At 37.4% G+C, this 121,896-nt stretch overlaps 1 protein-coding gene across 1 annotated transcript; it reads right to left on the bottom strand.

Annotated features, from left to right (window-relative positions):
• Positions 1-46,753: 46,753 nt before the first annotated feature.
• LOC150082142 (syntaxin-7-like) lies at positions 46,754-120,930 on the bottom strand. Its single transcript, XM_090380007.1, has 10 exons — positions 120,775-120,930; positions 105,519-105,611; positions 104,815-104,880; positions 96,355-96,424; positions 95,100-95,190; positions 75,556-75,630; positions 61,794-61,958; positions 60,195-60,309; positions 58,560-58,642; positions 46,754-47,683 (listed from the first exon to the last, which is right to left on the bottom strand). The coding sequence occupies exons 2-10, from the start codon at positions 105,595-105,597 to the stop codon at positions 47,588-47,590; spliced, it is 840 nt and encodes a 279-aa protein (XP_090236133.1). The 5' UTR covers positions 105,598-105,611; positions 120,775-120,930; the 3' UTR covers positions 46,754-47,587.
• Between the last annotated feature and the right edge of the window lie 966 nt (positions 120,931-121,896).

A 121,896-nucleotide genomic window follows, 5' to 3' on the forward strand; every position in this document is an offset into this window, starting at 1 on the left:
TTCTTGCCACGTTTATTACGAAGCACACAAAACTTACATCAAACACTCTTTCTGAATGATGGGTGTTCGATTTTCAATTTAAAAAAACATTGAAAATTAAGAAAAATGAAACGCATTCCAAACTTTTGGAATACACTCCAGCCCAATGAGTGACAATATGGAGATTAATTATAAATCCTTAAGGCTAATGTCATTCTTCAGCTATAGAGATGACATCTCTTTCAAAAAACATTAACCAGAAGGGGGAGGACAAGTGGGTGGTAAATTGCAATTTAAAATTTTAAAAGGTCAAAGTAAGCGTTGATTAAGTTATCTGCTCTTACCTTCAGATGTGGCTCGGGAATAAATATTTATTTTTGGCTACAGCTATTTTTTTTAGATTATACGTTTATTTTTTGTAAATTAAATCATACATCGGCCTTTGTTCATGTTAAGGAAGATAATTTGAAGAAAAGTGGATGAGGAGAACCCTTGCTTTACGCATTCTAAATTTAAGTTCTTTTATACTTGAAGGAGCATCTCTTCCTTGAGGCAATCAGATGTGGGCGTTGCAATATGCACATTAGCAGGAGATACCAAGCGCTCCTTTATAGTTCCATTTTGTATCTGCTTTTCTCTGACCCGTGTGTATGGGTGGCTGCTGTGTGCGCGTGCGTGCGCGTGCGTGCGCGTGGCAAAGAGAAAGAGATCTCACATATGTGCATAACAAGTACTGTTATGCACATATGTGAGATCCAAAGATTCTCTTTTAGGTATACCTACCTAATAGCGAGTAGGTCCTCTCCACCCCTTTAGTCCTCGCAGCAGTCTGGATTCATAATGGCAGACCCAAAGATGTTCGAAGCGTGCCACATGGATGCTGGTTTACGTTGACCCAATTACGGATCTTTGCTTCGAAGAGCTCGTTTTGTCTCTATCAAGGTTCCATCGAGATCTGTTGACTAGAAAGGTCAACGCAGAAGACTGAATTCAATCTCATGTTCCCAGATTCGGGTCTGTACAATTCTAGCCCTGTGACGTGGCACATTATCCTTTTGGAAGAACTCATTCGCAGATGAATATACCACAGTCAATGAAGGGTGCACCTGATCAGAAACCATTCCAGATAACCTTTTGGCATGCAAATTTTGCTCCACTGGTATCAAGGGGTACAATGTACACCATAAAAACACTCCCCATACCAGTCAAATGCTCCATCCTGTCAGGTGTCGACACCTGACAGGATGGAGCATTTGACTCGCGCCGTTTTCGCAATATTCTGATCAGTGTACTAAATACCCATCAGTTTACAAAATACTAAATAAAGTCCAACTGGACATCTGTGAGATGTTTTGGAACAAGAAGTGAGGCGTATGGACACGCAACCGTGATCCATTCCGACACGGTGGAAAGCCTTGCAGGTAGCATGGCTGCAGATCCCTACTAACGTCTTTAGACATCTAGTGAATTCAATGCCTAGGTGAATAGCTGGTGTTATCCGTGCGAATGATGGTCCAACATGGTATTAGGTAGGTGGTCATAATTCAGTGTTCATTCAGTGTTTAAGTAAGTACCAAAAATGTGATATACACTGAGTGGTCACTTAATCCCGTACGCCTTAATCCGGTACGTATTAGGAACCAAGATTCATCAGACCAGGCAACGTCTTTCCAATTGTCCATTGTCCTACAGTAGCTTCTTGTTTTTTTGTTAATTGGAATGGAACCCCAGTTCGATCGTTGGCTGCGATTCCCCATCCGTGGCATTGCGCGTTCTAAATACCTCTTTGGTTACCACTCTTGTATTGGTTATTATCTGAAATGCTGTAACTTTTCTGGTATCCTGCACAAGTCTTATCAGCTTCCGTTGGCCTCTTGCATCAACGAGGTTTTTCTGACCACAGAGTTGACCCTGGCTGTATATTATTCGGTTATTGGACCAACCTTGATACTCCCAAGAGGCCATAGGTGAAAATCCCAGCAGAGAAATGACTGTTTCTCTAGTGTATATCAAGATTCGTCTTTACCCTTCTAAGACTGAATTGCAATCATATGGACTAGATAATCCACGAAGCAACCCCCAAAGAAACTATGTTTGAAAATACTATCAACAACAACAAATGATTATTTAAATATTTTTTGTCCTTTAAGATGCATAGAGAAAATGTCAGTATACCACGACAGATGTTTCATTGGGTTATTGCCATCTATAAAATCTTACTGAAATAGCCTAAAAATATGCAAATCACAACAATTTATTACTTTACATTAAAATTAATAAGAAATAACAATGCCTAAACCTTTTTTTTTTTACTTACTTACTATTAGACAATCTTGTAGGTTATTCGAAGTGGTTAACGGATCAGTCTGGGGGGTTACTCGAATAAAAATAATGATCAGTTCCCCGACATAGCAAAGAATTTCTATACAGGTGCTCTGCTGGCATTCGGTAGAGACAGTGATACCTTTTGACACTTCACTCTAACAGAGAATTATTGTTTTTAGCCACTAGGTGCGCGACAAGAGAAGCTTGTCTCTCATTGGTCGACAACAATGGGTACTTTAAAGCACTACAGGAACGCCGAAATAAACTAATCATTGTCAACAGCAACAGACGGTACATCAGGCGCTTGGCTTGTACGTTCCCAACATACACTGCTTTTGTCGCCAATAAGGTTTAAGTAAATGAGATTATATTTCAATATTGAAAGAACAGAAGGAGATAAAAGCAAATAAGAAAATGGAGGAGCTTCCGAGACCGAATTGTACGATTTCGTTTTAAATATGGCGTTTTTAAAATGTCACACTGCATTCCTATTTTATAGAAAATACGTACCACTTGAAATCCTAAAATACCACTATCAGATTATGAAATTCAAATAAAACCAAACGAAAAAATCATTTCTTTTTATAGAAACGGCCATCTTGGATTCTGATAAGGTTTCTAACACTATCAACATATTCTGATTTTACAGAAAATCTAAAAGCTGTGGGAGATTCCAAAGTTATCTCTAATAACAAAAATTAAATGTTTCTTGTACGTATTTTGAGTGTTGATTCCAACGGTGTCTCCGGTTTTTTTTTTGTCAAAGTGATAAAGTTCAAAAGGGCATGATTGTGGGAGCTCGTGCGTCGTGTGCTTCAGTATCGAAAACGGCACGTCTTGTCGGTTGTTCAATGGTCACTGTGGTTCAAAAATACTTGGTGTAAAACACCAAAGGACGCCTTCCTGTATGGCGCAAGCAACTCGAGTCCATGGACTCATCGTGCATGATGTACACTATCTATGGACCAACGTTTCATCGATAAGGTCTACCAGAAACTTTTAAGAGACCACATGAACCCACCATGTTACACTTTTTTCTGGACAGAAAGGGAATCTTCCAAGATCCCCTTGGAAGATTCCAAGGGGATCTTGGAAGATTCCCTTGATCGGTCTACAACTTCATCTGATACAAATCCGACTGAACACCTGTGAGATGTTAAGTGAGGCGTATGGACTCGCAACCGTCATCTGTTCAAACATTGTGGAAAGCCTTGCAGGAAAGGCTGCATATCCCTACTAACGTCTTTAGAAATTTAGTGGGGTCAATGCCTAGGCGAATAGCCCCTGTTAATCGTGCGAATGATGGCCCAACACAATATTAGGTAGGTTGTCATAATTCAGTGGGTATTGTGTATAAGTGATTTGTAAGAAATGCTTACAAAATAGAAAGCACAAGAACATCACCATATCTTGCGTTCATGTGGACTTGAACTACACTTATATTAAACGCGTGCACTATTATACTCTCGCATTGACCACTCAGTCACGCATTAGTAATTACAGGGGATGTACGTGTATCGGGAAAGTGATACAATCAAACAAAAGCAAAAGGTACATTTTGCCAGAATTACAGCCCTTACACGTCGTGGCATGAAGTTCACTAGGTATTTAAGATTTGACATTCTTCCATCACGATATTTGTCAATTTGGATTTTTGAAAGATGGCATACAGAATTATATTAGATCGCTACCATTCTTACCTAAATAAATACAATATGAAACAACTAATTATAAGAAGGCAAATCCAAGGACTGGATTGTGGGTAATACTGACACTCGTTTATCTGATAATATTGGTCAAAATAACTCTTGCACATACCTCAAAAGTTCTTATCTGTTTCTCCAAATGGACATATTATCTAGATGTTCTGGGGGCAGAAACGTTTCAAGTGAGCGGGTAGCTAATATCAGGGAAGAGAGCCTAAAAAACTTCAAGGGTTGTTTTAGGGTTGTTAAATATACAAGAACAGTAAGTCTTATTTGTTTATATAGTAATGTTAGAAAGGTCGTCAATAAAATGAGCGAATTCGAACTGCTGGTTAAAACAAGTAACGCGGACATAATAGGGCTTACAGGGACGTGGTGCCACCCGGAAATTGGGGATGATGAGTTTAAGTACGGCTTGTATAATGTATTTAGGAAGGATAGGGTAAATAAAAGGAGTGGTGGGGTAATGCTTCTTATAACAAGCAGCCTGAGCGCGACGATAGCTTTCCCGGATTCAGACATTTCACATGCTAGTATAGAGTCTGTATGGTGTGAGATAGTTGGAAACAAAGGTGTAATGCGAGTAGGAGTAATCTACAGACCAGGTGATTGTGAAAATTATGACGAGGGCCTCTACATGCAAATGGAAGGGGCAAGTAAGCGTCAATGCCTTATTATGGGTGATTTCAATTTGCCTCTAATTGAGTGCAGTAAATGGGAAGGAAACTCGACACGGGGAACAAAAATAATATCAATAACCCCCAATTAACCCCCATAAAACACATCATAAATAGTAAAACACGTCTTGTCCTTCCTTATCATAGTAATCTTGCAGGACAATTTCGGCGAATATTTGCAGGTACAGACATGACTCTTATTTTTTCCACTTATAACAAACTCGGATCACTTTTCAATAAATATCCAACAAGCGAAATGAATAATATTATTTATTTAATAAAATGTCAACACAATTGTAACCCCTGTTACATTGGTAGTGCCACAACCAAATTCAGTTCAATCCAATACCAGAGCATACTATCATTACAATAGCTTCAGAACTGGACAATCCAGCACTGAACTTACTTTACATGCACACTCCAACAACCATACTCCCTTAGTTGACTCAGCTATTATTATTATTATCCATATGATGCAAGGAAGCCTGAGGCTTATGCTGCACCAGGAAAAAAAACAGTTCCAGTGAAAAATAACAGTAGAGAGAGAGAGAGAGAGAGAGAGAGAGAGATTACCATATTAAAATTAAAAAACAGTTACAAAATTTTACAATTCGAAACCCTCATTATAGAATGGTTTCGTCACCACTAAATATTATAAATGCGAAACTCCCCTTCAATCTTTCTCCGATTTGGAATCTCACCAATCTGAGATTCCCGCAAGTAACAAAGTTCATCACGGGATTACAAAATTCTTCTTAAATACAGTACGCGTTCCCTTTTCATTTAACTTGCCAACTGAAGACGTTTTTTTTTAACGAAAGTCCTTTGTTACGACTTTTGGCTTATTTAGAATCCCAATTTAACCCAATTTAATGACAACCAAGGACGGAGTTAGTGCACTTCTACTTCCTTGGGCATATTTTAATCCCGTTTCCATCATAATTATTATTTACTTACCCCTTAATTTAAGAACCAATCACATTAAAGCTAGTCACCTCTTGCCATTCAAACCATAACAATTGCAGATCGATCAAGGTGAGTACTGAAAAATTAAGCCCTTGCTATTTTTTGCATTTAGTCCAATTATGCAGTACTCTAAGACATACTATAACTTCTTAGTGTCCCTGTATGAATGCTAAGAAGAGCAGGACAAACCAGATCAGACCTTTACGTAAGGGGAAAGGGGATAGTATTAAATACACCAGCTGCCGTTGCAGATGAACTCAACAGTTATTTTGCATCGATATTTACAGAAGAAAAACGTTTTGTGGCAAAGGGAAATTGTGGGAGCGAAGTTGAAAAATATGTAATTAATGATATTGAAATTTCGCAAGATTATTTAATGAAAAAACTTTCGAGCCTACAGACCAGTAAGGCTCCTGGAGTTGATGGAATATACCCTTTAATCTTAAGGGAGGCGGCAAGTGAGTGCATTGAACCATTGAGGCTAATTATGCGAGCATCACTAGACTCTGGGGAAGATTCCCTTGGATTGGAAAAGTGCAAATGTATCTCCCATACATAAGGGTGGCTCTAAGAGTGCAGTGGGAAATTATCGAGCTGTCAGTCTGACTTCAGTGGTAGGGAAAACATGGAGGCAATGTGAGGGTGGAATTCTGGATCATTTTGATATAATTTAAATTCTCAAGGATACTCAGCATGGTTTTGTAAAGGGAAAATCATGTTTAACAAATCTGGTTCGCTATTTCGAAAGGGTCACTCACGAGCTGGATTTAGGGAATAATTTCGACATTGTTTATTTAGATTTCAGCAAAGCTTTTGACTCAGTCCCACATGAGCGGTTGCTTTATAAGCTGGAACAGGTTGGAATCACTGGGAAAATCCTTAGATGGATAGAAGGATGGCTTCAGGGCAGGAGGCAGAGGGTTGTGATAAATGGCTGTTCCTCAGATTGGGTTGATGTAAGAAGTGGGGTGGGTTCCCCAAGGATCAGTATTACGACCACTGTTGTTTTTAATTTTCATAAACGACATCGATGAAGGGATAGAGGGCGTGATGTCTAAATTTGCAGATGATGTTAAAATTGGTAGAGTAGTTAATGATCACTGTCAAGCTGAGCTTCTTCAGAGAGACCTAGATAGATTTCAGGAATGGTCAGAAAAATGGCAGCTGTGCTTTAATCCAACAAAGTGTAAGGTATTACACCTGGGAAACAGTAATCCCAAAAAAACTTATTCACTTGGTGGAGTTCAACTAAACGCAGTACTGGAGGAAAGGGACTTGGGTGTTACGATACGGTCAGACATGAAATTCTCTGAGCATTGTAAACAGGTTGCAAGGAAGGCCCATGGTGTCCTGTCGATGATCTATCGAACTTTTGCAAGTAGAGATAGGGACGTGATAATCCCGTTATATAAGGCTTATGTTAGACCACACTTGGAATACTGTGTTCAAGTATGGAGACCGCACCTAAAGAAAGACATCGAGCTTCTTGAAAGGGTGCAAAGAAGGGTAACTCGCCTGGTGAGATCGGCAAAAGGGCGTCCTTATGAAGAAAGACTTCGAATATGTGGGTTGCAGAGTTTGGAAACTAGACACCTTAGAGGAGATTTGATTGAGGTGTTTAAGGCTCTGAGAGGCATCAGTAAAATGAATGAGGACGAAATTTTCAAGATTATAAATGATGCTAGAACTAGGGGACATAAATTCAAGTTACGGGGTGAAATGTTTAGATTGGACTGCAGGAAGTTTTATTTAAGCCAGCGAGTTATAAATTACTGGAATAAGTTGCCTTCATGGGTGGTAGAGGCTGACAGTTTGGGGAAATTCAAAGGTCATCTGGATAGTACTTTCGGGTAAGGGAAGTGCATAGGATGATAGGTTTAATTTTCTTTTCTTTTATTAATTATTATTTTTTTTATTTTTTTATCATTGTTTTATTCGTTTTTTTTTTTTTTTTTTTGGCTAGTGCAGCATAAGCCATAGGCTTTCTTCCACTATGCGGCCATTACTAATACTAATACTAATACTAATATCACCCATATTATGGTACGGAAACCGTTTGCCGTGATGTGATCTGAATTATCTTGAACGATCTTTAGCAGAAATGCCCATTCGAAAGGAGGTGAGCTAACAGAAACTACTGAATTCAGTTGGACTGGAGAAGTGTTTAACCAATCCACAAAAGAAAAGGTAAAGATGAGATGGACTCATCTCATTCAGTTTGACCTGAGTGGTGGAAAGGTTATGGAGTCTCTAGTCAGGGGCACATCACGGGATCATCTTATGAGGTATAACTGGACAAAACTTCATTGTAAAGAGACAACCTTGCTCGATCAACCTGTTAAAATGATGTGATTGCACAGAATTTGGTGCAAGGAACAATTTTATCCTCGGACTTGAGTAAAATATTTGACAACGGTCTCCCACATGGAAGGATTCTGTATAAGCTGGAGTCTATTGGAACCACACGCAAGATTCTGAGGTGGATTGAGGAATTATTAATGGCCATTCTTCAGTGTTAGCGCTAGGGTAATAAGATTTTCATGGTGATATTGACGAGAGAATAAAGAACATGATGTTTAAATATGCCAAGGACGCAAATCAGGCGAGATCCTTCAGAAGGAATTATACAATCTTCATGGATGGTTCAAGAGCCATCCATGCAGTATAGTTCCTTCATCCATGGCAACTTCGATTTATTCCGACGACTTTAAGCCTTCCTACCGGGACAGAAGTAATGCGCCCGTCATACAAGTGAATGGTGAGATTATATTTGGAACACTGTGTCCAGTTTTGGAGACTGCTTGTAACGAAAGCATTGAGCTTCTTGAAAGGGTCCAAAGATGGACAATTCATCTAGTAAGAACAGCGAAGGGACATCCATATAAAGACACTATGAAGGTGTGGATTGGTGGAATTCCAAATTGAAATGACAAATTATTTGGGGAGAGGATATTCAAATACATAACAATAAGAGAAATAAATAGATTGGATCTCAGGAAGTTCCGCGTTTCATGATCATGTTTTGGACTAATGGAATAAATCGCCCTTCCTGGATGACCGAGGTTGAGGATTTGACGAATTTTAAGGGGGAGGAGGAGCTGGGTTGGTAATTTCTGGGGTAGGAAAGTATATAAGAATAGATGCACAGGATTTTCCTAACATGTGGGTAGTACTTTACGAATTGATTCAGGACCTGAAAACAATGAAAAAAGCTTATATAGACATATGTCCTCAATCGCTTTGTTTTAGATATACAAGTACAGCACTTTTGGTATTCCAGAAAGTCTCAGGCAGAAAAAGGCTTGTTGGTCTCTGGTTAGGCAGATCACATTAGAACAGAGGGGGTATAAAAGTTTATTACTATAGCGGTGTGCACAGTGGGAATTTACTTTTAATAATCGCAAGGTAAATCGTAACTTCTTACAGTAAAATCAATTCTAAGATCATATGGTGCGCTACCAATCACATCAGAACTGTTAAGTTGGACGAGAGGGTTCTGAATTGCATGGTCGAAAATCCAGGGAACAGAACACAAAGGATTAATTGAAAAGGCCTCGCATTCAAATAATCTAAGGCCTTACTTAAGCTGATTTCTCACCAGAAGAAGCCGTTTGTGGTCGATCTCCTCAACAGCGTTCTCGAGACCCTCTTTTTTAATCCTCCGTGCCCGCTTTCTGCTCATACCTGAATCCCCTTTCACCTGCTAGGTCATCATAGATAATAATAGCTTCAAAGCGCGACAAACTTTAATATTGACAATAGACCATTTAACTTAATGATAACAATTATTTTAACGCTCACCGGACGTTCCCCATATTCGTATATTGTGTCTGTTAATGTGCCAATTTGCATGTTGTTCGGACTGAAAAATGTGGAATAACTCAAGGGGAATCCAATCAGCATACTTTCACAATTTTGGGGCGAAGTTTTACAACGTATATTTTTACAAAATGCGTGGTACATCTTTCTCTATCTCAGACAAGTTTCGCCTAAACCATTTAGTCAAAAGTTCCATTGATAATTCATGACTAACTTCAAAGATGTGTTAGAACCAGACAGACTTTGCTTTGGGATACATCATATAGTTGAAAAATAACTTGAAAAAAAAATCAATGACGTACTATATTCTAGTTGATATACCAAAATTCTGATAAAGGAAAGAAGAGGAATTTTTTCACATTCCTCTCCAATACAGAGATCAATTGAGCTATTGATTGCATGCGTGTTTGCCTGGCCCGAATTCGACAAGTTCCAGCTCATCCCAAAGGTGTTTAATAGGGTTTAGTTAGGAACTCTGAGCAGGCCAGTTGCAGAATTTTCACACTCAATACAGGGACTCTTTCAGTATGACTTGGTGTATCGACGATGCTGAAGCAAAAAAGTGTCCTTCCTATACCACTGCCACAACGTGGAAGAGCAACAAAAAAAATATGTCCCACTGTTCGGAAAGATCTTTGAACTTTAATAACTCAAAGACCATACAATCTTTTGACCTGATTTCTTTTGCCATAGATTTTATTTAGCAGTAAAATTGAGAAAAAAGGTCCGAAAATATTCCTACCGATTTCAACAAAATTGAAAGGCTGACCCTGAGATTTGTTGATTGTGATGAAGAACTTTATGTAGCAGCTTCCAGGTCCAGATAATTTTATGGGACTTTTCACAACGTAGCAGAGTTAGTCGGTCTCAGGAGAGGACAGCATAATTTTTTCCTCCAGGAAACTCGGGTTTTTCATCTAGAGAAACAGAAAATCGACCACAGAACACAGGCAATTTACAGACAGCATACACGGAGCAATATGGCCTTAGTTGCTGATGCCCTGAAACCTTACAACAACAACTACTCTAATATGCCCATAAATTAGTGTGTTGTCTGGGCGATTTTTCTGTTTCGCTGGATGAAAAACCTTGCTATCCTCGCCTGAGATCCACTAATTCAGCCAATGGTGATTATAAACCACTCGCGCAGAAACTTTTGACAGAATAATATATTTTGATCCTTTCTTATTCTGTACGATATCCTTCTAATTCAATATTTTAAATTTCATCTGTTTCTTTTTCTTTATCAAACGGACAGTCACAGGCTGGGGATTTGAAATTAGCACAATAAACGCTATTAATTAACAAATTAAGGGCAAAAATTTCACTCTAATTAAGCTTTTAGTTCTCAGGTGATTAAGTACAGCACCAAATATCCCCACAACTTCAGAAAGCTGAAATTTAATGACCCCATAAGTGATCGATAAAGGTGAAAAACAAATATAATCAATTGCCGTTTAATGACCCACTGTTCAGTAGATAATCCTCTAAATAGTACTTCTTTAATAAGCCTTGAAAACTCTTTGAAACTTTCTCTAAACTTGGGTTCGTTAATTTAGAGCGCATTTCGAAAGCAGTAGCAACATCATTATAAGATGAGTTAGCATAGAAGGAGGCAAAAGAGACTTAGAAAAGGCTGTTTTAGAAAGCAGTCTTTCTTCAGATATGACTTCTGCTATTGAGATGCATAAAATTAAGAGTACCAACAATGTCCTTTTGGAGAAATACGGGACAAATGGCTTAAATAATTACATAACATTTTACCTAACAAAAAGTAGATTATACAGAAAGCGAAAAATGATTCATGAGCATCTGGAACAGTGTTACTTCTCATCTACAAAAAAGGAAATTGTTAAAGCAATTAAGCCTCACAGACAACGCAACAGAGGACATCCTTAGCGTAATTGGAGTCGATGGATCAATAAACGTCTACCATTCGTTAGCCTGGCTGCATAATGACATCCGTCCTCTGACATCCCGCCTTAGCCAATGCAATGAATCGACACTATTTAACTGATCAACACACGTGGAGGTCCAAACTTTCCAACGAATGCATTGCATTCACGAGTAGTCCAACGATCCTGCCAATGAAGATGCTGGCAAGTTTGACGATCCTCGTTCTGTGTGCTGTTGCTGCCAAACCCGATGGGTTGAGAACTGAACTGACAGGTATTTTGTTAAGCGTTTTATTGAGATTTTAAATTTGGAAAAATTGATTCGTGTGATCAAGATTAGATGTTGTTGATGGGTTTTAGGAACATTAGCAACTAAGGCTTCTAGATCAGAGGTTTTCACCTTATTTTTTAACTCCAATATCGAAAAATTACCAATTTATTACACCTTTAATTATTTAATAGGGTAAATTCTGGTTATTTTTACCTTGGTGTAAACCAAAGGTTGAAAAACAATTGATTTAGATCATCCGTTTCGTATCTTGTAAGAAGAAATTTTAATTTATCTCTCTTTGTTGCTAATGCTCCTAAAAACCAAACAAGAAACAACAACAACAGCACGAGAGTCACAGAGAGAGAGAGAGAGAGAGAGAGAGAGAGAGAGATAATTTTTGATTTTCAACTATTTATCATCCGACCTCTTTATTACATTTTAGATTTTACGATTTCTACATTTAGTTTTATTTTATTTTTTAAAATAAAACGTGCTTTTTTATCAATGAGAAAGTTAGTCTCCGTCCTCGGTTTAATCTAAAAACGTCAACGGTGTACTTCCGAAACAAATCAAACAGATTTTATTTGAAGTAAAAACAAAACAAACATAACGTTTGCATGCACGTTTAGATGTAAAAAAATCGGCTCGAGTTCTTTTCAGAAGTACACCGATGACGTTTTTAGACTATACCGAGAGTGGAGAACAACTTTCCCATTAAGGACAAAAAGCAGTTGATTAGGTACAACTTAAATTTAAAATCGTAAAATCTAATCGATAATGACAAATTTTGTTTGTCAAATATGACAAACAAAACAAAGTCCAAACGACGAATAGTTTCCATAGCCGAGTGGTCAGCGCAATTGTGCTTAAGTACACGTACCTTGAATGATCAAGATTCAAGCCCGCGACTGCTAAATATTGTGCTATTCTTGTATTCTTTCTACTTTGTGAACTTCTCTGACCGTGTGGTCGTCCCAGAATATAAACAGAAAATTTATTTTATTTATTTTTTAAAAATAAGCGAGATATACCCCATTACTTTTTAACTGAAACACTTCAGTGATGAAAAATTTGTAATATACTGTATCCTCGGGAACAAATAGAGATGATCATTATCTGGCCCTAACAAAGCATCATAGACTTTGTCTACAGGGCAAGATAAAGAATCACTTTGCAATCATGGCCCTAATTTCAAGGTGTCAGAGATCTCAAGTGTGGTTGAAGCAAGTTGCCTTCAGTCAACTTGCTTCAGGACTTACTGTAGAAGGGAGTGGCAAAACTGCCTTACCACCAGGCCAGCCACCGCGAAGTGGGCTAACCGTTGATTTGGTATGGTTGTTAAAAGATCACGTGGGGACTGTTAGGCAATCTGTTAATGCACCGTTACATCGCGGTTATTGCCTTTTTAATACAATCACATTGTAGAACTTTTGCTTATCCCTTGGTCACACAGACTAATTCTCCTGTTGATGATCAGAATGCCCACGGAAGAAAGATGACCTCATAAGAGAGTGATTTATCCGTGATTGGTGGGAGCTAGTTACTCTACCTCCCCCACAGATTCTTTTGTAATTACGTACATTGAAAAAGAATGCAATTCTGATCATGAGGAGGAGGAGTGTGGCCAAGGAACTGATAGAATTCCCAGAACATGATCGCGTTAACAAAGATTTAAAAAAAGGTAAGAAAACTTAGTGTTTATAGGTAGTGGTTCAGTGATGTGGATTGGAATCACTATCAATGACTGTACAGATATCAGTGTGTCCCCTGGAGGAACTCTCTCGTGAATGCGAAGTATCGAGAAGCGATTTTTGATCCTTATGATCGTGCTTTTGCAGGAACAATTGGTCTATCCTCATACAGCTCTCCTGGTGAACCAATACGTTCACAAGGAGCAAATTCCAAACCGATTCAAAAATCGGTTTGGAATTTGCTGACGAGAATACAATTAGCTGAAACCAAATCTGCGCTGACAGATCACATATATCAGTAAAAGATTCTTTGAAACATGCAGGTGTCCGCTTACTTTTGGCAATACAGTGTATGTGCTTTACTATAATGTCACGACGACACATTTTTTTTTATTTATGGAAGTCTTTGAAGCGTCAAGTTGAATCTCATCAATTTACAAGGAAAACAGACTACGCCATGTTATCTCATAGTCTGCATACCACATAAGAGGAGGGGGAAAGAGATGTAATAGTTCTCCAATGTTCTGTTTGCACAAGACATAAAGAGGTGCAGGAGACATACTCTGGGTATTGATCTCCAAAAGCCTCTTGTTTCTGCCCACGAGATATTGTTATTACAACTGAGTATACTGTTATCATAGCTCTCTCTATCTGTCTTTCCCGTTGCCCTAGTGTACACTTGACTACTTTACTGTCCTTTTCCCAACCAACTTTGTGTTCCATCTCCAATGTTTGGTCGGCCAAATTTAGTTGAAGAATTTAATAATGATAACTTACTCTTTAAGGGAGTACAGTACTTAATGAAATAAAGTTATTCCTTTTATCGACAACTTCCAAACAATAAGAGGTCACTTTATGTCTGTTGGAATTCAACTTTTGCCTTTATCAGAATCAGTGCTAACTTAGGACAAAAGTATCCAGCTCCTTAGCTGGGGTTAACCGTATTAAGGGACTACAGGTCACACCCCACACTAAGTCACGACACGTTTCCTCTCGTGAATGGGTATGTATGTACGAGGAGTATTCAGAGATCGATTTGAAAGTTATATAGGCTGAAAAACTTGAAATTGCTCCAGGAAGCCTTTAAGACATCTTTAGGGATTCCTTTAGGAATCTTTACGAATTCATAAATCGTTAGATCTTTAGGGATTTCGGGAATCTTAAAAAAAGTCATCGAGAAAAATAAAAATCATATTTTATTTTATAGGTGGAAACCTTTTGGAAGAAATGGACATCATGAAGGGTTACCCTAATGATTTAGCCAGTCGATGGAAGAAAGGGGTAAGTGGCAATTTTCATATTCGCACTCATTTAGAACGCATATTAAGATAACAAGGTTATTCGTCTAAAACTGAGTTCTTTTATTTTTTGAATTCACAACAACGAATATTGTGTAGAACTTATATCCATCTACGAATATAAATCAATGCCTAGACTTCATCACCAACATAGACTCATGCTACTATAACGAGGGTGTTCCCTTGAAATTATTACTCAGAAAAATTAGTTTCCATAACAACCACGAGGTACAAAAAGTTTGGTCACAATAGCATCAAGACATTGGTGAAACAAAGGTGACTACGTTGAATTACACTCGGTCATCACTGAATTATGACCACTCAATCGGTAAAGGATTATGCCACATAGAACTCAGTATAAAAAGCCGAACAGCTTGATGTACTAGAAGAGTGGTAATTTGCATCTGGTCGTGCAAGTCAAAGTGATAAAGTAGCAGTTATGGGGCTCAGTAAAGATATCATGGAGTTTCAAAAGGGCATGATTGTGGGAGCTCGTGCATCGGGTGCTTCCATCGGAAACGGCACGTCTTGTCGGTTGCTCACGGCCCACTGTGGTTAAGGTATATAAAGAATGGTATCAAATGGGCCCTGCGGGAAGAAATTGAGTCAACATGGACCGGCATTTCCTGTGACACGTTTTCAACACTTCCTTAAGTCCAATCCACGACGAATCCATGTTGTTCTGAGAAATAAAGAGAACCTACTCTCGCTGTTAAATGGGTGTACATAATAAAGCGGGAACTTAGTGTATATGATAGTTAAAAATGACAAATTATATAATTCGATTGAATAATTAAGAGTATTATTTTATAAATGTTTATTAATTTTAATTACTAATTTATATCTTTTTAAATGCTAACATGGACAGGCGAATTTGGTAAGTTCACCAATATCTTCAACTTCAATTTTGTTTCGATTAAATTTCATATATTGTAAATTGAAGATGAATTGAGTTTGTTAAAGCTAAATTCGATAATCCTGTTCTGTTTCATTCCATGCATCTGATTAAAAAGGGAAGAATGGTAAGTTCAACTATAACTTATTTTAACATTTAAACATCTTTTAAGTATCCACTAGGATTTTCTTTAAAAGTTTTAATAGGATGTACAAAGAAATGTTCAAACAAACTAATTGAGTACTCATTCCATGAATTCCAACATATTCGTTATTACTTTTTTTTTTAAAGGAAATACATATTTAAGAAGCATGAATGCTTCTTAAACATGCTTCTTTAAGGTATTTCTTAAATTTTTACAATTAAGAAAGGCTTGTGTAAGGTATTATATTTATTTAAGGTATTTAAGGCATTATGGTTCTTTGAGGTATTTAAGGTTTTAAGGTATTATGGTTCTTTAAGGTATTTCAGGTATTATGGTTCTTTAATAAATGCTTGTTTTAAGGTATTGTATCTTAACATAGAATTTCTCATATAAGGTATTAAGGTACAATACCTTCTTTAAGATATTGAGGATCTTCGTCGACGTGCTGTTGCTGCTGATGCACACTTTGTTTCTTCCATCATTAATGGTGATGCATATTGGGTGTATGACTATGACTTCGAAACAAAGTTTCGAATCTTCTCCAAGATTCGAAAAATCATGACAATCTCTGTGAATTTAAATGTTTATCGTGTTTTTTGACTCCCAGGGTATTGGTCATTTGTCCTGCGTGGACAAATAGTGAACCAGAAATAATATAAAACAGTTCTTTCGCGATTGAACGATGCCGTTTGGAGAAAAAAGGTCAGAAAAGTGGGTTTCGGGGAATTGGTGCTTGCATCATGACAATGCCCCTACACACTCGACGTTTTCTATTCAAGGATTTATTGCGAAGCAATTTGTCGTCCACTGCTAGTCGGCCATGCTCGTCGGTTCAGTTCTCTCTCTGATTTTTTGGTTTCCCAAGCTTAAACTTCCCTTGAAAGGTCACAGATTCTCAACGAATAAGGAAATTATTCGGAATGCAACACAAGAACTATTAGAAATTCCAAGAAAGCCTAATAAGAATGCTTCCAGAAGATTTTGAAGTGTTGAAATTGGTGTAGAATCAAAGAAACTACTTCGAATGAAGTCCCCCATTGGAATAGTGGGTAGGTCAGTATGCCCACTCAAAAATGTCTGCCAAAGTCATCATGATCCTAATCAGCTGGAGTCTTTCCGTTTTCGAGAAACTCCAGTGTCCATGGCTACTTCTGGATTTTGAATCGTTGTGAAGAAAAAATCTGGACACCAGTAAATAATCCATATCACTATTGGTCTTTTTTTTTGTCGCTTGTCCTTGATTTGCTTCTCATTCTCACAGTTAACTACACATTGGCAAGAAGTTTCCGAATACTTTTGTTGGAAAGTGTATGTAGAAAATACATTACAAAGCATGTGTGTGTGTGTCAAAATTATGGGATAGGAATCTCCCAAAATTTTGACTCATTAATATGTATATAAAACAATATCTAATTTCGGATTTTCTTTCATGCGGCGATGAACCACATACAGTATGTAAGTATTGCTGCATTATATTCGTTTTTTATCTTTTAAACATTACTTAATATCCCACGTAAACATGTGTCATCTAAGCCTATTTATGGACATTAACCATTTATGCATATTATGATTCTTGACATTAATATCATTAATATTTGTAATTATAAATAAAATTAAGTATATTTTCTTTGTAATTCCAAAGCTGCTTCACCTTTTTTTTCCATTCTCCCAAAAAACGTTATTCGGTCTCCGCTCTTGGTTTGCAAAGATTTTCTTCTTTAAACTCGAGTTTTTTAGTCCAGAAAACCAGACAAACTGACCAAAGAATACATTAATCGCTAAGAAGCAACATCCTTTGTACAGTTGCAATCGGTACAGAAGAATACAAGGTAAAATCGTGTTCCTTTCTGTGCTTTTAGTTGTAGTGCAGTATGGTTGTAGCTTTTTTGTAAAAGAGACAGAAAATATTACTGAATTGTTGTAGGGTTTTAGGAGCATCGGCGACTAAGGCCATATTGCTCCACATATACTGTCTATAAATTGCGTGTGTTCTATGGTCAATTTTCTGTTTGCTGTTCTAAATTTCCAGGAGGAAAATCTTTGCTGTATACGCCTGAGACCGACTAACTCGGCCACGAATGAAAAAAAGCCCATAAACGTTCTTCGCGTCACTGAAGGGATTCGAACTCGAGCCTTTTCCACCTGGTGTGGGGAGGACAGTGATGATTCCATTACTACCGCTCAGACGAATTTCTTATAAAGGCGTAGAACTTGGCAACCAAGATAAACCACGAACTCCACACTATGTACAGTGAACTTTACTGTTCATAACAGTAAAATTAACTATGCACCATCTACTATAACACCCATCGTTCATAGACCTGATCTGTCTAAATGATTCAGTCAGTGATTTGGCTCTTCCAAAATCTTCTACAGAGATTTTTGGGTCAAGAATCTAGGCTTCATGGAGATCATTTTCTTGGAACATACACTGTAAAAAAGAAATTGTTCTATACTTTATTCAAGCAGATTCATTTGTCTGTTGCAGCAGTATTTCCAGATGATTAACTCCTTAGGAGCTCCAGTATATGAACTAAATGATTGGAGAGTGTTCATTGATTTCTCCATAAAGTAGCCTTTCGAAAAGGTTATTTTTGGGAGGAATAAGTCGCTTAAAAGGAGACGCATCTTAATAAAATTAAAATATGCGTTATTGGTTACTTTGTGGAGACTCGTAGGTTCTGTGTGGGTTGTTCGGGCAGCAATCAGGCTACTCCACAGATACCTTTTTCCAGAAAATCTTAGTTTCGTCAGCGAGAAACAGAATGAGCAATTTTGCGTATCAGGGAAGGTGGATTATAAACATGATGGAAGGTATTGGAATTCCAAAACGTATTGGAATACAAACCCAATTCTATAGGTTTAAATTTGCAGATCTGTGTTATGAATTGCAGATTTGAAATTATTGATAAAAAAAATCCACTTATCTTCATTAATTCATTTTTCCTTCATTTTTTTACTGCGGAATTTGGAAATCCGAAGATGTGCCAGGTAAGAACTGGTTTTATTTATGTTTTTACTATCGAATAATTTATAAACAGTTTTTAATTTTAGTTCGTAAGATAAAGTGCTTCGAATTTAAAATTTTAAATTTAAATATTTGTCTATTTATATTAAAATTTAAAATTAAAAGTAACATAGCATAGCCAGTCATAAAAAACGGAAAATTTTCATAATCTTTATTCAAATTTAATTTTAATTAGTAATGACATTTTAATTAATTAAAAAAAGCCATCATACAATTTAATTAATCATTTACATCAATATTTTCGCATTTTTTCATTCTCTCCTTCTGGTGTGAGCAGATGGACGCACGAGTAAGTTGTCTTTTTTTATTCCATCTTATGCAAATCTTAAAAAGATTCATTTATGTATAATTTTAAAACAGTCACTTCAAAATCCAAAATAAAATAATTCTTAATTAATACATGAAGGAAAGACGAAGAAAATCCCTCAAGGAAACCCAATATAATTCCACCAGAGTCCTGCTGCCAATTCAATCCACCTTCAAGGCGATTCTAGCTTTTTGAAGGAGGATTGTATGAAAAATAACGGAATCCTAACCAAATGGGTGAGGACACTGGGGCCGAATTTATGTGCAGCTAGGATTTTGGAACACGGAAGTTAAAATTCATGTGAAATGGGTTACAAAGGGAATAAGTACTTCTGGTAATTTAAAAAATAAGTTATAAAACGATTAAAAACTTTCTGTCAAACGAGCTTTTTGGAGAGTCCAACATTCTGATATGTGCATGCCACTTACATTTGTATATAACTACTGGGCTATCTGTGGCAAATCATCTTCAATAGGTGATTACTGTGGACAAGTCCCCAGCATACGTGTATTTGGATACACAAATATTTGAATATTTGTTTATTTTCTCAATTAAGCCTTTTGAAAATAAATGCATTAATATTATAAGCAAAAAACAACTTGTAATGTTCAGTCTTTTTCCCCTTATGCTTATTTTATTATTTTCATGCTGTCTATTTTCTTCAAAGAACTGCATTTTGGTGAGTATCCGTAATTTTCTGTTAATTAATTGTACAATTTGTTATAGAAATTAATCTTTGCATAGAAGGAGTTGAGAGGGGAGTAACTACAACCAACTAAGTATCTTTAAAATTTAGTGTGGTTCCGTTCATTGCAGCCAGAGCATATACACAGGACAGACAAAATAATGGAAACACCTGACATGAAAATAGTAGTTTGTAATGTTTGAGATATTTATGGACATTCGGCAAGAACTTCATAAAGCTGAAATTTATGGCAGAGCTGCTATTGCAAGACACTTACCATTGGTAATGCCAAAAAAAGAGAATATAGTAGTGTAAGGAGCACAAAAACTGTCATGATTGGAAATATTCCACGTTTTCAGACGAATCATCACTCACTTTTCCATAATCAGAGAGAGAGAGTTTACGTTTGTCGAATATGAAAGGAAGCGCATCATCCTGACTGTCATGTGCCAACCGTCAAACAATGTTTTAGGCAGCAGTATCTTGATATTCCTTAGGTCCTATCGGCACCCTGAACTGGCGAATTACTGCGACTCATTACTTTAATATTCGAAGTGACCAAGTTCATCGAGTTCAACATTGTTTCCCACAAACGATGCCATGTTTCAAGATGATAATGCTCCAATACACACAGCCAGCCAGATGTGTCCAATCTTCGTTTGAAAAGCATGAGACTGAGGCTAAGCATCTCTCATGTCCTGCACAATCACTAGACTTAAATGTTATTGAGCCACTGTGGGTATATTTGGAGAGGAGAGTGAGAAGCAGATATCCTCCAGATTCATCACTCGAGGAGCTTGAAACGTTCCTCTATGAAGATGGTCTAGTATCCTCTTAAGGCAATTCAAGATTCATTTGAATCTATTCGACGTATATTACAAGCTGTTTTAAAAACAGAGGGCTGCCTAGCAACCTTTTAGTACGTACCTTAGTGTAACCCTTATCACAGGTGTTTCCATTATTTTGTCCACCATATTTTGTGTTAGTAAATTATGTGCATTCTGCCCTACATTTAACCCTCTGCAGGATGAAAAACCCAAGTATCGGGATTAAGAAAAAAACACGCAACCAGAGAAGGTAGAAAATCTACCACAGAATAAACACGGAAGCCATAGGATCAAACCAGGACTTTTCATACAGTGGAAGAACAGTGACTATAACCACTGCGCTCAGTGCAGTTTTTGGTGTTAGTAGACACTTGGTACGTTCATTCCGGGGCCTTACTACGTTATATAAAATGTATTAAAATGCCCATGTAACTATGCTCTCCTTATATGTAGACTGGATTACTTCTGTTGTGTCTCCAGGAACCCACACTGCTGTCACTAGATCCCAAACAGAAACATAATTCGTCAATAAAGATGACAATACACGTTTACAGAAATGTAAGCTTATAACACTTACAGTTATAAGCTTACATTTGGGGAATGCAAATACCAATATTCATTGGTAACCTCATTCGCATAGATGTGGGAAACCACAAATGGCGCCTTACCCTAACACTGTGGTAACCCCACTGCTTTAGTACAACAGAAAGTGTAAGCATTCTGGAGAATCCCAAAGGTCCAAAAAAGCATAAACGGGCAGAGGCAGTAGGGTGGTGATGTTGGCATTTTTTTAATGAAGAAGGCCTGTCTCAATGAGCGGATGAATCTGTACACCAATCATTCTTTTAAGAGGTTTTAATGCATATGTGGATTGCGTTAAAAGGAAAGGAAAAGAAGGAAAATGGTATATAGCTCCTGCAAATGATAATTCGTGTAACAAACATTTGGCATTGTATATTTTCGCCCAGAAACTCGGGTTTTTCATCCAGGAATCAGCAATTCACCCACAGAACACACGCAGTTTATAGACATACGGTGCAATTTATCTTAAGTTGTTGTTCCTAAAACCTTAAGAACAAACAAACAAACAAACAGGAATCTGCGTGGGTTTCACATAGACTACAGATTGTCATAAAGGCTAAAGGTTTTATCACAGGTTATTAGTTTTCCTGTAAATAAAGGTTCTTTGTAGATGCCCGGATATTAATGGTAGCCTAGTGTGTATTTAAAGTAGTTTTTGCTTCCATGTGAATTTTTCAAATAATGTTGAAGCATTAACTGATTGTCTTTTCAGTCTTGTAATCGTGTTCCCGTTTTCTTTTTTTGTTTTTTCAGCAAAAGGATCATTTCGGGAAAAAATCTCAAGTAAGGCTTACATTTTCTTTTAATTTTTTTACCACTTATTGTACGTATAATTAAACCTGCAATCCATTGGCAAACATTAACTTCCAACCTAATTTCATAAGAAATGCAATTTTTTTAAACAATTTATGCTTAAAAATAACAAATATTTAAGTAAAAACGTTGCACGAATTCAGATGAACATATGAAATACAATGTAGAGGAGAAAAAGTTATGTTAAGCTCTCAGCTGAAGGTTCTTTCTTCAACAACAGCAATTACTCAGATAGCTCTGTGCCCCAACCAAAATTAATCAAGAAATGCTCTGCTTAACACCATTTTTTGAATCTTTATTTCTTATCTATGTTTTTCTAGGAAGACCTATCTAATAGCGAGTCTCCCTTCAGCCATCAGAACAGCCTGAATTCGTGGTTGGATGGACTTGAAGAGGTGTTTAATGTGCCAGAAGATACTGGTCCACGTCTATATTGCTGTACATGCAGGGTGCAATTCAGCATCTGCCCACCTGTTTTATATTGTACAGTACAAACATTTTGCTTTTACTGAAAAAAATAATAATAATACCGGAAGTATTAAGGACAACAAGCGTGCGCATGTGTATGACGTCTGTAGAAGTGTGTGTGTTCGTGAGCCATTTTGCATGTTGCGCGGTTAAGGACCCTGAATAACTCACGGGAGAAAACCTTACACCTAAGACGCTAGATCAACTTTAAATCTCAATTGCTGCTGCTCAGCCCAGGAATTTATCTAGGTCTTCCTGAAGTACTATGTCTTGATTACTGTAATTAACCACCTTGCCTACCTCTGTACCATCAGCTAATTTAGATATTAAGCCTGATAAACATAGAAAACATTAATGGGCCCAGCATTGAACCCTGAGGAACTCAGCTAATAACATTAGTCCAAGAAGAGCAGTGCCCATTAATAACCACCACCCCCCTCCTGTCATTCAACCATCCATTTATTCATGACAGTAACTTGCTCTTAATGTCATACTGCTCCAATTTGTGCAGCAGTATTACTTTACACTGACTTACTTTTCACTTGCTTTACAGCAGTCGCATATTACACTAAAGTATGCAATCACATGGTGTTAGACAGCCCTCTGCTTTTAAAAAGCTTGTATTCTACGTGGAATAGATCAAACAAATCATGAACTGTTTTAAGAGCAATATTGGGCCATTCTTCATGGAGAAACGCTTCAAGCTCCATGGGTGACGAAAGTGGAGGGTCGGCTTCTCACTCTCCTCTCCAAATATACTAACAGTGGCTTAATAACATTTAATTCTGGTAACTGTACAGGCAATGGGAGATGCATAGCCACAGATTCATGCTCCTCAAACATTGGAAATATCTGACTGTGTATCGGAGCAATATCATCTTGACAGTTGGCATCGTTTGTGGGAAACAATGTTTCACCATGAGATGAATATGGTCACTCAGAATGTTAAGGTAATCAGTGGCAGTAATTCGTCAGTTCAGGGTGATGATGGGACCTAAAGAATACCAAGATGTTGGTGCCCAAACCATTGATGATCTTCATCCATAGTCGACAGTCGCACAAGACAGTCACGATGATGCGCTTTCTTTGGCATTCGTAAACTTTCCCTTGGTTGGAAACAGTGCGAACGATGTTTTGTCTGAAAATATGATGTTTGCAATCATCAGATGTCCAGATTTTGTGCTCCTTACTCCACTGTATCCCCTTTCTGGCATTACCATCAGTAATGAATATTTTGGCATTAGCAGCTCTGCCATAAAATTCAACTTTATGAAGTTCTTGCTGAACTATTTTGCTAGAAGAAACTGGATTGCTGAAACTCGTGTTAAGTCCTGTAGTTAATTTTGAAGAGATAGTATTATGCTTTCGGGTTAACAATCGTTTTCAGTGTCCGGCAGTCTCTTTCAGTTAGCTTTGATTTTCTGCCACCATTCGTCCTATCAGATTTTGTCACTCTATACTCGGTGAGTGCAGACATCACTTCCGATACAGTTGCTCTGGATATTTTAAACAATTCAGCAGGTTTAGTCACTGATGTCTCCTAAATGTGCACCAACAATTTGGCCACGGTAATTGTCCCTTTCTCTGATGTTGAAGGGGCAGTACTGCATTTCTCGTTGTCTCCAGATGAAATAACGTCTAGAATCTGTTTGTAGGCTAAAACGAGACTCATCATAGAATAGAACTTCATCCCATTTGTCGAGTTCTAAGTCATATGTTCATGGCTCCACTTTCGACGAGCTCTGTGGTAGTTTGGGATACAGAACACTAGAGTCCATTTGAATTGAGCCTTCTTAACACAATCCGATTAGAAATGTTTTCATCTGTTGCTGCAGCAACCTCAAAAGACAGTTGGTAAAACATTGTAGGGTTCTGTCTTGCTGTTAGAGCCAGTTAACGTCTGTTCTGGTTGACGTAGCCCTTTGGATACCTTGGCTAGCTCTTCTTGTAATGGTTCCTGTCTCATGAAACTGCTTCCATAGTGTAAAGTGTAAAGTACATTTTGTGTCAAACGGCACCAGGGTTCCCCCCCCCCCATCTCCACGTTGCTTTCATTATAGGTGTGCCAGTTCGCTGGGAAGGCCAGCGATTTAAAAGAGTATGGACATTGTCTACGTGTAGTGTAGTGCTATGTACCGTTGTTCTTCTGGCAGAAGGTTATCAAATTGTAACAGGGTGCTTAATGATTTTGTAATAACTGAGTGAAAAGTGGAGGAGAAATTGTTGCAGTTAAACATAAGAAAGGCACCTGGGGCGGATGGGATCTATCCAGTTATATTAAAGGAGGCAGCAAAGCAACTAAGTTTTGGGGAATGAAGTGAGGGGAATGAAGGGATCTTCTTACCAAGAGAGGCTTAAGTTCTGCAAATTGCAGTGGCTGGAGACTAGGCACCTGCGCGGTGATCTGATTGAGGTCTATAAGGCCTTGAATGGGTTGAGCACGCTGAATTCTGATGGGATCCTTCCACTTGTTCAGATTACGAACCTAAGGGGGCATAAATTGAAATTGAGGAAGGACAGAGGTAGAATAGATGTGCGGAAATTTGCCTTTAGCCAGCGGGTGGTTAATTGCTGGAACAAACTTCCATCTGTCGTTGTGGAAGTTGATAGGTTAAATAAATTTAAAGAGAAACTGGACAAACATTTAGAAGAAACAGTTGTGTGAAATTTTTTTTTGGGTGATGCTACATAAGCTCATACGCTTGCTTTCTCGCATCACATACCACGATTACTATTACTATTACTATTTATCCGCTGAATCCCTGCTGAGGCCCAACGTTGTCCGCACTTAGCCCTGTGGAGGCAGACCAGTTACCCAGTAGTATTTATACTCTGGCAGGTCTTGCCACCTAATTTTCTGAGATTTCGGTGGCTAGGACCTTAAAAAAAAAAAAAAAAAAAAGTAGAAGGCGCGCACGATTAATGAGGTGAGACGCTAAAATATTATGAAAGCATCCTGAAGGGGTGATGCGCCATTTTGAACATTTAGATTTTGTTGTGTGGGGCATTCGCTGTGGAGTTCAGTCAGAGTGGGGGGAGACTGAAGACTGGTAGGGAAAAGTCAGAAATATGGGATCAATAGGGAAGGTGACTCCAAGATATCAGTGGGGCAAGCACATGCCCCACCAGGAGAAGAGAAGAAGACGGGTGGCGGAGAAGGGAGACAACGGGGAACCGTCGCCTCCCCCCCCAGCCGAGGATAAGGAGAAAGAGTGCGTCGTGCAAGGGCGCTTCGCCCAGATCGCCAAAAGGCAATAGGCAGTGATTTCTGCTAAGTCCAATGCGGTGTTCACTCATATGTGTTGTGCCCACTAAAGTTCCTCGCGTCATCGACGAGATTTGAACCCGGTCCTTTTCCACCCGATGTGGGGAGGACAGTGACAATACCACTGTGCTACCCGCGCAGACAATGATTTTTAGGTAGGTGGTAGACGTCAGAGTGCCTGGCACATGGATGACTGGACCCAGGGTATCCCAGCAGAACATCGCCCAAAGCATGACACCGCTGCCACCGGCTTGTTTTCGTCTCATGGTGCATCCAGGCACCATCACTTCCCCAGTAAACGACGCACTCGTACCTGGCCGTCCACATGGTGCAACAGGAAACGTGATTCATCGAACCAGACGACCTTCTTCCAATCACTCAAGATCAAGTTTCGATGCTCGCGTGCCCATTTTAGGTGTCGCCGGTGAACCGTGGTTAGCATGGGCACTCAGAGCGGTCTGGGGTTATGCAGCCTCATTTTCAGAAGGGTTCGATGTACTGTGTGTTGTTACACATTACTCCTGTCACCAGCATTCCAATTACCGGCGAGTTGCGTCACAGTCGCCCTTCTGTTGCTACGTACCATCCGGGAGAGCCTTCGCTCACCTCGAGCATCGATGAGCCGTGGTCGTCCAACGCCTCGCCGGTGGTTCGTGGGTTCCCCCTCCTCTGACCACTTTTGGTAGGTACTAACCATGGCTGACCGTGTGCATCCCATCAGCAGTGCCGTTTCGGATACGCTCTAACCTGACGCGACGAACTTTAACGGGCTTTTTTCACTCTGTGGCTGAGTTAGTCGGTCTCAGGAGTAGATAGCAAGGTTTTTGCCCCAGAAAATGGGGTTTTTCGTCCAGCAAACAGACAAATCGACCAGAGAACACGCAATTAACAGACATAAGACACACAGCACAGCAGATGAATTTAATTATTCGGGTGGCCTAAATATAATAGTTTTTTTGTATATGCTCTGATCCAGTCGTCTGGCCATTACAATTTGGCCTTTGTCAAACTCGCTTAAGTCCACTGCCTTTCCCATCTGAAGAACAAGAGTAACACTGATTAACGGAGCTCAGTATCAGGTGTTTTTTTTAATCCCGTGTCCCGACCCTCGCAGAAGTCGTATTTCACCTGTAGTTGCTTCGATTTGCATAACGACTTGCTGGTCATAATGTTTTGGCTCATCGGTGTATATTCTGAACTACTGCATTGATTTTATCTAAGTGTAAATAAATCATATTCTGGAATAAACATTACCATAAATTTTATTCTCCTACCGTTTATACAGGCTCCATATTTACCAAGCCTCTTCAAAAAAACGTATGGTGCAAATGGAATTGATCCATTCGGATTTCGAAAGGCATCCGTAACTTATCCTGTAAGTATTGTGCATATTATTGAGAAATAAACTTTACATACGAGGTGTGGCAATAAAGTTTCAGGATTGGTGCTGTTGCAGCCATGTTCGATGTGTTTAAAATAAATGGAAGTGGTATATTGCAGTTCGAACTTCCTCCAACAGACGGTGGTAGAGAGATTGTCCAGTAGGTCCAGACAGATTCTAAGTAACAACCATTTTCGTTAGTAGCGTTAACGTCCCATTTCACGATTTTGCAGTGGAGCAACGAATGAATATCAAATTTTCAAATTGCTTTGAACTGGGAAAAACTTCAAAGAAACGTATGAAAATTAAGATGATTCTTGTACTGTTTCTATTGGAATGAGCAACAGCAGCTTGGAAAGCAAGGTGTCGAGTATTTCAGGCCCTGCTGTGGGCCTGAAATAACTTTCTATTTCAGAAGATTTAGGAAAAGTCCGGTTGGCCTGCCTCCCTAAAATCCACTCATGCACACCTTCTCGATGGTAAGCCCTGTTACGTCACTTAGGTGGTAACGAACGTATAGAGTGGTTTTCTTTAAGACGCCTGGTCAGCCTGAAGAGGAAAAGACCAAACCCTCCAGCACATGACAGCACGACAAAAGAAATGACCCTCAGTCCCCAGCAGCTTTCACTCTCCCTCTTACGACAGCCAGAGGATCAGGGTGGAAGCAGAGGGTGCTAAGGATCTCTGGGTACGACTGGGCTGCCACGCATGGAAACCGAACTTGACCTGTTACAACGTAAGGTCGTTCATCGATGAAGACAGGATATTAGAGCTGGAAAAGGAATTAGAAAATGTGAATTGGAATATCATCGATTTGGCTGAAACAAGAAGAAGAAATCAATCACTTATAAGTTTATCAAGTGGAAATCAAGTACACTGATGGAAATAGTGAAACCAGCGAAGCTGGAATTGGCGGCTTTCTGGTCCATAGAGATATAAAAAACAACATTTTGGAATTCAAAAGTACATCACCAAGTGTGTCAAGACTACTACTCACGATTTCTAAGAGGTACAAGCTAAAGATTATAATGATTTATGCACCAACATCGAGCCATGATGATGAAGAGGTTGAAGAAATGTACACCGAAATTCAGAGTCTTCTAGATGAGCAGAAAACCCACCACACTATCATTATGGGGGACTTCAATGCTAAGGTTGAAAAGAAAGAAAATAGTGCAGAAAGAGGAACTATAGGAAATTTTGGAAGAATTCGTGAAAGAAACGAAAGAGGTGAAAGACTTGTAGAATTTGCAGAATCGCGAGGATTGTCAGTAATGAACACTTTTTTGAAGAAAAGGGTGAACAGAAAGTGGACATGGAAGAGCCCAAATGGATTAACAACTAATGAAATCGTCTTCATCCTCACTAACAGAAGATATATCGTGAATGATGTTACTGTCCCGAACAAGATTCATATACTTACCTGAGACAAGTCATTAGCTGTAATAATAATGATAAATGGCTGGAAGTCAAGAGAAGAATAAATTTTGGATGGATAGCATTCAGCAAATATAGTTACATACTGAGGAGCACTATCCCAAATTGTCTGAAACGTAAAATAATGAACCAATGTATACTCCCTACCATGACTTATGGAAGTGAAACTTGGGCACTCACCAAAAGAATGAAAGAGAAGCTGAGAACTACACAGCGAAGAATGGAACGAATTATATTAGGAATCCGACTGTTGGATAAGAAAGGAAACACATGGATTAGGCAGCAAACTCAAGTAAAGGACATTCTTATTAAAGCTAAAGAACTAAAATGGTCTTGGGCAGGACACATAGCTCGAAGGCATGATGACAGATGGACTAAGAAAATAACAGAATGGTACCTAAGAGGAGCTAGAAGAAGACCTGGAAGACAACGATAGATGAAAGACAGAGATGGACAGATGAAATTCACGAGTTCGTGGGCAGTAAATGGATGTCCATTGCACAAAACAGAAGGAACCAGAAAGTTGCTGGAGAGGCTTCATCCTGCAATGGATTGAAAATAGCTGATGTTGATGATGATGAATAGGAATAAGGAGGTGATTATCCCTTTGTACAAGGCTATGGTTAGGCTGCATCTTAAGTACTCTATACAGGTCTGGAGGCCTCAGTTTAGAAAGGATGTAGATCTCCTGGAACGGCTGTAGAGAATGGTAATAAAACCAGCAAGGGGAACGAAAATGTGGTTTTACGAAGAAAGGCTTCAGTTCTACAAATTGCAACGTCTGGAGACTAGACGCCTGCGAGTTGATTTGGTTGACTTGTTTGAGATTTTAAATGAACTGAGTAAGCTACATGCTGATGGCATTCTTCCTCTTGCTTAAACTACACACATGAGTGGCATAAATTTAAGTTGAGGAGGAATGGTTGCAGGATAGACGTTGGGAAGTTTGCCTTTAGCCAGCGGGTGATTTATTGTTGGAACAGGCTTCCATCTGTTTTTGTGGACTGTTCGAATAATTTCAAGGAAGAAATAGACAAATTCTTGGAAGTTATGGATGGAAGAAGTGTGTCGTTTTTTTTTTTTTTTTGGCTGCTATATACGTTTGTTTTCTTGCATCTTTTGCGACTACTACATGTTAAAAACTGTTTATGGTAATGAAATGTTTATGGCAATGAAATGTTAATTCCTACCAGTGTGTTTGAATGGCGTAAGCGGTTCAAAAACAGGTGTTTGTAATTATCGAAGAAGTGGGCGTCTATCAACCATGAGGATAGAGTTGCAAAAGTAAAGTGAATTGTGGCAAGACATCGTCGTTTGACCCCTCAGAATGATGGCTGATGATTGGGATATGAAAAAGGAGATGTTACATCAAATTCTACACGAAGATTTAGATAAAAGCCAAGTCTATGCAAAATTTGTGCAGGACAGCCTCACGAATGAACAGAAGCAACGAAGAGTGTCAATGCGAAGACTTCATCCAGACTTTTCAAGAGCATCCTAATTTTTTTGATTGTATTGTCACTGGAGATGAGTTTTGCGTGTTTCAGTACAACCCAGACAGTACGCGTCAGAGCATGCAGTGGACTTCAAAATCACTAGCAATGCAGAGAAAATTTCGTTTACAGAAGTCCAGGATCAGGACGATGCTGATCATGTTTATTAGCAAACAGGATGTGATTCACAAGAAATTTGTACCTGAATGGGAAAGAGTCAATTCTGTGTTCTATCAAAGACTGTTGAAGCACATTTCCGGGATGAAGCCATAATTTCGGGAGAAAGGCAGCTTTGCACAACAGATCCCGCGCCTAATCCATACATGAAGAAGACATTTCTGACGAAATATGGCATTGCACGCTACTTTTCCGATCCCTACTTTTCCGATCTAGCACCAGTGGACTTCTTCCTCTTTCCCAAGATGAAAACTGTCTTTAAAGGAAAAAGGTTTAGCTGTTAAGGACATAATAAAAAACGTAGCCATCCAACTAAACAATACCTCTTTGGACGCCTTTGCTGACTATTTCCAGAAACTTTTTGAAAGGTGTAATAAGTGCATTCTATCAGTTGGTAATTACTTTGAATAAAAATAAATTCATATTTTAGCTCCTTCACTTTGCATTCTTTCTATTGCACTAGTCCAGGAACTTCATTGCCACACCTCGTGTGTAAATATTACATCTAATAATGGTATATCTCTGGATTTCGCACTCACTTGTTCAATGAGTAAGACAGTTTCAATGATATTACTTCGTTGCATAATATGAACATTAAAAAGAAATGAACTGAAAATTACAATGAATAAGACTAAAAATATCCCGAAAAAGACAAAGTTTACCTCGAAATTCTAGATACTTTAAGGGACATTTGTAAGGGTTATACTGTATAAGAATTACCAAAAAGGTCATATCGTATTACAGATCAATTCAAGATGCTCGAAAATATAGTCATATGACATCAGTACAGTATATGATTGCCTCCGACAGCTAAACAAGCCTGATAACGATGAACCATGTTCTATATAACGTGTCTATAAGATTTTGCGGCAACAAATCCCAATCTTCTTCAACCAGTGTAGACTCTCACTCACCAAATGACAGAGGAGTTGGCTGTCGGCGTGCGATGAGATGCCCAAGGGCATCACACATATTTTCAATCTGATTTAAGTCTGGTGATTGTACTGGCCATAACAGTGTCGTTGGATATCTTCAGTTTCAAGATGTTCCTCCACCACTTCAGCTCTATGTGTAGTGGCGTTTTCATGCATGAAAAGAAAATGTTTTATCTTCATGTTTTATCAAAAACATGAAGAAAGCTTCCGTCCCACAAGAACACCACTTCTACCGTAAGTGTTACTTTCTCTGACATTGGAGGAATACCGCATTCCTCGTTGTCTCCAGATGAAATAATGTCTATAATCTGTTTGTAGGCTGAAACTAGACTCATCAGAGAAGAAAACTGTGGTACATTTGTCAGGGCTCCAAGTCGACGAGCTCTGCAGTGGTTTCGAGTTAATGGGATACAAACCACTGGCTTCCTTGCCTAAATTTCACTTGAATTAAGGCACCAAAGTGCTGCCTTAACCGTTGAAACTGTTTTTACCTGTGACCGCAGCAACCTCGAGACAGTTGATGACATCGTAGGGTCTTGCTGTTAGAGCCATATATCTGTGTTATCTAGAGCTTATATCTAGATAGTTATCTATATCTAGAGCCATATATCCAGTTATATTAAAGGAGGCAGCAAAGGAAGTAAGCAAACCCTTAGCCATAATTATAAGTGCCTCTTTGGACTCAGGGGAGGTACCCGTAGACTGGAGATGTGCAAATTCACAAAGGAGGATCAAAGGCTGACACAAGTAATTATAGACCTGTGAGTTTAACTTCTGTTCCAGGAAAATAAATGGAGGCACTGGTTAAAGAAGCACTGCAGGATCATTTAGACAAGACTTCAGTTATAGCTCAGACACAGCATGGTTTTGTTAAGGGGAAGTCTTGCCTGACCAACTTGATTGGATACTATGATGCAGTCACAAAAGAACTGGATGCAGGGAATAACTTTCATATTATATACTTGGATCTTAGAAAGGCTTTTGATACTGTTGGGATCATGGAAGACTGCTGCACAAATTGGAGCAGTGTGATATTGTCCACACTTTAGGATGCCAATCATTATCAATTCTTTTAGGTTTCATATAAAAATTATTAGATGATAAGGCATAAAAGTAAATAATTAAAAATTAATTCACAGCTTCAATTATAAATTTGCAATCTCAGCCAGCATAGTTGAAAACTCTGTATAACTACGTTTATATGTACGCCACCTACCATTAATATCCGGACACCTGTATATCTATAAATTACCTTTATTTACAGTAAAAGTAATAATATGTGCTGAAACCTTTTTCCTTTAAGGCAGTATCTATTCTCCATGGAACGCTCTCCACCATCTTTTTGTAAATGTTCTCCAATATTTTCCAGCATTCATTCTTTAAAGCGACGACCAGTTAAACTGTTTATTGGACGGTCTCTCGCCAAACGACGATCCAATTCATCCCGGAGGTTCTCTATAATATTGAGGTCAGGGTTCTGGATTGGCCAGTCCAACTTTTCGACATTCATGACAAACTAGTGTCACACCGCATAACCGCATAATCCTGATGATACAGGTATGGAAATTCACCAAAGTGCTGCCATAACATAGGTAGTGCATTATTACTATTTTGTGGTCTATTCAGTGTCTAGGACATCTAAACCACAGCATTTATTGTTTTGTCCAAAAAACAAAAAAAACCAATGAGCTCAGGCCAAACCATGAAAAATTACCCTAGACCACCATGCTGCCTCCATCAAACCTTATTGTAAGTATGATAGTCTAGGAAGTAGTTTTTCCTTGGCATCCACCACAACCAGGCACAACTATCAAACTGGTAGTCCATATAATGTTCACTTCAAAGCACAGATTTACATTAGTCTACACTCTCCAAGAGGTTGGTCCTTGAGGTTGTCACAGACATTCCCTCAGATATGCCAGACAAGCTGTACTTGCTACCTGGGAGTCTAAAACGCTGATGAACTGATATTGGGGTGACATTCAAGTAAATTGGACCCAATTTCGGCGAAGTCTGGACGGTCTGTAACAACCAAATCCTCTGCTTGCACCTTCCCCTTGGTGGGACTGTTAGTAATCCTGGGTATAACCTCAATGCAAAAGCACACCGTGAGTGACCACCCGGGTGTTAACCAATGTAAGCAGGGGTCAAAGTGTGGCGCCACACCACATGGAGGAATGCCGCCCTTCTGTGTTACCAGGCAATACTAGGTGGTAGATGACTCTCATCAACCGGTGCAATACCACCACTTTGCTTATTAGAGGCTTGAAGAGGTGGAACCCATGTTTAGTCTCCAGAGCTAAGTTCCAGTGAACTCTTTCCCATTTCTTCCACCATGCAGTATTACTGATGACTTTTGAGGTTATGATGAACATCATGGCGAGATCCAATCTTCCTTACATTTCGAGGGTACAGCTCTAAAACGGTGCTCGCAGGCCGGTCGCTGGTTAGTACTCCGCTAGCTAGTTAGTACACCTTTTGGTAACTCTTTAGGAGGCTTCCGGATCAGCTAGTGTATAATCTTGCTACCTCTACTCTGCCAGATAGTGACTGGAGGGAGTCCGAGTAGTGTGTATGCGGGGGGGGGGCATTGTTAAGGCCACGTTATGTCAAGGATCTGGGTATATTCTTACCATGTGTACGATCTATCCAAAAATTTCATTACTTCATACAGAATGTTCCCCCCTCCCACTTTTTCTTACTATTGAATCCACCATGAATTGTAAAACTAATAGAGTAAGCTTATCTGAGAAAATATCTAAACCTCCCAAACACCTCCTAGTTCATTTCACAAATATACATGGTCTCAATTCTAATCTCAATGATGTCCATTTCCACTTGCAGTCTGCCAAACCCCATGCACTTTTTCTGACAGAATCTCAGTTATCGGTTGATTCAACTACTGCTCATCTCAATTGTCCAAACTATTCGCTGTATGATTCCTTTCGCCTCAAAGCTGGTACTTGTGCATATATCTTCCGATATTACCTGTCAGACACTTGGTAATTTGGAATCTCCTTTTTCGATCTTCTCTGGCTTAAAATCTCTCTACCTCATTGTGTCAAATTCATCTATTGTCTCTACCGTTCTCCCAACTCCACTAATCACTTGGAGCTCTTTGACTTCCTCTCTTTGCAACTTTACTTTCTCCAGTCCAACTTTCCTAACAGCGAGATAATTTTCCTTGGTGGCTTTAACGTTCACAACTCCAACTGGCTTCCGTTTTCTAGTCACACCAACCCAGCAGGTCGAGATGCTGAGGCTTTTGCAATTACTAATGACCTTGCACAGATTGTTCATATACCTACAAGAATACCGGACAATTTCAACCATACAGCCAACATGCTTGATCTTTTTCACACAAACAACCTTTCCAAGTACACTGTCGAAGTGAGTGGTCCTTTAGGTACCTCAGATCACAACTTAATGATTGTCACTTCTCCAATTGAGCTTTTATCTCATAGCTATTCCCAACCTCATATTGTTTGACATTACAAGAATACAAAACGGGACGACCTGCGAGATTTCTTTTCTCTTTTCCTTGGTCGGATTACTGTTTCAAAACTTCTGATGTCAACGTTTGCTCAGATCGTGTCAGTGAAATTATTCTTGTAGGAATGGAATCCTTTATTCCACACTCCACTTTAAAATCTCGTCCTTTGCCTAAACCTTGGTTTTCCAATAAATGTGCTAAGGCTGTTCAAGAGAAGAATGTTGCATATCGTAATTGGCTTGTTTCCAATTCTTCACTTTCATTTTCTGCCTACACCAAAGCTCGCAACAATTGTAAAGCAGTTATTAACCAGTCCAAACTAGATTTTGAACAGGCTAAGTGTAGAAAACTTGCTTCTTGCCCTAATGGTAGCCAAGCATTCTGTTCTCTTGCCGAAGCTATTGGCCGCAAATTTTGCCCATCTCTGCTCCCACCTCTGTCAAAGCCAGATGGTTCTGTTGTCACTTCAGCTAAGGATAAAGCTGACCTGCTAGCATCTTATTTTTCTTCCAACTCCTGTATTAATGATCTTGGTAAAACACCTCCCACCATTCCCAACATGCTCTATTCAATGTGTCTTCTGTCAAAAGGATGTCAGGATTTTGACGAATCTTGATGCTAAGAAAGCTCCATGTCATGATGGTATTTCTCCATTTGTTCTCAGAACCCATGCTCCTGAACTTACTCCTGTTCTTTGCCGCTTTTTTTTTACTTTCTTATTCCAATGGTGTTTTTCCTTCTGCTTGGAAATTTGCTCATATCCAGCCAATTCCTAAAAAGGGTGACAAATCCCTCCCTTCCAATTATCGTTACGTTGCAATTACTTCTACTCTTTCTAAAGTAATGGAGAAATCAATTAACCGCCAACTCTTAAACTACCTAGAAACCTTCCGTCTGATCAACGATCGCCAGTATGGATTCCGTCAGTGTCGATCCACTGGTGATATTCTGGCTTATGTTACACATTTATGGACTAATTCAATGGAAAGGTTGGGTGAAACACAAGCAGTTGCTCTTGACATCTCAAAGGCTTTCGATCGTCTTTGGCATAAAAGTATCCTAAACAAGCTTCCATCTTATGGTTTGCCAACTGTTTTTTGTAATTATCCAGTTTTTCTCTCTGATCGCTCACTGAGGGTGATGGTAGATGGCTCTCTGTCTTCTAACTTCTCGACTAATGCTGGTGTCCCCCACGGTTCATTCTTTCCCCTACTCTTTTCCTCTTGTATATTAATGACCTTCTTCCATTGACTAGAAATCCTATCCATAGTTTTGCCGATGATAGCACATTGCGTTCCACTTTCCATTTTGAGAAACCTTGTCCTGCTCAATCAGCTTAACCTTCTCGAATATCCGCTACCAATTCCTTAGATGCCGATCTCCAGTGGAGCAAAGACAACTTAGTTGATTTCAATCCTTTTAAAACTCAGTCTTTTCTTATATCTCGCAAAATGGATTCTTCTGCTCCTATGCTTATCTTTGGTGTCACTACGATTTCTAGGCAAGATGGTATATCTCTTTTGGGGATTACCCTGACTTCTATTCTCTCTTGGCACAAGCACATTACAAATATTGCTTCCTCTGCATCTAAAAAACTTGAATTTCTCTTTCGCTCTCAGCGTTACGTTTTTTTCCAAACAGCTGCTCACTCTGTACAAATTGCAAATCTGCCCTACCTTGGAATATTGTTCCCACATCTGGGGCGGTACCTCCAAAACCTCTCTCAGGCTTCTTGATTCCATTCAGAAGAGGGCAGTTAGGTTAATTAATGACTCCTCTCTAATAGAATCTCTCCACTCGCTGTCTCATGGACGTACTGTTTCTGCTGCATGCCTCTTCTACAAATACTTCCATGGGCACTGTTCTTCTGAATTGGCTTCTATAATTCCCGCCCTCTCTTTCAAAACAGTCCGAACACGTGCTGCCACCAGCCAACATCCATTTACTGTCCAACTTCAAACCCACAGAACCACCTTTTCATCTTCCTCATTTATTCATTCAACTGCCGTTTTCTGGAACAACCTTCCTTCGTACGTATTTCCTGAAAATTACAATCTACAGAAGTTTAAGTCCAATGTCAACAAATATCTTCTTTCGTCTTCTCAACCTCCAATCCAAGCACGGTACTAAGTACTACAGGTTCTAATACCTCTCGTGTTTGAGGTTTCATAAAAAAAAAAATATATATATATATACATAGTGCGGAGCTGCTTTCCAAGCAGACGATTATTTTCAGAGCATCCTCTCCCATTCTGTCAGATTGAAAATTTCTGGTTATTTTCATGATTTCAGCACCAGTCCACATCTATTTTCAGATCAATTCACCAATCAACCTAGGGATGTGCATTCCCTTTGAAATATTAAGTACAGACTAATTTCTTATGTGGCACTCTGTTATCATTCCTTGCTGGAAGTCTAATAACTCCATTGATCACACCATCTTGCATTCACAATTACTATTGTCTACTCAAAGGACTGTGAGGATATTTATAGTTATGTCTGATGTGTGGTGGTTGGGTAGGATGGGGGTCAACTATCAGTGGAGATGTGCCTGGATATTAATAGTAGGCACTGTGTATTTTATCTAGTAAAAAAAAGGCAGGGGTAGGTACCATGTTTAAAATAAAATAGCTGTGCCAACAGTAATTAATCAAAAGGCGAGTGGAAGGTATGTGGTGTATATTATCATATGCCCTCCACTACAGCACTAATTTTATCGAAGTATAAATAAATCATAACAGTACTATTCTGGAATAAATGTTACCCCTAAAATATATTTTATTCTACAACCCTTTATACAGGTTCCACCAAGCCTTTTGAGAAAAATATATGGTGAAAATGGAATTGATCCAATCACTTCCAGATTTCAAAAGATTTCCATAGCATATCCTGTAAGTATTGTTCAAATTATTGAGAAATACGTTTTGCATATGTAAATACTACATCTAAAAAAATGGTACAATTTGATCTCTTTGTTTGACACTCACCTGTGGAAATACATAGAGCTATTGTTTAAATATTACTTCATTGCATTATATGAATATTAAGAAGGAATGTTGGATTAAAATGACTAAGAATAAAACTAAAAATAACATATTCCCGAAAAACCAAAGTGTACCTCGATATTCAGGATTGTTTATGCAATTAAGAATTTAAAAGCACTGGGAACTGAAACAGGAATTTTCAGCCTGAGAACTTCATCTGCAAATATAGAAACATAATAATAGTAAAAAGCAGAATAAAAATTTTTAGGAACACGTGGTTATTTTAATAGCCATTTCTTTTTATGTGCAACACAATTTATTATTCAAGTGCAATGAAAACATTCTCTACTAATTGTTGATGGCAGTTAACTCTCACCTATTCTGATTTTGATATTTAATATTTTCTACGCATTTTATATTTTTTAAAGGTACATATCAAAACTAAGCAAAAATTATTTATCTTTCAGGATTCAAGAGAGACTGAGGATGCGTATTAATTGGTTCCACCCACACAATGGTTATTAATTGGTTCCTATCACACAATGGTTATTAATTAGTTCTTGCCAGACAATCATAAGTATAACCTGGCCACTGTACCTAATAAAAGTTTTAACAAATATCTTGGCTGTGTCTTGAAAGTAAAAATGCAATATATGGGAGGGGCCACAAAAAATCAAAATCAAAAAAGGATTCTAAAAACACATTTAGAAGTATTCAATTTGCACTAACTCAATTGCCATTTATTAGAGTTGCAACTATACCTTGGAACATTTAAACTGGATAAATTGCAGGCAATGCTTCCTTCATCCGTAACTCTTCATAGCCAATTTATATCCTTCCGGGTTGCAGTAATGTTTTTTTACTTCCACAAGGATGTTATACCCCTTCATAAACTGCACAAGAGTTGTTTCCTTCCCATCAAGCAGATGCAATAAACTAAACTATTGTTCTTCTCAAATAATACTGCTTGACTGCGAAAATGACCCCTTGATCGATAGACTGGAGTAGGGAAGAAGTTTTTGGGGGGAATACTAATTTAACTTGAGGGTGAGGATCCCCAATAAGAGAAGCAACGTCAAGAATTAATGAAGCCTTAAATGCAGTTTTTTTCCAATAGATATTTTTCTGCTTCTAGTACAAAACAGTGCAAAAACTAGTTCTTGGGCTAATGCAACACATGGCAATAGACCATCCTTTTTTAGTGTCCGTAGTCTCTAAAGAAGGACCCTTATAATGTCACTCGGTGGTCTGTCTGTTCATCCGTCTGTCACAGCATTGTATTTCTGGAACCACTCAAAGTTTGCATGGATTTGTATATCATGAGGGCCAACATAGCACCATATTGATCATTGCTGGTCATGGATGGTACATGGGCTCTCCTTATAGCATTCTCTGCTGAAGCATGCAGATATATTTAGTACTAATAAGGCTAAATGATGCAAGGAAACTGACTTTTTCCTGCTGCTGTTGTTGTTATTTGGTTTTTAGGAGCATTAGCAACTAAGGTCATATTGCTCCGGGGTATGTGGTGGTCATTCTCTGACCTTTCCGCATTCCCCGTATTAGGTGGCCACGGGCTCGAACCCCGGTCTAATCTAATCAAGAAGCATGTGCTATGCACTGCGATTTTTTCCTGCATAAGCTAAAAACAGTCAATAAAAAAAATAATATAAAATAAAATAATAAAACAGAAAATATTCTACTGTTCCATTTCCACAAGATAACCATCTAAATCTGTTTTGAATTTAGCCAGACTCTGTCTTTACCACACCGGGAGGCATCTTATTCCATTGTTCAACAACCTTACTGCCCATTGGTGAATTTCGTGAGATCCAGTGTTCTGTTATTCCCTGAGATTTTATATTTGTGCCTCATGGTTCTCTTAGCCATGATGCAGGACAGCGCTTCCTCATTCATTTCACTCAACCCCTTCAGTGCTTTATACACCTCAATTAGATGTCGTTGCCAAAACTGCCTATAACAGGCAGTTTTTAACTCTTATAGGGTCCCTATAATTACTTACAATTTCACATAAAGTCCTAGTGTTGGTGAATTTTACATCTATTGCAGTTTCTGTTTTGGCGATTAGCATACCGTATTTGCCCTGTATAAGACGCACCCTTTTTCGAAAAATTGGGGTCTAAAAACTGGGCGCGTCTTATAGTGGTTGTAGATTTTTTTTTACTTGCATTTCCCGCTTTTTCACGCTTGTTGTCCTTGCGCTCATTGTTCCGCACTTGTTACCGGTATATTAGGTTACGTTTTGCCACGTTCTGCCCAGAAATGGCTCAGAAAATATTTTTGTACTGTGCTAAATTCAAGTTAAAAGTGATCCAGTTTGCAAAAGTGAATGGAAATCGTGCTGCTGAACGTAAGTTTGGTCCTCCTCCAACTGAGAAAACAATCTGAGACTGGCTACGGGAAGAAGAAACCCTACTGAAAACGCCACAGCAGAAGAAGGCCATGAGAAGCAAGTCAGCAAAATGGACTGATTTAGAGAGGGAATTGAAGATATGGATTGGAGAGCAAAGGGCAATTGGAATTCCTGTGTCCACAAAGATGGTTCAGCATGAGGCAAGAAGAATTGCTGATGAAAAAGAAGTTACTGATTTCAAAGGACACAATTGGTGCTTCAGGTTCGTGAAACGGAATGGACTAAGCATGCGTACACGCACCAGACTTGCCAAAAAGATGCCTGAAAACTATGAGCAGAAGATCCTTGAATTTCATCATTTTGTCATTCGATGTCGGAAGACACATCAGTTTGAGTTGGGACAGATTGCAAATATGGACGAAGGCCCCCTTCAATTTTAAGTCCCAAGTAACAGAACTGTTGATAAGAAGGGGGCAGGCGTCTCTGTAGCCAGGTGGGAAGGAGCAGCAGTGCGTAGCACACGCTTCTTGATTATACCGGGGTTCGAGCCCGTCACCACCAAATATGGAGGATGCGGAAAGGTCAAGGGAATGACCACCGCATATTCCTGGAGCAATATGGCCTTAGTTGCTAATGCTCCTAAAAACCAAATAACAAACAAACAAGAAGGGGGGGGGGGTGAAAACTGTAACTGTGAAGACAAATGGACATGAAAAGAGCCATTATACAGCTGTTCTAGCTTGCTGTGCCGACGGAACCAAGCTGCCTCCTATGCTGATTTTCAAACGCAAAACAATGCCAAAAGAAGACATTCCTCGAGGAGCGATTGTCCACATTCATGACAAGGGTTGGATGGATCAGGATGGGATGAAGATTTGGTTTGAGAAAGTGTGGAGCATGAGACCAGGTGGGCTCTTACGCAAACCTGCCCTATTGGTGCTTGGTCAGTTCAGGACACACATAACAAAAAACACAAAGAAGATTGCTGCAGAGCAAAAAACAAAACTTGCCGTCATACCTGGAGGCTTGATCCCAGCTCCAACCACTTGATGTCAGCATTAACAAACCCTTCAAAGCAGCCAGGAGAGACGAATGGAACCAATGGATGAAGTCTTCTGGGGACAATTTGACACCAGCTGGAAGAGTGAAGAAACCAACTATAGGAGAAGTTTGTACCTAGATGAAAAGATCCTGGGATAATATCAAGATTGAGATCGTTGGCAAGTCATTTAAGAAGTGTGGCATTTCAAATGCCATAGATGGAGCTGAGGACGAGGCAATATATGAAGACAGTGATTCTTCATCAGACACAGATGAGGACAAGCTAATGGATGGGAGTTGTGACAGTGATGAGGAGTTGTATGAATTTTATGACGAATAAAACTTGAGTTCAATAACTTTATGTAATACATTTTTTTTTTTTCAAATTTTGGGCCACAAAATTAAGGTGCGTCTTATACACGGGGAAATACGGTAATTAATGGTTGCATACAAGCACTCTCAGAGGTTGCAAGTGTACTTTAATCCCATGCCATTAACCTGAGTCAAATGTCTACTGACTTCCCATCCCTTGAATTAGCAGTTTCCTTAAACCCTTAATGCCTCTTCAATGGCATTAGGAAAAAACCTTTGCACCATAAGGTTTACCTTATGGTGCAAAGATAAGGTTTACTTTATGGTGCAAAGGTTTACCTTATGGTGCAAAGATTACCCCATAAGCCAGAAAGTCTCTCAAGTCTATAGTTAATCCACAAGGCTTTTATCATGAAATTCCTCTTATGACTGGACAGAATTGCAGAAACAAAATATTTTGTAATATCTTGTAACACTTTTTCAACGTGGTCTTATATTTAATAATCAATGCATTAGTTTGCTTAAGCTTTAAATCATTGGTCCCCACACATTTTACCATGCACCCATTAGAACCATTACAAGATAAATTATTTACAGCATCATCAATTTTGCACCCAATAGATATATTCTGGTTCTACGTTATCTGTCTTTCTTACAGAATATATCCCGTTTTCTTTACAAATGAGCCTCCCAGTTAAGACTACCTCCAATGGAACCAAAGCATTCAGTACTGTTTCATCTATTTCTGGAGCTGTATTATCATCCAACATATTATTAGACACTTGAGTCCCTACCAAACCCCCAGAATAAATTGCACCTGGGCATTTACTCAATTCCTCAGAGACTCACTCAATCATGCCTGACAGTATGCAGAGTTTGAATTTGGTTTGTGACACTCCCAACGTATTACACAAAGAAATTACTTGACCAGCTAGAAAAAGCCTGGCATACATGCGATGAGAGTAACTCACAGAAGAATCACCACTATTCACACTGTTTGGCATATGACAACTTTAGATGTGGCATGGTGCATGGGTAACGTAAAACTTGTCAAAAGAGTAAAGTACTACAATCTACATTAGAATATGTTTATTTCCGGTTGGAAATTATATACAGATGGGAATCAGACATTATGGTATAGTCTTATCACTTCGTCAGTCACTGAAATTTTACCATTACATAAATCAGAAAGGCCAAGGATCTGGCTTATGAACTTTCATACTTACGAAGTGCTTTATTCCTCTTTTGACAAGTATGACTAACTTTTTTTAGATGAACCCATAATCTCCTTTAAATAGAATATAAAATTACAAAATATCCAACTATAAATTGAGAGGACATGGTTAATTACCTTATAGATGTAATTTTTATTTAACTACCACTAGCAATTTACTACACTGCCCTACGATGTACTAGTTAATGATTACTGATAACAAAGTTCTATGAATCTGTCACTTGTATTGCAAAAAAGTAACCTGTTTTCAGTAGCTTCCCAATTCGTCAGCCACGATCTCAGAATTTCTCAAGCTTACTAAGATTATGACGTCTAGATCTTGCTCATGTTGCACTTCAATTGTCTTCTCAGAGAAATGTATTTTCATATTTCTCTGAAAAAGTGATATTGTTTCTGACTGCAGGGTTGACCACTTTCTAGGTGCTGTAAGAACAGCTGCTAAAATCTGTCAGGTGCAGTAGCAAATGGGTTGTTATATCTTGGGAGAGGAGGAGAAGAGTTATCTGTTCTACCTTTTAAGATTCACATCCATGCCGAGTCTATTTGCTTCAGTCTCTTTCCACCAAAGTCTCTTCAATTATCTGGGTGGGAAGTGTCATAAAGCAATGTTTTCAACTGTGTTCAGCTGCAGAAACCTAATTTTATTGCAGTATTCAGTATATATATATATACAGGGTGATTCACCACCAGTGCGACAAACTTGCAGGTGTAGGGGCACAAAGACGAATCGGAATCACATAGCATTGCAGGGTCCGAAATGCCTTCATCATGCAGTAGAGGACGTTGAACGGAAGGTCGCGTGAACAGCGATCCCACTGGAAGTCAGCATTTGCGAACCGGTTCCCGAGGCAGTAGGATGGACGAGTATTCAAACGTTGAACTGGCCAACATGCACATTGCATATGGAGCTGCGGACTGTAATGGGTGCACCGCTCTGCGCTTGTACCAGGAACATTTCCTGCACAGGCGTGTTTCTCATCATATGATTTTCGCACGTGTGCACAGGTTACGTGAGACTGGTTGTTTCACGAGAGGTACCATGAATCGAGAGCGAATGAGGAGGACGCCAGACAATGAGGAGAATGTCCTATGTCTTGCAGAAGGCAATCCGAGTACGAGTACTCGAGCGATAGGCCAACGATTGGGTATTTCCCAATCCACTGTATGGAGGATACTGTCAACAAACCAAATGAGTTCATACCATCTGCAACACGTCCAATCATTGGAACCTGCGGATTATCCACTCCGGAGGACTTTTGCTACTTGGTTTCAACAGAGTGTGGCAGACAGTGCATTTGCTGTGTCTGTATTGTTCACGGATGAGGCAAGTTTCACAAGAGAGGGAACCTTCAATCAACATAATGCCCATTTGTGGGCCTTGGAGAATCCCCATGGTACGCAAACACGTGCAACTCAACGCCGTTTCTCTGTCAATGTTTGGGCCAGCATTGTTGGAGACCACCTCATTGGACCGTACCTTCTGCCCCCTCGTCTGGACGGTAGGGCATACTTGATCTTTCTACAGTAAGTCCTGCCCGAACTTATTGAAGAAGCACATGTTCTCAGTTGCGCTGCTCAATGTGGTTCCAGTATGATGGGTCTCTCCCACATTACACCAATGACGTCCACCAACACCTAAACGTTACATTTGGACAGCATTGAATAGGTCGTGGTGGTCTGGTTCATTGGCCTGCTAGATCACCAGATCTATCATGCCTGGACTTCTGCTGGAGTCAAATGAATACATCGGTGTATGAGACCCCTGTTGATTCAGTTGAAGACCTCGTCGCTCGCATCTCTGTAGCTGCCGGGGAGATTCGAGACACGCCAGGAATCTTCCAGAACGTTAGGGATTCCTTGCAGCGGCGCTGTGAAGCCTGTGTGACTGCTTCTGGTCAAACTTTTGAACACCTTCTGTAGCATGGCTTTTTGCCAATGTAAAACTTGTCATTAAAATAATTTCTGTTACACAGTTGCTGTTTCTGTTCTTTTTCTTTGCTTCTTTGTTCACGCGACCTCCCGCATGACGAAGGCATTTCGGACCCTGCAATGCTATGTGATTCCGATTCATCTTTGTGCCCCCTACACCTCCTGCAAGTTTGTTGCACTGGTAGTGAATCACCCTGTATATATATATATATAAGTAAAGTAAATTAGAATGATGGGGCATAATGGTCAGTCTATTTTTTGGTTTATTTAATTGTAGTTTATTTACTTCTCTGATGGTGATATTTCACATAAATTTGGACCTGGTGCCCATCAGGGGAGGGACACCGTTAAATTTTTATTTAATTGGCTTTAAAAATTTAATCGATTATTATCTTTGTATTTAGAATTTCTAAATTATCTTGGAGAGTTTCTGCTGCAATATTTTTATTCTTGTTACCCTTCTCTTCCCTCCCTGTTGGTTTGATTGTTACGTTTACTTTTGACTATTTTCGCTCTTCTGTCTTGCCATGCTACTGGCATTATTTTTATTTATTTTTTTTAATTATCATTCTAATTTACTTTACATTTATATTTCAAGCATCATGTAGAGGAATATGCTTTTTAATGACTCTGATGTTTGCTTTATCTTTTTATTACAAAAGCTTCAGTTTTCAATTATTTCAAACATTATTCAAATATAAGTATATATATATATATATATATATATAAATAAATTTTCTGTTTAAACTCTGAGATGACCACAAAGTTGGAGGCATTCACAAGACAGAAAGAATACAAGAACATTATACTGCACTTAGCAGTCACACAGGCTTGAACCATGGTCATTCAAAGTGTGTGCACTTTTTGTACTTGACTGCTCAGCAACAGAGGTGTGTGTGTATTACACACACACACACTTTTACAAATTAAAAAAATTTGCAGAGCTCTTTTTTTTTTTTAGGAGCATTAGCAACTAAGGCCATATTGTTCAGGGGATATGCGGTGGTCATTCCCTGACCTTTCCACATCCTCCGTATTTGGTGGTCATGGGCTCAAACCACGGTCTAATCAAGAAGCGTGTGCTGTGCACTGCTGCTCCTGCCCACCTGGCTACGGAGGCACCTTAAGATTAAGTGGGGAACTCCAGGGTTAAAGAATAAGTTACTATGAATTCCTGCATTTTTGAATAGGTATATGAATAGAATTTCTCTTCGGTTAGATTAGATTTTGCAATTCTCACATTAATGGTGTAAGGATGATCACAGCTGTGGTCAGTTTTACAATACTTCATCTTGGTTAAAGAAGTTTCATTCAGTGTTTTCCAGTTAATACCACCTTATCTTTTCCACAGAGATAAATTCCATAAAACAAGCATGAGGAAGCTCCAAACCTACAATCCATCAACACAAACTATGCCACTTCAAGTGAGGTGGTGCCTTCATGCTTGAACAGAGCATTAACAAAAGTCACTGCCCTCATGATACAGTCCCTTTTCTTAGCAACAGCCTTCTCTGCCTTGATAATTTTGCTGGTTGTGCAACTAATAAGTTTGTATTCTTGGTCTTTTATATTTGTTCCCTTTTTAATTTTCTTATTTCACGTACAATAATTAAATTAAATTTAAATCACTGAATTCGTGTCAATTACAGGGTTTAAATGTTTATGCTCCTATAGAAATTTCTGAACAGGGTATATATTTGTTTTAACCTATATTTCTGATTTCTGATCAGGATGTCAATTTATTCTAGGAATCATAGGCAAATGTGTATTCACATTATATTTGTTGTTGTATATCCCAATGTTGGAATATAAATAGCACATATAATAACAAGAATACACATTTGCCAATGAAGAGCCATGAATGAATTACTCCAATTTCCAACGAAATTCAAATGCAGACTTTGCTAAACAAATGGCAAATCCATTATAATATCATGAAGGGTTAGCAGGATGAAAACAGTAGTAAAATCAGTTTTGTTGATAAAGATCAGGTATGCTGATGAACAAAATCTGAAACTAGTGTTTATCCAGGTCACTAGACCCTTTTTTTCATTCAATGTTTAGATATTTTTAAAAAATTCAGCCTGAAACTTTTTGATCCTGCCCTGTATGTGTTAAAAATGTTTCCTTTCTTAAACATAGGTGGTCAAAAAACTAATCATAAAAAGCAAATTTTTACTTTTCAACCAAACTATGTTCTCAAATAATATTACAAGCTATTTCCAAATACAAATATTTATTTTTAATATTTAATACAAATTTATTTCATGTTTTGATTATGGAATGTAAATTTCTGTATTACTTCTTCACTTGTTTTAAAATACAGATTTGATATATGGGTGGGGAAAAGGGAGAGAGAGAGACACACAAACTTCACTCCATGTATTTTACAACTGTTTCAAAATAGAGCACAATTACAGGGTGTAAGACACATTGTAAATCTGGACTTATCTAATTTTTGTACAAACTACTACAGCTGACAAGTATTACTTTACATAGTTATTTCATATTTGACTTCAAAAAGTTTTTTTTTACATTATTCTACAATATTAATCTTACCTTCAGCACATTTTTTATATAAGTATTCTCTAGCCACATGCAGCCTACACTATACAACTGGCCATTACTGATAGGAATTACACAAAAAATATACATTATGTAGGATTGCAATAGATTGCTCATGTGTTTCAATATTTAACAATTATTTACAAAAATCTTTTGATATAACTCACAGAGTTGGCTTTCAGTTTTAGTTTAGGATAATTTCCATAACTACTGTACAGAGCAACAATATATGACATTTCAAAATCATATTAGTTAAAAATATGCATAAATTTAAAACAATGTCCAAAATCATGTTACTTCATTATATATTCTTATGTCAAAAAGATACTGATTCCAAAGGTTTCAGTTAAAAATTCACATAGTAAACAATGCCTTATGGTGTTACTTTGACTTCTCTTTACTTGAAAGAGACAAAGAAGGAAAGCATGAGGTCACAATTTACTGTTTAAAGCATTGCATATGAAAACAGATTTCTTCTAAAATATTATTAGCATTACATATTTAAGCTCTGCAAGAAATTACAAACTGTGTGCAGTCAAATATTCATGAATCTTGATCACAGCCTCATTCACAAACCAAGGAAAATGAAATCACTTTTTAATAGAGATTACAACGATAATAGTTACTACAACAGCAACTGCTAAAAGGATAACCACAAAACAACACATCTTCTGCCGGTACTTTTTCTAATAAAGAAGAGAAAAAAAATGAAATTTAATAATTTAAAAAAAAATACACATATTGAAAGCTTCAGCTCAACAATAAATATCAGTAGTTATAAAATACTTCTTTCATAATGCTAAAAGGTATACAATATCAACAGTCAAAACCAATTACTGAAATGCTAAAAGTAAAGTAGCAGTTCACAATCACAATATAGTTATGAGTATTTTACTTCATTATACAAATCAAATACAGTGGATTCTGGTTATTTGGGCCACCGGTTAATCACAGCAGCCGTTTATTTGGAACAAATCTTAAAGAACAGAACCCAATCGAAAAAATATCCAGGATTTACTTCGCTTAATTGGGACAACATGCCGTTTAATCGGGGCAGGAGACCGCAGCACTTGAGATTACCCTACAATTGTCTCCGATCATACCACATTGTACGGTCGTATTTCTGGAGGTCATAACCATAAAACAATTAGCAGTTTCCGATTTAGTGGGCATTTCTGTTAGTGCAATCTATAAACGGATAGTAAACTCAATTTTATTGAATTTGTGAGAATACTGACATTCTGTGGGTTTTATGTTATTATGGTAAAATGTGTTTACACTTCCATGAAATCTTCAATCATATAAAAAAATAAGTTTTCAGAATCCTCTCTTCATTCCTATTTTTTTAAGCTTCGTAACGTTACTCCATTCTCACTTGCCCATATTGTGTTACTTGCGATTTGTGTGTGCCGTGTTCTTTGTTATTGATTGCTTATCTTTTTTACTGTTTTAAATTTTAACCCCACACACAAATGTTAGTGAACAGAAATATCAACTAATGGTATGTACATACTACAGTACTTATTAATTAATCTACGCACATAAGCGTAAATTTATTTTTATTTTGCTAACCTGTGGAAAATATTCTTCCGATTTTCACGTATCATTTAAATTTTTAATTGGTAAGTCAATAAAATATAAATTTGTACTTAACATATCTTTACTTTTATAGCTTGTTGATAATATTCCTCCTATTGTCACTAATTAGAATCGCTGTTTAACAGCATTAAAATTCAATTCACAAACGTGATCACAATGACCAGAGCTTACTACATATCGGTATAATGAACAGTACTTTACTATGGTGAGTCCATCATAACGTGATTTGATCGTACAGAAAATCACTCGTAAAGCTGTATTTTTAACTATTTACGTGAAAATTCACATAATTGGGGCAGCTGCTTAATCAGGCCAAAATGCACTAGTCCCGATGTGTCCCAAATAACCAGAATCGACTGTATATTAAACTGCTCAAAATTTACTGTTATTTATCGTATTATAAAAGAAGAGATGAAAATGGTATTCATAAATTTACATATATTTTAATATGCAGAAAATCATAGCATTTATGAATAATACAGGGTGATTCCAAATTATCGTCGGGGTTTCCGTGACCTATAATTTTCAAACCAGAAACAACAAAATAAAACTGCTTATAGAATATGAAAGTGTAACTCAGAAAGTTTTATTTGGCAATGCTGTGCTCCCACATTGATGTCTGGGAGATATTGATGGCATTACTTCAAAATGGCGACTGTTCAAGAGAAGGCAATGTGCGTACTTTGGTTTTTCAAAACAAAGTCCGTTATCACAACACAATGTAATTACAGAACTCAGTATGGAAAAGATCCACCTTCAGATAATGCTATCCGACATTGGTTAAAGCAATTTCAAGAGACTGGTAGTGTTCTGCACCAAAAAGGAGCGGGAAGACTGAGCAATTCGCAGGAAGATGTTGATCGAATCCACGAAGTGTTTTATCAAAGCCCACAAAAATCAACTAGACAAGCTTCTCTGCAGTTAAGTATACCACAAACGACTGTTTGGAGGGTTGTTCATAACCGCCTTCACCTCCATGCCTACAAACTGCAGATTGTGCAGGCTTTAATACTGAACGATAAACCCTGCCATTTCCAATTTGCCCAAGACATTTTGTCAAACGTCGAAGCTGATGAAAATTACCTTCGGAGATGGAGATTTAGTGATGAAGCAATCTTTTACATATCAGGGAAGGTAAATCGTCATAACTGCAGAATATGGGGATCAGAAAACCCTCACACCATTCGAGAATTCGAAAGAAATAGTCCAAAGGTCCATGTCTGGTGTGCTTTGTCATGTTTGGAAGTTTTGGGGCCCTTTTTTCTTTGCAGAAAAAACAGTGACAGCTGTGACCTATCTTGACATGCTACAGCTGTATCTTATCCCAGTTGGAAAATCGTCAGCCAAATGTGGTTTTCCAGCAAGATGGTACACTGCTACATTGGGCTCTTATTGTCTGAGAATTTCTTGACATGCATTTTCCTGGGCACTGGGTTGGGCATGGTGGACCGATTCAGTAGCCTCCGCACGCAACTGATCTTATGCAGTTTGATTTCTTCCTGTAGGGATACGTGAAGGACACTGTGTACAAGACCCCTGTGATCTCCCTCGATGAACTGAAGCTCAGAATTGTTGCTGTGATCAAAACAGTTACACCACAAATGCTAGAGAATACTTGGAGGGAAATTGAAGGGAAATTGAATATCGCTTGGACATCTTACATCCCACGAAAGGCGTGCATGTTGAAGTTGTTTAGCATCCGGCAGTATTGATTCTACAGGTAATAAAACTTTTTGAGTTACACTTTCACATTCCTTAAGCAGTTTTGTTGTTTCCGGTTTGAAAATTATAGGCCACGGAAACCCCGACAATAATTTAGAATCACCCTGTACAGTCACACATATAATAAAAAGGATCTGATTATTTGACACTTTTATACACAAGGCAATTCCTTAATTTGTGCAAAGGATCCTGGAGGATATGGACATTAAAAACATTATTCTGTTTAAACACAAAATAACAACTATATATTTTATTTTATAAATAGGTTTATATGAATAATTTTTAGAACCCTCTACATCAAGATTATTAAAATACTGAAACAGAGGGAAAAAATATCTTCTGAACTGAGAGAAATCTTATATTTGGTCATTGAGGATTGTCTCAAGAGTAGGAGACATAAGAGTAGGAGACCGGCGGAATTACTTAACAAGTACAGGTCACTGCTGAAAAAAAGCCATGACTTAGGGTTGAATTTGAAAGTGTCTGCAATTCTGCCCAGACACAATAGGAGGGAGTACATGTTGATCAATTCGGCCCTGGAAATTTGTGCAAGGCTCAAGGGGTAGAATTTTTTTCAGTCTGGTCTGTACTTGTTAACAGGAGAGACTGCTTCTACAGGGATGGGATACACTTAAATAGAAAGAGTGCAAGAATATTTGCATGCACCCTTTCTATGCTATCGAGGCAGTGTTAGGTGGGTCGGAAAACTGCTAGCTTGGGGGGATACAAGGACGAATAGATTAACAGTAGCCACTGGCAGAGGTGAAAGTGATTCTTGCACTGCTTCTAATGGAATGAGCAGCAGCCTGGAAAACAAGATGCAGGGTATTTCAGAGACTGCTGGGAGTCATTGCAGTACAAGCAAACACATGGGTTGTATTAGGGTAGCTAAGAATAGAAACAGGTGATTGTATCCTTGCGTGTACACCAATGCTAGGAGTTTGGTAAATAAATTTGATGAATTTGAGGTATTGCTCAAAACATCAAAGGCAAATATTGTTGGGATATCAGAGACGTGGTGTCACACAGATATAAGGAATGCAGAACTGAAATTTGGGGAGTACAATGTACACAAAGGATAGACAGGATAGGAAGGGAGGAGGGGTTATGCTATTAGTTAAGAAACACATGAAATCCAAGGAAGTGAAGCCAGTCGACATCGCTGGATAGTGCAGTGTCGAATCAGTTTGGTGTGACATAAGCATTGGGAGATCAAAATTGAGAGTACAAGTGTGCTATAGGCCTAATGACTCTGATGAGTATAATAAGAAACTGTACAGGGAAATAGAGTGGGCCAATAAATCAGAGTCTTAGAATGGGGGATTTTAATTTCCTAGATATTGACTGGAATTTGTGGGTTGGTCACTCACACACTAGCAAGGCTTTTGTAGATTTACTGGATGATTGTTTTCTACATCAGCATGTTCAGGAGGCAACTAGAGGGAGTAATACTCTTGATCTGATTATCAGTAGTGATTCTTCATGCATTAAGAATTTGTAGATAAAGGAACCACTAGTTGGGAGTGATCACAGTGTGCTGAAGTGGGATTTACTCAAAGAGGTAATTACCATCAGGGGTAAAGGGAAGGGTTTTTGCTTTCGTAAAGGCGGCTATGATGTTCTGAGACAGTATTTAAATTCTATACAGTGGGACCAACTGATGATGTTACCAACAGCAAATTCAAAATGGGAAGCATTCAAAGAACTTATCTTGGAAGCTACTAGGCGTTGCATACCAACTAAGAAATACTGATCAAAGTTTAGGCCTAAATGGATGTCATATGAACTAATGAGACAGGCAGTGAGCTAGATGATTTTGTAATAACTGAGAGGAAAGTGGAGGAGAAATTGTTGAGGACAAACATAAAAAAGGCACCCGGGGCAGATGGGATCTATCCAGTAATATTAAAGCAGGCAGCAAAGGAAGTAAGCAAACCCTTAGTCATAATTATGAGAGCTTCTTTGGACTCAGGGAAGGTACCCATAGACTGGAGATGTGCAAACGTGACCCCAATTCACAAAGGAGGATCAAAGGCTGACACAAGTAATTATAGACCTGTGAGTTTAACTTCTGTTCCAGGAAAATTAATGGAGGCACTGGTTAAAGAAGCACTGCAGGTTTTTTTTTTTTTTTTTTGTTTTTTTAGGAGCATTAACAACTAAGACCATATTGCTAAGGGGATATGCGGTGTTCATTCCCTGACCTTTCCGCATCCTCCGTAGTTTGGTGGTCACGGGCTCGAACCCTGGTCTAATCAAGAAGTGTGTGCCACGCACTACTGTTCCTGCCCACCTGGCTACGGAGGCGCCAAGCACTGCAGGATCATCTAGACAAGACTTCAGTTACAGCTCGGACACAGCATGGTTTTATTAAGGGAAAGTCTTGCCTGACTAATTTGATTGGATACTATGATGCAGTCACAAAAGAACTGGATGCAGGGAACAACTTTGATATTATATATTTGGATCTTAGAAAGGCTTTTGATACTGTTGCACATGGACGACTGCTGCACAAATTGGAGCAGTGTGGCATTGGAGGCAAATTGCTGCTATGGATAAAGGGATGGTTGAGGGGGAGAAAACAGTGAGTGGTAATCAATGGACACTGCTCATCGTGGACTAATGTTATTAGTGGAGTCCCTCAGGGTTCAGTGTTGGGTCCACTGTTGTTTTCTGTATTTATAAATTATATTGATGATGGTATATCAAGTTACCAGACGATACAAAGGTTGGCAGGGTTTTTAAGGACACTACTGATGCTATGCTGCTGCAACAGGATCTGGAAAGGTTGAGCAGATGGGCTGAGAGGTGGCAAATGAAGTTTAACATTGACAAATGTAAAGTACTACATATGAGAAACAGTAACCCCAGAGCAACGTATCAACTCTGTGGTACTACACTGACAGTGGTAGAGAATGAAAAGGACCTGGGGGTAATTGTGCGGACAGATATGAAGTTTTCTGAGCAGTGCAGACGGGCTGCAAGAGTAGCTCATGGTGTCTTGTCAATGATATACAGGAATTTTTCTAGCGGGGATAAGGAGGTCATTATTCTCTTGTACAAGGCAGTGGTCAAGCCACACCTCGAGTACTGTATACAGGTCTGTAGGCCTCATTTCAATAAGGATGTAGAGCTGTTGGAACGAGTACAGAGAAGGGCAACAAGATTAGTGAATGGAACAAAGGGTTGCTCTTACGAAGAAAGGCTTAAGTTTTGCAAATTAGTGTCTGGAGACTAGGCACCTGCGAGGTGGTCTTATAGAGGTGTAGAAAGCATTGAATGGGTTGAGCATGCTCAATGCCAATGGGATTCTTCCTCTTGCTCAGAATAATCACCTGAGAGGGCATAAATTCAAATTGAGGAAAGACAGATGTAGGATAGATGTGCGGAAATTTGCCTTTAGCCAGTGGGTAGTTGGTTGGTGGAACAGATTTCCATCCCTTGTTGTGGAAGTTGATTGCCTAAATAAATTTAGGGCTCGGCTGGACATGTATTTCGAATGAACTACAATGGGGTGAAATGGGAGTGGTTTTTTTTTTTTAGCTAATGCTACGTAAGTTTGCTTTCTTTTATCACATGCCTCTACTAATGCTAATGCCTCAAACATTTTCTCAGATATGGCAGGCTAGGGCTTGCTACCTGGGAGTCTAAAATGCTGATGAAACTGATATTTAGATGACATTTGAGTCAAGATTGCAACTTCATGATCGTGGGATTGTTAGTTGAACCCTATGCATATGTTCGGTGGGGAAGTACTGAAACACTGCACCTAGTATACCAGAGGGAACCACCCAACATAAGCAGGGGTTGGGGTGCGGTGTTTACACCAGAAAGCAATACCATCCAATATCCCAGGCAATACTAGGTGGTAAATGACTCTTATCAACTGGTGCAATACTACTACTTTATTTATTGGAGGCTTAAAGTGGTAAAATGTTATCCACAGCAAAGCTCTGGCAACAACCATCTCTTCCATTATGCAGTATGTAGAGGAGGTGCACTTATTAGACCCCACTCTGCATAAGGTCCCCGTCTTACAGCAGGTACTCACACTCGGAACGGCACTAGAGAACTTGCTTAAAGAACCAACCAACAGAGTCACAACCATGCTCAGGGCTGACATTGTCTCCCTCTGGAGCAAATTGGAGACTATCCTCCTTACAGCTCACCAGAATGGGAGAAAGAAAATGACAAATTGGAGGCTTATTGGAGGGGCAAAACAAATGCAACAGCATGCCCCTTCCTATGCACAGTGCAGAGGGCTGCCCCTAGCATGACAAAGACAGTGTGTAATGGAGCACAACCTGTCAAGAGAAAAACCCTTCTGAAACAGCCAAATTTGGTTGTTCTGCACCTCAACAACTCCAGACGAGACACTGTTGAGTGAAGAACTCACGGCACAAATCATTGCCAAACTAACGGCTTTAAGACAACAAGAATAAAAGTGGTAAGAAAGACCGGAATACAGGCATCCAGATTGAGACAGAGACGAGAGAAGAAGTGGAAAAAATCATTAATAATCCCAAGATATCAGAGCTCGGACTCATCACAACAACGCCTAAACAGAAAAGCCCGTCCATAGTAATTTACAACTGGGACAAGGACCTTATGCCAAACCAGCTGGCCGATGAAATCTATCAGAAAAACCCATCTGGCTTCCTACCTGACCAAGATGTCCAAATGCTGCTTACACCAAAAAAATACAGTACTAAATCCAAAGACACTAGTTCCAATAATTGGATTGTAGAACTTGCTCCTGCAGCTTGGCAGGTTCTTAAAGGACAGGCCACTACTTCCACAAACACGTGGCTGTGCCCAAGCGTTTTAAGTGTTGTAGGTATGGCCATATGATGCATACCTGCACACATACAGTGTCAACATGAGGCAATTGCTCTGAAAAGGGCCACACTTTCAATAATTACCCTAATAATGATGCACAGCCAGTGTGCACTAACTGCAAGGCCCTGAAGATGGGCTCTGTGCATTCAATAAGAGATAACAAATGCCAGCATATCTCAAAGCTAAGAGTTTACACCAAACAAGACTTCATTATGGGGACATACCCTAAGAAGTACAATACTACTGAGGTCAAATTTCTTCAAATAAATGTGCAGAGGGCCAGAGCAGTGGTCGACCAGATACGACTCAAAGCAGAGGAGGAGAGCATTGATGTTATAATACTCCAAGAACCATATTCCCACATGAAGATAGTCTGGGGTATTCCTTGACATATAAAATTATACAAACAGTATGATACTCCCTGGACTCCTATTGTCATTAGAAATCCGGATGTTACAGCCACCAGAATAATTCACCTATGCACAGCCCGGGTCTCTTTACATGGTGTCCCTATATTGCCAATCAGGCAAGGATATTACTTTCGCCGTCAGATGTCTTCATACAGTAATAAATATTCTCCCAAATGCGAAAATAATCATTGGCAGTGACGCCAACTGCAGGTCTCCGGTGTGGCATAGCCAAACATCCGACTGCCAAGGTAACCAAGGAATGGGCAAAGTTTGGAGGAGTTCCTGGGTAACGAACCAATAACAGTACTAAACCTTCCAAACAACTTGCCAACTTTCTGCAATAAGTTATGGCAATTATAGATATTACAATGGCCTCTAGGATGTTTTGTTTGTTATTTGGTTTTTAGGAGCATTAGCAGCTAAGGCCATATTGCTCTGGGGATATGCAGTGATCATTACCTGACCTTTCCCCATCCTCCGTATTCGGTGGGCATGGGCTCGAACCCCGGTCTAATCAAGAAGCGTGTGCTACGCAGTGCTGCTCCTGCCCACCTGGCTACGGAGGCACCTAATGGCCTCTAGGAACATTTCCAACAATATCACTTGGTGGACAGTTCACGATGCTTGGACCACATCCAATCACCATATTCAAGATGCTTGGACTACATCTGTGCCATAACATTCCAGCTTGCTAGACCAATTAACCAGGACTCCCATACAAAAACAAATGCAATACAGATAAGCCTTCCCGAAAGCCAACTGGGATACCTTCCATACAGTTATGACAACTGCAATGCAGGAACAACAGGGGGAACTCCATGCCACCAACAACACGAACCTCCTCCAGAGAAAGGCAACAGCCCTTATAACTCAGGCCTGCAATGCTGCAATAACGAAAAATAATCCAACCCCCGGGTGTGGTCCCTTGGGTGGAACCGGCCCCTACAGCAGCTCAGAAAGGAAGCTCAGCCCAGACGAAGTACATTCCAGAGGGACAGAAGATCGTGACCAGCAACAGAGGTGGAGGCCTTCCGGCAGTGCTATAGAGAAGCCAGAAGTGCCTACACCATGCACATCTGCCACTAAAAACCTGGCAGCGACTGGTCTCAACCACAGGCAACAACGACATGTGGGGGGGGGGGTCATATATATAAGATTAAGACAAATAAACTTCCCCAGGGTGAAGTCATCACGGCAAGCAGAACGCCTCATGGCACCATGACCACAAACTAGATGTGGCCTTTAGCCCACCAGTTGATCGAGAAATGGAAGAACAGAGAAGAATGTGTCAGGAGAACGAGGAATACTACAACAACACAATTGAGGAGCCTTTCATGAGGGAGGAACTTACTACTACTGCATCATTAATTAGAGGAAACAAATGCCCAGGACCAGACCTGCTGCAACCGGAAATAGTAAAAAGACCATTCAGCAAGCCCGGTCTGCTGTTAAACCTAAAACACATCTGCAAGCTGGCACCTTTACAGGCTCCTGGAAGGTTGCCAATGTCAAGCTTATCCTGAAAAATCCTTCAAAGCCACATCAACTACCTAAGTCTTACAGACCAACAGCCCTACTCTCTGTGGCAAGCAAACTTTTTGAACGTCTATTGTATGGCCGACAACAATTATGACTCAGCAGGCCTAACAACACCTAACCAGTATGGCTTTAGGCAGAGGGTCTCAGCAGTTGACGCCCACCAGCACCTCCTGCAACACATGGAAGAATGTGACGGGAAATACTTTCTAGTAATTTCAATGGACTTCGCAGGGACATTCGACACCTTATGGTGGCCAAGCTTCCTGGCAAGACTAAGGCCGCCAGTGTCCCTGGAAACCTCTTCCAGACCATTAACAACTACCTGTCGGACAGACCTATAGCTGTCAAAGCACCGTACCAGTCTCTCTCAAGAAAAATTAACCAGGGTTGTCCACAGGGTTCGGTTCTGAGACCACTTATGTAGAATGTTATTCTGGGCAGTTCCTTGGCCTTGAACCTCGGCGAAGTAAAATCCAAGGTCTTCACTGATGACCTTATCCTTACGGTCTTCGCAAACTCCAGGGCACAGCTGGAAGAACTAGCTAATTAGACCTTACATCGACTACAAGACTGGGCAAGACAAAACTACCTAAATATCTCACTGGACAAAACTAACTCAATCCTACTGAAAGGGAAACTGTACTTGCATTGATCACCTCAGATCAAGATAAATCAGACGACAATAAAATTCTCAACACAACTGAAGTACCTAGGAGTCATCCTAGACCAAAATCTATCCTTCAAAGACCATCTTCAATACCTCTGCTCCAAGATTAGGAGACACACTGCTCTGGTTGCCAGGGTCACCAGATGGGACTGGGGCCTCAGCCGGCACATACTTCATTCATATTATAAAGCAGTCTTCATGCCCATTATCATATATGCCTCTGGCGTGTGGTACAACAAAGTTGCCACAGCAGTTAACCAGCAAATCATTGACTCGATCCAAAGAATGATTCTACTCACCACCACCACCCGTGTCCTTCGGGGTCCTTCCTCTGGACCTGGGGATCATGTGTATAGGACTGCTGCCCCACCTGGCAAAGGATACCACCACCAAAACATACGTTGGGTGCACGACCCTACAAACAACCAACCTGCTGAGAGGAAAAAAGCTTCAGAACCACCAGGTGTATCAGGACAGATGGGTAAACTCTCACACAGGGGAGATCACCAGGAAGTTTATCCCAGATGTCGACCGAGTATATCCTATGACCCCAAATTGGTTCTCACAGGACCTGGAAGCAGCATACCTGTTCAATGGACTTAGTGGCATCAAATGTACAATTGCCAGCTCTATGATGACCTCAGAAGCATATTAATAGCAAAGATAATGTATTCTCCCAGAGAACAAGAACACCATATACTGGACACAAAAGAATACCTAATTTAGAAAATTTAGCATTCTTATTTCACATAAAAATGTAAACAATAAATTTAACATGAAATTTACCTGATAATTACTGGCTTGCCACAATTTTTGGTGAGCTGCTGCTACATTATCATCTGCTGTTTCAATGTTGCCTTCTATGGAATCTGAAATGCAACATGGTAAAAAATGAATGCAGTAACGCAACATTCGGTAATAAGAAATAAACAGAAATCAAATGGCACTCCAGAAACATAACTACAATTTTGCTAATATTAAAAAAAATTAATTAATTAATAAACTTACTGAACACGTTACAATTTGTTAAAAAAGGTTTGAACAGAAAGTTCACTGAATGTTACAGAAAATTTATTTCATCCAAATGATAAATGCTTACATTTTTTCAATATAATCTCCTGCAACTATACATTTGTTCCATTGAGCCTGTCACCAGTCAAAACATTTTTAAAAGCTTCCTTTGTGAATGCTTTTGAGCATCTATCATGTTTAACCAAATTTCTTAAATTTACTCAAATCATTTTCATTTCATGTCCTGTTTTAATTTTGGGAATAGCCAAAATCTGCAAAGTGCCAAATCAGATTATAAAGCAGATGTGGCAGAATGGAATTGTTTTTCTTGTCCATTACAACTCTTAGCTGGCCAGGAAACAGCCCGGACCTGAATCCTATAGAGAACTGTTGGCATTGTGTGGAATCTGCAGTTGCCAGAAAGAAACCAAAGACCCTTCTTGGAAGCCATAATTCGTGTTTGGAACCAAAAACTATCAATTAATTATCTTCAGAAACTGATCTTGTCAATGCCTCAACAGTGTGCTGCTGTCATCAGGCCAGAGGCGGTTCAACTAAATATTGGTTTGCTCCTGGTGAACTTTTCATTTTGTTTTCCATTTAAAATGATAAATGAAGCAAATTGAGGGCTTCTTATAACATTTTAGCCATAATTGTCGTGTTTACCAAAACTGTTGTATAAAGGTTGCAAATGCTCATTTTGGAATATTTTGAGAGCACCTGTCAAATATTACTTAGCTTTGCCTTAACTATTAACTATTTGCCTTAACTGCTATTAATATAACATACCCTCACAAAAAAGAGTTAGAAATGAAAAATTCCTACGTGATGCACTTTTTTTTGAACACCAGTGTATACAGTTAACATTACACTCTGAAAAAAATAAAGAACATTTACAATACAAACTGCAACTCTTGATAATATTTAAAATTATATATTATTCAAGTTCATAAATGAATACTTCTAAGAAAAAAAAAAAAAAAAAAAGGGAAAAAAAAAAGAATGATTCTAGTCCATTAGAAATAAATAGATTGACGAATCACTACATGAGAATGGCACAACAAAGACTAACTCAGCAAACCGGGAACTCAGTTCAGTTTTGGTTTTCACTATGCCATCCATTGGTTATCTTTATAACTCATCCACTGATGAACACAGGAACAAACCTATTAGTAACTACCTTAATCATAATGTTTGTGTACATAAATGATGTTATTCCTCCATTCATTCATTCATTAATGTGTGTCAGGTATGTTTATTTTCATTATCAAGACTACAATTTCTTGTACAAAATATTTATCAATATCAAAAATGTCACAGAAAGCAGTCAAGGAATCAAGCTACTTGTACTTAAATGGGTATACAATCTGAAGTAAGATATTATTACACAAACAAGAGAATAAATCTCACCTATTGTTTCACCTTGTTCATGTACCATTGTAGCCAACTCACGGAATACTTCATTAATATTTAACATCTCTGATTCAATCTTTTGGATATGTGCTTCTCTCTCAAGTAGAGCCGCCTAAAATAAATGAAAATTCTCATCAAATCTACAAAAATAAATACTGTATATAAGATCTGAGATAGCATAAAATAACATATACATATACAATTACCATTTTTATAATTTAATATACTCAATGTCAAAAAAAAAAAGTATTCTTCGTTTTTTTTTCCTTTATAGAATTAGTTCTCCTACACTCTCATTACCCAACCTTCACTGATCACTTTCTATATATATTCACTGATTATGAAAAAATTGGCAAAGTAGTAAAGAAATTATCATAAAGGATCTTGAATCAATACAATTCTGACTTAAAATATGAAGTTTGGAATAATAAAATAAACATCAACAAAACTGAGCACTTATGAAACACCAGTAAAAATGTTGAAAACACCATTCAGAAAAAAGTCTTACTAGCTACAACAGCAGCTATCATCCCTGCACTAGTGCCTATTAACAGGAAAGGCATGTGTCCAATTCCCACAACCTTGATGAAAATTTTTCTGTAAACATTTTCCATTCAAAGTTTAAACTATTATTTTTTTTGTGACATCACCTATTATAAGCTCTTATCACAAAGCTCTCCCTCCTTTTTTTCTGCTTATCACAAACTCAAAAAATAACTATTCACATGGAGCAAAGGCGAGTCAAAATGTTCATATTTATTAACATGTTAACTGCATGTTCATATGTGCATGAAGGGATTTTTAACCCATGTGAATGAAATACCATAACTTTAAGATCCATTTTCTTCTGATTTCAAAAAAAAAAAAAAAAAATCAACGTATTTTTATTAAGCAACCTTTTACAGCAGCTGACTAATTCATAGTGAGAAGGAAGTCCAAAAATGTCACTACACTGCCTAATCCAGACCGACTTAATCCCGTAAATTTTTGAATCTGGTTCATTAAGGTAATAGGTCAAACCAGCAGTGAACATGTTAATCAGAACAATTTGGCACAAAATTTAGAATCAGTCCTCCTTGGATGATATGCGACAATCCCATTCAGAATGAGTCTGATAGCTGGGAGTTTGCAGGTACAAAGGAGAAACAAAAAGAGATGAAATTCTTAAGAAGTCAGTGAAGATATTAAATTTATATTATAAACATAAAACTGTTTAATTTTTTTTTTTATTTAAAGCACAGAGCAAAATTCATTTCTGTATGTTAGCCCAGTGGTGGCCAACATTTCCCTGCAATGCAACACATGTCGGAAATGTGTCACATTACACCTAGGGATGAAGCACCAGACAAATAAAAAAAAAGTCAGACTTTTAATAATTTGGTTACCACTTTTGTCAGTTTATGAGATTTGAATATTAACAGGAAAAGAATGTTCAAATGAAAAACTATAAAATAAAATAATGTTATCATTATCATTAACCACTGATTTTATATTCATGAAGTACACAAAATTCTACAGATCTCAATCACACACAATTATCTATGTTAATTAAAAAAAAATTCACAACTTAAAAGAGTAATATTTACACAAAGTTACATGTTCAATTTCTAGCTCCTCCTCTATCTGCCTCTGTTGCTGAATTCTGTCCGCTTCAACTAGAGATTGCTGTTCATCCTTTGTCTCTTCTTCTACATTCCACCCTCCAGAAAGCTGCCTTCTTGGAGACGGAGCCATTGTATACTTCATCTTGGTACATACTTGCTATAAGATAAAGCAAAAATTCAGAAAAAAAAAATCCTAAAATATATATACAGCAAATGTGTATATTTAATACATAAAGTACCGTACTATATATAAGGTTACTGAATTTTAATATATACTTAAATGTGTATTTTATTTTTATCTTTCTGTAAACAAACTGCTGACATTAGCATTTTTAGCATTAGTTGAGGCATATGATGAAAGAAAGCAAGTTTATACAGCATCAGCCAAAAAAAAAAAAAAAAAAAAAAAACCTTGCCATTTCACCCATCTGGTCACTCCAAATGTTTGTCTAGTTCAGCTTTACAGCTTTACTAATGGAAATGTAATTAGTAATTACATTTCCATTAGTAAATAGATAATGTATATATATATATATATATAGATAATAGGTAAACCCAGAAATAGATAATCATGAATTTCACAAATTTCACTATGGTATATATGCCCCACACCAAATAAGTAACCATGTATAGGAGGGAGATATACAGGCAGCCAGGGAAGCAGATCAGCTGAAAAATATTAGTATGCTAGGAGCAAGGGAATGCAATGTAGAATGAAAGAGAATAAAAGACAGAGTGAATAGGCTGGGCACTGAGCGAAAGAGTGAAATAGAAATTATGGTAAAAGGGAATAAATGGTAGTTTTGGTGAAAGAGTGACTGAGTATAAGAACAAGAGAGTGTGAATTAGTGTTATGGTATAGGGGAATGAGTGAAGGAGCGAAAGTAATTGGCGAAATGAATCAAAACTTAATAATTAACTCACATTAGTTTATATGTACAGTAAAAATCGGAAAATCCAGACTGCTTCGGGGACTGAGTCGATCCGGATTTTTGGGCAGTACTTTTAAAATTGAAATTTAAGATGGAATAAAGAAGGGATGACCAGGTAAATTTTGACAGTTTATTCATTAGCAAATAAAGCATGCTTCATTTATCGAAATGAGCGGTTTTAAAGAAAAATAAAGTCAACATCTGACAAAGATGTAAACATAAAAATTTTCACCACAAAAAAAAAAAAAAAAGTGTAATGCTTGAAATCGTGTTTAAAAATCAACAATGTAAAGGAAAAATACAGTATATAAATGAAAGCAGAAGATACATATTTTATATAAATTAATTGTGTTAGTTTATTAATGAAATATTTTCATATAAAATACAAAGTTCGAAAAACAAACAAATATTTATTCGCTCTTTTTTGCGATTTCTGTTGCATCTGTTGCTTGACGCTTCTATTGCTTTCTTTAAATACTTATATATATCATCTTGTTTACGACCTTGTAATTTCTTTGTGATAAAATTATTTATGCACCATATGCACATGCATGACATCCTGAAGACTGAAGCTATGGTTCTGTTTCATATATTTAATAACTGTTTCAATGGACTTTTCTGCAGCAGCCCAAGATATCTTTTCTTCTTCAAATTTGTCGTTTTCTTCACCAGATTCTTCTGAATAATTCTCTTCTATCTTATCAGGAGTTATAATGCTGTGAATAATTTCTTGATCAGTGAAAGTTACCACAACTTCAAGATCATCTTCAATGCGTATCCACTCTTCAATGTCATCAGCATTAAGTTTGGGTAGAGGGTTGTCTTCCATACATAATTTAACAGTTTCCATCAGTTCTTTCATTTCAGATGCCTTCGGCTTTATGTGAAATCCTTCAAAATCTTTGTTTCGATCAGATTGTAGATCTGCAAACGTCACGTTCAGCCATAACTTTCGCCATGCTCTTACAAGAGTTACAGGCTTGACTGCATTCTATGCAGTCGAGAGGAAAATATTGCATCTTTGATTGTAAAACTGTGTTGAAATTCCGAAGGGTCAACATTCTTATGCATCATTTTCGTCATAAAATCATTTTTATAGTGACATTTAAAGTTCCTAATGACTCCTTGATCCATGGGTTGAATTAATGGAGTTACGTTTGGTGGCAATAAAATTGCGAAAATATTTCCGCAATCAGACACTAATTTTGATTCATGCGGGTGGACCCTACAGTTGTCGAGAAGTAGCAGGCTTCCGCAATTTTCTCAAGTTCTGATAAACTGATGGAACAAAATCATGAACAAACCAATCACGAAATATATCTTTGTCCATCCAAGCATTCTTTGGGGCTTTATAAGTCACAGGTAAGTGCACAATTCCTTTAAAGGCCAGTGGGTGCTGAAATTTACCAATCACCATAAGCTTAATTTTATGCTGACCTGAAGCATTAGCACACATAAGAACAGTTACTCTTTCCTTATTAAGCTTAAACACTGTTGCATTTTGTTCTTGGTTTCTAGCCAAAGTTTTTGTGGGCAAACACTTCCAGTAAACTGCTGTTTCATCATCATTATAAATTTAATCAACTGTAAGGTCATAGTCAGATACGATTTTTTCAAACGTTGCACTATATTCTGTTGCTGCTTGTGTATCAGCCAACTGTCTTTCTCCAGCAATATCTAACTGTCTAATACCATGACTAGTCATGAAATTCCTAAGCCGAAATCCATCAAGAAATGTGCACTCTGATTCAATGTTCATTTGCTCCTTAAAAGACCTTGCTTTGGCAATAAGTATTGGCCCAGAAATTGCCATACCTTCTGATCATTTTAGCAAAAATCATTCGTACAACACTTTATCGAGATTCTCTAATATTGGCCAATGTAAACTTTTTCTCTCAGCAATTTTATTGTACAGCTCAGAGGAGGCTGTGAATTCTAGAATTTTATTCTTTGCCTTTTTTATATTGTAAATTGTAGACTTTCCGATGTTGTATGTTTCCATTAAAACAGTATTGCTCACACCACTTTCTAGTTTCTTAATTTTTTCAAGTTTGTCACTCAATTTCAACGTGTTCTTCTTTCTCTTCACACCATGAAGTTTATCTATTTTAGGAGCCATTATTATGGGCTTGTAAATACATATGCTATAGCGCCTCCGTAGCCGGGTGGGAAGGAGCAGCAGTGCGTAGCACGCGCTTCTTGATTAGACCGGGGTTCGAGCCCGTCACCACCAAATACGGAGGATGCGGAAAGGTCAGGGAATGACCACCGCATATCCCGGAGCAATATGGCCTTAGTTGCTAATGCTCCTAAAAACCAAATAACAAACAAACAAACATATGCTATATATGGTTTGTTGTTGTTTGTTATTTGGTTTTTAGGAGCATTAGCAACTAAGGCCATATTGCTCCGGGAATATGCGGTGATCATTCCCTGATCTTTCCGCATTCCAGTATTTGGTGGTGATGGGATCGAACCCCGGTCTAATCAAGAAGCGTGCGTTACGCACTGCTGCTTCTTCCCACCTGGCTACGGAGGCGGCGCTATATATGGTAAATGGAAAGAGAAGGACAAAAATTATAGTGTTGCCACGGTTTGATTGCTCATTTCAAAATGGCGACCATGAGCTCGCTTGTTGTCGCTGGGCATCTGTGGCACTCACGCATGTGCATGCACATATAAGTCTGCTAAATTTAAAAAGTTTGTGAGTTTTCGAAAATCCGGACCACCCGAGAATCCAGGCTTTTCGGATTTTTACTGTACTAACAAAACATAATTCTAATACTAACAACACAAACGCACACTGCATTCTCCCCAAATCTGCAAAAAGTTGCAATGTACCTCAACTGAAGAATAATAGTAAGCTGTGGTACAGTACAGAAAGAAAGAGTTCAACAAATGAAATGAAAGCCAGATGAATGAATGAGAGTGTAAATATGTGAGAAAGAACACAAACCATAAAATGTTATAGTTAAATGTACACTAACCCTAGTTTTTAATTTCCAATAACTTTACTTTCTTATGGAAGTAGAGTGCAAATGAGGATTATGAATGCAGTAGATGTGTGTGTGTGTCTCTCTCCCCCTCCCAGATAGTATGATGGGTGGATGGCCTAGGTCCCCTGCCCATCCAAGCAGACACCATGCTGTGGCTACTTGGCCAGCATGGTGTGGGATGCTGACACTGGCCAGTGAGACTTGCCCCCCTGGCCAGTGTCAGATAGAGCACCAATACAGATGCTCAAACATAGGGATCCTATTCCTACCACCTGGGTGGCACCCCCCCCTCTTCACCTGGTGGGTTTCCCACTGCCAACTTTCATATCACACCCCCAGAGTAGGATGGGCATCCTGACTTGGGGGTCCCCCTTCTGTCAACTCTTTCACTCAGCCGGGCACCTTTACTACTGTCCCCCCTCTATCCTTCTACAGATTTCCCCCCACTTCCTATTTCCCCACTACCGTCTTCTAACTTTCACTTTTTTTTCTTTTTTTTTTTGTTTGGGAACACAATAGCACACACTCTTTGAGTAGGGGCCTCCGTAGCCAGGTGGGCAGGAGCAGCAGTGCGTAGCACACGCTTCTTGATTACACCGGGGTTTGAGCCCGTGACCACCAAATACGGAGGATGCGGAAAGGTCAGGGAATGACCACCACATATCCCCAGAGCAATATGGCCTTAGTTGCTAATGCCCCTAAAAAACCAAAAACTCTTTGAGTAGACCGGGATTCAAGCTGCCAACCCACAATGGACCAATGTGGCAGATTATGGTCCATTTCCCTCAACATGAATCACTGACGAAACTTCCATCCTGCATTAGATTGATAATGGCTGCAGTTTGCTTTTTTACTTTTATTTAGAAAGCAAAGGGAAGATAGAAGTGATGGTCAGGCTTCTTATCAAAAGCAGCCTGAGTGTGACAACAGCTTAGACAGATTCAGAAGCTATGCATACTAGCACAGAATCAATGTGGTGTGAGTTAGCTGGAAGTAAAGTTATAATAAGAGTGGGAAGAATCTATAGAACAAAAAACTAAAGATCATGAGAGCCTCTGTATACAGATGGAATGGGCAGGCAAGAGTGAATGTCTTATTATGAGCAATTTGAATATGACTCTTACTGATTGGAGCAAGTGGAAGAGAAACTCACCATGAGAAAAAAAAATCCAAATCAACAAATGATTATTACTCCCTATATACTGATATATCAGTATATAGGGAAAATATTATGGATAAGAATATTCTAGACCTGATCATTTCCATTGAACCAGATGACAACAGAGGGCTCACAGTATACAGGAAAAATGTCAGACCAATTTGACATTACCTCAATGTGTGCGTGCACACGTGTGTGTGTGTGTGAATGAGACACACACAAGAGTGTCAAATGAGCGGACACTGCAGGAAAAATGTGTTTGATTACAGTTGTGAAATTTTATCTTGGTTACACAGGATTAAATTTTTTTCATGTGTAAATTAAGTTGATTAAGTTTTTACTTATGGAAGAGATTAATCATGAAGCTGTTTCAGGAGTGTTTTCTCATTCTGAGTACTACTCAGAAAAGCAGTTTGTACCTAGTTACAAAGTTTACTGAAAGCAATAATGCAAAAAAGAGAGAAATGTCACTTTTTTTTTCATGTATTATTAAACATCATATAATATCCCAAGACATAGATGGATACTCTCTCTCTCTCTCTCTCTCTCTCTCTCTCTCTCTCTCTCTCTCTCTCTCTCTCTCTCTCTCTCACAGGTATGTACAATTATACATAATAAACAACATAAAGAGAGGGTGCTGACTCTCTTTAAAAATTACAGCTGTGAATTACAGGCTCCGAAAAAGCGATAAGTGTTTGTCTTTTTATTTACCTAATTGTTATTTTATGTTGTACTTTATACGTATTCTTATAGTTACACTGGTTATTTTTATTTTTAATTTAGATAAAGAGTTTTTGTAGATTACTACTTAATATACGTTAAATTGTTATTTCGTTCGAATCTTGCAGCAATTATTTTTGTATAGAGTAGTAGGGAATTTAAATTATTAATTGTGGTAACTAGGCAGCTCTAACGTATAATTATATAGCGTAATACGCATCACTGCACTTAAGATTCTATTAGATAACGTAGTATTCACAATTAATTAATTAAATTTATTGCTCTTATTAATTTAAAATATCATGCCCCAGACTAGAGCAGCAAAGCAACGGGCACAAAGTGGCAGGAGTGCTGTGACTTTGACTTGGGAGAGATTCTCCAAGAGATTCACGGTGGCGATTCTCCAATGCATCACAGCCTAAAAAAATGAGCAACTTGTGAAATGTTTGCCGAACTCTCTGGAACAGAACATGATCTAGCCAAGGAGGATGTCTTTGTGTGTGCTAGGTGCAGAGAGTGTCTAGAAATTAAGCGTTAACTCAGCGTTCTGATAGGCGTCTATGAGACGCTTGAGGTGTAGGGTAGATGCCCTCAAAGAAATTAATATGAGAGGCCCTTCAAGCTCTCAGATGCCCAACTCAATGCCAGAGCTAACTCTTGGGCATCAAGCAACACAGCAGCAATCTCCAAGGCAGAATGCGCTGGTCCCAAAGGAACTAGTTATTGTTGGTGACTCTGTTTGTCAGGGAGACGGGTAATATATATTGTGTAAAAAGGATAGATGGAACAGGACCAGGGTATGTCTGCCAGGGGAAAAAGTTGATGACGTTGTAAAGCATATATCATCTTTTAAGGGCACAAAAGGTGATATTGTTGTACACGTTGGCACCAATGACATTAAGAGTAGGATATCTGCAGATTTACTTAACAAGTACAGGTCAAAGTTCAAAAAAGTCGTGATTCAGGGTTAAATTTGAAAGTGTCTGCAATTCTGCCCAGACACGATAGGAGGGACTACATGATGAGAGCCTTATCAATCAATTCGACCCTGGAAGGAATGTGCAAGGCTCAAGGGGTAGAATTTTTTTCATTGTGGTCTGTGCTTGTTAACAGGAGAGACTGCTTCTACAAGAATGGGATACACTTAAATAGAAAGGGCGCAAGAATATTTGCTGATGCCATCAAGGCAGGTGGGTCGGAAAACTGCTAGCTTGGGGGGATTCACAGCCACAGGCAGAGGTGAAGGTGATTCTTCCACAACTTCTATTAGAATAAGTAGCGACCTGGAGTAAGGGATGCTGATGGCAGTCATCGTGAAACAGGTGGGTATATGGGATGTGTCAGGGTAACTAGGAATAGGAGCATGTATGCTTGCATGTATACCAATGCTAGAAGTATAGTAAATAAATTTGATGAATTTGAAGTGTTGATCAAGACATCAAAGGCGGATATTGTTGGGATATCAGAGAAGTGGTGTCACACTGATATTAGGAATGCAGAATTGGAATTTGGGGAGTACAATGTGTACAGAAAGGATAGACAGGATAGGAAGGGAGGAGGTGTCATGCTGTTAATTAAGAAAAATATAAATCAAAAGAACTGCATCCAGTTGATATAGATGAACAGTGCACTGTTGAGTCAGTTTGGTGTGACATAAGCACTGCGAAAGCAAAAATAAGAGTAGGAGTGTGTTATAGGCCTAATGACTCGAATGAGTACAATGAACAATTGTACAGAGAAATAGAGTGGGCTAGTAAATCAGAATGTCTTATAATGGGGGGACTGTAACTTCACAGATATTGACTGGAACTTGTGGGTTGGTCACTCACACACTAGTAAGACTTTTGTGGATTTATTGGATGATTGATTTCTGCAGTGGCATGTTCGAGGGGCAACCAGAGAGGGTAATGCTCTTGATCTGGTTATCAGCAGTGATCATTCGTGTATTAAGAATTTGCAGATAAAGGAACCATTACGTGGCAGTGATCACAGTGTACAGGTGTGGGATTTATTTAAAGATATAATTACCATCAGGGGTAAAGGAAAGGGTTTTTGCTTCTGTAAAGGTGAGTACAGTGGTCTCAGACAGTTTTTAAATTCTGTACAGTGGGATCAACTGACGATGCTACCAACAGCAAATTCTAAGTGGGAAGCATTCAAGGAATTAATCGTGGAAGCTACTAAAAGTTTCATACCTATTAAGAAATATTGTTCAGGGTTTAGGCTTAAATGGTTATCAAATGAACTAATGAGACTCATGACAGAGAAGAAAAATCATGGAATGCATATAAATTATCAAGCGACTCAGAAGCCTATGGCAGATATAAGCTAGTCTGTAAATCAGGTCACAAAGGAGGTTAGGCAGGCGAAGGCAGATTACGAGAAATCTTTGGCAAAGGATGCTAAGAAAAACAGAAAGGATTTCTTTACTTATATAAACTCTAAAAGGAAGGGGATGAATCAGATTGGTCCACTTGACATCGATGATTCGACTGTTGATGATCCTGCTCAGATAGCAAACAAACTAAATGAGTATTTTGCATTTACATTCACACATTAGGAGTTATTAAGGTTTGAAAATGGCAGAAGGTTATCAAATTGTAGCAGGGTGCTTAATTGTAATAACTAGCAAAGTGGAGGAGAAATTTTTGAAGTTAAACATATGAAATGCACCTGGGGTGGATGGGATCTATCCAGTTATATTAAAGGAGGCGGCAAAGCAACTAAGCAAACCCTTAGCCATAATTATGAGAGCTTCGTTGGACTCAGGGGAGGTCCCCACGGGCTGGAGATGTGCAAATGTATCCCCAATTCACAAAGGGGGATCGAAGGGTGACACGAGTAATTACAGACCAGTTAGTTTAACTTCTGTTCCGGGTAAAATAATGGAGTCACTGGTTAAAGATGCATTGCAGGATCATCTAGACAAGACTGCGGCAATAATTCAGACACAACATGGGTTTGTTAAGGAAAAGTCTTGTCCGACAAATTTGATGTGGTTACAAAGGAACTGGATGCAAAAAATAATTTTGATATCATATATTTGGATTTCAGGAAAGCTTCTGACATTGTTGCGCATGGAAGCCTATTGTACAAATTGGAGCAGAATGATATTAAGGGTAAGTTGCTACAATGGATAAAAGGATGGTTGAGTGGGAGAAGACAGAGGGTGGTAATCAATGGGTGCTGCTCTTCGTGGACTAATGTTATTAGTGGATATTTATCAATGATATTGATGAATGTATACCAGGCTTAGTGTTGAAGTTTGCAGATGATACAAAGGTTGGCAGGGTTGTTAATGACATTAATGGCAATGTGCTACTGCAACAGGATCTGGAAAATTTGGGCAGATAGGCTAAGAAGTGGCAACTGAAGTTTAACCTTGACAAATGCAAAGTACTGCATATGGGTAGAAGTAACCCCAGAGAAACGTACCAACTGTGTGGTACTACACTTAAGGTGGTAGAAAATGAAAAAGACCTGGGAGTAATTGTGCAGTCAGATATGAAGTTTTCTGAGAAATGCAGACAGGCTGCCAGGGCAGGTCATAGGGTTTTGTCAATGATATATAGGAATTTTTTTAGCAGGGAAAAGGAGGTGATTGTCCCTCTGTATAAGGCAATGGTCAGGCCACACCTTGAGTACTGTGTAAAGGTCTGGAGGCCTCATTTTTAGGAAGGATGTAGATTTGCTTGAACATGTACAGAAAAGGGCAACAAGACTGGTGAGGAGAATGAAGGGATCCTCTTACCAAGAGAGGCTTAAGTTCTGAAAATTGCAGTGGCTGGAGACTAGGCACCTGTGCAGTGATCTGATTGAGGTGTATAAGGCCTTGAATGGGTTGAGCGCGCTGAATTCTGATGGGATCCTTCCACTTGATTACGTGCCTAAGGGGGCATAAATTCAAATTAAGAAAAGACAGATGTAGAATAGATGTGCGGAAATTTGCCTTTAGCCAGCGGGTGGTTAATTGCTGGAACATACTTCTATCTGTCGTTGTGGAAGTTGATAGGTTAAATAAATTTAAGGAGGAACTGACAGGCATTTGGAGGGAATGGTGTGATTTTTTTTTTTTTTTTTTGGCTGATGCTGCATAAGCTTATACACTTGCTTTCTTGCATCACATGTCACTACTACTACTACTAATGATCACTTTAGCATATTAATATACAGAATATATACATCAAACTGTATGATAGTAATGGTGGAAAAAACAAATCTTAGCAGTCTTGTTATCATGTGCAATAAATTTACTGACTTTCTTCACAGCACAACTGTTATTTTTCTCATATTGATTAAATTAATGCATCAACCATCTGCTCATGGATGTCCAACATAAAATTAAAATATTATTTTAAATTAAAATTACAAAAAATTCTGCACAGTTCCTTGAACTTAAAATTAACCAAGTTTTACTGGAATACTAATATCAAGATAAAAAGAAAATAAATTTATATCATTCATATCTAATGGCAGAAGTATTTTTACATCAACGGCAAGGACACATTAATGGTACTGCCAAACCGGCCTTGGCCAGGGGCCTCATTTTCAGTGCAAGTATTTTCCAAAGTAGTGATAATAATTCCTAATAATAAACCAGGTAAATGTGTAATATAAAAGCATTCTTCTTAAACTTAATTTTAAGTGTTTCAATTTTTTTCTTGACCTTTTTTATTGTATAATAAATAAGTTAACAGTTTTTATTAAAATTTTTGTTTATTACTTTATTTTTCAAGTCAAAAAAAATAATTCCTTGATAAAAATTTAAACTAAAAGGTCAAAAATGTTTTATTATTCACAATATAAATATATAAATCTATGTAGTATTTGTAGGTATGTGTGTAACATAATATATATATATATATACATTAAAAGGGCCTCAAATTTAAATATGGCGGGAGCCTTTATCATCCTTAATCCAGCCCTGATTAAAGGTTTTGTAAAAGTCTTTTGCATAAAAAGTTAACCCTGTTTAAAAATAGAAGTAGAGTTTTAATTTTATTTTTATCCAGTCCAGAGTTTCAATTAAACTGTTATATTAATGCAATCGCATGACACTTCAATACTCCAATGTTAATCTGCATAAAAAACAATTACAGAATTGTTAACAATTTGATACTAGAAAAGTTAAATGCTCATCTCTCACAAAAACCTAAGTTCCAAGTTGCACGGGAGACAACACTAAAATGTGTACCGAAAATATGAAATCTTTGCCAAATGTAATGTAGATTTTTTTTCCCTCAAATTCAGAATACACAATCTGTGTACGCTAACTCTTCTGTCCTTCCAACTAACTCACACCACACAGGTTCTATGCCGGCAGACTTAACTTCGCACTCAGTAAAAGCTCTTTTCACACTCAGGCTGCTTTTGATAAGAAGAATAACCCCACAACCCCTTCTATATTTTCTAAATACATTATACACACCGTATAGGAACTTTTCATCCCAATTTCCAGGTGAGACCACATTTCTATTAGCCCTATTAAGTCAGCATTAGTTGTCCTAACAAGGAGTTCAAATTCAGCCATTTTATTGACAACACTCCTGACATTACTGTAGACACAGTTAAGATTAAGTAGTCTTCTCCAGTTTACTACCCTGGCACGGGCACACACACACACACTCCTTGAAGTTACTTTGGTTTGTTTTCCTAGCTTTATCTCTCCCTCATTTGAAATGTTGCTACCGTTGGGGCATTTAAACTTACAATATACTATACAAAATTTAAATTAACAAAGTATTACAGAAACAAAACTGGTGACAAAACTTTAACCACTAGTGAAATTAAATTTAAGCTACCAAACAAAAGTTATAAAGTTCTTGCCAAAATATTGATAACAAAGTCTATCAGAATAGACTTTGTTAATACACTGCTCTACCATTAATATACGGACACCTGCCTTTAGACAAAAAAAAGCTTTTATTGTGTCATTTAATATTTTGTGCTGAAACCTTTTGCTTTTATGACTTCCTTCAATCTTCGCGGTATACTCTCAACCAGTTTTTTATAAAGTTTTTTTTTTTTATGTCACAAAATATTGAGACTTAATAGAATGTATTTTGCCTACAGTTATATCATTAACTATGTTTCAATTGTTTTTGTTATATACAAGCAGTTCTCGCTTTACAAGTTCCCGGGGTTTACGAGCTTTTTTTCCCCAAAGTATCAAGTATCAACAAAATTGAAAATATGAACATTAATTGCAAAAAATGAATGTTAAACATTCATAAATACTGCATTTCAAACCATGCGAGTAGCTATACAATACAGTGTACCCAGCTTTACAATATTAATCCGTTCCAGAGACACTATCATATCGTGAAAATATTTTTTGCTATATAACTCTCTGAATGGTCGTTTTTATAGTGTAAATTGTATTAGTTACCAAATGAAATTGCTAAAATGCACTACACTTTCATCGTTATCATATGTTCTGTTATAAAAACCAATTTTGTACACCTTTGTGACATTTTTCTAAAGCACATCTGGAGGTCACGACCATAAAACAATAAAAACAATTTGCACTTTCCAGTTTATTGGGCTTTTCTGTTAGTGCAAGCAATTATAAACGGATAGTAAACTCTATGTTATTGCACTTGCGAAAATACCGATAGCTGGAATTTCGCAATGTGATTTTTTGCGTTATTATGATGAAACGTGTTTCCCCTTTATTGAAACCTTCAATCATAAAAAAACAAATAAATTTTCAGAATCTTCTCTTCATTCTTTTTTTTAAGCTTCGTAAACTTGTTACTACATGCAAATCATGTTAGCTGCAATTTGTGTGTTCTGTTAAAAAATGCTTATGCATCTATTGAAATTTATAAAGAAAATAAATTATCTTGGAAACAAATGCCTCTTGAAGCATTTCTGAAGAAGACGGCTCCTTGTGCAACAAACCAGCGACGCCTCTGTAGCCAGGTGGACAGAAGCAGCAATGCATAGCACACGCTTCTTGATTAGACCGGGGTTCGAGCCAATGACCACCAAATACAGAGGATGTGGAAAGGTCGGGGAATGACCACCACATATCCCCGGAGCAATATGGTCTTAGTTGCTAATGCTCCTAAAAACCAAATAACAGCAACAAACCAACGAATGCCAAGCCAATAATAAGTGATCAACGAGAGTTCATTTAGTCGATGATGATGATGAAGAATAACCATTCTATTGCAAGTCATAAATAATTTCTTTATTATTATAATTCGCTTGATTTTACAGGCTACGTTTTAATTTCTTTGGATAAATCAATCATTGTTTAAACAAACAAATTTTTTTTTTTTTTTTTTTTTATGAAAACCCCAAACACGAAAGGTATCAAAACCTATAGTACTTAGTACCGTGCATGGGTTGAAGGAGAAGTAGGGGGGGGGGGGGAATACCGGAAACTTTGCTCTAGAGACTAAACATGGGTTTCACCACTTCAAACCTCCAATAAGCAAAGTGGTGGTATTTCACCGATTGATGAAAGTCATCTACCACCTATTGATGGAAAATTAGCTAACTAATTTCATTGTTGAGAATGTAACCCCTATTTTTAACATTATGTCCATGGGATTTAATTCCCGCTTTACGAGCGAGTGCTAGGAACAAATTAACTCGAAAAGTCGAGAACTACCTGTATAATAGATAATAGTAAGAATGTTCACATTTGTATTAATATTTTAAATAAGTACTACCGATTCACAAGATTATCTTAGATTTACACAAATACAGAATTAAAAAAAGCAATTAAGATTAGTTTTAGATGCCAATACTCGGTTTAAATCAAATTTTGATGTAAGCAAATTAGCATGCAAATAATTTCTCGCAGAGAATTCATATTCACAATTCAAGAATCTCCAGTAACTTTCAAATACCCTTGGTTTCACATACATAATCTTATATTTGTATATTAAAATACAAACTCATATCATATTACTTCAACTCATCATAATTCCTTACCTTTTGCAGTGAGCAGTATTTCTGCACAGTCTCCTGGAACTCACCTAATAAACGCTCTGACTGAAGGCGCTGCTCCTGTAAATAAGCAAATAAGCTCAAATTAATCCTGTGTTCTTAAAAATCAAAATTTTCATTCTATATAAAAAACAATCCTTCCATACTAGAAATAAAATCTGTAAATGTTAATATAAGTACAGTCAGTCCTCGTATAACACGTGTTTACACTACACGAATACGATCATACATGACTTATAAATAGGGGAATGATATCGTATATAACACGAACCGAATTCGCTTATGCATGATTCGCCTTTGTGTTTACAAGAAATTGCAGTCGGATGCAGAATCACCCCAACTGAACGCAATACAATAGGAATGAAGAGAAGATTCTGAAAATGTATTTATGTTTTTTTATATCAGTGAAGGGGAAACACATTTCACCATAATAACGTAAAATTCCAGCTATCAGTATTATCGCAAATGCAATTAGATCGAGTTTACTACCAGTTTATAACAGATTCCACTAGCAGGAACGCAACTGGAAATTGTTTTATGGTAGTAACCCCCAGAAATGTGCTTTAGTAAATTGTGAGTTAGTGAGGTGTTAATAGAGTTGTCTCTGCCTTTATGGTGTTGTTTATTCAGTTGCTACACGCGCACAACTTTGTTTATGTGTATCAAGCATGCCTCCTCATTTTGTAATTGTGCTTTATTCCCTAAAAATGAGTAAAATACTTAAAAGGTGTGAAAAGGAAGTGTCCTTGTGAAGACACTACAGATTCAAAGAGAAAAGGAAAAGCAATATCGATAAATAGAGGCGGACTGGGTCAAAAATTCTTACCCGGGAAAATTTGTAGTGGCCTCATACTATTGTTTATGGCCAAAATCACAACGGCCTCTGGCCCACCTGGGTTTCCCCGGTAAGGCTTATGGCCAGTCTGCCTCTGTCGATAGAGAAAATATATGAAACGCTTTGAGTGAAATGAAAGACCATGTGATTTGCATATGCTACAGCCTAAATGAGGCAACGCTGAGAATTACAAAGAATGCAGAGAAAACAAAAACAACTTTCATAGCAGGAACAACTCAAAGTGTAATTAAAATCCATTAGATCAAGACACAAAGAATTGGAAGAGATGGAACGGCTATCATCTGTTTGGATAGAAAATCAAACAAAAAACAAGTTTGCTTATGATAGAAGCAAAAGCATCAGCAATATTTTGTTATGTAATAGTCGTAATAAAATATGTAAGTATTTTATTACGATAATTTATTGTTTTTGGTAATGTTTTGGTTACAAATGTGTGTTCAATCTTGGGTGGTCGGCACCTAAACCCATTTTTCCCATAGGGCCTGTTGTTTATATTGCACGATTTTGCATTGCACGAGGGTTTTTAGGAACACAACTATCGTATATACGAGGACTGACTGTATCGATTAATATGCATGGTGCTATAAGCAAAGGTTTTTAAATGGAATGACTTGTTAAATCAAAAAAAAAAAATTTCAATTAAATAACTAACATAAATAGAAGACATATTCTCTGAAGTGTCATATGTCTGTAACTTGATGACTGTTGGTTTATTTCCATCATTTGCACCAGTGTTCATCTAACTTATGGACAACAGTGGTAGAAAGTCATGAATGTGCGACAGTCACTTCCAGATCCACTGGCTGCAATAACAAAACTGAAGCTACAATTGGCAGCAAAAACAACCCAAACATTATCAGCTATATACTCTGACCTGGGTTCAAGCTAATTAAACATTCCGGTGACAAAAGGAATGAAGGTTTTGTCCAAACTGTTGATCACAAAAAAGCCTTAATGAATATGGAGAATAATGAATATGCAGTTATATAATCTTAATATAAAATCACTGCCAGTTGCAGTTTTATCCTCAATTAACAGTACAGTCAGTCCTCGTATAACACGTGTTTACACTATATGAATTCGATCATACACGATTTATAAATAGGGAACGATATCTTATATAACACGAAACGAATTCGCTTATGCACGATTCACCTTTGTGTTAAAAGAAATGGCAGTCAAACACAGAATCACCCCAAATGATCGCAAGACAATAGGAATGAAGAGAAGATTCTAAAAACATATTTATGTTTTTTTATATCAATGAAGGGGAAACCCATTTCACCATAATAACGTAAAAACCCACACATTTCCAGCTATCGTATTACCGCAAATGCAATTAGATCGAATTTACTACCAGTTTATAACAGATTCCCCTAGCAGAAACGCAACTGGAAATTGTTTTTATTGTTTTATGGTAGTGATCTCCAGAAATGTGCTTTGGTAAAATGTGAGCTAGTGAGGTGTTAATAGTGTGTCTCTGCCTTTACGGTGTTGTTTATTCAGTTGCTACACTTGTGCAGCTTTGTTTTTGTGTATCAAGTGTGCCTTCTCATTATGTAAATGTGCTTTATTCCCTAAAAATGAGTTTTCAAAATGTAAGAGGAATGAAGCTCAGTTTTTCCTACTTTAAGTACTCTTGTTTAAATATATGATCAATATTATACCTTTATTGTAGGAAAACTTGTTGAATTATATGATATTATATAAAAAACTAAACTTCAATTCACATAGTCTGCCAACTGGTATCAAGGAAGAGCCAAGTGCAGCCGATGCACATCAACCTACCCCAAACTAAACCCATCAGCATTGATAAAACCAGAAAGAGAAGACAATTGTCAAACTATATTAAAACTATATTAAAATGTTCTTAGGCTGAACTTCTTAATACATGACCAGGTATTTCAGTTGTAAACCATGCTCACAAGAAGTAATGAGTTAAAACAATATCCACTCTCTTATATTTTAAAATAGGCGCATCGCGACAAGATTATTACCGTTAACCAACGTGAATCGTGCTATTCACACATACACGTGAAGGTCCACGAGTCCGAAATAGTATATGGTCTGTGTACATTTATAGAACAACAGTTTAATTTCATTTCAAGTGTTTCAGCTATTAACAGTTTTATGTATTCTTTCTGTGAATTAATTACTTTAGCATTGTTAAACAGAAAAACGTGGTTCTCATAAATGGCGTGAAAGGAAAGTTCAGATGCACCTGTCCTTTTCGCCCTCACAGATGCCTTGTGTTGTTGTAAACGCATCGAAAGATAATTTTGGGTAGAACTGGTGTTAAAGGAGTTGCACTCGCCACAAGAAATGTTATAGACCAGTGGTCGTCAACCTAGTCCCTACCACCCACTAGTGGGTGATTCAAGCTTTCATGGTGGGTAGTGGGGGTTTTTGTCCGTTTTTACAAATTTTGTTCTTCCTCCATATATCGAATACATTGCTAACAACTTCACGAGTTTGACTTTTTAAAATATGCTTTTGCAATTTACTTTTGAATTCCATCTCTAAACTTTGACTATAGATAAAAAGATAAATTTAAGTACATATTTTTTACAAAAACCCTCCCCCTCTAAAAATTAATTCACACTTGTGCTAAATTGAGTTATTGCAGCACCGGTGGGCGGTAAGGAAATTTTACCATCAACAAAGATACAAAAATGGGCAGTAGGTATTAAAAGGTTGACGACTTCTGTTATAGACAATATTTGGTTTGCTCCATATTAGAGACTGGAGTTGGTTTTCTTGCCCTCGATATTGTCTGAAGTTACTTATCAGTTGTGCAACTATTTTGAATTCTGTATTTTTAAAAATGTTAATAAACTGCTCATGACAAAAAGTTAGATAATGATCATAAGTTGTTTTACCTTGATGTTGTCTCACTGTATACTAATGTAGAGGTTAAATATTCGCTCAAAACATTATGGGATTTGATCAACAGTAATGCTATAATGTTAAATAAAACCAAGTATTATACCAAGTAATATAAAACCAAGTAATTAAAGCGAAATATTTAATTTAATCAGATTTCTTATAGAGGCTAATTATATAGATTTTCAATCAGATATTTACAGACAAATTTCGGTCTTACAATGGGACTTAGCTTGAGTGGTTAGTAGCTGAAATTTATCTCAATACTATTGAACAATTACACTTAAATCCATATATTCCCAGGTTAACATTTTATGGTAGGTATTTAGATGATATCCTTGGTATTTCACATGAAAACAACGTAAATAATCTTATGAGTTCTTTTAATAATATACACACAAGACTTAAATTCACTTTGGAACAAGAAAAATCAGGTGAGAACTCTATAAACTTTCTTAACTTTATGTTAATAAGGGTTAATGATAACACACACTTTAAAATATATCGGAAACCTACTAATACAGGAAACTTTTTACATTATTCGAGCTACCACCCTTTTACGTATAAAAGGAGTATCATTTTAAACCAATTTCACAATGTGTATAGATATAGTTCTACACAAGAAACCCTTAATAACGAACTCAGGGAACTTACAAAAAGATTTTTAAACAGGGGATATACACTAGGTATAATTAGGAACATTCAAAGACAGGCGAAACTAATATCCGAATCGGTTCCGGTGATTAAAAACACCACACACAAATATTTTATTAAAGTTCCTTATGTACAACAATGGTATGAGAAGTTTATTAACATTTTAAAAATACAGAATTCAAAATAGTTGCACAAATGATAAGTAAACTTCAGACAATACTGAGGGCAAGAAAACCAACCTCAGTCTCTAATATGGAGCAAACCAATATTGTCTATAACATTGCTAGTGGGGAGTGCAACTCCTTTTACATCAGTTCTACCCAAAATTATCCTTTGATGTGTTTACAACAACACAAGGCATCTGTGAGGGTGTTAAAGGACAGGTGCATCTGAACTTTCCTTTCACGCCATTTAGGAGAACCACGTTTTTCTGTTTAACAAAGCTAAAGTAATTAATTCACAGAAGAATACATAAAACTGTTAATAGCTGAAACATTTGAAATGAAATTAAACTGTTGTTCTATAAATGTACACAGACCATATACTATTTCGGACTCGTGGACCTTCACGTGCATGTGTGAATAGCACGATTCACATTGGTTAACGGTAATAATCTTGTCGTGATGCGCCTATTTTAAAATATAAGAGAGTGGATATTGTTTTAACTCATTACTTCTTGTGAGCACGGTTTACAACCGAAATACCTGGCCATGTATTAAGAAGTTCAGCCTAAGAATATTTTAATACAGTTTTAATTTAATTTAATATAGTTTTAATACAGTTTGACAATTGTCTTCTTTTTCTGGTCTATCAATGCTGATGGGTTTAGTTTGGGGTAGGTTGATGTGCATTGGCTGTGCTTTGCTCTTCCTTGATAGCAGTTGGCAGACTACGTGAATTGAAGACAAGTTTAGTTTTTTATATAATATCATATGATTCAACAATCCTTTAACAGGGATGTGTTCGCGGTTTTAAAGATTTTAATACTTAAAAGATTTTATATTACATTAACCGGATTAGTTTGATGTGAGCATCGGGTCAAGATTTCCTACAATAAAGGTATGATATCGATCTTATATTTAAACTAAAAATGAGTAAAATACTTAAAAGGTGTGAAAAGGAAGCGTCCTGGTGAAGACACTACAGATTCAGAGAGAAAAAGAAAAGCAATATCGATAGACAGAGGCAGACCATGCGCAAAATTCTTACCCGGGAAAATTTGTAGTGGCCTCATACTAGCATTTATGGCCAAAATCACATTGGCCTCCATCGTTTTCTGGCCTCCGGTCCACCGGGGTTTCCCCGGTAAGGCTTATGGCCAGTCTGCATCTGTTGATAGAGAAAAAAATATGAAATTATTGTGAAACGCTTTGAACAAAATGAAAGAACATGTGATACTGCACATGGTACAAGCCTAAATGAGGCAATGCAGAGAATTAGAAATAATGCAGAAAAAATAAAAACAAGTTTCATAGCAGGAACAACTCAAAGTGTTTTTCTTTTTTTTTTTTTTTTTGCTGATGCTAATATAGCATCAGCAAAAAAAAAAAAAAAAACCCACACTTTGCTGATGCTATATAAGCTTGCTTTCTTGCATCATGTGTTTTTGCTAATGCTAAAAATCCATTTGATCAAGACACAAAGAATTGGAAGAGATGGAACGGCTGTTATCTGCATAGAAGATCAAACAAAGAACAAGTTTGCTTACGATAGAAGCAAACTTGTTCAATATTTTATTACGATTATTTACTGTGTTTGGTAATGTTTTGGTTACAAATGTGTGTTCAATATTGGGTGGTCGGCACCTAATCCTATTTTTCCCTTAGGACCTGCTATTTATATTGCAAGATTTTGTACTGCATGAGGGTTTCTAGGAACACAACTATTGTGCTATACGAGGACTGACTGTATCTCCATATTAACGATATGGGCACATTCTTTAACTTTAATAATCGGGTTTTTTACAGAAAACATTCCAAAAATCACCACCTTTATAAATCTATTTTCCAAACATTGGCTGGCTTACCAGAGTGTCATGTTTGTGTGTGTATGTCCCCCTCCCTAATAACATTCCTGTATAGTGTACAGTGAATGGTTGTCAGAAGAAAAACAATATTCATCAAACATAATTCCATCTCTTGTTGGGCTGCTTAAGTCCGCAATGGGGGGATATTTTATCGATTTTAAATAAGATAGCTGCTATTTGATTTAAGCATTAACTGTTTATAACTTATCTTTTTCCTAATTTATTTAATCATATCCAAACCAAACCAAATTTACAATATTTTGGAAGAGAGTGTGTATTCTGACATGGCTGGATTCTTATACTCCCCCACCTAAGTTTGCTGTCTTGAAACAACGTAGCTGCCACTCAAAATATAGGTCCAATTGAAACAAAATTTATAATAAATAAAAATTAATTTTCTGTTTATACTCCAGGATGACCACATGGTCAGAGAAGTTCGAAAGATACAGAGAATACAAGAAACAGCACCATATTCAGCAGTCATGGGCTTGAACCCCAGTCACTCAAGGCACGTGTACTTATGCACCCTCACACCTGACCACGGCAGCAGATCAATACTTGACTACAACACAAAATTACTGAGTTGCACTAAAATCATCTTATGAACTAGTCTATAATAAAATAAATTGAAAATATCTATTGATCCAGAATCTGGATCAACAGATATTTCAACTACCTTAGTCACAGTAGCAATTCATATGGTTTTTATTGCATATTACACCTGTGCATGCATGTGTTCATTGATGAATTTGCATGTGGTTGGAACTGAAAAACTGAACAGATTTTTTATGCAAAACATCTGTTTGTATAAAACATGTTTTATACAAACACATGGGTTGTGTTAGGGTAGCTAAGAATACGAACAGGTGCATGTATACTTCCGTGTACACCAATGCTAGGAGTTTGGTAAATAAATTTGATGAATTTGAGGTATTGCTCAAAACATTAAAGACAGATATTGTTGGGATATCAGAGACGTGGTGTCACACAGATATAAGAAATGCATAACTGGAATTTGGGGAGTACAATGTGTACAGAAAGGATAGACAGGAGAGGAAGGGAGGAGTGGTTATGCTATTAGTTAAGAAACACATAAAATCCTAGGAAGCGAAGCCAGTCGACATCGCTGGACACTGCAGTGTCAAGTCAGTTCGGTGTGACATAAGCATTGGGAGATCAAAATTGAGAGTAGGAGTGTGCTATAGGCCTAATGACTCTGATGAGTATAATAAGAAACTGTACAGGGAAATAGAGTGGGCCAATAAATCAGAGTCTTAGAATGGGGGATTTTAATTTCCTAGATATTGACTGGAATTTGTGGGTTGGTCACTCACACACTAGCAAAGCTTTTGTAGATTTACTGGATGATTGTTTTCTACATCAGCATGTTCGGGAGGCAACTAGAGGGAGTAATGCTTTTGATCTGATTACCAGTAGTTATTCTTCATGCATTAAGAATCTGCAGATAAAGGAACCACTAGGTGGCAGTGATCACAGTGTGCTGAAGTGGAATTTACTCAAAGAGGTAACTACCATCAAGAGGTAAAGGGAAGGGTTTTTGCTTTGGTAAAGGCGACTATGATGGTCTGAGACAGTATTTAAATTCTATACAGTGGGACCAACTGATGATGTTAACAACAGCAAATTCAAAATGGGAAGCATTCGAAGAATTTATCTTGGAAGCTACTAGGCTTTACATACCAACTAAGAAATATTGTTCAAGCTTTAGGCTTAAATGGATGTCAGATGAACTAATGAGACATATGGCAGAGAAGAAAAATGCATGGGATACATATAAATTAATGAGTGACATGGAAGCCTATGATAGATATAAGCTGGTCTGTAACCAAGTCACAAAGTAGATCAGGCAGGCAAAGGCAGATTATGAGAAATCCTTGGCAAAGGATGCAAAGAAAAACAGAAAAGAGTTCTTTACCTATGTAAATTCTAGAAGGAAAGGGATGAATCAGATGGGTCCACTGGATACTGATGGTTCAACTGTCGATGATCCTGCTCAGGTGGCTAACAAACTAGACAAGTATTTTACATCTACATTCACACATGAGGAGTTATTTAAGAAGGGGAATGCCAGAGGTGAAGTAACCTCTGGCAGTGAGTTAGATGATTTTGTAATAACTGAGAGGAAAGTGGAGGAGAAATTGTTGAGGATAAACATAAAAAAGGCACCCAGGGTGGATGGGATCTATCCAGTTATATTTAAGGAGGCAGCAAAGGAAGTAAGCAAACCCTTAGCCATAATTATGAGAGCTTCTTTGGACTCAGGGGAGGTACCCATAGACTGGAGATGTGCAAATTCACAAAGGAGGATCAAAGGCTGACACAATTAATTATAGACCTGTGAGTTGAACTTCTGTTCCAGGAAAATTAATGGAGGCACTGGTTAAAAAAGCACTACAGGATCATCTAGACAAGACTTCAGTTATAGCTTGGACACAGCATGGTTTTGTTAAGGGAAAGTCTTGCCTGACCAATTTGATTGGATACTATGATGCAGTCACAAAAGAACTGGATGCAGGGAATAACTTTGATATTATATATTTGGATCTTAGAAAAGCTTTTGATACTGTTGCACATGGAAGATCACTGCACAAATTGCTGCTGCTATGGATAAAGGAATAGTTGAGGGGGAGAAGACAGAGAGTGGTAATAAATGGACACTGTTTATCGTGCACTAATGTTATTAGTGGAGTCCCTCAGGGTTCAGTGTTGGGTCCATTGTTGCTTTCTGTATTTATAAATGATATTGATGATGGTATATCAAGTTTAATGTCCAAGTTTGCAGACGATACAAAGGTTGGCAGGGTTGTTAAGGACACTACTGACAGTATGCTGCTGCAACAGGATCTGGAAAGGTTGAGCAGATGGGCTGAGAGGTGGCAAATGAAGTTTAACATTGACAAATTTAAAGTACTATATATGGGAAACAGTAACCGCAGAGTAACGTGAACTCTGTGGTACTACACTGACAGTGGTAGAGAATGAAAAGGAGCTGGGGGTAATTGTGCAGGCAGATATGAAGTTTTCTGAGCAGTGCAGATGGGCTGCAAGAGTAGCTCATGGTGTCTTGTCAATGATATGCAGGAATTTTTCTAGCAGGAATAAGGAGGTGATTATTCCTTTGTATAAGGCACACCGTATATGGGTCTGGAGGCCTCATTTCAAGAAGGATGTAGAGCTGCTGGAATGAGTACAGAGAAGGGCAACAAGATTAGTGACTTGAACAAAGGGTTGCTCTTACGAAGAAAGGCTTAAGTTTTGCAAATTACAGTGTCTGGAGACTAGGCACCAGCGAGGTGATCTGATAGAGGTGTATAAAGCCTTGAATGGTTTGAGCATGTTCAATGCTGATGGGATTCTTCCTGTTGCTCAGAATAATCACCTGAGAGGGCATAAATTCAAATTGAGGAAAGACAGATGTAAGATAGATGTGTGGAAATTATGCCTTTAGCCAGTGGGTAGTTGGTTGGTGGAACAGACTTCCATCCCTTGTTGTGGAAGTTGATAGCCTAAATAAATTTAAGGCTCAGCTCAGCTGGATAGGTATTTCGAACGAACGGAGGGGTGAAATGGGAGTGTTTTTTTTTTTTTTTTTTTTTTGGCTGATGCTGCATAAGCTTGCTTTCTTGCATCATATGCCTCTACTAATGCTAATATCTGCTGGACTCAGCACTGTAATCATCATCTTTTGCAATGTTTCATATGACTATTTCACTTGAAATATTTCTATTTTCAAATAGAGGTAAAGTGAGGATGAAATGGATTGAAAGAGGAATTATTTTCTTAATGTATTCAAGCTAAAGATGGAACTCAATTCATTACCCCCCTCCAAATCAACCTCCCCAGGAAATACTTAACAAGTAGGCAATGATGGAAAAAATTGAATTAGGTTTGAATTTCAAAGTGTCTGCAATTCTGCATAAACATAATAGGAGGAGTAAGTACATGTTGAGAGCCTTGTGAATCTATTCAACCCTAGAAAGAATGTGCAAGGCTCATGAGGCAGAATTTTTCTCAGTGTGGTCTGTGCTTGTTAACAGGAGAGGCTGTTTTTACAGGGATGGGATACACTTTAATAGGAGAGATGCAAGAATATTTGCTGATGCTAATTGAGGCAATGATAGGTGGGACACAAAACTGCTAGCTTCAGGGATAGACATAGACTACTAAACTAACTAGAGATGCAGGCAGAGGTGAAGGTAATTCTTGCATTGCTTCCATTGGAAAACAAAGCAGTGTGGAGAGCAAGATGTCAGGGATTTCAAGCTTCACTGTGGGTCACCATGGAACCAGTGAATACACGGGCCATGTAAGAGTAACTAAGAATAAGAACATGTATACTAATTCTAGGAGCATTGAAAATAAATTTGATAAATCTGAAGTACCGATCAAGTCATCAAATGAAGCCATTGTAGGGATAATAGTCATGGTGTCACTCAGACATAAATAATGCTGAATTTGAATATGGGGAGTAAAATGTTTACAGGAAAGACACACAGGAGAGGAGGAGTGGAGGGGGTTATGCTTTTAGTCAAGAAGGCAGTGTGTCCAGTCAACATGGGTGACCAGTGCCATGTTAAATCAGTTTGGTGTGACATAAGCACTGGAAAATCAAAATTTAGAGTAGGAGTGTGTTATAGGCCTAATGACTGTGATGAGTATACCAAACAGTAATACAGAGAAACAGAGTGGACCAGTAAACCAGAATATCTTATAATAGGGGGTTTTGACTTTTCAAATGTTCACTGGAATTTGTGAGTTGGTCATTTGCATACTAGCAAGACTGTTGTAGATTGTTTTCTGCAGCAGCATGTTAGAGGGGCAACAAGAGGAAGCAAATACTCTTGATCTGGTTATCGGCAGTGATTCTACATGCATTAAGAATCTGCATGTAGAAGACCCATTGGTTGGCAGTGATCACAATGTACTAACGTGGAATTTAATTAAAGACATAACTGGTAAAGGGAAAGGGGAAAGGCTTTTGCTTTCATAAGGGTGACTACAGTCTTCTCACACAGCTTTTAAATTCCATGCAGTGTAACTAACCGATGATGTTACCAAAAGCAAATTCTAAATGTGAAGTATTTGGGGAAGTAATCATAGAAGCTACTATGCTTTTCATACCAACGGCAAAATACTGTTCAAAGCTTAGACCTAAATGGTTGTCAGAAGAACTAATGAGAAATGTGGTAGAGAAGAAAAGTGCACAAGATGCATATAAATTATCAGGTGATACAAAAGCCTATGGTAGATATAAATTAGTTTGTAATCAAGTCACAAAGGAGGTTAGGCAAGCTAAGGCAGATTATGAGAAGGCTCAGCTCTGGTGAAGAATGCCAAGAAAAGCAGCAAAGACTTCTATGCTTATACTAACAGTAGAAGGAAGGAGTTGAATTACATTGGGCCACCTGAAGTCTGTGGGTTAACTGTTCATGACCTGCTCAAGTTGCTGACAAATTGAATATGTATTTTGCATCCACATTCACACATGAGGAATTCTTTAGGAGGGGGGATGCCAGAAGTTTATCAAACTCCAACAGGGAGCTAAATGACTTTGTGATAATTTGAACGTAAAAAAGGCACTTGGGGTGGATGGGATCTATCCAATCATATCAAGGGAGGCAGCAAAGGAGGTGAGCAAAACCTCAGCCATAATTATAAGATCATCCATGGATTCAGGGGAGATCCCTATGGACTGAAGATATGCAAATGTACATACATATATATTTTTTAATTGTTAAGGTAATAATAAAAGTTTATACAATACATTCGAGAACAACGCACTATAAATGATTTATGTTTCTGGTGTTCTTTCTATTTAATGTAACTGATAAGCAGATGAAAGAACAGAGGAAACAACTGTGCTTCCTGTGGCTGCACATTGATATAAAAAACCCCAAGTTAACAGGAAGGAAACTGTATTTTACTTGGTATCTAGTTTTACTTATAATCTGATCACAGATATTTTAGAATCATTATCAAGAATACTATCATAACTATAAATAAAAAAATAATTTAAGCTAAAAAATATATCTGATTCCCAGAAAGTAATTAACTGGTTATTAGAGATTTACTATTAATCTGGCCAGACATACTTTTGCAAATATGTAATTTTTTTTGCACAATTTAATTTAGGATACAAGACATCTCTGATTACCTAGAAGTACAGATTTTAGCTATACTTCCAATGGTTTCACTGATTCTTGAATTATAATATGGGATTTAACAACACTACTTCTTTAGCAGAACAGAAAACTAAAAATCAAAAAGGAAAAAAAAAAAAAAAAGAAGAAGAAGTTTTGAAATTACAAACCAAAGATTTCTTCTATTCTGAAGGTACATATTTTTATTATACTAATTTTACCATTATACACATCTCTGTGATCAATATCAACCCTCTTTGGTCCTAATTTTAAGTGACAGAAGCTGACACTATTATCCACAAATCAACCTAATTGCTAATATCAATTTCACGCAAACAGCATTAACAAAATGGTGAATTTGCTATTTTTTTAAAACTGAAGGCTGTTTATATTTTATGCCCCATTATAAGAGCTGTTTCGACACTAATGAAGGCACTGACAAGCTAACTGTTAATGACTACTGTTTTAAGCTCATTGCTTAATTTGTGTTCATTTAGTGCTATTCTGTATGAATTTTCCTATTAATCTGTAACAATAAGAATCAAGCGTAGAACTTTGTATTCTCCTACCAACATATTCTCCTAAGTTGTGTTTACTAATTTGTGACTATTTCATTCACTTTCATAACTTGACATACTAAGACTAATTCAGTTCAATACGCATCTTTCTCTTGTTTAATATTAATGTTATTATTATTACTAATCTGTTTATTAATCTTGATTTCATTCCCTGTACAGCCACCTGGCTAGAAGGGCATAGATAAAATAACACAAGTATTACAAGGAAATAATCAATCGACTGAGATTCAACATATACTTAAAAGAAAATTAGCATTAGCAAGGGCACACGATGCAAGAAAGCAGGCTTATATAGCATTAGCCAAAAAAAAAAAAAAAAAACCCCTTATTTCATCCATCCTCTCACTCCAAATGTTTGTCAAGTTCTGCCTTGAATCTATTTAAGCTATCAACTTCTACAACGACAGATGGAAGTTTGTTCCAGCAATCAACCACACGCTGGCTAAAGGCAAATTTTCGCACATCTATTCTATAACCATCTTTCCTAAATTTTAATTTATGCCCTCTCAGGTGATTATTCTAAGCATCAGCATTGAGCATGCTCAAACCATTCAAGGCTTTATACACCTCAATCAGATCGCCTCACAGGTGCCTAGTCTCCAGAAACCGTAATTTGAAAACTAAAGCCTTTCTTCGTAAGAGCAAACCTTTGTTCTGTACACTAATCTTGTTGCCCTTCTCTGCACTCGTTCCAACAGCTCTACATCCTTCTTAAAATGAGGCCTCCAGACCTGTATACAGTACTCAAGGTGTGGCCTGACCATTGCCTTATACAAGGGGATAATCACCTCCTCATCCCTGCTACAAAAATTCCTGTATATCATTGACAAGACACCATGAGCTACTCTTGCAGACCATCTGCACTGCTCAGAAAACTTCATATCTGCCTGCACAATTACCCTCAGGTCCTTTTCATTCTCTACCACTGTCGGTGTGGTACCACAGAGTTGATACATTACTCTGGGATTACTGCTTCCCATATATAGTACTTTACATTTGTCAATGTTAAACTTCATTTGCCACCTCTCAGCCCATCTGCTCAACCTTTCTAGATCCCATTGCAGTAGTGTACTGTCATTAGTGTCATTAACAACCCTGGCAACCTTCGTATCGTTTGCAAACTTGGACATTAAGACTGATATACCATCATCAGTATCATTTATAAATATAGAAAACAACAATGGACCGAATGCTGAACCCTGAGGAACTCCACTAATAACATTAGTCCATGAAGAGCAGTGTCCATTGATTACCACTCTGTCTTCTCCCACTCAACCATCCATCCCTTTATCCATAGCAGCAATTTGCCTCCAATGCCGCACTACTCTAATTTGTGCAGCAGTCTTCCATGTGCCACACTGCTCTAATTTGTGCAACAGTCTTCCATGTGCGACAGTATCAAAGGCCTTTCTAAGATCCAAATATATGATATCAAAGTTATTCTTTGCATCCAGTTCCTTTGTGACTACATCATAGTATCCAATCAAATTAGTCAGACAAAACTTCCCCTTAACAAACCCATGATGTGTCCGGGCTACAACTGAAGTCTTGTCTAGATGATCCTGCAGTGCTTCTTTAACCAGTGCCTCCATTAATTTCCCTGGAACATAAATTAAACTAACAGGTCTGTAATTACCTGCCTCCCCTTTTGATCCTCCTTTGTGGATTGGGGTCACATTTGCACATCTCCAGTCCATGGGTACTTCCCCTGAGTCCAGGAAAGCTCTCATAATTATGGCTAAGGGTTGGCTTACTTCCTTTGCCACCTCCCTTAATATAACTGGATAGATTCCATCCACCCCAGGTGCTTTTCTTATGTTTATCTTCAATAATTTCTCCTCCACTTTACTCTCAGTTATTACAGGATTATCTAGCTTACTGCCAGAGTTTACTTCACCTCTGGCATTCCCCTTCCTGAATAACTCCTCGTGTGTGAATGTAGATGCAAAATACTCATTTAGTTTGTTAGCCACCTGAGCAGGATCATCAACTGTTGAACCATCAATATCCAGTGGACCAATCTGATTCACCCCATTCTTCTTGAGTTTACATACGTAAAGAACTCTTTTCTGTTTTTCTTTGCATCCTTTGCCAAAGATTTCTCATAATCTGCCTTCGCCTGCCTAACCTCCTTTGTAACTTGGTTACAGACCAGCTTATATCTATCATAGGCTTCTGCGTTACATGTTAATTTATGTGTATCCCATGCATTTTTCTTCTCTGTCACATGTCTAATTAGTTCATCTGACATCCATTTAGGCCTAAATCTTGAACAATATTTTTTGTTGGTATGAAAAACCTAGTAGCCTCCAAGATTAATTCTTTGAATGCTTCCCATTTTGAATTTACTATTGGTAACATCATCAGTTGGTCCCACCGTATAGAATTTAAATACTGTCTCAGACCAATGTAGTCACCTTTACGACAGCAAAAACCCTTCCCTTTACCCTTGATATTAGTTACCTCTTTAGTTACCCACTTCAGCACACTGTGATCACTGTCACCTAGTGGTTCCTTTATCTGCAGATTCTTGATGCATGAAGAATCACTACTGATAATCAGATCAAGAGTATTACTCTAGTTGCCTCTACATGCTGCATGTATTACTCCCTCTACATGCTGCTGTAGAAAACAATCATCCAATAAATCCACAAAAGCCTTGCTAGTGTGTGTGTTGTTGTTGTTGTTATTATTTGGTTTTTAGGAGCATTAGCAACTAAGGCCATATTGTTCCGGGGATATGCGGTGGTCATTCCCTGACCTTCCCGCATGCTCCATATTTTGTGGGCACGGGCTCGAACCCAGTGTGCGAGTGACCAACCCACAAATTCCAGTCAATCTCTGGGAAATTAAAATTCCCCATTACAAGACACTGATTTACTGGCCCACTCTATTTCTCTGCACAATTGCTCATTCTACTCATCAGATTCATTTGGCCTTAAAACACACACCTACTCTCATTTTTCCTTTCCCAGTGCTTATGTCACACCAAACAGACTCAACATTGCATTGTCCACCAACATCGATTGGATGCACTTCCTTAGATTTTATGTATTTCTTAACTAACAGCATAACCTCTCCTCCCTTTCTGTACACATTGTACTCCGCAAATTTCAATTCTGCACTGCTTATGTCTGTGTGACACCATGTCTCTGATATCCCAACAATATCTGCCTTTGATGTCTTTACTAGCACTTCAAGCTCATCGAATTTATTAACTATACTCTTAGCATTGGTGTACATGTATGTATACATGCACCTGTTTCTACTCTTAGTTACCCTAACACAGCCCATGTATTTACTTATTCCACTATGACTCCCAGCAGTCCTGGAAATCTGCACTGCCTTGCTTTCCAGGCTGCTGCTCAACTGCATTTCAATAAAAGTAGTGCAAGAATTACTTTTACCTCTGCCAGCAGCTACTGTTAATCTATTAGTCTGTGTATCCCCCAAGCTAGCAGTTTTCCAACCCATCTAACTCTGCCTCAATAGCATCAACAAATATTCTTGCGCCCTTTCTATTTAAGTGTATCCCATCCTTGTAGAAGCAGTCTCTCCTGTTAACAAGCACAGACCAGTCTGAGAAAAATTCTACCCCTTGAGCCTGGCACAATCTCTCCAGGGCTGAATTGATCGACAAGGCTCTCAGCATATACTCCTTCCTATCGTGTCTGGGCAGAATTGCAGACACTTTCAAATTCAACCCTAACTCATGGCTTTTTTTCAGCACTGACTTGTACTTGTTAAGTAATTCTGCTGGTCTCCTATTCTTAAATATAAGTCAGCTAAGTCTGAACATGTATTTACACAAAATTAAGTTAATATCTATTAACTAGAAAATAACTGAATTTAAAATATGGAATTAACATAACTGTTTTTGACAATATAGTCTTTATTGTAAAGTTTAAAAATATATTAACAAATATTTCTAAGGCCCCTTTAAAATGGCTACATCAACTTGAAAACAGACTATGTACCTGGTAGTGCACTGATTATTTCTTTACTGTTCTATTTAAACAGTTCAAGATCTTAGTCTTTTGAATAGCATCTGATTAACTTGTAGATGAGTTGGCTTGATGGTGTTAACTAAGACTCACTGCAACAATGCAAGTCCTCCAGGATTTGCTTCTTGTACTCCTTGTCATTGATTACCTTGTTTGGTTCAACTACAGAGTGCTGAAATATTTGGTCCTGTTTGCTGGGAACATAACTTCAAGGCAGATGAGGTTGGCAAGTTTGACCTACAGCACAGTTGTTAATCTCTATGTGAAGGACACTTGAGGCTGTAATTATTTCGCTTACCTTTGGAGAATCCATCGCACTGGTTTAATAGTTTGGCAAGAGTGATGGGGCTTTTTCAAGAATTTTGATTTTCCATGGAATGACATTCATATCTACAAACAGTATTAATCCAAAGATGGTAAACAGGTTTCCTCTAATTCTGTTTGGCCATCTCAGTATCCAGCAATCAGTTTCCAGAAACTTTTTTTGAATACTTGATGGTGCTCGGGACCATATCTCAGAGGCATATAAAGGGAATGGCATGAAGCACCTTTCAATGTATTTGCGCTTTAATGATCTATTTTGGCATCTACTAAGCTCCTGGTCGATTGTGCATAAGGCAGCATAGATTTTCTTATTTCTTTTCTGGTATGGGTAAACTCCCAAAATATGTTAAGGTTTTCATCTAAAGTAAGACCAAGATCCAAATGGGATAAAACTTTTTTCATCTCGTTTCCATTTATCAAGGAATGAATATCTTTTTTAATGGTTTTTTGTGATAGAAATTTGAAAAAAATTTTGCCTGATTTAGTTATAACCCTGGCATCTCTAAATAACTAAAAAGAGGGCTAATTTATTCTAAGGCATTCTGATTTATTTCTTCATTGCTTTTTTAATCATCAGAGGTGACAAACAACTTCAAGTTGTCAGCATAAGAGCTGAAGTTTGTGAACTTTAACAAAAATGGCTCTAGGATAAGTATTAGCATTAGTAGAGGCATTTGATGCAAGAAAGCAAGCTTATGCAGCATCAGCCAAAAAAAAAAAAAAAAACCCACTTCCACTTCACCCCTCTGTTCGTTCAAAATACCTGTCCAGCTGAGCTTTAAACTTATTTAGGCTATCAACCTCCACCACAAGGGATGGAAGTCTGTTCCACCAACCAACCACCCGCTGGCTAAAGGCAAATTTCCGCACGTCTATCCTACATCTGTCTTTCCTCAATTTGAATTTATGCCCTCTCAGGTGATTTTTCTGAGCTAGAGGAAGAATCCCATCAGCATTGAGCATGCTTAAACCATTCAAGGCTTTATACACCTCTATCAGATCACCTCGCTGGTGCCTAGTCTCCAGACACTGTAATTTGCAAAACGTAAGCCTTTCTTCGTAAGAGCACCCCTTTGTTCCATTCACTAATCTTGTTGCCCTTCTCTGTACTCGTTCCAGCAGCTCTACATCCTTCTTGAAATGAGGCCTCCAGACCTGTATACAGTACTCTAGGTGTGGCCTGACCATTGCCTTATACAATGGAATAATCACCTCCTTATCCCTGCTGGAAAAATTCCTGTATATCATTGACAATACTCCATGAGCTACTCTTGCAGCCCGTCTGCACTGCTCAGAGAACTTCATATCTGCCTGCACAACCACCCCCAAGTCCCTTTCATTCTCTACCATTGTCAGTGTAGTACCACAGAGTTGATACGTTGCTCTGGGGTTGCTGTTTCCCATGTGTAGTACTTTACATTTGTCAATGTTAAACTTCATTTGCCACCTCTCAGCCCATCTGCTCAACCTTTCCAGATCCTGTTGCAGCAGCATAGTGTCAGTAGTATCCTTGACAACCCTGCCAACCTTTGTATCGTCTGCAAACTTGGACATTAAGCTTGATATACCATCATCAATATCATTTATAAATACAGAAAACAATAATGGACCCAACACTGAGCCCTGAGGGACTCCACTAATAACATTAGTCCACGATGAGTACAAAGAAGGTTTGATAACACTCCCACCTTGTGGTATAACTCTCTTGTTAATCTAGTTACAGTTTCATATAATAACCAATATTCCTTTCCTTAAGGAAATAAATTTTCAATATTCCTTATTCATTCATTTCATATTTCATCATTCCAATGTTCCTTTACTTAAGGAAATTGCAAAGACTGGGGATTAATGAGTTGGTTGCCTTACAATCTAAAAAATGAAACTAAATATTTTACCAAAAATATAATTAAAACATCCTAAAAGAAGACTAAATTTAAAAAAAAAAAAATCCTCATTTCACATGGAAAACTGTCTGCGATAATGAATAACTAGGCCATTTACTCTACCAGAAAAATAACAGGGAAATGAACAGCATTTACTTACTCTATTGTCCCTATTGGCAACACCACCCAATTCTTTAAGAAACCTTGTGGTGGATTTAATTAATTCATTAGTAGTTTGAAGTGTTCGATGGCTAAAAAAAAAAAAAGTGAAAAGAAAATTAACTAGATGTAACTAGATATTAGACTCTATACCTAGACTCTTAAAATTATATTATTACTCATGCATTCATACAAGAAATGAAAAGATATCATGTAATTAAATTCGTACAAATATTCAAAATATTAATTTGTTACAATTATTTATATTTTCCTATCTGAACAACAGAAAATAAGTTCACTTTAAAACTATAAAACTGAATTAAATTGATGATTTGTTGTTTAATTACCCAAAGAATCATATCAGTACACCAAGTCTATAAGAAATAACTTAAATGACTTTAAAAAAAAAAAATTCTTAAACTGAGTCACATTTATAGCAAAAGTTGAATAAAATTTTAATTCACGAGAAAAAATTAATTTTTAAACTGAATCATATTTATAGCAAAAATTGAGATATCACAAGAAAACTTTAAAGTGCAGAAGCAAGGCAATGTATTTGAGGTTAATACTGTTATTTATATTAAGTACTTCAACCAAAAGAAAACTTTTAAAACCATTAGAATTAAAACCTGCTTTATGAGTGTGCAGACAATTCCAGTGGATCAAAGAGGTGCTGTGCAAAGTAAATATGCAAATAACAAAAATGTACTGAACTAGCTAAAACATTCAAAACCAGTAGTGATAGCAAAATACTGAATATTATATGTCATTTAACGGCTGTTAAGCATATTTACTACTGCTGCATGCGTTTCCAAAAAAAAAAAAAAAAATTGAGTTGCATTTCTAAAATCAGTATACACTTAATGCACTATTTTTAATGTACTTTAAATAAGTGGCTCTGTTCAATGACTTACTGAATGAGTTTGTCTCCCTTAAATTACATCAAAATAACCCAGAAATGAGTGAACATATTATTTGCCTAAACCATACAAATATTAAGTATCCCCAAAACATAATAAGACACTCCTCTACAATGTGCAAGTCATTCATGAGCTGTGGAAAGATCAAATATCCACAATTCATGAGTTTTAAAATAGGAAAGTACCAATTTCATATAATGATAATGGAAAAGAAAATTTTTTAAATTCATTTAAAGTTAGATGTAATTTAAATTTAATTACGGTCAACATAATCTAAATACATTATTATAAAGTTAATTAAAAAAAACAGAAAAAATTAAAAGTAACAGAACTTACATTGTTTCTCTTAACTGTGGAGTATCATTATCAGTTCCAAGTTCTTTAACAACTCTCTCTAACACTGAAGCTGAAATATATGTGGTTGACATTAAAATAATGATGTGATAAAATTTAAATAATGAAAGTCAGTAGAGGAAAGCAATTCTTTAATTGTTATTTTATGTAGCTTAACTTGCATTTCTGTGTTTGTTCACTTGCATAGTGAATGTGTATACAAGTGAACAAACACACATATAGACAATGTATTGTGAAATTCCTCTGGTTATGTGTATGGAATCATGAATGTATATGATTTAAGTTAATAAAAAAGCTTATTATCTGTTCATGTACCACACACTGCATTTCATTTTCATTAGTTATATTTTGAAACAGGAAGAAAATGATGATTATTTCCCAGGTTCTGCTGATTTACTGAATTTTCAAATGGTTTTACAATCATTTTATTAGGCTGAGCTTCTGTTTAAAAATATTAATAACCAATAATATGAAAATTATGTAATTTTCATATCATCTAACACTGGTCAATTTGAAGCACTGCCCATTTATAACCACTATATGTTCTACTCCGAAGACTTTGGAAAGCATGGCACAACAATTAATTTGTTTTGCTTTACTCTATCTAATCATCATCATACATAAACCTCTACTAAATCTGCTATTTAACATAATCATAACTGTTGCTTTAACAATACAATTTATACAAACATTAATAATAATAACCACGATCCCAAAAAATATGACCTGATGTTTCCTATCAGAATTTCAGAATTATTCTTTTGCAAATTTCCTCTTACATCTCTTTTTCAATTTCTAATTCAAACAGAAACCTGGCTCAGCACTGATATACTAAATGGTGAGAATGTGCCTTAATTATTCAATATTATAAGACTGGACAGAACTCAGTGACAAGAAGGTGGAGTGGCATTATCTTGCATCACTTGAAATTATAAAAGAGAATTTTTTTTTACAATTTTGAAGGTTGTTTGTTATTTGGTTTTTAGGAGCATTAGCAACTAAGGCCACATTGCTCCGGGAATATGCGGTGGTCATGCCCTGACCTTTCCACATCCTCCGTATTTGGTGGTGACGGGCTTGAACCCCGGTCTAATCAAGAAGTGTGTGCTATGCACTGCTGCACAATTTCGAAGGCAATGCTGCAGTCATACAATTAACACCTTGTCTTTCAGTGGTGACTACAATCTACACGTGCTTCAAGATTAAAACTTGCCCTTCCACATGTTTCAAAATTAGAACTTGCACTTCCACATGTTTCAAGATTACAACTTCCCACTCTTCAAATTGATCCTGAACATTGCTGGCGATTTAAACCTTACAGAAGCATATTCTACTTGAGGTCCCTTTCATGCTGATCCTAACTGCCTTAGTGCTTGCTTACAGCTGTTTGTTCTTATAATGTCAACATAAAAAAATATTTTTCATTCCAATGTAGGCCTCTCATGTGTTAGACTTTGTCTTTTATAATAACAAATTGTCTGCTCACTATGATACACCCTTTGTCTCTTCAAATTACTAGCCCTTGCAATCTGTGCTTATACTGGCTCTATTCAATAGAATTAATTATTAACAAAGCTTTCTTAGATTCTTCTCTCTCTCTCTCTCTCTCTCTCTCTTCAACTTCAGACATTTAACTGGCTTCAGATTTCTTGTGAATTACAGCATTTAAACTGGAATGATTATTTCAAAATGCAAGATCATAATGCCGGTACTGACACTCTTTACAATAATATTTACTTAGTTACTAATAAAATATCTTACTCCTTACAAATCCAATAAAGTGTACAATTATCTCCAACTTTGTTTTCTACTGAGGCTATTACATTGGTAAATTTAAACACTGTAATCCAAACTTAAAGATCACAAATCTTGGAAGCAACTTCATGCATATTAGTGCTAATTGAAATTCTCTGCTGCACAGATAAAATTTAAACTATTATTAAAATTGACCTATCAGTCTTAGCTAAGATTTATTCAAAATGCTGCAATTGACATTAAGGACCTTGAACCTTTCTGGACTTATGTCTCTTAGAACTTACACTGACCCAAACCTGCATTAATTTCTGCCAAACACTTATTCTTCAAATTATTTCAGTGATTTCTCAATTAATAATCGGAGTGAATTTGAAATTTCTAATCATCTCATTCTTCTAGTTTTAAAGAAGTTCAAACCTACATATTATACTGATCCTCATCAATTATTTATGGTCTTCTGAAAGCCATATTTGTTCTTAGCCCCTAGACACCCCCATCCTATAACCCAGATAAAAATCTTGGACAAACCAGTTGAAATAGTTGTTTTCATCCAGCTTTCAGCTCTTTTTAAAGATTCTTATCATAGTATGTATCATGGCTTTTTAACAGGCAAAAATATGTAACATTCTTTATTTTGACCATATTTTGCAACATACCATTGGGTCTATTCTGCAATTTGGTACAATATACAGTCAGTCCTCGTATAACACGTGTTTACACTATATGAATTCGATCATACACAATATCTTATATAACACGAACCGAATTCGCTTATGCATGATTCGCCTTTGTGTTTACAAGAAATGGCAGTCGAATGCAGAATCACCCCAACCGAACGCAATAACAATAGGAATGAAGAGAAGATTCTGAAAATGTATTTATGTTTTTTATATCAGTGAAGGGGAAACACATTTCACCATAATAACGTAAAAACCAATACAATTCCAGCTATCGGTATAATCGCAAATGCAATTAGATCGAGTTTACTACCAGTTTATAACAGATTCCACTAGCAGGAACGCAACTGGAAATTGTTTTTATTGTTTTATGGTAGTAACCCCTAGAAATGTGCTTTAGTAAAACGTGAGGTGTGTATCTCTGCCTTTACGGTGGTGTTTATTCAGTTGCTACATGCGCGCAGCTTTGTTTATGTGTATCAAGCGTGCCTCCTCATTTTGTAATTGTGCTTTATTCCCTAAAAATGAGTAAAATACTTAAAAAGTGTGAAAAGGAAGCGTCCTGGTGAAGACACTGCAGATTCAGAGAGAAAAAGAAAAGCAATATCGATAAACAGAGGCGGACTGGATCAAATATTCTTACCCGGGAAACTTTATAGTGGCCTCATACTATGGTTTTTGGCCAAAATCACACCGGCCTCCGGCCCACCGGGGTTTCCCCGGTAAGGCTTATGGCCAGTCCGCCTCTGTCGATAGAGAAAAAATATGAAATTGTGAAACGTTTTGAATGAAATGAAAGACCATGTGATATTGCACGTGCTACAGGCCTAAATGAGGCAACTCCGAGAATTACAAAAAATGCAGAGAAAATAAAAACAACTTTCATAGCAGGAACAACTCAAAGTTTAATTAAAATCCATTAGATTAAGATACAAAGAATTGGAAGAGATGGAATGGCTGTCATCTGTTTGGATAGAAAATCAAACAAAAAACAAGTTTGCTTACGACAGAAGCAAAAGCATTAGCAATATTTTATTACGTAATAGTCGTAATAAAATACGTAAGTATTTTATTACGATTATTTATTGTGTTTGGTAATGTTTTGGTTACAAATGTGTGTTCAATCTTGGGTGGTCGGCACCCAATTTCTCCCATAGGGACTGCTGTTTATATTGCACGATTTTGCATTGCACGAGGGTTTCTAGGAACACAACTATCATGCTATACGAGGACTGACTATACTTTAATCTGAATAAAACATTTAATACTAGTGCCTGCTGATCATGTTTTAATTGTCTAATTATCGCATCAAGTAATGTCAAATAAACAGGGATGTGCATCAGGGTTATTCCTTGGGTCTATTCTTGTTTGGAATTTTTTTTTTTAATGATATCTCCTTGAAGAGGGTGGGCCTCTACATGTCTTGCTAATTACTTATACTGATGACACCAACATTTTTTCTCCTATATCTGCCTTGTCTGACTGCACAGATCTTCAGTTAGCTTATGAACATATATTCAAATGGGTGTTCATTCGTGGTCTTAATCTTAACTGACAAATATTTTCTCGTTACTTATTGAAACCATCACAAACCCTTCTCTTAATAAATCTAATTATCTTTTTTTGGAATCTTTGAAATCAGAGACTTAGGCATCATCTTGCATCATCATACTATATATCATAGTAAAAGCGTCGAAGTAGGGATCCCACAAGGTGGTTCTCTCTCAGCCTTGTTATTTGCAGCAATATTCGTTCCACTAATGGATCAAATTCCAGCTTTCCTATCGTGTGCTGATGATATACTGTTTGCTACTTGCCACGCAAACGCCATGTTGGTGATTCACAAGAAAGACAAACTGCCTCTGAATCTGTAAACAGCTACCTAAATACATTCTGTAAGTATGCTAAATTTTTTGGCCTGTCAGTCAATCCAGAGAAGTCAAACTATCTCATCTTTACACCACGACAAATGACTTCTACTGATACTGCATCTTCTCTACTTCCGGAATTGGCAGGAAATGTTCAGACTCCCACAGACAGTGTCAAATTCCTAGGAGTAATCCTTGATGCCAACCTCACCTAAAAAAAAAACAAATCCAAGCTCAGTATTCCAAAACACTGAGAGCATTCTGGGGAATTAAAATTGATCTGTGCAAAACGCACAATAAGCAAATAATCAAGAAATACCTTGCAACTTACTTCTGTAGTGTACTCTCCTATGCCGTAGAAGTTTGGTCGGCGGCGACACCACCTACCAACCTCGGGAAACTAGGGGGACTCGAATTATGGGTGCTGAAGTGGGCCAACTTGTGGTCGCACCAGATCTACACACCTAAATCTACTCTCTGCTGCAACTTGCAATATACACCCATAGTCCATAGAGCCCAAGTGCTAAAAATGAAATCATTCCTTCATCTGTGCTCAGCTAAGCAGGATCACATCAACATCTGGAACACGGCTGGTTGGCGTTTGCCAGGCAGACATCTCTGTAGTGGCCCCTCCTTGTGCTCAAGCTCCAGCAGTTACAGAATTTCAAAAGACACTTCCCTAATGTGACTCTGGACACTCTCAACTCGCTCGACATCGACTTGTGGACTACAGACAAGGCATATCGCGATGGCATCTTGTCCTATCTTGCTGTTTGTAAAGGACATTTATGTAAGTGTCGATCTTAGTTAACCGATGTCATTTCATGTTCTGCTCAACTTGTAGTCCTTTTTCGCTGTAATTTGTAGTCTTTTTCGCTGTAATTTGTAGTCTTTTTCGCTGTAATTACTACTTCATTTTTACATTTCGATTATCATCTTTGCTTTGATCTATTAATTATTATTTAGTTATAATTTTTTTTTTTTTTTTTTTTTTTTATAAAACAAAATCACTTGTATAAACAACAAATTGTAAGATTCCTCTGGCTTTCTGTGTAAGGAATCACTATGGTATAAAATTTATGTTAATAAAGAATCTTATTATTATTATATATTCCTCATTACTTTAACTCTAAACTTACTTCTTCTCAAAGATTAGGTCTACTTAAACACATGCTTAGGGACATCACAAATGTTGTTCCTACATTTGCAAAATCATGTTTTCCTGATCTTGAAATATAGAATGCAGATTTGATCACCTCACTATGCTGGTCACAATAAAGTCTTGAAATGTCTACAATCCAATTCTGTCTTATTTATCTCCTTTGTGTCTCATTAAACTATTATACTAAACCCTGTAAATAGCAGTGTACCTGTTTTTTTTTTTTTTCTTTACTGAGTTCTTTAGCCTTATGGACAAACTCATGTCAAGTTCCATCAATTCTCCTTAGTTTTTAAAAAATATATATCAACTCTACTTGTCCCTCAAGGAATCTTAGGTATTCTTCTATATTTTCAATAGTTAAATTTCATGCAAATTATTCGACCTTCTAGTTCTTTTTAACAGAGTAAGAAAATTATTCAATGAGATGAATGTGAGCATATTTTCATGAAACACAAAACTAAAAATAAAGATGCTTTCTCTTATTTCTGGAAATCCATATGATATTAAATTTAATACCTTCATTACTATATATACTGTCTTGCATTTGCTAGACTAAGGAAAAGAATATGGCTTATCCACCAACACAACAGGAATAAAGAAATCAGAGTAATGGATACTAGGAAACAATGTATTACACTTGCTGAAAATTATATTATCTCAAATATTACTAGCCTGGCTACCAAGGAAACTGTATTTATAAAACAATGCTATTTCGAAAATCTGTATCATCTCTTTGTGCCCTGTATATTTTTTGTTAAATATTGCCTTATTTCAGAACTGTATTCTTTTTTGGCAATAAAAAAATAAAATAAAATAAGATTCTCATGAGGGATTGTGTCAAAAGCTTTTATGAAAATCTAAATATATCATATCAAGTTTCTTTTTGCATCCAATTTCTTTTTGATAACCTCACAGTACCTTACTAGACCAGTTAAAGATCTTCCCTTAATAAAGCCAAACTGAGACTCTTTTAATAGCATTATTATTTATATAATGCTGCACTCTTTAATTTGAGTCAACAATTTTTCTGCCACAGAAGTCAAACTTACAGGGCTCTAGTTGCTGGGATCACTCTTAGGACCTCCTTTGTGTACAGGAAAAGTTATTTGCATATTTCCTACCTTCTGGAAGTTCACTGAGTCTAAGGATGCCTCTATTATAATAGAAAAGGGATTTGATTACCTCTATCAACTTTTCTTTTAATATAAAGAGGCAGATATATTCATCCCCTTGTGCTTTATTCAATTTTAAATGTGATAATTTCCCTCCGCAGAACTTTTTCACTAATCAAAATTTAAGTTAATGGTGAAGAAGAGTTAGCTCAACTAACAATCTTCTTCCCTTCAAAAATTATACTCTTATATGAATACAAATACAAAAGCTTGTTTAAGTCATTAACTGTCTGCTTGGGGCTGTCTATATCAATCCTGCTACTCCTTTCACGTATATGATTCATTCTTTTCTTGTTAGCATTTACATAATTAAAGAATTCTTTACTATCTATCTTGGACCTCTTTGCCAAATCCTTTTCATAATTTGCCTCCACCAATGGATCAGCCTATCTCATAGCCTCCCTCCTACCCAAGTAATCTGATTAAATTACTTTGTATATTCCATATTGAACAAGGTTTGGTTTCCACCCTGTGTCATATCTTTTTAAAGGTTAGACAGACAACCTGAGTAATCGAAACCCGCTAATTGACGGGTCTCGATTACTCAAGTTGTCTGTCCAACTGTCTAATAAAGTTTCAAGACTTTAGGACCTCCATATTCTTTTACACTATATCTTTTTAAAGGTATGAAATGATGAGAATGATTATGAAAATCTAACATTCTAAAATTATATTCTGAAACATTCCTCCTTCAGTATGTATATTCCTTAGAAATTTCAGATGCTCCCACTGAATTGAACTGAATAATGTCTAAGGCCAATATAATAATCCCCTTTACCTTTAATAATGTTAATTTCCTTGGATACATCCTATACCAAAACATTACAATTACTGTCAACTAATGGCCCCTAACTTGAAGATTTTAAATGATAAATGAATCTTTAGTCAATACAAAGGTCAATAATCAATCCCATTGCCCCAGTGAGATCCTTAACAAGCTGATGCCGAAAACATCTAGATGATCCAAAAACTCATGCTGCTACTTGTAGATAAACAAGGATTCTATCCAAAAGTCTCCCAATCCAGTGGTTCTCAAACTATGTGCCCCAGCACAGTGGTGTGCCACAACCCTTTTGAAGTGTGCCGCGAAATTAAGTAAAACTCCATTGAGTTCAATGGCAATCACTTAAGTGTGCCATGAATATGCATCCTTTAACTTCAAGTGTGACTTGAGTGACAAAAGATTGAGAACCATCTATGTTCAAATAATTAAAGTGCTCATAAAAAGTCATTCTGATTTGCTTGTCCACTCCAGCTCTCAATATAGCTATTCATCATACTCAATGCATTATTAGGTCTGTACCACACTCCTATCTGTTTTTGTTGTTCTCCTCTTTATATCACACTAGACTGACAATAGCATTACTCTGATGTTATCCACTCATGGGGAATCTCAAGAATTTTAAAATCTTGAATCTATGTGCTTGCTAATCAGGAGCATAATCCTCTTCTCTTTCTGTCATGCCTGTCTTTTCTACACACATTATACCTACTATATTCAAATTCTATTACAAACTCAACTCAATTTCAAATTTAAAATAAGAAAAATATTTTAATTTTACCATTTTAAAGATGATTACCCATCTTTCTCAGACAGTCCAAGAAAGTTGTGTAACCTTTCTTGAAATATCAGTGTAAACAGAATATTGTTTTTATTAATAATCATAATAAATATACACTGCATAATAGAAACATTATACACAATGTATATTGTAAAGTTAAGATTAATACAAAATTATTTTCATTACTTTATGGTTGCACCTTATATATAAAATAATCATTATCACTAAAAACAAATGAATACTTACCATTATTGTTGATGGAAAATATGTTGCAACTAATATTGTCACATAACTGGTTATAGAGTGATATGCCTATAAAAATGTTAGAATTTTTATTAATTACAAATATTCTATTCCAAAAGTAATGAGAATTTAAAAAACATTAAATGTTACTGAAAATCAATCACAAAAATCATTTTACAGATTTATTATTTCAGATACAATACTTCACAAGATGATGACTGCAGAGTAGAAAAAAATTGTATATAGAGAAACAATTCAGAGTAATTTCAAAGTAGCATTTATTTGGGGGGAAAAAACAAGAAATGCAAAAATTGTGTAAACTTATCGATATAGATATTGCATTTTTTTTTTTTTTAATCTAAAAAGATGTTATATACTGAAAAACAGTATATACCACATTAGTATATTAACAATATTTATTAATCATTTTTTCAGTATAACATATTATCAGTATAACAAATATTTATAAGCTATTTCAGCACTTCAACATATAACTTTGTTTTCAATGCATTTTACTAAAAATTCATTCCTGTTACAATTAACTTTCAAACTTTAACAAAATGGGAATAGGTAACACTTCTGATCCTGCATGACTATCTTAGAACTATATAAAAAAATTTACTTAAATAATATTTGAGTAACTTTTTTAACCTTAAATATAAATTTAAATTATTACTGGTTAATTATGAATTAAAAATATTACTTACTTGTTAAAACAGGACTTGACCTTGAGGGCCTTGCTGAAGTTGAGCCATAATTTGGAAAACTATCTCCAAGTGATGACATTTCTGAGAAAATATCTGTAAAAATTAATGCAAATGAAGTATAACAGCAAGAATAAATTATATACTATAAATTATTGTCAGTGAATTTGAAATGCTCTAAAAGTGATTACTGAAATGTAATCACTTTTAATACTTTTAAAGCTGTATAGTTGTGTTTTGCATTGTTTAAGCCGGTGGCATGCAAAGTGTAGTGTGCATACCCCAAGGGATTAGTAAATAAAGTCGCTGTGGGGGATCCATAACAAGATACAAGCTCACGCATCACACTAATTTTGTGGATGGTTTTGGCAAGTTTCTGGGACTTTTTTTGGCAAGTTTCTGGGACACTATTCTTCGTAAAACATTTTACATGGAATTTCCTCAGAAAAAAACTCCTTCTGAGAGAGCTGCAGGCCAATATGTGAGGTTTTTTCCTGAAATTATTCTCAATGGAAACCTAATGACTTGCATTCAGATAATCAACTCAACTTGAAGAGATGATATATCATCATACACAATTGTAACTTACAAAAAATTGAGAATTACTTACTTTAGACATATGAATACAGAAACCACCAAATTAAATCCAAAGTGTAAAGCATCCTGCTCCTTAAAATTCTCCAATCAAGAAACAACTGCCACTCAGAATATCTTTATACAGAATATCTTTATATCAAAAATACACGCATAACTTCAGGAATGAGTTCCTCATATGTAGACAATAAAAATATTTTATATCAACATAGTTCCGGAAATGCTTGGTTCCCAAGTTATTAACCGGAATGTCTTATCTCCCACAGGTGATTTCCTTCATCACAAGGTACTGACAGAATCTGGTGGTTTTTCGTTCCGACCATGTACTCAAATCAGGAGCAAGCGGATATACACTTTATGTATGGTTTGGCAGATGGCAATGCCCTGGAGGCTCGTCATTTGCACCACGAAAGGTTCCCAGAACGAAGATGTCCAGACAGGAAAACGTTTGAAGGTATCCATCGCCGCCTTTGTGAACATGGGACCTTTACACCTCGTACTGCCAACAGAGGATGACCAAGATCTACGACTCCTGAAGTAGAGGAGGAGATTTTGGATGTTGTGCATGCCACTCCTGGAATCAGCACAGGCAGAATAGCAATGCAACTGGCTGTTCAACGTTCAACTATTTGGAGAGTGTTGCGAGAACACCAACTGTATCCTTACCATCTGCAATGAGTACAGGCCTTGTTACCAGCAGATTACCCTGTGCGAGTAATGTTCTGCCAGTGGTTCTTGCAGCAGTGTGGTACAACTCCTCACTTTCCTACCTTAGTGATATTCACAGATGAAGCACAGTTCACACAAGACAGAATCCAAAACTTGCACAATCAGCATGTATGGGCTGAGGAAAACCCACATACAATTCTTCCATCACATCACCAACAGCGGTTCAGCCTCAACATCTGGTGGGGGGGGAGGTGTTTTTGGTGATAAGTTATTTGGACTCCATGTACTTCCAAACAAACTCACAGGGCAGGTGTACAGAAAGTTTCTGGAAAACAACATGCCACTGATCATTCGTCAACAAGCACACTTTGTTTTCTTGCACAATGGCACTCCCGCACATTATTATTTTATTATTATTATTATTATTAGCCATATGGTGCAAGGAAGCCTGAGGCTTATACTGCACCAGCCAAAAAAAAAAAAAAAAAAAATTCTGAGTTAACCTGAGAGAGAGAGAGAGAGAGAGAGAGAGGGGTGGAGAGAAGGAAATCACCAAGAAAGGGAAGAATGATGATATCCAGCTCAGCTCAGGACCCTGGGTGTGCCAAGCCCATATTCACCAGATGTGAGCCCCTGGGATTAATTTCAGCCACCTAGCCCGCAATTACCTGAATCGAAGGTTTTCTGGTCAGTGGATAAGTAGAGGTGGACCAACTGCCTGGCCTCCATGCTCACCTGATTTAAACCCACTAGATTTCTTCTTGTGGGGACATTTAAAGTCATTGGTGTATTCGACTCAGGTAGCTAATGTGGAAACTCTCTGCAATCGAATTGTGGCAGGTTGTGAGACAATACGAAACATGCCAGAAATTTGGCATCGTCTTCATGAGGCGTCGATGTGAGGCCCGTATTCAGGCAGAAGGTGGACATTTTGAACAATTACTATAAGGTAATGTGAACAGTTAAGTGTCATAGACAGACCTTCAAAACTCGGAAACCAAGCATTTTTGGAATTATGTTGATATAAAATATTTTAATTGTCTACATAGGAGGAACTCATTCCTGAAGTTATGCCATGTATTTTTGAGACACCCCGTATAAAAAAAATCTATCAACAGTGGTATTGCAGCTACAAATCAAGACATCCCTATGGTATTGAAGCAAGCATAAGATCCCTCATCCCATGTTCTCTCAAGGTATGTTTAGAACTCAGATTTACTAATAAGAAAAAACCACCACCTTATGTCTGACCATGAAATTTATATTTATAAAAAAAAAAAATCTTTTATGAAATCTTTATAAAATTTTTCTGAATACTAATACAATGGGGCCCCAACATCCGATGGTAATTCGTTCCACAAAACCAACTGTATGCTGAAACCAATAATACACTGATTTCCTGTAATTCGTTCCCCAACAATACATAAAATAGGTATTTTTTGCATGTTATACTTCATTTTTACATTAGAAATGAGGTTTTTTTTTTATAAAGATCACTTAATAAACAGTCATAAAACATCTTAAAATAAAAAAACAAACAAAAAAACTGATTTGAAGTGCTGAGCTGATGAAATCAATGGTGGCATAGTGGTAGTGGGACTATATCAAGTGTCACGTGTCTTTTCAGTCTTTTGTTGCTACTGGTAAAGGAACTGTCCAAATGGACTGATTTCAACAACTTTTTTATAGCTTCCTGAAGTCCAGTGTCACACTCTGTAATTTTCTCCAACTCTTGTAGCTCCTCTGTTGTTAGCTCACACCCATGAGCGTCAATAAGGTCCTTCACATCCTCTTCGTAACCTCCAGACCCATTGATTTACCAAGAGTGACAATATCACTTGTCAAAGCACCATCATCTTCAAATCCATCAGATCTTTTTCCAGGCTGAATTTAAGCACCTGGTGGAAACATCATTCCAAGAACTTACAATCAGCCTCACACAGTCCAACATGTTGAACTTTGACCTCCAAAAACCTTTGAGGGTGAGAGCATTTTCACCAGAGGCCGCTGCAAAGCAACTTGCGAACATTTTCATGATGTAAATTTTCTTGAAGTTTGCAACCACTTGCTTGTTTGGTTGAAGAAGAAGAGGAGTGGTGTTGGGTGACAAAAATTTGACTTGAACAAAGTCAATTTGTACCTGGAAAGATTGAACAAGATTGGGATCATGGCCTGGTGCATTATCCAGCAGGAGCAGTGCCTTCACAGGAAGCTTATTTTTCTCAAGATAATTCTTCAAGATAACTCAACAGAAAACTTCAAGCTGCTCCCATTCAATGAAGCCATATCCTGTAACCCAGGCCTTTTTGTTACTGCACAAAAACACTCCCAGCATGCAGCGACCTTTTGTTGTTTAAATACTATGGGGATATTAGAGTGATACACACGCAAAGGCTTCAGCTTAAAATCTCAACAAGCATTGGCACCCAACAGAAGAGTGAGCCTATCTTTCATAGGCTTATGCCCAGGTGAACTATCCTCATCCTTAGTGATGTACGTGTTCCTGGGCATTTGCTTCCAGAAGAGGACGATTTCGTAAATGTTAAAAACCTGCTGGGGAAGATAACCCTCCTGATCAACTAACTCTTGGAATTCAATTTTAAAGGTTTCAGCTGCTTTATTATTAGCACTGGATACCTCCCCATGCCTTTCAACACCTTTGATATTCACCCCTTTTTTTTTTTTAAGTGCTTGAAGACTTTAAAAGCCAGCCTCTGCTGGCTTTAAAGTCTTCAAAGCGCAGAGCACTGCCACTGGTTGATGGAGCTTGAAGTTTCAGATCGTCATAGATCTGAAACAATCGTATGAGTGATGTTCCGTATGCCACACGTTGAACGATAACATTGTTGAACAATAACAAAGACACTAATTGGTTGAGAACAATCGTACAAGTGATGTTGGTGCACCACCCGTCTGAAAATTTCCACCCATATATCATTCCAGCTATATCGGAAAGCCATTGCTACCTGCAAATATCATCGGTCCTTAAAATAAAAGATTGTATGGATGGTATACCGGCTCCTCAGAACATCGGATGTCGATGTCATTATAAGTCGAGGCCCTACTGTACATTAAGTTAAAAATGAAAACACTACAAAATATCCTGTTTCTTTAAATCCTTCTAACTAGAAATTATAAACAACCGACACCAGGTCATCTCCACACGTTTATTTTCTTGTTTTCGTAGCAGGGATATCTCATTTATGTAAAATATTTATTAAATTTTGTTGAGCTGCATTTCAAAAACCCACCAAAAGGTACCTCACTTATATATAAAACTACACAAACAGTACCAAAGCAAGCACCAAATTACACCATAAGAGTACACTAGCACTCCTTACAGACTCGATGAAAGATACTTTAGTCACTCTATATGGTGACACTCACTGTCATACATCCCTGCCCCCAGTTTGGGGTTCCTCAAGGTTCACTGCATCCCCCATCCTTTGACGTTTTTGTGAATGACCTGAAGCAGAACAACATTCACAAAAAAACAAAAAAAAAAAAAAAAATTCTTATTTTCACTTCCAAAATTCTTTTTCAGCCATCATGAATTAATCAGATAAGGCAGTTCCCCAGCAAGTGTTTTTCAGCTTTTAAAGTGAGCAAAATATCTTAGCATTAATCCTAGGAAATTTGGTGTGATGACACTTGTTAGATCAAGGAATACAATGTAGCTTATCCACAAACATGGGAAATATATGGTGCAAAAAGGATAGGTGGAATAGAATCAAGGTATATCTGCTGTGGGGGGGGGAAGCTGATGTAGTAGAGAAGATATTATCTTTTAAGGGCCTAAAAGGTGATAATATTGTACACTAATAGCATTATTAGTAGGAGATCTGCAGACTTACTTAACAAGTACAGGGCAATGTTGAAAAACAGTCGCAAGTCAGGGTCAAATTTGAAAGTGACTGAAATTCTGCCCAGACATAATAGGAGGGAGTATATAATGAGAATCTTGTCAATCAATTTGGCCCTGGAGAAACTGTGCAAGGCTCATAGGATAGAATTATTCTCAGAGTGGTCTGTGCTTGTTAACAGGAGGGTCAGTTTTTACAAGGATGAGATATACTTAAATAAAAAAGGTGCAAGAATATTTGCTGATGCTATCAAAGCAGTGTTAGGAGAGTTGGAAAACTGGTAGTTTCAGAGGGAGGTTACACAGACTAATAGATTAACAATAGCTGCAGGCAGAGGTGAAAGCAATTCTTGCCCTGCTTCTACTGGAAAGCAAGGTGACAGGGATTTCAAGGACTGCTGGACTAAAGTCAACATCGAACAAGTAAATACATGGGCTGTGTTAGGGTAACTAAGTGTAAAAACAGGTGCATGTATACTTGCACATACATCATTGTAAAGAGCATAGCAAATAGATCTGATGAATTTGAAGTGCTAGTCAGGACAAAATGTGGAAATTGTCGGAATATCACAGACTTGGTGTCACTCAGATATAAGGGTGGTCTGTGCTGTACTTTGAATATGGGGAGTACAATGTGTACAGAAAGGCTACAGATAGGAGAGGGGGGAGGCATTATGCTCTTAGTTAACACAAAGTGTTAACTAGCACAAAGTCTAAGGCAGAGCATCCAGTTGACATGGATGACCAGTGCAATATTGAGTCAGTCTGGTGTGACATAAGCACTGGAAAAGCAAAAATAAGAGTAGTGTTATAGGCCTAATGATTCTGATGAGTACAACAAACAAATGTACAAAGAAGTAGGGAGAGCCAATAAATCAGAATGTCTTATAATGGGAGAATTTAACTTTCCACATATTGACTGGAACTTGTGGGTTGGTCACTCACACAAGCCTGTATAGGTTTCTTGGATGACTCTTTTCTACAGCAGCATGTTAGAGGGGCAACAAAAGGGAGTAATACTCATGATCTGATTATCAGCAGTGATTCTTCATGCTTTAAAAATCTACAGATAAAAGAACCACTAGGTGGCAGTGATCACAGTGTATTAATTTGGGATTTAGTTAAAGGTTTAACTACCATCAAGGGTAAAAGGAAGGGATTTTGCTTTCATAAAGGTGACTACAGTGGTCTCAGAGATTTTTTTAAATTCTATAGTGGAACCAACTGGTGATTTTACAATCACCAAATTCTAAATGGGAAGCATTCAAGGAATTAATCATAGAAGCTACTAGGCTTTTCATACCAAGGTTTAGGCCTAAATGGATGTCAGATGAAATTATGAGACTCATGGCAGTGAAGAAAAATGCATGGGATGCATATAAATTATCAGATGATACAGAAGCCTATGGTACATATAAACTAGTCTCTAATCAAGTCACAAAAGAGGTTTGGCAAGTGAAGGCGGATTATGAGAAATCATTGGTGATGGATGCAAGGAAAAACAGAAAAGAATTATTTACTTATGTAACACTAGAAGGAAGGGGATTGGTGAAATTGGTCCACTTGATAGCGATGGTTGGACTGTTAATGATCCTTCTCAGGTGGCTGACAAACTGAATGAGTATTTTGCATCTACATTCACACGAGGAATTCTTTTGGGAAGTGGGTGCCAGAAGTTTATCAAACTCTAATGGAGAGCTAAATGATTTTGTAATAACTGAGAGGAAGGCGGAAGAAAAATTGTTGAAGTTAAACATAAGAAAGGCACCTGGTGTGGACTGGATCTATTCAATTATATTAAGGGAGGAAGCAAAGGATGTAAGCAAATCCTTAGTCACAATTATGAGAGCATCCTAGGTGTCAGGGGAGGCCCCCGTGGACTGGAGATGTGATAATGTATACCCAATTCACAAAGGGGAATCAATGGGTGAAATGAGTAATTACAGAGTGAGTAATTAATGTTAGTTTAACTTCTGTTTCAAAGAAAATAATGGAGTCACTGGTTAAAGAAGTAATGCAGGACCATCTAGACAAGACTGTAGTTATACTTCAGACATGGGTTTTTTAAGGGGAAATCTTGTCTGAACAATCTGACTGGATGCTACGATGCAGTCACAAAGGAACTGGGACACAAAAAATAATTTTGATATCATATATTTGGATTTTAAGAAGGCTTTTGATACTATTGCACATAAAGGACTGCTGTACAAATTGGAGCAGTGTGGCCTTAGGGGCAAGTTGCTGCTATAGATAAAGGGATGGCTGAATGGAAGAAGACAGAAGAGTAGTAATCAATGGACGCTGCTCTTCGCGGAATAATGTTATTAGTGGAGTTCCCTAAGGTTCGGTGTTGAGCCCATTGTTGTTTTCTATATTTATCAATAATACTGACAAAGGTATATCAGGCCTAATGTCGAAGTTTGCAGATTATACAAAGGTTTGCAGGGTGGTTAATGACAGCAATTACGGTATGCTACTGCAACAGGATCTAGAAAAGTTAGGCAGATGACTTGAGAAATGGCAACTGAAGTTCAACATTGACAAATGCAAAATACTGCACATGGGTAGTAGTAACTCCAGTGTAATGTGGCAACTGTGTGGAATTACACTCAGATATGAAGTTCTCCAAGCAGTGGAGATGGGCTGCGAGAACAGCTCATAGTGTTTTGTCAATGATATACAGGAATTTTGCTAGCAGGGATAAGGAGGTGATTATCCATTGTATAAGGCAATGGTCAGTCCACATCTTGAGTGGCATGACCATTGCCATACAGATGTGGAGACCTCATTTTAGGAAGGATGAAGAGCTGCTGGAATGAGTACAGTGAAGGGCAACAAAGGGGTGCTCTTACCAAGAAAGGCTTCAGTTCTGCAAATTACTAGGCACCTGCAAGGTGAGCTCATTGATCTGTTCACGGGCTTAAATGGATTGGCAAACTCAATACTGATGGCAGGAGGTTGACTGATGAAACAAACTTTTTTTTGATTAATGCTGTATAAATTTGCTTTCTTACATCATTTGCCACTACTAATGCTAAATACATAGATTTCAGAAAAGCTTTGGACACTGTTGCACATAAAATACTGATGTACAAACTGGAAAAGTGTAGTGTTAAGAGCAAGTAACTGTGAATAAAGGAACAGTTCATTGGGAGGAGAGGGAGTTATCAATAGGCACTGTTCTGTCCTCTAAATTTGGACAAATGATATTAGTGAAGTCTTCAATGGTTCAGTGCTGGCCCTGCTGTTGTTTTCAATATTCATTAATGATACTGATAAAGGTATCAGGCCTAATGTCTAGGTTTGCAGGTGATACGAAGGTTAGTCGGATGGTTAATGATAGTGATCATGGTATATTGCAGCAAACAGATCTAGATAAATTAGGCAGATAGTGAAAGTGGCAACTGAAGTTTTAACATTGACAAATGCAAGGTACATTATATGGGTAACAGTAATTCCAGATTAATGTACCAACTGTGTGGTACCACACTCAGGGTAGCAGAAAATTAAAAAACATCTGGAGGTTGGGTGGAAACAATTGTGCAGTTAGACATGGAGTTCCAAACAGTACAAACAGGATGCCAGGAGAAGAGAGCCCATCGGGTTTTGTCAATGATATACAAGAATTCTGGTATCAGGGATAAGGAAGTGGTTATCCCATTATAAACAGCAACTGTTAGGCTACATCTTGAGTACTGCATACCGATCTGGAAACCTCATTTGCAGGAAGATGTGGATCTGTTGGAGCAAGTGCAGAGAATAACAAGATTAGTGAGAGGAACAAAAGGGTGCTCTTAACAGTAACGGTTTCAGTTCTACAAACTGTAGCATATGAACACTAAATACCTTCAAGAGGAGTCCGAATGCTTCAGTCTTGCTTTCTTGCATCATTTGCCACTACTAATACCAAATATCACTAACCGGACCAGGCTAGCAGGAAAATTGGATTTATAAAATACAACACTTATTGTTTCAGAAATCTGTATTAATCAGTTATATTACTTAAAACATAGTCTGATGTTTTATCACCACAAACACCAACTATAACTTTACATTAAACAGTTACACAAGATTTATACAGGAGCATATATCTATTACAGTTACTGCAACTACAAACTCTTCTTTTTTTTTTCTTTTCTTTTAACTTTCTCTCTTTATGTATTGGCAGCAACAGCTTGACAGAAAATGACAACTCATAATCAATTCTGTTAAAGGGAAAAATAATGGAGTCACTGGTTAAGGAATCACTGTAGGATCATCTAGACAAGACTGCAGTTATAGTTCAGACACAGCATGGGTTTGTTAAGGGGAAGTCATCTCTGACAAATGTGATTGGATACTATGATGTGGTCACAAAGGAATTGGATGCAAAGAATAATTTTGATATCATATACTTGGATTTTAGGGAAACTTTTGATGCTATGGCACATTATTATTATTAGTTACATGGTGCAAGGAAGCCTGACGCTTATGCTGCACCAGCCAAAAAAAAAAAAAAAAAATTCCCCAAGTTACCCTGAGAGAGAGAGAGTCAAAAGTAGAAGGGAATCACCAAGAAAGAGAAGAATGGCGATGGAAGACTACTGTACAAATTGGAGCAGTAAGGCATTAAGGCAAGTTGCTACAATGGATAAAGGGATAGTTGAGTGAGAGAAGACAGAGAGTAGTTATAAATGGACACTGCTCTTCATGGACTATTATTAGTGGAGTCGCCCAGGGTTCGGTGTTGGGCCCATTGTTGTTTTCGATATTTATCGATGATACTGATGAAGGTATACCAGGGTTAATGTCTAAGTTTGCAGATGATACAAAGGTTGGCAGGGATGTTCATGGCAGTAATGATAGCACACTCCCGGAACAGGATCTGGAAAAGTTGGGCAGATGGGCTGAGAGGCGGCAACTGAAGATTAACTTTGACAAATGGAAAGTACTGTATATGGGTAGCAGTAACCCCAGAGTACCGTAATTGTGCACTCAGGTAATTGTGCACTCAGGTATGAAGTTTTCTGAGCAGTGTAAAAAGGCTGCAAGAGGACCTGAGGTAATTGTGGTCTTTTGTCACAATTACGCCAGGTGTTTAGTCAATGATATACAGAAATTTTGCTAGCAAGAATAAGGGAGTGATTGTCCCCTTATATAAGGCAATAGTCAGGCCACACCTTTTTTTGAGTACTATATACAAGTTTGGAGGCCTCATTTTAGGAAAGATGTAGAGCTGCTGAAACGAGTACAGAGAAGGGCAATGAGATTGATAAGTGGAACAAAGGGTTGATGTTACCAAGTAAGGCTTAAGTTCTGCAAATTGCAGCCTCTGGAGACTAGGCACCTGCGAGGTGATCTAATCGAGGTGTATAAGGCCTTGAATAAATTGAGCAAGCTCAATGCTAATGGAATTCTTTCTCTTGCTCAGATTACTCACATGAGAAGGCATAAATTCAAATTGAGGAAAGACAATTATAGAACAGATATGGGGAAATTCGCCTTTAGCCAGAGGGTGGTTGATAGTTGGAAAAAACTTCCATCTGTTGTAGTGGAGGTCAGCAACATAAATAAGTTCAAGGCAGAACTAGACAAACATTTGAAGTGAATGGATAATTGAAATGGGAAGGGTTTTTTTTTTTTTTTTCTTATGAATGCCAACCACAATGAAATGGTTGAGGTCATTACAAACAGGTTCACTCATCTTGCAGAGAGCCTCTTAATTTTAAACTTGCTGCATTGTTTTTATAAAAGTAAACTGTAATTGCATTCCAATCTTTTAATTTAACTGTTATTACGGGTTTTATCAAATCAATGTTAAATAGCAATTTATCCTGGTAATTTAATAAAGTGATATACAAGAATCATTTTATATTTATATATTTTTATAATATGGCTGTAGACAGTAATCGATGACTGGAATGTATATATGGTCAAACTTGTTTATAATGACATCAAAAGTGAGCTCATTAAAACTGTTATATCCATGAATCCACATTGATGGCTTGTGAATTTGCATACTCCTGAATTTTAGTTATTTTTATGTTTTTCCAGCTTTCTAACTGCTCTGAAAAGGATAACAGCAGGTTCAGTGAGTAACGTGACAAATTTTTGCGGCCAGTTTTGTTGATGTTCCTGAGATTTCAGCAATTACTGAAAAATGGTAATATTGTGTTATGGGCACAATACAAGGTAGATGTGTGAGTTGACTTATATTGTTTTTTTTTTTTTTTTTTGTTTGTTGTTGGCACATTGGCTTCTGTGGCCATAATGCACCTCCCAAAGTTTTTGCTCTACTCTGATCCAAACCCGAGGAGGGATTCGAACCCGCAACCTTTGGGTTGCCAGGCAGATACTTTACCCACCCGGCTAGCACGGTCAGCGACTTTTGTTGAAAGTATGCTCTACAAATCTGCTTAAATTAAAATTACTTGAACAATTTTAATGGTCTATTACTTCTTGCCAGTAGAACCTACACCACCCAAAATACTCAGTGTAACCAGGTAATAGTAATGTTTCATTTTAAAAACTTGTTCTCTTTGCCCATAAACAGCAGCGCCTTTCACTTAGTCAACTTCATAATTGATCTGTTTTGAATAAATTAACTATTTCACATTTAAAACTTCCATGGTGATTTTAAAAGGCTCCCTTTCTCCTACTCACCCACCTCTTGTAAAACTTAATGGCTGTTCCATTCCTTTCGTCACAACTTATAAATTCCTTGGATTACTGATTGACAATAGACTTACTTTTCTTCCCCACATAACTAGAATCTCTTAAAGTTGAGTTTGGATTAAATAATAAAACCTTAAGAACTTTTTATCACGCTGTCTTCCTTCCAATAGTTACTTATGTTTGGAGCCTGGTTCCATCGAGCATGGCTCCTCGCAGCACAATCCAAACTTGGATCTTTTCTTCTTGTAATTCTAAAGGAATGTAGAACCATGTTAATCCCAGCTCTTCATGTACTTTCTGGCTGCATTCCCCCCAGAACTATTTTTAGTCTACCGAGGTTTTTGTAACAACATTAGGAAAACACTTTCTTTAAATTTTGTTCACTTGAAATTGACACCTCTTCTGCTACAAAAGCTAAAACATCACTGCTGCCAGTTTCACCTACAAAAATAGCAAATCGCATTGGTCTCTCTCTCTGAAAGGTCTTACAACCAAATCTTTTCTCCCAGACATCACAACTCACTCAAAAAAGTTTTCTGAACTGGTTCTGTCCTAGCCTTTTTTTCAATTTTCTTCTCACTGGATACAGTTCTTTGAATTCTAAACCACATCCCAAAACACATCAATTAACCACAATTGCCATTTTTCAGCCCATCTTACCAAATTTATACAGGTCTTGTTGGAGTAGCATACCCTAATTGTCATTAAGGGCCCTAACACCCTAAGGAACACCACTCACAACATTAATCAATGAAGAGCAGTGGTCCTTAATAACTAATCTCCAACCTTAATGATAGTTGTACAAATTGAAGAATCAGACTACACACATGCAGGTGGCATAAATTCAAATTGAGGATGACTGCAATATAGATGTGCAGAAGTTTGCCTTCAGCCAATGGGTAGCTGATTGTGGAAAAAACTTCCATGTTATTGTGAATGCCATAGTTTGAATACATTCAAGGAATAATTATACAAACTGGTGGAGATGGCCGAGTGATGTGGGAGATTTTTTTTTTTTTTTTTTGTTTATGATTGATGCTGCATAAGCTTGCTATTTGCCATTACTAACACTAAATTGCCCATAATTAATGCCTATATGAAAAGTATGTCTTCTTGTATATAACCATGGCAATGCACAAAAAAAGAAAACACAGTCTGGTTCAGAGAACTTAGTCAAAATATCTGCAAATGTCTTCTACACCTCTACTTCAATCTGTCTCTTCACAAGACTACATATCTTACACAGAAAACAGATATAACAGCATGTAACCTGCTCTACTGATAAGTCAAATCACCCATAACAGAAGCACCTTGAAGCACATAGTCAAGTTGTATGTGCTACTACTACTACTAATGGAATCTACAAAGATTCCATTAGTAGTAGTAGTAGCCATTACCAGTTCTTTTCTTCTCTTTTTTTTTTTTTTTTTTTTTTTTACTTCTATAGCCCTGTATAATATTAGTAACAAGTAAAATTCACACAAGAGGAAGTTGCCCACAATCATATATAATCATATATGATGATTATATATAATCATCAGCAATCATATAATTTCAACCTATTTTAATTAGTTGAAAAGCACCACATCATGACCTCACAATGTATGTTCATGGGGCCAATTTTCATGTTATTCAAGCTTCATATATGTAACAAGTGTGCTACATTTGTCAATCACATATTAACATACTTTATCTTCTGAATAATTAATTCCCTTTCCTGGCCCCCTTGATAACACTAGCACTTGTTTACTGCTAAATAACACTGTGGTATGCATTTGTTAATCTCTAATAAAGTTGTTGAGTAGATACATATATATAAGATTTCTGTAACAAACATGATTAACTTTTCACCATTATGTATTCCATAATCTACATTGCTGTCATGAGAAAATATCCAATTAGAAGCATGTAATCTCTGTCTGTATTCAAATCACATTTCACCTTACTTGAAAACAAAATAAAGTAAAAAATTTTTGTTTAGTTTTTGTTTATACTACGGCATGACCACCAGGTCAGTGGAGTTTACAATAAATCATCAATACAAACATTAATCGTATTTAGCGGGCTTGAACCCCGGTTCACTCAAAGAGCATGTGTTACTGCACTCACGCTCCTGACCACTCCGCTATGTCAGGCCTCCTTCAGGTACATGTCAAGTATTTCAGCTAAGTGCAGTTCAATAGAAAGAAAGGTCAGTACTGTAAACAATAATTGAAACAGAGTAATTTGTGGTTTTTATTTATTTCATTTCTGGAATTCTGTTACTTTGTGGTATAAGGTCTATATATAAATCTCAGGCTTCTTTTGGGTTGAAAACTAATATTATCTACTGAAATTTGCATCTTTTCTTTGTTATTTTACTCTTTTCAGTTAGAGAAAATTTAGTTATATATGATTTAATTTTCACACTTTTGTAGAACATTTCCTTGGGAAAAAAAAAAAACTTTTAACTTTACAAAAAACCAAAAAAATAATTTCGAATTAAAACTTCCTTTGTACCATGTCCTACATTTAGGTTTGGAAAATGACGCTGCAATTACTGATAACACCACAGTGGATAAGAAATGTTCTGATTTGTGCTGTTATAGTACTGCTAACTCTATCTCCATAATGAGTATTGTACTTTCTATGCATCACAATAACGATTACTTATTTATTTTATTGGTGTATAACCCAAGGAATGGGAGGAAGTTTTACAGGCTTATGTCATGTCTGATTAACTCAGTTATGACTAGGGCAATAGGTTTCATGGTTTAAGCTCCTAAAAAGTTGGGCTTTCATATGGGTAAATAGACTTGAATTCATCATCAGGCTTGGGTTGGGTCAGCACAAACAGTCGCTGGACTAGGTGGGTAAAATTCAAAAATTTTGGGCAGCATTGTCCTGTGACATGAACTTGTACACAGTTAATCAACAAGAAGTGAGCTGTGTGGTGATCAGAAGTTGAGTTCCAGATTTTAGCCAGGCCAAATATCTTGCAATTAGTTTGAATCCTGTAAGAAAATCCACTTCACTTCGCCAATTATCAAAACATAGAAAAATAACAATTATGACAACTCATGTTTTTTAACAACCGGCTCGCTTCAATTATTATTTTGGAGGCAGTAAAGTACAACAGCAGCAACTTTTCTTTAAATTATTAATAACTGGTTCTTTCAAATAGGTTTAACAGAGCTGTACAACACCAATGACCACAATGGAAATTCCCCGTTCATTACCACCTCGGTGTTGAAAGGTCAGTCATATGTTACTTCATAACACACTAGCAAACTATCCTACGATAACACATGTATTGAACATCAACCTTGAGTCAATTTAGAAACGTAAGGAATTTCATTTATTTACTGATTTATTTTTCCTTTTAATGATTAAGTATCAATTTATAGAAACAAAACTGAAAACACTTCGGGTATAATAAATATTCCATGGAATGAATAAATGTAATAACATGATTACTTCGTATAGGAAAACCACCCTTACCTGCCGTCTATCTCGTAAAATTACGATAACAGCATCCGCAGAAACCAAGATTTATTACTGCCAATTATTAAAACTTAAACTAAGAAAAACAAACGAATAAATCTGTATTTTTAACATTTACAAATTATAACATGTCTTATCAAAAACCACTTGACTCGTATACCATAACTCACATTGTAGAGGGCGCTCATAACGGCACCTCCCAATAAAGACATCAAAGAAGAGCAGACTACAATTCCCCTGATATCCGCCAGCTGTATCTTTAGAACACGGTTTTTGAATATCGGAATATACTTTAAGTATATCTTCCACTTCTTCTTTTTTTGTATATGTGTGTGATTATTGTTATTATTATTCTTATTATTGCGTGTTGGCAACGTCTGCTACCAAGGCCATGTTGTATATTGTCTGTAAATTGTGTTCTGAGGTCTTTCTGTTTCCTGTATGAAAAACCCGAGTTTCTGGGAGAAAAAACCATGCTTCCCTCGCCTGAGACTGACTAACTCAGCCAAGTTGTGAAAAAGACCAATAAAGATTCCTCCCATCATCGACGGGATTCGATTCGAATTCGGATCTTTTCCATCCGGTGTGTGGAGGACTGCAATCCCACCAACCGTGCTACCCACGGGGGCGTATGTTTGTGATATTTTTGATCTATAGATACAAAACATGAACTGTTCTAAGGTTAACTGAGAAAAATGTTTAAAAGATCCATAGACGAAAAAAAGACAATGTAGAAACCCAAAAGTTCAAAAGTTCACAAGTGGTCAAAGTTATTTTGAATATGCACCCAGGAAACTAAAGCCATGAGGCATTTGTGCATTATTTCTGTAAATTGCACGTATCCTATCACCCGATATTTTCTGTATGGGATGAAAAACTCAAGTTATCGGATCGCCTCGGTAATCCAATTATCGGCAAATTTGGCTAGGTACAGAAACCCTGTGGTAAACTACACTGGTATGCAAAACTTAAGGACCAATACTATTTCTAAAGGTTACACCACAAAATCAAGCGAAACAACCTTTGGCGATTTGCATAACTGTGGCCATTCAGTAGAAAGCTGGTGCACATGCAAAAATTTGAATCGTGATGAGAGGACTCATATAAACAGATAAAAGC

This window comes from Mastigoproctus giganteus, chromosome 8, assembly GCF_048544385.1.
Source record: "Mastigoproctus giganteus isolate SK-2022 chromosome 8, ASM4854438v1, whole genome shotgun sequence".
Classification (NCBI taxonomy): domain Eukaryota; kingdom Metazoa; phylum Arthropoda; class Arachnida; order Uropygi; family Thelyphonidae; genus Mastigoproctus; species Mastigoproctus giganteus.

Excerpts from the sequence above, each read along its gene's own strand:
- LOC150082142 (XM_090380007.1), bottom strand. The coding sequence starts at position 105,597 with ATGTCATCACTTGGAGATAGTTTTCCAAATTATGGCTCAACTTCAGCA. Across the intron at positions 96,425-104,814 it reads ATTTTCCATCAACAATAATG|CTTCAGTGTTAGAGAGAGTT; the intron begins GTAAGTATTCAT and ends CATATATTTCAG. Across the intron at positions 58,643-60,194 it reads TGAACAAGGTGAAACAATAG|ATTCCATAGAAGGCAACATT; the intron begins GTGAGATTTATT and ends GTTGCATTTCAG.